This window comes from Ornithorhynchus anatinus, chromosome 16, assembly GCF_004115215.2.
Source record: "Ornithorhynchus anatinus isolate Pmale09 chromosome 16, mOrnAna1.pri.v4, whole genome shotgun sequence".
Taxonomy (NCBI): domain Eukaryota; kingdom Metazoa; phylum Chordata; class Mammalia; order Monotremata; family Ornithorhynchidae; genus Ornithorhynchus; species Ornithorhynchus anatinus.
In genome coordinates, this window is record NC_041743.1 from 40,887,460 (window position 1) to 41,028,353 (window position 140,894).

At 52.8% G+C, this 140,894-nt stretch overlaps 2 protein-coding genes and 2 non-coding genes across 6 annotated transcripts; all 4 read left to right on the forward strand.

The window, feature by feature from the left end:
• The first annotated feature begins 795 nt into the window (after positions 1–795).
• NFYC (nuclear transcription factor Y subunit gamma) lies at positions 796–68,621 on the forward strand. Of its 3 annotated transcripts, none has more exons than XM_029080918.2 (10): positions 796–934; positions 47,778–47,890; positions 52,577–52,648; positions 53,714–53,827; positions 56,152–56,247; positions 61,077–61,250; positions 62,954–63,112; positions 65,840–65,947; positions 67,044–67,103; positions 67,756–68,621. In XM_029080918.2, exons 2-10 carry the CDS (start codon positions 47,786–47,788, stop codon positions 67,873–67,875), a joined length of 1,008 nt encoding a protein of 335 aa, XP_028936751.1. In that variant the 5' UTR covers positions 796–934; positions 47,778–47,785; the 3' UTR covers positions 67,876–68,621. The 3 variants fall into 3 exon arrangements, with proteins under 3 accessions (XP_028936751.1, XP_001507179.2, XP_028936752.1); XM_001507129.5 differs by lacking the exon at positions 796–934 and adding an exon at positions 20,491–20,746; XM_029080919.2 differs by lacking the exon at positions 796–934 and adding an exon at positions 44,219–44,422.
• Positions 58,214–58,308, forward strand: MIR30E (microRNA mir-30e). Its single transcript, NR_034867.1, has one exon. It is a non-coding gene; the product is annotated as a microRNA mir-30e (primary transcript).
• MIR30C-1 (microRNA mir-30c-1) lies at positions 60,173–60,233 on the forward strand. Its single transcript, NR_127420.1, has one exon. It is a non-coding gene; the product is annotated as a microRNA mir-30c-1 (primary transcript).
• Positions 68,622–78,935: 10,314 nt separating the features above from the next.
• On the forward strand, positions 78,936–134,407 carry KCNQ4 (potassium voltage-gated channel subfamily Q member 4). Its single transcript, XM_029080288.2, has 14 exons — positions 78,936–79,321; positions 108,619–108,709; positions 110,786–110,912; positions 111,970–112,145; positions 113,258–113,383; positions 113,530–113,640; positions 114,555–114,650; positions 117,561–117,649; positions 120,122–120,277; positions 127,907–128,124; positions 128,881–128,983; positions 130,044–130,175; positions 130,507–130,642; positions 133,557–134,407. The coding sequence occupies exons 1-14, from the start codon at positions 78,936–78,938 to the stop codon at positions 133,773–133,775; spliced, it is 2,166 nt and encodes a 721-aa protein (XP_028936121.1). The 3' UTR covers positions 133,776–134,407.
• Positions 134,408–140,894: the final 6,487 nt, after the last annotated feature.

Here is a 140,894-nt window from a genome sequence, read left to right on the forward strand (position 1 = left end):
CCACTTGTCAGCTGGGTGACTGTGGGCGAGTCACTTCTCTGTTCCTTCCTCTGGGAATTAAGACTGGGAGCCTCACGTGGGACAACTTGAGCTGTGTGACTGTGGGCAAGTCACTTCACTTCTCTGGGCCTCAGTTCCCTCGCCTGTAAAATGGGGATGAAGACTGTGAGCCTCACGTGGGACAACCTGATGACCCTGTATCCGCCCCCAGCGCTTAGAACAGTAATAATAATGTTAGTATTTGTTAAGCGCTTACTATGTGCAGAGCACCGTTCTAAGCGCTGGGGTAGACACAAGGGAATCTGGTTGTCCCACCTGGGGCTCACAGTCTTAATCCCCATTTTACAGATGAGGTCACTGAGGCACCGAGAAGTGAAGTGACTGGCCCAAAGTCACACAGCTGCCTAGTGGCAGAGCCGGGATTCGAACCCATGATCTCTGACTCCAAAGCCCGGGCTCTTTCCACTGAGCCACGCTGCTTCCCTATGTGTTCTGCACATAGGAAGTGCTTAACTAATACCAACATTACTATCACCCTGTATCTCCCCCGGCGCTTAGAACAGTGCTTCGCACATAATAAGCGCTTAATAAATAAGAACATGATGATTATATGTCCCTTTAGGCCCCGCCTCAGTAGGCCACCAATCGCCCAACCCTTTCCTCTGGCCTCGTGCTCCAACTCTCGCGATACTTTAGGAGGGCTCGGCTCCCTGACGCCTGCGCAGTAGCGCCGCCCCCCACCCCCCGCTAAGGCGCCAAAGGAGGGGGAGGGGGACGGTGCGAGCGACGCGGCCGCCATCTTGTTTGTGCCCCCGCTCCGCGCTCTCTCCGTTTTCCGTCACCCGCCCCCCCTCCCCCCACCCGGACTCCATTGCTACCCGGACACCGCCACGGCGGCTCCTCCCTCCCTTCAGCCCCGACCAGCAAGCAGCCGGTGAGTGAGGGACCGAGCAGAAGGGCGGAGGTGACCGAGCAGGCGCCGTCAGCGGTGAGGGAGGGGAGGCTGATTTTCCCGCCACTACTTCAGCCGACTCCCCTCTCCCCCAGCCCACGAGACCCCCCCCCCCCCCCCGCGGATGGTGCCGTCCGGCCCGCCCCGCCGCCATGTTCTGTCCTCGCGGGGTGGCGGTGTCCGCGCGCCGCCGGCCCGGGGCCCTCTCCCATTGGCGGAGGGAGGCGGCGAGAGGGTTGTCTGATTGGTCGGTGGGGAGGACCTGGCGCCTTATTGGTGGCTTCGGCTCCGGCCGAGGGGTTTTGGCACAGCGGCTCTGGGGGGGGGCGGGGAGTTCGGCCCCTCGTGCGGGGAAGGGGGGGCGCGAGGCGGGTCCTTTGGCGCAGGCGCTCTGGGGTCGGGAGGGGCTCGCGAGGGCTCAGGTCTGGAAACGGCCATCAGGGAAGGGCAGGGGGTGCAGCACAATGTCTGAGCTGGGGCACTAATAATAATAATAATAATAATGTTGGTGTTTGTTAAGCGCTTACTATGTGCAGAGCACTGTTCTAAGCGCTGGGGGAGATACAGGGTCATCAGGTTGTCCCACATGAGGCTCCCAATCTTCATCCCCATTTTACAGAGAAGGGAACTGAGGCCCAGAGAAGGGAAGTGACTTGCCCACGGTCACACAGCTAATAATAATAATGTTGGTATTTGTTAAGCGCCTACTATGTGCACAGCACTGTTCTAAGCGCTGGGGGAGATGCAGGGTCATCAGGTTGTCCCACGTGAGGCGCACAGTCTTCATCCCCATTTTATTCATTCATTCATTCAATAGTATTTATTGAGCGCTTACTATGTGCAGAGCACTGTACTAAGCTCTTGGGATGAACAAGTCGGCAACAGATAGAGACAGTCCCTGCCGTTTGACGGGCTTACGGTCTAATCGGGGGAGACGGACAGACAAGAACAATGGCACTAAACAGCGTCAAGGGGAAGAACATCTCATAAAAACAATGGCAACTAAATAGTGACTTGCCCACAGTCACACAGCTGACAAGTGGCAGAGCCGGGAGTCGAACTCATGACCTCCGACTCCGAAGCCCAGGCTCTTTCCACTGAGCCACGCTGCTTCCCCAAATAATAATAATAATTTATAATGACGGTATTGTTAAGCACTTACTATGTGCCCAGCACACGGGGCTTGGGAGTCGGAGGTCGTGGGTTCGAGTCCCGCCTCCACTTGTCAGCTGTGTGAGGCAAGTCACTTCATTCACTCAGCAGTGATGATAATCATGTTGGTATTTAAGCGCTTACAATGTGCAGAGCACTGTTCTAAGTGCTAGGGGAGATACAGGGTCATCAGGTTGTCCCACGTGAGGCTCACAATCTAAATACCCATTTTACAGATGAGGGAACTGAGGCACGGAGAAGTTAAGTGACTTGCCCACAGTCACACAGCTGACAAGTGGCGGAGCTGGGATTTGAACCCATGACCTTTGTCTCCCAAGCCCAGGCTCTTTCTACCGAGCGACGCTGCTACCTCATCTCAACAGATGAGGTAACAGGCACAGGGAAGTCAAGTGACTTGTCCCAGGTCACACAGCAGACAAATGGTGGAGGCGGGATTAGAATCCACGTCCTTTGACTCCCAAACCGGGGTTCTTTCCACTAAACCACGCTGCTTCTCTAGAAGGGGGAGAGTTGCCATGGAGGGGGTTATTGGAGGGAAAGCTAAGAATGTTGGTTTGGGAAGAGTTAAGTGCACAGTAAGCCCTTAGTGTATTATTTGAAAAAGTTATGGATTTTTGCTCATGTGTAGCCATGATGATGTTTTGCCAAGCCACTGTTGAAATAGATTGATGCCTCTTGATGCCTGTTTACTTGTTTGCATGTGTATACCGTAAAGATTATTCTGAGAAGAGAAGCACTGTGGCTTAATGGATAGAGCGCGGGCCTGAGAGTCAGAAGGACCTGGGTTTTAATCCAGCCCCATCACTTCTCTCTGACCCTGGGCAAGTCACTTCTCTGTGCCTCAGTTAATTCATCTGTAAAAGGGGGATTAAGACTGTGGGACCCATGTAGGACATGGACTGTGTCCAACCTGGTTAATTTGTATCTACCCCTGCTCTTAATACAGTGCTTGGCCCGAAGTCTGCACTTAATAAACACTATCAAAAAAATTTGAGCTAACACCTTATAGGAACAAGAGACAAGGAGGCAAAAGAGTAAACAGCGCCAGGTACTGCAAACATCGCATGTAACACAACAAGGTAAACCTTTTTGTGTACACAGTGTGACTCCATTTGCCTCTTCAGCCACTCACTGAATTCCAGGCCGTCTTCCAATAGGCAGAACAACTTGTGAGATGCAGCGTGTTCTAGTGGATAGAGGACGGGCCTGGGAGTCAGAAGGTCATGGGTTCTAATCCTGGCTCCGCTACTCGTCTGCAGTATGACCTTCGGCAAGTCACTCAACTTCTCTGTGCCTCATCCGTAAAATGGGGAATAAGACTGCAATCCCTGTGCAGTTACTGGACCCAATTATCATTAGACTGTGAGCCTCTTTTTTGGGCAGGGATTATCTCTATATTGCCGAATTGAACATTCCAAGCGCTTAGTACAGTGCTCTGCACACAGTAAGCGCTCCATAAATACGATTGAATGAATGAATCATTAATCTTCCCCAGTGCTTATTACAGTTCCTGGCACACATAGTAAGCACTTAACAAATACCACACAAAAAAATACACTAAGGGTGTGGAAGTGTGCACATAGAAGATGCATCCCTGCCTTTGAGAAGCCTTTAGCTTAGTGAGAGAAACAAGAGACTGCACCTACAAGAAGAACAAGAGGGAAAACAGATACAATTGCTCAAGACAAAAGTAAGCAAAACCAGACAGAGAGTCTCCTCAGAGCCCTTGTGAGCCAACCAGTTGGAACAGAGGGGGAGTGGGAGAGGCCCTGGGGCATGGCAAGCTTCTTTTATAAAAGTCTGGTTCGCTTTCTCTTTCTTTAGCAGTTCAAACGAAAATAACCTGGCAGCTCATCTCAGCTTTATATAATGGGTCAAGGTTTTGGTTCATATTTCAAGTCTGAAACATGACTTCACTCCTCTTCCATTCCCCAGTCCTCGGATTCAGCCACTGTGGGGGCATATTCCTCTCCCACCGTTGGGGCAGGGAATGTCACTGTTTATTGTTGTATTGTACTTTCCCAAGCGCTTAGTTTAGAGCTCAGCACACAGTAAGCGCTCAATAAATACGATTGAATGAATGAATAATGCCTTGGGTTGGTTTAAAAGGACTGGGGTCAGAGCGGTCAGAGCCCGGGAGAATGACCTCACACCTGCACTAGGGTTTAGGGTTTCTCTGAAGTCTTTGCTTTCGTGCTGTTTCCCAGGGTTTTCGAGGGAGTTTGGACCAGATGGGAACCCCTTTGGGCGTTTCGAAATGGCATTATGGAAGCACATGAAGCAGCATGGTATAGTGGATGGAGCATGGGCCTAAGGGAAGGTCGTGGGTTCTAATCCCAGCTGGGATTAGAACCCAGCTCCCCCACTTGTCTGCTGTGTGAACTTGAACATGTCACTTCAGTTCTCTGGGCCTCAGTTCCCTCATCTGTAAAATGGAGAATGAGACTGTGAGCCCCATGTGGGACAATGACTGTGTTCAACTTGATTTTCTTGTACCACCCCAGTGCCTAGTACAGTGCCTGGCACATAATAAGCGCTAAACAAATACCATTATTGTTATTATTATAATAACTGATGCACAAAAAACATGTCCATAAAATGAATGGACCAACTTGTTCTCCAGCTTTAAAATGGGGCTTTCCTTTGCCCTCACCTCTTTTGGATGGTTAACTACATAGTACAGGGTGATATTTATTGGTTACCCATTGAACGTGGTGCCCTGTACTCAGCCTGGGGAGATACGACAGAAACCCAAGTCATATTTCCCACTCACAAGGCATTATACTGAAGCGGGTGAGACAGATATAGAATATCAGATATGCATATTTGCTCATCTGCTGAGGGAGGGGCACAGACAAATCCGAACAGAAAGCCTATTAAGAGGTTCACACATCGCTGGGATTTCCTGGGAAGTGAGGATCAGGTTGAACCTTCTGTTACACCAGGACCGAAGCGCTGTTCCCAAGTACTGTTTTGAAACTGTTTTTGTTTCTAGGATGGCACTGTCCTTCCTCACTTTCCCCCAACTCACACCCCCCTAAAGTTTACTCCCATCCCATAAGAAGCTTTGAGCATTTCTGCTGTGGAAGGAAATATTTGGAGCGCATGCCATTAGCCTTTTCCTGAGGGCAGAAGGGTTGTCTGATACTGGGAAGTTTGGATCCCCGAAACCAGAGCTGCATTATGAGGAAGAGAAACTGCCCCATACGACTGTCGCTTACGTGACAGTTTACCATGCACACGTGGTACCCGGCCTTTCAGTTCAGATACCGGAGCCTGCCCCGACCCAGATAATATGAGGCCCATTAGAGTCCACACTGAGGATATGGCGGCATTCATTCATTCGATCGTATTTCTTGAGTGTTTACGGTGTGCAGAGCACTTTACTGAGCACTTGGGAGAGTACAATCAACAAAAAACGGACATATTCCCTGCCCACAACAAGCTTACAGCCTAGAGGACTAAGGTGGACTCCACCCCTTCAATTTCTCTTTCCATACTTCCCCCCCAAAAAGTGCTTTCCATTTGTGAATTACATAGAAATCTTTAAAGAATCCAAGTGTCAGGGAAACCACAGGAATGGAAACCTTTCGCAGACTGCCGTCTCGACCTGACTAGGATAAGTTTTCCAGGTAGCTTGCTGAGGAGTGAGAGAGAGTTTCAACCCTGAACGGGACAAGGCTTTTTATGCAAGCGGTGCACGGGCTTAGTGTGGAAAGAGGATACATTCAAGGGTCACTTCTCCAAGCCACAGTCTGAGGCAAGAAGGGTCCTTTTAAAAATAGGACCGCCTCGGGTCCTCTCCATTCACAAGTGACATTCAGAGGCCAAAGGCAGGGGATGAGTGTAGTTTCATTGCCGTATAAGTGGAGAAAACAGCAGCTTGGAATAAGTCTTTGTAACTTGTTTTGACAAGGTAAAATCAATCCAGGGGTATGTACTGAGCTCTTAATGTGGGCAGAGCACTGCAGCGCTTGCGAGAGTGTGGTACGGTCACATTTCCTCCAAGAGGCCTTCCCTGACTAAGCCCTAATTTCCCTCTCCTCTGCATCATCTGTGCGCTTGCCTGAGGAACTTCTGATGCTTTGATGCTCACCCCAACCCCACGACACTCAGTGTCCATAGCCTGATACTCTCCTCTCCCCAAACTAATTCATTTTACTATCTGTCTCCCCTGTAAATTACAAGCTCCTTGTGGCCAGGGAGCTTGTCTACCAACTTAGACAAATGTACTTACCTAAGTGCTTAGTAGAGTGCTCTGCAAACCAGAAGCGCTAAGTAAATACCACTGATTGAGATTGGTTAAATGCAAGATGCAGCCCTGCCCTCAAGGAGTTTATCATCTAACAATCCCCTCTTCCCCTGCCCCCACAAAAAGTAAGAGCTGTGTAAAAGAAAGCCCCCTGAACCTATTTCGTGTATTTGTTTGTGTTGTGTTTTAATGTTTTCTCGCTCCTCACATGTCTTTCCCCCTCACGTAAACTCTTGGATTGTAAGCCCCCCGGGCGACTGGGACTGTGTCCAATCCCACCCATGTATTTTCTCCCAAAGCTTAGTACGGTGCTCTGTGCACAGTAAGCACTTGATAAATCTCAGTTTCCTTCACGGGCTCCTGCTTTCCCTCCCACCCCCTAACTGTAGGGTATCCTGAAGGGTCAGTTCTTAGTCCCCTTCTGTTCTCCATCTACTCCATCTACACTCACTCCCTTGGTGAACTCATTTGCTCCCACGGTTTCAACTATCATCTCTATGCAGATGACACCCATATCTGTATCTCCTCCTCTGTTCTCCCTCCCTCCCTTCAGCCTTGCATCTCTTCCTGCCTTCAAAAAAATCTCTACTTGGATGTCCTCCCTCCACCTAAAGTTCTGTCCAGGACAGAACTCCTTATCTTCCATCCCAAACCCTGTCCTCTCTCTGATTTTCCCGCCACTGTGGATGGCACAACCATCCGTCCTGTTTCACAAGCCCCTGACCTTGGTGTCATCCTTGACTCCGCTCTCTCATTCACCCAACATATCCAATCCATCACCAAAGCCTGCCGATTTCACCTTCACAACATCGCCAAGATCTGCCCTTTCCTCTCCATCCAAACTGCTCTCACATTAGTGCAACCTCTCATCCTATCCCTACTGGATTACTGCATCATCCTCCTTTCTGACCTCCCAACCTCCTGTCTCTCCCCACTTCAGTCTATACTTCACTCTGCTGCCCGGATTCTCTTTCTACAGAAGCGTTCTGGGCATGTCACCCCCCTCCTCAAAAGTCTCCAGTGGTTGCCTATCAACTTCCGTATCCAGCAAAAACTCCTAACTCTTGGCTTCAAAGCTCACCATCACCTTGCCCCCTCTTACCTCACCTCCCTTCTCTCCTTCTCCATCCCAGTCCGCAGACTCCGCTCCTCTAGTGCCGCTAACCTTCTCGCTGTGCCTCGTTCTCGCCTGTCCCGCCGTCGACCCCGGCCCACATCCTACCTCTGGCCTGGAATGCCCTCCCTCCTCAAATCCACCAAACCACCACACTTCCTCCCTTCAAAGCCCTACTGATGGCTCACCTCCTTCAAGAGGCCTTCCCAGACTAAGCCTCCTTCCCCTCACCGTCACCCGACTCGCCTCCTTTGCTCTACCCCCCCGTCCCTGCCCTACAGCATTTGTGTGTATATATACATATCTATAATTCTATTTATTTACATTATTGCCTGTTTACTTGTTTTGATGTGTATATATCTATAATTCTGTTTATACTGATGCCTGTTTATTTTGCCATGTGTCTTCCCACCTTCTAGACTGTGGGCAGGAATTGCCTCTCTTTATTGACGAATTGTACTTTCTAAACACTTAGTACAGTGCTCTTAACACAGTAAGCGCTCAATAAATACAATTGAATGAATGAGTGAATGAATACTATTACTACTAGTGAAAAGTGAAGGACTGTTGGGTGGGAGTTTTAGCTATTGTTATTGTCTCAGCCAGTTTGAGGCTCACCCCCTCACCTCACCTCTACTTCATCTCCCCACCCCCCCAGGTTAACAGTGATTGTGGCAATTTTTAAAGGTTTACTATGTGCCAGACACTGTACTAAGTGCTGGGGTAGATACAAGCAATTTAGGTTGGCTACATACGGCGCTCACAGTCTCAATGCCCATTTTACACATGAGGTAACTGAGGCACAGAGAAGTGAAGGGACTTGCCCAAGGTCACACAGTAGACAAGTGATGGAGCCGTGATTAGAGCTCAGATCCTATTTCAGGCTGATATATCTGTACAAGTTCTCATTATAGCTCTATGACTTCCTACTGCTCCCACTATTTGTAAATCATTTTGAACTGTGTTGTCTCCCCCATTAGAGTGTAAACTCCATGACAGCAGGCACCATGTGTCTTCGCTTGCTAGACTGTAAGCTCCTTATGGGCAAGGATCACATCTATTGTAGTCTCCTCCCCCAAGAATTTAGCACAGTGCTCCGCACACAGTAAGCACTCCATCAGTAACTTTGGTTGATTGATCTTGCTGCTACTGAACTCCCCCAGAGAGGGTTGTTTAGTGCTTCATCTCCAGAAGGCACTCAACAGATTCCACTGATTGCCAGGCAAGCAAACTTTAAAAAAAAAATAAATATAAAAAATATAGCGGTTCAGATGGTTGGGACCCCAGATTTTTCAGTGTTTCGTTATGAGCAGGGACCATGTCTACCAACTTGATTGTATTGTACTCTCCCAAGTGCTTAGTACAGCGCTCCGCCCACAGTAAGCACTCCAGAAATGCTTTTGATTTATTAATTTCATTTGGCTTGAGGCCCCCTGAGTTAGGGAGATTGAACCCCTCAAATGGAGCCGTTGGTAGTGCTCCGCTTCTCACAGGCTAGTAGCCTTTTAAGCCCTGCTCACTGAGACTTTCTGAAGGAAAGAACACGTCACACCTCAATTCACCGCTCCGGAGAGCACTGCTGAGTGAAGGAACTTCTCTCAAGTCTTTGAGTCGCTATGTTATTTCTTTGTCATCTCGGGTCTGTGTTAGTGGATATTCTTGCCTGTGGAAATCTCTGTTTTGAGACTAGATTGTATCTCATTCATTCATTCATTCAATAGTATTTATTGAGCGCTTACTATGTGCAGAGCACTGTACTAAGTGCTTGGAATGTACAGTGTGGCAACAGATAGAGACAGTCCCTGCCCAATGACGGGCTCACAGTCTAATTGGGGGAGACAGACGGACAAAAACGACAACATAATGACGATAAATAGAATCAACCAATGTAATTTATTGAGCGCTTACTGTGTGCAGAGCACTGTACTAAGCACTTTGGAGAGTACAGTATTAGAGAGTTGGTAATAATAATAATAATAATGTTGGTATTTGTTAAGTGCTTACTATGTGCCGAGCACTGTTCTAAGCGCTGGGGTAGACACAGGGGAATCAGGTTGTCCCACGTGGGGCTCACAGTCTCAGTCCCCATTTTACAGATGAGATAACTGAGGCACCGAGAAGTTAAGTGACTTGTCCAAAGTCACACAGCTGACAAGTGGTAGATCCGGCGTTCGAACCCATGACCTCTGACTCCAAAGCCCGTGCTCTTTCCAGTGAGCCACGGTCCCTGCCCACAGTGAGTTTACAGACTTGGTAGGGGGACGGGACAAACATTAATATAAATAAATACATTTCGGACATGTTCCTAAGTGCTGTGGAGCGGAGGGTGGAGTGAATAAAGGGTGCAAATCCCAGTTCAGGGGCGATACAGAAGGGAGTGAGAGGAGGGGAAATGAGGATTTAGTCAGCTAAGACCTTTGGAGGAGATGCAATTTTAATAAGGCTTTGAAGGTGGAGTATCTTCTGCTTTTTATGCTGTTCTTACCTTTGGTTTAATGTTTATTGGTGCCTTTTCCAGCCTCCACACCACGATTAAATTTATAATCTCAAAGGCCAGGGCTGCTTCTTCCTCTGCCAGTCCCCACAGTGCAGTGCGATGCAGTGCTCTGTAAGCAAAAGTCCCTGATAAGTACTGTTGTCCTTCAAACAGGCAGCCTGCTTCCTCTAAGCCAGGCCAAGAGCAAAGTTGTCTGATTCATGTTCCACAACTTCCTAGAGAAGGGTCTAATTTTATTATCCACAATTTCTAGACAGAGAAGTGGAAGCCCTAAGGGGGTTAACTCCCCCACCCTGCCCCCCACGGCTTCTTTCTTTCTTTCTTCTTTCTTTCTTTCTTTCTTTCTTCTTTCTTCTCTTTCCTCTTCTTCTTCTCTCTTTCTCTCTTTCTCTCTTTCTCTTTTCTCTCTTCTCTCTTTCTCTCTTTCTCTCTTCTCTCTTTCTCTCTTTCTCTCTTTCTCTCTTTCTCTCTTTCTCTCTTTCTCTCTTTCTCTCTTTCTCTCTTTCTCTCTTTCTCTTCTCTCTCTCTCTCTCTCTCTCTCTCTCTCTCTCTTTCTCTCTCTCTTTCTCTCTCTCTTTCTCTCTCTCTTTCTCTCTCTCTTTCTCTCTCTCTTTCTCTCTCTCTTTCTCTCTCTTCTCTCTCTCTCTTCTCTCTCTCTTTCTCTCTCTTCTCTCTCTCTTTCTTTCTTTCTTTCTTTTCTTTCTTTCTTTCTTTCTTTCTTTCTTTCTTTCTCTCTCAGAATCAGAACTTGGGTGGCCTGACCCTCAGGTCAGATGGAGGCAATGTCTCCCCCTTGATCACAAAACGATCAACTTTAGCTCCCTCTGCTCGCCCAAAGAGCATTTTATAGTTTTGTTTAAAAGTAACCAGTCCCGGGACTAGGAAAGCAAAGCTGGAAAGGTCGAAAGCGCTTTCTTAGTCTTTCGTGCTTTGCCTTGTTCACAGCAGGCGGAAGAGCAGAGATCCCTGGGTAAGATCACAAATGACCTTCCGGAAGGTTCAGAGTGGCCCTCGGGCTCGGATCCGAGAGGATCATCTCTGCGTTTGTTTCTGCAGTTTTTCCCCTGTTTACTGTCATCAAGTTAAGAAGGCTACAAGGTCATTTGAGAGTTTTTTCTAGACTCACAAAGCACCTGTTCACGCCGTCCCACTACATAAAGTACCCAAACAGGAATCAGATTAAGCAGGTTTTTTCACTTAAAGGTATTTATCAGGTAGGAATACAATGCCTTTTCCTTCAGACCGGGTTTAACCTATTCTGACATTTAGTTTAGGATCACTTTTTGAAGTGGGCTTTGTATGCTGTCTATTTTCTATCCCGTCTATCTCCCAGGAAGAGGTCAATATTATGGACTGACCAGTTCCAGTAGAAGAAATAACCTTTTGATTTACTTGTACTGGCACTGTGTGGATTTGAATTCGTAGTGAATTTTGTTCGGGTTAATGGGTAGAATGTCAATGAAGGGGGCAAGGACGTTTAGGGGAAAAGAGGAGTACTTTTACTTTGCTAATAGAAGCATTCATGATGTTCTCAGTGCTGGTAGAAACAATCAGATCAGATCGGGTCCCTATCTCTCACATGGCTCAATCTCAATCAATCAGTGGTATTTATTGCTCACTTAGGAGCATTATACTAAGGGTTTAGGGAGGGAGAATAGGGATTTTATCCACAGTTTACGGATAAGGGATTTGAGGCCCTGGGAGATTAAGTGATTTCCCGGAAGTCACACAGCAGGGATTAGAACTCTGGTCCCCCTACGGCCAAACTATCGTGATAACTTCCTTGGATTGAAGAAACCACAGAGTCCCCAGGCCTTTTGGGAGGAAAAATCAATCAGTCATATTTATTGAGCGCTTACTATGTGTAGAACACTGTATTAAGCACTTGGGAGACTACAATCAAAGCAGTGATCATTATCTTTTCCCTCTCCTAATGAGTCCAAACAATCAAAACTCAGAAACATCTGTATCAAAGCCTGTAATCATCCGGATAACCTTTCCTTGGATATCATTATCATCAGTGGAATTTATCGAGCGCTTACTGTGTGCGGTCCCAAGCACTTGGGAGAGTACAGTGCAACAGAGTTGGTAGACATGTTGTTCTTTGCCCTAAGAAGGACGAGGTGCAGAATGGTTCTAACTCCTCTGTGCCCGCAAAAATATTTCTACCACCATGCCAAAGTCTCCCTGGCCTGTTTCACACTTCAGGTTGGCAGTGAGCATCAATTACTTAAAGTGGCAGAGCTAGTCCTAGTTCTGTGAGTTATGTTTTCAATTTCTGTTAAAACTCCTACTCGCCTACGGTTTGAGTTTTTAGCCGGCTCAGCTTGATTTCTTTCAGGCTCTGGGCCCCGCGTGTCTATGCCGATTTGCATAGCCTCCTTTAAGAGCTTCGATGGCGGAGGGTGTTAGTGACCCCCACCCCCAACCCCACTATATGTGAGGGTCTTCCACTAGAAGCCTGCATTGGCAAACCTTGGATGCGGATCCACAATTTAATACGCATTTCCCGTTTACAGTTAACACCGGAGGGCTTCGAATCAGATTAGAGAATCGTTCTATTCCTGAACACATATTCATGAGCCTGGGCCATAAATAGCCAATCCTTAGCTGTGCTGCAGAGAGAGGAGTGGAATGACTCATGGGTAGCGATATCAAGATACCGGTGCGCTGGATCGCCGGTTCAAACCCATCAGCGGACGCTAGTTCGAGAAAGTTGCGGCCGCTGATAATTGCTATGTGGTGCGTCCTTGCCCCTTGCCATCCTGTGCAAAATAATAATGGCATTGGTTAAGCGCTTACTATGTGCAGTCACTGTACTAAGCACTGGGGTAGGTAGAAGCAAGTCAGGTTGGACAGAGGCCCTGCCCCACATGGGACTCGCAGTCTTAATACCCATTTTCCAGATGAGGTAACTGGGGCCCAGAAAAGTGAAACGACCTGCCCAAGGTCACATAGCGGACAAGTGGCAGAGTCGGGGTTAGAATCCAGGTACTTCCAACTTCCAGGCCTGGGCTTTATCCCCTGGGCCACGAGGGTCTCTGTCCAGGGCTCAGGGAGTTGACCTAGCTGCCCATTTTAAAAGCGAAGAACGAAGAGATTCTAGAATCCGCAGCCTTGGATGTCCATTCATTCAGTCGTATTTTTTGAGCATTTACTGTGTGCAGAGCACTGTACTAAGTGCTTGGAAAGTACAATATAGCAATAAAGAGAGACAATCCCTGCCCACAGTGGGCTCACAGTCTAGAGGGTGGGTAGACAGACATTAGTACAAGTAAACAGGCATCAATATAAATAAATGGAATTATAGATATATAAGTGCCGTGGGGCGGGGAGAGGGGAGAAGAGCAAAGGGAGTGAGGGTGATGCAGGAGGGGGAGCAGAGGAACAGGGGGCTTAGTCTGGGAAGGGCTCTTGGAGGGAGTGTGCCTTCAGTAGGCCTTTGAAGAGTGATTGTTTGGCAGATTTGAGGAGGGAGGGCGTTCCAGGCCAGAAGTAGGACGTGGACCAGGGGTCGGCAGTGAGACAAGCGAGGTGGAGGCCCAGGGAGAAGGTTAGCACCCGAGGAGCGGAGTGTCTGGGCCGGGATGTAGAAGGAGAGAAGGGAGGTGAGGTAAGAGGGGGCAAGGTGTGATGGAGAACTTTAAAGCCGACAGTGAGGAGTTTGGGGAGGTAAATTCCCTTGGGGATTTCTCATTCAGTATTTTTTCCAATTAGGATAAGAACAATTATGGTACTTGTTCAGCACTTACTATGTGCCAAGCACTGTTCTAAGCCCTAGGGTAGATACAAGTTAAGCAGATAGGACATAGTCCCTATCCCACGTGGGGCTCACAGTCTAAGTAGGAGGGAATAGGATTTAATCCGCATTTTACTGATGAGGTAACTGAGGCACGGAGAAGTGGAGTAACTTGCCCAAGGTCACAGCAGACAGGTGGCAGAGCAGGGATTAGAACCCAGTTCCTCTGATTCCCAGGCCTGGGCTTTTTCCACTAGGCCACGCTGCTTCTCTAAGGGATGCTCCCTGAAGTCAGTTGGCAGCGGACGCAGGCATTGTCAAACAAATATAAAGTTGGGAATTTTGGAGGACGAGGCTGCGGGATTGACAAGCTTTCGTAGGTAGAGGATGTCTATTTACCATGGCATTTAAATCTAAATGGAAAAGGAGAGTAGCCTACGTGGACAGAGTCATCTGACGACGTTTCCATTGTGGAAAGCCGACAGAATGCAGAGCTGTTTCCGCGTCCTTGTCCTTCCGTGTGGGAGTTGCTTGTAGTCGATTGTGTTCCTTGAGCACTTATTGTGTGCAGAGCACTGTACTAGGCACTTGGGAGAGTACAGCCCAACAGTATAACAGACACATTCCCTGTCCACGAGCTTAAATACTCACTCTTCCCCCAACCCCAACACCCCAATCTCTCACAGGCCATTTTCCAGCAGTTCAGCTAGACTAAGCTCCTCGTGGGCAAGGAACGTGTCAGCCAACTTTGGATTGCATTTTCCCAAGCACTTAGTGGTCTGCTCACAGTAAGTACTAAATAAATACCATTGATTGAATGTCTAGCAAGGAGGCAGATTGGCCTAGTGGAAAGAGCACGGGCCTGGGTGTCAGAGGAACTGGGTTCTGATTCTGAGCCGACTTTTTTGATCTTGGTGAAGTTCCTTACCTTCTCTGTACCTCAATTGTAAAATGGGGATTCAGTCCCCATTCTCCCTTTTATACCGTGAGCCCCATGTGGACTGGGTCTAATCTGATTATCTGGTATCTACCCTAGCTTCTCTCTCCCCCAACCCCTCCTGCTCCAGATTGGGTATAGGGCATTGCACCTAAATCAATCGGGGCTATTTATTGAGACTTACGTTGTGCAGAGCACTCCGCTTGGGAGAGTACATTACAACAGAATTAGCAGACACGTTCCCTGCCCCAAACAAGCTGACGGTTTAGAGGATGAGTTTACAATCTAAAGTATTGAGGCAGCCCCACGTGGGACAGGGACTTCGTCTAGCCTCATTGACTTGTGTTCACCCCAGCACTTAGTATGGTGCCTGGCACATAGTAAGCACCATCAGAATAATTATTGTTGTTATTGTCAGATGAACTGTAGGGGCTGTAAACCCTCTGGCAACCATTTGGCCCGCCTTTTGTTGGAGAGCTCCCTCAGCTAGTACTGGGTCTCGGCCGTCCAGTAAAATTTTGTAGAAGCAGCGTGGCCTCGTGGATAGAGCACAGCGCTGGGAGTCGCTTCTTGTCCGCTGCATGCCCTCAGGCAAGTTCCTTCACTTATCTGGGCCTCAGTTTCTTCATCTGTAAAATGGGGATTAAGACAGTGAGCACCATGAGGGTTATGAACTGTGTCCATCCCGATTAGCTTGTATCCACCCCAGCGCTTAGTAGTGGCAAAAGCATGGGCTTGGGAGTCAGAGGACGTGAGTTCTAATCCCAGCTCCACCACTTGCCTGCTGTGTGACTTTGGGCAAGTCACTTGACTTCTCTGCATCTCAGGTACCTCATCTGTAAAATGGGGATTAAGACTGTGAGCCCCACATGGGACAGCCGATTACCTTGTATCTACCGCAGAACAGTGCTTGGCGCTTAACAAGTACCATAATAATAATAAAATTCTAGCATTTGAGGCTGCCAGAGCCCACCATTTGGACAGCCCTGCCTTCCAACATGGTTGGCACCCGAGGCCAGGGGAAAGGATCTTGTGGAACATGGGGGTCTCTCAGGACAGGGAGCTCTAAAATATCTGTGAAGCTTTCCCTTCCCTCTCCTTTTCTTCCCCATCCTAGGGGATTTTTTGGTTCCTGGCAGATGAAGATGTTCAAGGTGGGAAAAGAGAAAGCCCCAGGCGTGATAGCTTGGACCAAGCAGCTGCCTGGAACCCAAAGAGGACTCGTTTATGTTTCAGTCTCATTCAATTTGTGACTTTGGACAGGAAGCTTGTGCTGCTCAGTGACTTCATCCCTAAGGGTACTCAGGATTTTTGATGAGGAATAATAGTTTGAATTCATGACTGTGTAGTTGAGGAGAAATGGTTTCTTATCCCCTTGACTTTTAATAGTAATTGTAGTGTTTGTTGAGTGATCACTATGTGGCAAGCACCGTACTAAGCGCTGGGATAGATTCAAGGTCAGCAGGTCCCATGTGGGGCTTACAGTCAAAATAGGAGGGAAAAACAGATATCAACCCCCCATTTTGCAGATGAGGGAACCCAGGACTCAGAGAAGTGAAGTGACCTGTCCAAGGTCACAGAGCGGACAGATGGCGGAGCTGGGATTAGAACCCAGGCCCTCTGGCTCCCAGGCCCGGGGTCTTTCCGCTAGGCCACACTGCTTCTAGTTCCCGCCCCCCGTGCCCCCCACCCGACACACATCTCTTGACCCAGAAGTTTCAGTGGAGGTGTCGGGGCAAATGCAGGTTAGCAGGCCTGCTGTCTTTGAAGTGCTGAGAGTACTACATTCAGTAGTATTTATTGAGTGCTTCCTATGTGCAGAGCACTGTATTAAGGGCTTGGAATGTACAATTCAGCAACAGATAGAGACAATCCCTGCCCAGTAATGGGCTCACATGCTGAGGGTAGCATGGCGTAATGGGTAGAGCCTGGCCCTGGGAGACAGAAGCCTGTGGGTTCTAATCCTGACTCCGCCACTTGTCTGCTGTGTGACCTTGAGCAAATCACTTCACTTCTCTGGGCCTGTTACTCATCCATAAAGTGGAGGTTGAGACTGTGAGCTCCACATGGGACGGGGACTGTGCCAACCCGATTGGCTTCTATCCACCCCAGCGCTTAGTATAGTGCCTGGAACACAGAAAGCACTTAACAAATACCACAATTACTATTGTTATTACTATTGTACAACTCTCTTCCTTCCTCCTTTTCATCTGTATTGAAGGCCCTACCAATTGGAGTAGCTCTGTATCCCCAGGGCCGTGCGGCATTTCGTGTCCAGTGCCCCGGGGGTCGCGGATTGTGATGCGGAGAAGGGTCTTGGGTTCAGCGGGGATGCCTGGGTCTCTTGTTTGATCTCTCCGGAGGCCCAGGGCGACAGCTCATGGCTGTGCTCTGAAGAATTTCAAGAAGCAGTGTCGTTCTTTTGCAGCTGTCAACCGTAAGAGGAGAACCCACTTACCATCTTCTGTTTGGGGAGGTTAGCGGGGTTGGTTAAAAACAGTTCCTTTCATCTCGGACTCCGGATCCAGCCCTTCTCTGCTTGGGGGCGGCTTAGAGGAATCTTTTGACCTCCTCTCCTCCGGCGAGTTGCTGCAGGACCATCGGTTGTCGAAGCCCAGGGAACAAAGTGTGGTTTTGTTTTTAACTGGCATGGTTTAAACTTTACTGTAGTGGGAGTGTCGCCCAGCTGACAGATATATTGGGCGGATCCTGGTTTGCGCCTGCCCTCTAAAACTTGAGCAGGTATAAAGTCAGTAAACAAATCTGTGACCCGATCCACCCGCCTCCCCCCTAATACGGCCCTCCAAACATCTCAGAAGTTCAAAATAGCAAGCAGAAGACGTATCCCCTATCCCCGCCTCCCCCCGCCAAGACCGTTTTGATTCTGTTTGTATTTGCCAGTTGGACTGAAAGAGGAGATCACAGAACAAAAAGTCTTAGATGGTCAATCTTTAAAAGCCAATCAATAACGTCTTCTAGCCGACCGCTTGAAGCCCAGATATTTCCATCTGTCCGGTTTAGAAGAAACTTTCCGCAATGCATTTTTTTTTTTTTTTAAATCTCAGCTCAGGAATCATGTGGTAGGTAGCGTTCTTCTCCCTTCGAGAGGCTCCTCCTTGCTCTGCCCCCTCCGCCATTATTTCTCCCTGGATTTTCTTGCAGCATCCTAAACCGTCCCAGTGGAAGCTCTCTTGAGTGGTTGTTGCCGAGGGGCACCACTCCCTTGCCCCCCAAATTCAAGGATCTCTCAGCAAATTCCTGTCATATAGCGCGGCTCAGTGGAAAGAGCCCGGACTGGGGAGTCAGAGGTCATGGGTTCGAGTTCCGGCTCTGCCACTTGTCAGCTGTGTGACTGTGGGCAAGTCTCTTAACTTCTCTGTGCCTCAGTTACCTCATCTGTAAAATGGGGATTAACTGTGAGCCTCACATGGGGCAATCTGATGACCCCGTATCTACCTCAGCGCTTAGAACAGTGCTCTACACATAGTAAGTGCTTAAATACCAACATTATTAATATTATCCCAGGATGGGAGTGTTTTTAAAGTGTCCCCGAGAACCCTGCCTGGTTTGCTGGCTCGTGACTTAGTAGCAGTGTAGCGGGATAATGATAAGCGCTTAGTACAGTGCTCTGCGCGGATTGAATGAATCAGATCCGTTTTTTTGGGGGTGTGGGGACACCCCCTCCCACTTATGCTCAGTCCCCTCCAAGGTCTGTGCAAAACCTTTGGGCCCCGGACTCCAAGTAGTTTTGCCCCTATATTGCTCCATCCACTTCATCCCTGTGGGGCCGTCGGATGATTGATGACCCACCCAAGTTGGGTGTTTTTTTGGGGGGGCTGCCTTAAATGGATCAATTTAAACCCCTACAGTAACTTTCCGATGTGCGCCCCCCCCACCCCCCCCCCCCCCGGCGAATGGACGTAGGGTACAGGACTGATAATAATAATGATAAAAATAATAATAATGATGGTGGTATTTAAGCGCTTACTATGTCAGTGGAGAGAGTCCGGGCTTGGGAGTCAGAGGTCATGGGTTCCAGTCCTGGCTCCGCCACTTGTCATCTGTATGTCTTTGGGCAAATGACTTCACTGATTAGACTGTAAGCCCGTCAAACGGCAGGGACTGTCTCTATCTGTTGCCGACTTGTTCATCCCAAGCGCTTAGTACAGTGCTCTGCACATAGTAAGCGCTCAATAAATACTATTGAATGAATGAACTTCACTTCTCTCGGCCTCAGTTACCCCATCTCTAAAATGGGGATGAAGACCGTGAGCCCCGCGGGGGACAACCTGATCACCTTGTAACCTCCCCAGCTGCTTAGAGAAGCAGCGTGGCTCAGTGGAAAGAGCACGGGCTTTGGAGTCAGGGCTCATGAGTTCGAATCCCAGCTCTGCCACTTGTCGGCTGTGTGACTGTAGGCAAGTTACTTAACTTCTCTGTGCCTCAGTTCCCTCATCTGTAAAATGGGGATTAAGACTGTGAGCCCCACGTGGGACAACCTGATTCCCCTATGTCTACCCCAACGCTCAGAACAGTGCTCGGCACATAGTAAGCGCTTAACAAATACCAACATTATTATTATTATTAACCATGCTTGGGACATAGTAAGCGTTTAACAAATGCCATCATTACTATTATTATGTGCCAAGCACTGTTCTAAGCACGGGGGGTACATAAGGCGATCAGGTTGTCCCACGTGGGGGACTCCCGGTTTTCATCCCCCTTTACTGAGGCTCCGAGAAGTGACGTGCCCCGAGTCACCCAGCTGGCAAGCGGATTAGAGAAGCAGCGTGGCTCAGTGGATAGATCGTGGGCTTTGGAGTCGGGGGTCATGAGTTCGAATCCCAGCCCTGCCACTTGTCAGCTATGTGACTGTGGGCAAGTCAGTTAACTTCTCTGGGCCTGTTACCTCATCTGTCAAATGGGGATGAAGATGCACTTGTCAGCTGGGTGACCTTGGGTAAGTCATTTAACCTCCCTGCGCCTCAGTGACCTCAACTGTAAAACGGGGATGAAGACTGTGAGCCCCACGTGGGACCACCTGATGGCCTCGTATCTACGCCAGTGCTTAGAACGGTGCTTGGCACAGAGTAAGGGCGTAACAACCACCAACATTCATTAATTAATTAACAAGTATTATTACTATTATCAGGGAAGCAGTGTGGCTCAGTAGAAAGAGCCCGGGCTTGGGAGTCAGAGGTCATGGGTTCGAATCCCGGCCCTGCCACTTGTCAGCGGTGTGACGGTGGGCAAGTCACTTCACTTCTCTGGGCCTCAGTGACCTCATCTGTAAAATGGGGATGAAGACTGTGCGCCCCACGTGGGACAACCCGATTCCCCAGTGTCTACCCCAGCGCCTAGAACAGTGGTCTGCACATAGTGAGCGTTTAACAAATACCACCATTATCATTATTAGAACCCGGGACCTCCGGTTCCCAAGCCGGGGCTCTTGCCACCGAGCCACGCTGCTTCACCGATGTCATGCGGACATTTTGGGCGGCCAGTGGGGAGCGCTTCAATGACCCGAAACTGTTTTTTCCAACGGCCAGGGAGGAAGCCCCCGGGCCCAGGGCGAGCCGGGCGGCGGAGGGAGCCCGCATGGCGGCCGAGCGGCCGGCGGCCTCCCCGGCTGACCCCTAGCCCGCCGCTCAAGGTAACTTTCAAACAGGAAGTGGAGCGAGGCGGCGCGGCCGACCAATGGGCGCCCGGCGTCGGCCGCCGCTCCCGCCGCCCGGCCAATGGGAAGCCCCGGGGGCGAGGCTCCCCGCGAGTAGCAGGCTAGGTTGCACGCCTTTGACTGTTAAAGTGGAAGGAGGCTGCGGGGCTGCGTTGGGAGCCTCGGAGTTGGGGACCGAAGCAGGGGTCAGCTCAAAGACAAAGAAAAATGGCGAAGAGCCGGCGGGGAGGGCAGCCTCCAAGGCCGCCGACGGGAGAGGACAGGCCTCGGTCGTGTTTCCGCCTCCCCTGCTTGCCTTTTGTTCCCTCCGTCCTCTGGTCGGGGGGTGGGGGGGCTGAGAGTGACTTAAATTCTCCCCGTCCGAGGAGGTGTAAATAACTACATGTAAAATGAATGCCGTTCCCGGTAAGTTGCCCTCTTTGTTTTCCGTTGGGATGAGAGAAACTGTTCGGCTTCAGGGAGGGGAGACAAGTTGCACTGTTGGAGAAAATGGCCACTTTACATTCCAGGCATACCTTCTGGTGCACCTACAGTACCTTGCTCTGTTGGGGTTCTGCGTGCCCTGCAGTTGGAGGCGGGGTGGTCGTGGGGTTTGGGGTGGTGGGTTTCGGGGGGGGGGGTGGTTTTTTCAAGTTCAGAAGCCGTAAGGGCGGGCTCCGGAAGGAAGGGTAAAGCGTTTTCGAGGAAAACACAGCGGATTCGAGCACTCTGCTCTTCGCGTGGCGGGCAGCCGGGCAGGGAGCTCAACTCTTTTCCAAATAATCTTCCTTTGTTCGAGGGCAGTGAAGCTTTCCCCCAGAAACAAGCCGTCCGGGGGAGGGGGACGGCGTAGGAGTTTGGGGGGTCTCCCGATGATGGCTTCGGGCAGATGTGTTTGCAGAGAGGACAGGAGGTCGCTGACGTGCCGTTCGGAATTGGTGTGAAAATGCGATTTGCACTTCGAAAGTAGGTTGTCCTGCCGAAGGCCTCGGGTCGTAAAGTTAAAAATCTGCCATTAACTTTGCCCTCCCCTCCAGTCCCCCAATTTTTTGGTGGGGGGGGCGGGCACCAGTTGATGTAGGGGATGATATTGCGTTTTGGATGTGCCCATTAATGTTAAGCATGCCGGCCAGAACACGCTTCCCCTCCAAATCGCCAGGGTCTCGAGAGTTGGAAGGAAATGTATCCCACGAATTGCACACATTTCTGTCGGATCATTCCTTTCTTTTATGTGCGAGACGCCTCTCCTGTGCAGTTTGACAGATTTATTGAAGACCAGGGGATGAGAGCCGCAGTTAATCGAGTAGGAAAGTTAGCCACGAGCACCCCATGCCCTTACAGGTAATGGGTAGTATTTTTGCAGGGGTTTCCTGCTATCCGGGGGCGGGCGGAATATAGTACAGGTTGCTAATTAGAAGTCAGTCAGACCTGGGGTGGGGGTAGGGGGCTGTGGAGGCAGAAAAGGAAAGGTAAGAAAGCCTTGCATCCTTTGGTCAAACGTTCCCCCAAACACTTACTAAATGGAAGCCATCCTTGGGCCTTTTTTTTTTTTTTACTTGCAAATAAGAATTGAAGGTCATTGGAATGTTCCCGCAGCAGACAAGCTCCAAAGGGAAACGGGAGCCAGCGAAGGACAGTCCTGGAATTAGGAGAAGAACGGCTCCTTTTCGCTTAGAAGCCTTTTCGGGGGGTCGGCCAGGGTCCCCCTCTCCCGTGAAAGGGGTTTTCCGAGTCTGACGAAGAAGGATTTGGATTTGGGGCTCGTCAGTTCGGAGTGGTGCTGCAGTAAAAGTTGCCAGAAGCAGGCCGCCGTCGTTAGCTAGAGTGACCTTGAAACACTGCTGCGAGAGTTTAGAGAATGAAGGGCAAAGTTTGTTTATACAGCTTTGGACTGAAAAGCTGCCCTAGAGATGAAAGGGGAATGTACTTCTGATGTCTGGTACGCAGTGGTTAGTGAGCACAGATTATAGATTCAAATGAGAAGGCATTTTCGACAGGGAGACAATAGTATTGCTCTCAATCTCTCCCGCTTCCTTCCCTTTGCCAAAAAGATTTAAAATCTCTTTGGTATGACAGTCCAGCCAACTGCCTGACATAGATTCAGCATTCCTCATCTGCTGCTCGGGTCTTTCTAATCTATAGAGTTCTTGGCCCGGGAATGGTATTTCAAGAGTTCAAAGTAAATTGTGTTTGTTAAACTTTGGTGGGGGGGCGAGGAGGGATAGGGGTGGTTGGAACGCTTATCTGCACTTCAGAAAATGGTCATTGTTCTGGGAAGTTAAGTAACAGACTGGTAAGGAGTGTTTGCTAAGGTTAAACTCTGCCAAGAGACCTGTAGAGTTGTTTGTTTTTTAAATAATGCTTCCGTGGTGGACCGTACCAGCTCCATAGAATTTCGTTCAGGATTTAAAAGCGACTGGGAATTCTGGACAAGAGTGCTACTGACTGCTGGCTTTAGGGTTGTGAGCAAGGAGAAGAAGGGGTCCTAACCTGAGCTGTGGACAAGGATGTTTACAGAGAGTGAGAACCACCGAGTTTAAGCTTCAGGAAGAACTAGCCAGGTTGAAGAAGTTAGGAGCGGTTAAAGTACTTCCTCATTTAGTTAGGTGAGTTGGAGAATGACCTTGTTGAAGTTCCTCCCGGTTCCTTTCCCAGAAAAGTGAAGGTGAATTTGCAGGGAACCAGCCTGGGAGCTCTCGGTCTCAAAAGCCAAAAGGAAAAGAACTTGAGAAGACAGATTCTCAGGGTTGGTGGCTGGAAGTTTGGGGACTCTCAGGCCCTGGAGCTGTTTGGAATTCCAAACCACTTCTAGGGTTAAAAAAGGTGGGGCTTGGCCTGGCTTCCCTCGGGAAGGCCAGGGGGGGAAAAAAATCTGTGAAGACTTGAGGGCAGTGGCAGGGGAGTTCTGGACAGCCAAATCTCTATTAGTAATAGTAATTATGGTGTTTGTTAATTTCATACTGTGTGCCACGCACTGTACTTACCTCTGGGGTAAATGCAAGATAATCAGGTTGGACACAGTCCCTGTCCCATTTGGGGCTCACGGACTAAGCAAGAGGAGACTGGGGCATGGAGATGTTCAGTGACTTGCCCAAGGTCACACAGCAGAGAAGTGGCAAAGCCGAGATTAGAACCCAGGTCTTCTGAGTCCCGGGCCTGTGCTCTTGCCACTCGTCATTTCCTTTTCCACAAAGCCCTCAATAAATACTGTTGGTGATGACCTCCTTCTCGTTTACCCTTTCCCTTTTCTCCACCTCCAGGAAGGCCAAGGCGTTGAAGTTGTATTTTGCTTTCATCCAAAAGCTTAGGGTGAAAGTAATATTTTTTTCCATGTATATTTGTTTTCAGGCCAGTTTTCCTTTGAACCCAGTGTCCCTGCTCTTTGCCCTTGCTACAAGTCACGGGTCTCTGTGAAGAGGAAAAATTTGTAAATCTATTAGCATTGAGCCCTGCAATGGAAAACTCTTGCTCCATAGGTTATAATGGTTGCCTGGCAGAGGTCACTTTTGAAGCAAACGGGCCAATTGTTTTAACTCTAAACTCCTGCTGCTGGTTATTTATTTATTTTACTCGGGCCTGATGCCTCTATTTTGGCCAATGGAGTCATATGATCTGGTCTTGGCCAGTAGTTGAGCTTGAGCACTAATAGCGGTCATCACCTTGGATTTCTGGAAGTGGAAATTTTTAGAGTGGGCCTCTCTCTCTCTCTCTCTCTCTCTCTCTCTCGCTGTTTAAAATCTGCGCAAAATTTCCAAAGGCACTCAACACCTGCCACCAAACCACTTTCCCAGGAAAAAGGGCTGGGAATTCCTTGGTGGGAGAGGGGTCTTTACCCTCTCTGTACAAGTCTCAAGGCATCTATTTTTAGAAATGCTTATGTTGGTTCTGGGGGATGGGAATTTCATCATCTGTTTATAACTTCCCGTCCTATTAGGTCACTTCCTCTAAAGCCCAGGCAAGCCCGACTCCGGGTCTCCTTTGCCTGAGCAGATAGGGCTCGGGCCTCGTGTAGAGGCCAAGTCCACTAAGAGTCCCGGGAGCCGAAATGGAGGGAGATCCTTGCCCCCCGACTGTAGTAGCCACGGTCAGCCCAGCCTTTTCTTTACCAACGTAGGAGCCCCGTCTAAAAAAGTTTTTTCTGTGTATTTGTTTCATCCCACCGTGGTTTACAGAGCCTGCTGGATGTCGTACCCGGTTAGAAATGTGTAAACAATGTTGCTCTTTCACAGAAACCCTCCTACCTCCAAACTCAAGTTCACTACCCAAAGGGTTCCTTGACTCTTAAGTGTCTTGTGTCTGTTTCATTTTTTTTCCTTCTTTTTGAACTGAATGCTTTTGGTTCAGATAGCTGCTCTTCCACCCTCTCGAAGGGATTGTTATTCTCCGCTCTCAAGAGTAAGCATCCATGTCCGTACATCCGTCCATTCCCCCCACCCCCCCCCTGGAAGCGACTGCCACTCGTGGTGTGTTTATTCATCCGAGTTTTTCCTGTTTCATTACTTCCCACGAGGTTGGTGTCCGCTTCCCCCTCCTCCGTGCTAAATTGCTGCTGCAGAGCTAGGAAGTGGGGCATGGGATAAGTTAAAATGTCTCAAATATGGAGTCTGTTTATCATAAAATATGCTGCGGCAGCACACTTACCCTTTAGCGCAGTTTATGAGTGTCCCGGGTCTGCCGATTGCGTACTCCAAAAAGCTTTCGATCAGTTCAGAAGCTAATGGTTCACACCTGGCCTAGGTGTGCCTGAGGACTTTTCTGGGTTTTGCAGCCACAGAATCTGAATCAGAGCCCATGTTGCCCCAGACTTGAGCAAATTTTCTGTTTAGCATAAACCCAATGCCAGCTGATTTTCCAAAGGGATTGGGTTCGGTTTCATAAGACACTCTTCAACCCCACAGCACGTACGTTATTGTATCCTTAATTTATTTTATGTCAGTCTCCCCTGTACACTCTTGTGTCCAGTCGGTCATATTCATCGAGGGCTTACTGTTGTTCAGAGCACTGAACCGAGTGCTTGGGACATTCCCTGCCCACAATGACCTTACAGTCTAGAGTGGGAGATGGACATTAATATAAATAAATCAGATTACAGCTATGTAGATAAGTGGGGCTGGGAGGGAGAATGAATCTACCACCTCTTGTGTTGTCCTCTCCCAAGCGCTTAGTGCAGTGTTCTGCACACCGCAAGCACCGAATAAACACCCTTGATTGATCAGTTGGAGGGGCAAAAGGGTGCTTAATTTTTTAAACAGAGGAGACTGAAATGGCAATCACCAAGTAAATAGTGGAGTTCATGCGGTCAGTCAATGGTATTTATTGAGCACCTACTCCTTCCAGGGTCCTGAACTAAACAGTTAGGAGAGTACGATAGAGTAGGTAGACACGAGCCCTCCCCTTAAGGAGCTTACAGTCTTGCAGGAGAAGACAGACATCGACACATTATTAAGAGGAGGAAGTCGCTGAGCATAAAGATACGAACATAAGTGCTGTGTGGCTGGGCAGCGAGTTGAGTAGCGTAAGTACTTACAATCACAAAACGGTAGTTTGCCCAGGACGGTTTTTCTACCGACGTGTGTTTTAAACCGAATCAGGTCCTACTTCGTGCAAGTTTTTGGAGACGTTTTCAGACCACTGAATTCTACCTGGACTACCTATGGTCAAGTGAACCTGATTAACATCATTTCAGATAAGGTGTTTTCCTGCAGCTGAGTTATGACCCCTTGTTCTTCAAAGTTTGAGTGGTTGAATTGATGCAGTTATTCAACTCTTAACAGCCTAACAGTCTAAAAGTTGTAGTTGAGGACAGCTGAATGGAGTGAATCAGGGAACCCGCGGTTTTTAGAAATTCATTTGGATTGGGTGGTTTTATTGTTACGCCTTCCTACACCCTCTGCCCTTAACTCCTTTAGAACTGCTAGGTTGTTGAGAAGCACTCATTGGGTCGGTCAAGCAGTACTCTTGACTGAGCACTTACTCTGGGCAGAGCATTGTCCTAAAGGCTTGGAAGCATACAATACAGTGAGTTGGCATGATCCCTGCCTTCAGGGATCTTACAGCCTAGCAGGCCCCCAAGAATCTAGAAGCTCCCACCAAAATGCAACCAAACGAGCAGATGCCTCAGAAGTAAATTCTGCTGCCAGCCAGTTTTCAGTGCGTTCTTGTCAGTGAAATTAGTTCTGCACTTACTCAAGCAGCTAGGTGTGAGGGAGTAAGAGTTAGAATGGAGGCCGATTCCCCTAGAAAGGGAGAGCTATTAAAGAAAAAAAAAATCTTAGCGAATGTTTAACTTTTTTAAATAGCATAACTTGCGACCTTGAGCTTTCTGGTTCAGAGGAAGAAAGGAGACTCATAATTAAAGCCCACGGCAGGCCCACTCATTTGCTCTTTACTCCTGCAGAAATATCAAGGCTCCTATCAGGTCTACATCAGTGCTGAGGCCCTCATAATTCAGCTCCTAGAGAAAGTGGGTCTTTTGAATAATAATAAATAATTATGGTATTTGGTAGGTGCGTATTATGTGCCAGCGACTTTTCTAAGCGCTTGAGTAGATACAAGGTAATCAGGTCAGACATAGTCCCTGTCCCACATAGGGCTCCCAGTCTTAATCTCCATTGTACAGATGAGGGAACTAGCATGCCCAAGGTCACATAGACCAGCGGCAGAGTGAGGATTAGAACCCAGGGTCTTCTGACTCCCAGGCCAGGGCTCTATCCACTAGGCCACGCTGCTCCTCAGATGGTCTGGGTAATTGCCGCTAGGGTCCACTGTACCTTTGAGAAAAGACCAAAACGCGGCCCGTTTTGCCTTTGCAAGGTGACCTTGGCCGTCACAGGGCGGAGTCAAGGTGCAGTCGGGCGGAGGTTCCCCGGAAACTCCTCAAGATCTCTGCGGTCCCTGATCTTGATGCATGGCCTGCATCAAGGAAGTCACATTGGGCAGCATTTTCTCACGTGTAGGATTTGGGCAGTTCACATTTACGCAGTTAGCTGCTTTGAAGTTACCTGGGTAGTGGGAAATGGGTAATGGGTATTAGGAAACACCCAAGTGGGCACTCTTGTCAGAAGGAGTTGTCAGGTTTGCCTTTGGGGTGGTTTTCTTTTTTTTTTATGGTTTAAGTGTTTACCATGTGTCAGGCAAAGTACTAAATGCTGGGGTAGATAAAAGGTTATCAGATTGGGTGCAGTCCCTGAACCCCATGGGTCAGTCTTAATCCCCGTTTTACAGATGAGGTAACTGAGGCTCAGAGAAGAGAATTGACCTGTCCAAGGTCATACAGCAGATAAGTGGTGGAGCTGGGATTACAACCCAGTGCCTTCTGACTTCCCAGAGATTTCTTTATCTGACTTGTCGGATGCTTTTCAAAGCATCGTTGGACAGTTTAGCCACAGTACCCTCAGTAACTTCAGGAAAGAATCTTCCCGCCAAGGGTTAGATTAGGTTGGGCATCTCCCAAAATGCTCTAGGCTGTTTTATACGTGGTTTATATTAATGACTTGATTTTCATATAGCACGTGGTTTCCCAAAGCACTCATTACGTACCTCATTTTTTTCCTCACAACATCCCTGCGAGGTAAGGAAAGGCAGGGATTATCCCCATTTCACCTCTGGACTGCCGTGTCTTTCACCTTCGAGGCATGTTGTCTTCCTCACGGACCGGATTGATTCCTTTTTATTTTTGTATGAGAGTCCGGGCGGGGAGCGGGGGGCATCACGTTCCAACTGCCGTCACGTGACGTTTCCCAGTGATCCGGAAGTACCGAATGTCAGTCACCCACCTTCCCCCGCCGCCATCGAGGGAGGAGGAGGGTAGGGAACCTGCCTGGTTGAAGAAGCCTCAGTCGCATGGAAACTCGAGAGGAAAAACTCGGCCCCTCGAAAGGGACTTGGCCTGGGGACCCCCAAGAGGATCCTTTCCATACGGTTCAGCCGTAGAAATGGATTCGATAGCCTGGGGCGGTGAATTTGACAGCTCAGGACAGGCCACTGCAGGGAGGTAAAGGCAGAAGGCACCAACTGCTTCCCCTCACCTTGCTGCCAGGTAGAAAATGGGATCTCCCCAGCCCCCTACTCTCCCCCTCACTCATGTTCATGTGCTAACGTCCCCACGGCTCAGACCCACTCAGGCTGGCCAAGGAACGAAACCCTCTGAGACATTCTCTGCAGCTTCAGGGGACTTGACCATTCCAAGCCCCTTCCTCTCCTCCCCCACCTTCAGCTGGAAATCACTAGGGGTCACAACAAACCTCCTTGCAAGTTTGAAGAACTTTTCCAACTGGTCAGTATGAGGACCTGGAATTCACAGTCGATTTGGATTAGCGATCTGAAGAAAGAAAGAGGGAATGTAGAAAGTGGCTTTTTTTTTCCTTGGCCCCCCCTAAAAAAAAACTTTCTGACCAAAGAGATTTTGAAGCAGTCTTCTAGACTGTCTACTGGTGACGGTCAACTACTTTTATCATCAAGAGCATCTGTTGAGCACCTACCATGTGAATAGCACTGTACATAGTGCTTGGACAGGTCCAATACAGTAAGAGTTGGTAGACACAACCCCTACCTACAAAGATTTTCCAGTCCAACAGGGAAGAGAAGCCGTGAAATCAGATTGCAGCTAGGGAGAGTGCTCTATGTTTTTGAGGAGCTGGGTTTAGTTGGATTTTTCAGTCAATCCTTTCCTATGTGACCAGAGTCTCTAATGACACCATCTGGGGTGTGTCCGAGAAGGAAGGATATTGATATAACACATCTCCGATTTTAGAGAAAGGGGCAAAAGGCAGCAGTGTCCGTAGATTTGTAAGTCAGCAGAATCCTTTTAACAGCCTGTATTGGCTGCTTCACCACACATTGCAGGCTATTTTCATTGTGTCGATTCAAGTCAACAGGCCAAGACGTTCAGTGTCAAGATTTAAATGCCACCACAATTTCACATGGATTAGTCCCCGGGCATAATCCCCTCTCCTAAAATAGAGCCCAGGTTTAGATCATTGGCAATACTGAGATGTATAAACAGGAGTATGACTTGCAAGAATTTGCAGGTCGTCCTTCCTTCCATTTGACTCTGCACCCCTAAGATCTAGTAGCCTAGTGGAAAGAGCACAGACTTGGGAGTCCGAGAACCCGGTTCTCATTCTGCTTCTGCCTCCCGCCTGCTGTGTGACCTTGGACCAGTCACTTCTTGACTTGTTTCCTCTTCCATAGGATGCCATGAGATGGGGGTTCAATATGGTTCTCTCTCCCCCTTTGATGCTGAGCCCCCTAAGGGACAGGGACTATGTCCTTTATTATCTTGTATCTACTCCAGTACCTAGCACCTAGTAAGCATTTTGCTAATTCCATAATGAGTATCATTTCTTCGCTGCGTTCAGTTCTGGATTCTGCGTACTCCAGCCCGCCACATCGTGCATTATTGCCACGTGTTTCAGCCTGAATAGGATGAGGGAATTGGGGAGCGTAACCTTCTGGCAGCAGCGCATGCGGCTCTGGATTCAGCGGGCCACGTCCCCGGAGAGACTTTTGGCATGCGTGGTGTCAAAATGGGCAAGTTCTGCAGTATGTCTTTCTTCATTCGAGGTTTGGGAAAAACGTGGTCATCCGTTCTCATCCGGTCCCCCACGATCGCGTTCTAGCCAGGTGTATTGTCACACTGATGGGGGAGAAAGTTAGGAGGCCCCCATAGAGTGAGTCCTTGGTAGAAAGATGAGGCCAACTGGGATTGCTCAACTTGAAGACAAGCCAAAAGGTAACTTCATTTTTGAATATCTGATGGCTGTCCGGGGGGGGGGAATGCTGACCAGTGGTTCATCAATCTGACAGTGGAAGTTTTTGAGTACCTTTTTGGCATTAAGCAATTGGGAGAGTTCAGCAGGGTTAGTAGGCACTGTTCCCTGCCCTCAAGGAGTTTTCAGTCCTAAAGGATAAGCAAGAGGAAATGGAAGTAAATTAACAGAAGCCAGGTTTCACATAAACCAAAAAACAGCTCAATTGTCAGTACAGCATAACAAGGGAGTAAGTTCTGCTGAGAAGTTGTGAGAAATTGTTTGTTCATTTACTAATTTCTCTCTCCCTTCAAATATTTCCTCAGGTTTGTCCACTGGGAGTTGGCCAAGCTGTGGAAACAGCTACAGACTCTGTTGTGGTATAGCTCTGATAGTACATGGGATCCTCTGGGCCAGCAGCTTTCAGATTAGGGTGGGGTGGAGAGAGAGTGAGGGGCTTGTGGGAGGCTTTTGAAGCAGAGACAAGGTGACCCAAACTAAGAAGCTGGGGCGGGTGGAAAAGAGGACAGAGAATTCCAGATCAGTGACTGTATAGGGAAATAGGGATGCAGTCACCTAAACTCTACCCATTCCCCCTTTTCAAATCGAGGTGAAAATTCCTTGACAAGCCCCTTCTAGATGGGTACCTGGGATCCTCAAGAACCTCCAGCTGGTCTCCCCACCCCCCAATTCCCATTACCTTTAATCCTTAGATTTCCACCATCTGCCTCTAGTTAAGTTTGCCCTGCTCAGGGCTGTAGACAGAGATGAGCCCAGCCCAGCCTTCAAGATAGCCTTCAGCCCTGCCAAAACCCAAACGCGTCCTCCCCCGGAGACCGCGTTCCTGCCGGCTCCGGCTTCCGCTCCCGTGATCCTTTCTGCGGAGACACGGAGGCTGCACACTCACTGTGCTACCGTGGTCTGAGGTGTCAATCAAGGGCATTTAATCAGTGGTATTTACTGAGCACTTACTATGTGCAGAGCACTGTCCTAAGTGGTTGGGAGAGTACAGTACAAGAGAAATTAGCAGACACATTCTCTGCCCATGCCAAGCTTACAGTCTAGAGGTAGCTGCATCGGGGACGCTACAGTGTCCAAAGAACTGCCCCTGGGAGAACTGAAATGCAGGATGTCGTGATCTGGAGGCGAATACCCAAGACCCTCACTGTGACCTTCCCGGCTAGAGGGACTGACACATACTCCCCTTCCTTTCCTAGCAGTTTCTTGCACTAATTTGGAAGTATTTCCTTGTTTGCAAATTTAACAGATTCAAAGTACGGCAAGAATGACTCCCCATTTTATAAATAGGGGGGATAAGACAGTCTTCCAATTTTTAAAATACCATATTTCCATGCCTCTGGCCCAAGATTTTTTTTCTCCCTTCCCTCCCCTTTTTTTAAACATGTCAACACAAATCACTGAAATTAGAGATGGAGCAAAGCCATTGGGTCACCTGCTCCAATCCCCAAAGGGGTTTAGGGTAGCGTGACTTCTAACAAATCTTTTCAAGTTCTCGGTCCTGCCTTTGCTTCGCATATTTTACCGTAAGGAAAGTGAGAAGGATTTGATACAGATACAAGTCTCGAAGTTTTCCATTCTTAATCTCTCTATGCCACTTATATGTCGGACTAAAAACAGTTTAAAAGCAGGAGCTCCTCTCTACCCGCATGGCGTAGTGGGAAGCATCATAGTGTAGTTGATAGGTAGAGCATGAGAGTCAGAAGGTCATAGGTTCTAATCCCAGGTCCGCCACTTGTCTGCTGTGACCTTAGGTAAGTCACTTCACTTCTCTGGGTCTCACTTAACTCATTTGTAAAGTGAAGTGCGGGAAAGCGACTGTGTCCAACCCAATTTTTGTATCCAACCCAGCACTTAGTACAGGGCCTGGCACATAGTAAGCACTTAACAAATACCGTAATTATTATTGTCTGGTCACCTTGAGCTATGGGCCTGTTGGGAGATGAGAAGGTTGATCTTGATGCTCGTTTTTTGTTTTTTTACAGTATTTGTAATGTGCTTACTATCTAACAGCCCCTATACTGCGCACTGAGATAGGTAGAAGTTAATCGGGCTGGCCACCATTCACGTCCCACATAGGGTTCACAGTCTTAATCCCCATTTTACAGATCGATCAATCAATGATATCTATTAAGTGCTTCGTACGTGCAGAGAGCAGAACTGAGTGCTTGGGAGAATAGAGCCCAGCATAATTAGCAGACATGTTCCCTGTCCATAACAGATGAGGTAACTGAGGCAAGGCAAAGTGAAGTGACTTGCCCAAGGTCACACAGTAGACAAGTGGACAGTCATTCTAATTAAGGATTTGGATTCTGCAAAATACACTCCTTGAAGGCAGGGATCATGTCTAAAGCTATTGCACTCTCAGTACAGTGCTCTGCACACAGGTAGCACTCAATAAATCCCATTGATTGGCTATCGGCCTGCATTTCTTTGTGGTTCTCCCTCGTACTTAGACCGTGAACGTCATGGGGGACCCGATCATCTTATGTCTACCGCAGTAGATGGGGTAGATAGTATAGTAAGCACTGAACAAATAACACAGTTATTATTGTGGTGTCACCCCAGCTTTGATTCGAATCCGCAAACTTCCAAGTTTCTCTGAGTGTCAAGTTTTTCATTGGTCTTCTGAGCCAACAATCCAAACCCTTGAAAGCTTTCAAAATTCACCGAGTTCCAAAGATCTACCATCTCTTTCCTTTTAATACTCTTCTCCTAAGTGGTTGCTTCACTGGTGGTAATAATAATAATAATTGTGGTATTATTATTATTATACTACACTGTACTAAGCACTAGGTAGATATAAGATAATCCGGCCAGACACAGTCCCTTCCCCTAATAGGGCTCTTGATATTGGTTTAGTATTTATTGCTTTGCACAGAGAAAGCGTTCAGTTAACACGATTGAGTGAATGAGTTTATCTAGTGCTCACTTGCAGGGTGGTGCACTGAACTAGGCCGTTGGGAAGACCAGAATAACAAAGTGACACTTTTGCTGCCCACAAGGAGCTTACACTCTATAGGGGAGGTCAACCCCAGAATAGTGATCTCCCCTTTGCCGATCACTTGTCGTCTTCCCTCCAACCCACCCGGTGCCGGACAGGGGGACGGAATAGCCGAAAATCAGGCATTTCACCAGAAGGCTGAATGAAAGACCATCCTAGACAGGGAATGATGATGTTTCTGGGGCCAAAGGACTTGGAGAATTTGGGAATATTTTTGGTTGTGTGGTTTTTTGTTTTGTTTTTTATGGTATTTGTTAAGCGCCTACTAAATGTCAAGCAGTGGTCTAAGCACTGAGGTAGATACAAGTTAGGCAGGTTGGACATAGGCCCTGTCCCACATGGGGCTCACAGTATAAGTAGGAGGAAGAACAGGTATTGAATCCTCATTTGACAGTTGAGGAAGCTTAGGCCCAGAGAAGTGAAGTAGCTTGCCCAGGGTCACACAGCAGGCAAGTAATGGAGTTGGGATTAGAACCCAGGTCCTCTGGCAGACTCATGCACTTTCCATGCTGCTTCCTGTGGGAATGAAACATTAGAACAGTGCTCGGCACATAGTAAGCGCTTAACAAATGCCAACATTATTATTAGAGTATAAACTTCTCTAGAGCAGGTTCTTGACTTCTACTGTATTTTCCCCAAGACCCTCTAATACAACTTTCTGCACAGCGTAGGCACTCGATCAATACCGTGGGGTAGAAACAGGACAGACCCCTTCTAGCCAACACAAACATTTCTCCAGTTTTCTAATGTACTCAACACAAGTTGTTTTTCAGGAAGCATGGTGAACTGGCTTTCAAAGCCCTTGACGCCAGTGACTTGTGTGCTCTGGTAAGAGGCAGAGCTATTCTCTATAGTCGGAGTTGAATCGACTCTGGGACCAAAGAAACAGTCTGTCTTCTCAGTCGATCAGTCGGTAGTATTTATTGAGCACTTTCTGGGTATAGAACACTGTACTAAGTACTTGGGAAAGTACAGTTGGATAGAGTTGGTAGGCATGACCCCTGCCCATTATAAGTTATTTATTCCTATTAATGTCTGTCTCCCCCTCTAGAATGTAAGCTTGTTATGGGCAGGGAACGCGTCTACTAATTCTGCTGCATTATACTCTCCCAAGCACTTAGATCGGTGCTCTGCACATAGTAAGTGCTCAATAAATAGCACTGATTGAGCGATAAGGAGCTTACAGTCTGCAGTCTACAGTACCCTTACCTGTAAAATGAGGATTTCAGTACCTTCCTGCTTACAGTGTGAGTCCCACCTGGGACCTGATGATCGTGGCTCAGTGGAAAAGAGCCTGGGCTTCGGAGTCAGAGGTCATGAGTTTGACTCCAGGCTCTGCCACTTGTCAGCTGTGTGACTGTGGGCAAGTCACTTCACTGTGCCTCAGTTACCTCATCTGTAAAATGGGGATTAACTGAGAGCCCCACGTGGGACAACCTGATTCCCCTATGTCTACCCCAGCGCTTAGAACAGTGCTCTGCACATAGTAAACGCTTAACAAATACCAACATTATTATTATTATGCAAGGGCTTAGTACAGTGCTTGGCATATAGTAAGTGCTTAACAAATACCACAATTATTATCATCATTTTTATTACTGCAGGTCCAGGGTCCCTTCTTGGCAACTATTTTTTCCCCACTTTGGTCAGCAAGCCTGCCACAGGGGAATGTGGAAGCTTGTTATGGGAAGGGAACATATCTGCTAATTCTGCTGTATTGTATTCTCCCAAGCACTTAGTACAATGCTCTGCACATAGTAAGCACTCAATAAATACCATTGATTGATGAATACCCTGTTGAAGCTAGATGCTCTTGCATCATCTCCCCCCTCTCCCTGTCTTACATAGTAAGTGGGACATGTTCAATGCTCAGGCGCTTTTTTTTCCCCCGTAGCAAAGGTGGGTCAGCTGCCAGTTTGAAAGTTTAGCTGGCCTTTAAGCCGAACAAGTTCAGGCGGCAGCAGCCTCTTGGGAAGCCGTGTTCCGAGTTCGGGATTGGTTTCTCAGAAGTCGGCTTCAAAGCGGTCTCACAGCTGGGCCCTGGGGACTAGAGCCGAGCACTGTCCCACGGAGAACAAGCCACATCGATCAGGGGTGGAGAAAGCGGCCTCCCCTTCTGGTGTTTTTTCTTTGTTTGGTTTTTTGTATGTTATATTTTAAGTGCTTACTCTGTGCCAGGCACTGTTCTAAGCGCTGGGGTAGGTACAAGCTAATTAGTTGGGACACAGTGTGTCCCATTTGGGGCTCACAGTCTTAATCCTCCACTTACAGATGAGGTAACGGAGACACAGAGAAGTGAAGTGACTTGTTCAAGGTCAACGGACAAGTGGCGGAGCCAGGATTAGGACCCAGGTCCTGACAACCAGGCCTATGCTCTGTCCACTGGGCCGGGCTGCTAGGTGGTTCTGAGGCAGAGTAGGCGAGGCAGTGGCTTCTAGGTAAGAGACTCCAGTCGTCGTTCAGCTGCTTGGTGGTCTGAGCCGGACGTCAAAAAACACGGCTCGCTCCTTTCTGTCTCGCCCTCGCACTTGGACCTGTAACCTGTAAGCACTAGCTATTCAAGTTCATTGTGGGCAGGGAATGTGTCTGTTTATTGTTATATCTTACTCTCCCCAGTGTTTAGTACAATGCTTTGCATACAGTAAGCGCTCAACAAATACGATTGACTGTCTGACCCATCCTCAGCCCCACAGCTCTCAGGTACATAACCCTAATTTATTTATAATGACGTCCATTTCTCCCTCTAGACTGTAAGTTTGTTATGGACAGGGACGTGTCTGCTAATTCTGTTGCATTGTTCTCTCCCCAGTACTTAGTACAGTGCTCTGCACGTGGTAAGTGCTCAATAGATATCACTGATTGATTGAGAGACTGGTGGGCTGGGAACGTATCTACCACCTCTGTTGCATTGTGCTCTCGCAAGCGCTTAGTGCAGTTTTGTGCACACAGGAAGCGCTCAGTAGATAACACTGACAGATGGACTGTGGAAAAGGACCCCAAGCTTCATCATCAGGCTCGGTGGCTCGGTTTTCAATGTCGTTGGGCTGCCTCTCCCGGACTTTGGGGACAGGCTTGTTCCCTAACCATGCCTCCTTCCCTAGCCGTCTACGTTTTGCAGAATAAAATAATACATCTTTTATTCAGCCCCTGGAGGACCACATTTCCCCCCCCCCCCTTTTTTTTTTTTTAGAGTACTACTCATTAAGTGCTTACTATGTGCCCAGTACTGTACTGAGTGCTGGGGAAAATATAAGATAATCACGTTAGCCGCAATCCCTGTCCCACAAGGAGCTCACGGCCTAAATAGGAGTGATTAGGATTTAAACTCCATTTTATAGATGAGATAAGGGAGGCACAGAGAAGTGAAGTGATTTGCTCCAGGTCCCACAGGCAAGCAAGTGACATCCAGGATTCCAGAACCCTGCTCTTTCACTGTGGGCAAAGAATGTCACATTGTTATATGATACTTACCAAGTGCTTAATACAGTACTCTGCACACAGTAAGTGCTCAATAAATGCGACTGACTGACTGACTAGGCTGGGTTACTTCCCTTCTACCCGATTTCCAGCAAATTACTTGAGTGGGACTGTAGGTCCGTGAGGGCTGGGGTCACGTATATATCATATTTTTCTCTCCCAGATGTTTATAGAGAACTTAACTAAGCAGTAAGGATGTGCTGGATACCATTGATTTGAACATTCATAATTGTGGAATTTGTCAGGCACTTCCTATGTGTCAGGCACCATACGAAGCGCCAGGATAGGTACAAGCGAATCGGGTTGGACATGGGGCTCACAGTCATAATCCTCATTTTACAGATGAGGTAACTGAGGTACAGAGAAGTTAAGTGACTTGCCCAAGAAGCTAGATCCAAATCCGACATGATAGCCGGGAAATCATTTGAAGGTTCACCCAAGTAGGAGGGCAGCCACTTTTGTCTGCTCGAAGCTGGGGGTGGATCCAGCATCTTGTATTAAGGCTCAGTGTTTGTTGTGTGGCGTGATTAATTACCGGGCACTTCCCGAGAACATTTGTCATAAAGAGCAATGTTCTACTAAAGGGCAGTGCTCATCTTGCTTTTGGTATTTTTTTTCCTCTTTTTATGTTGGCTGAAGAGTTATGTTTTTAATTCTCCTGGCCTGCAGTTCTGGTTTGCTCTTTTCGATACATGGTGTCAAAGAGCAGAGTCTAAAGAAGTGAAATACAGGTGAGCCTCTCATCCCTCGCTATCAGAAAGACCTTATTGTGAGTGTGGCAGGTCCAGGACCTGGTATCCCAGCAGTCACCTATGGCAAACTGAGCTTTCTCGTTCGGGCACTTCATTAACAGAGAGGTTTTTTTTGTGTGTATGGAGAGAAAGAGAGAGAGGATAGAATGGGAGAGAGGGAAAGAAGGCGGGAGGGAGATTTTCTGTGTGTGTGTGTGTATTTGTGTGTGTACACACACACTTAGGAAGAGTGGTAGCCCCGATTGTCAATGCAGGTACAATATTCCATGCACCTGACTTTCGGGGACAATTAATTGGGTGGCTCACCCTACCTTCCTGTCCCTTGGAATGTAATGATCAGATTGGTTCTTGGCAGTGGGAAGAGGGAAGACGAAGTCATTCCCAAAGACCGAATCAATGTCCAATCAGAAATCAAATGTCAGCGGAAGGAGCAAGTGTGTCATGTCATAACGGAGGGAGGCTAGGCAATAACACGAGTGGAAAAAGCAACGGAAAATGAGACTAGGAGGCACTGGAAAGGTGCAGAAGTGCTCAGAAAAGTTTTCAGGTGGCTCAGCAAACTCAGCCTGCGCTCACGGCTGCCAGAACGCTCTTGGATTTATGTAACCTTGTCCCCCGGCCGACACCAGGCCAAGGTTTTCCAGCAGAGATTTTGGAAACAGTGAGAATATTGTTTCTACGGAAAACTTGGATGCTCAGGTTAGGCACGATCTTAGGAAAGGGAATTGGAGCCATGGGGCACCACCCAGAGATGCCACGTGGCCTAGTGGATAGAGCACGGGCTTGGCAGTCAGGGGGACCTGAGTTCTAAACCCCGGCTCAGCCACTTTTTTGCTGTGAGACCGTGGGCAAGACACTTCACTTCCCTAGGCCTCAGTTACCTCATCTATAAAATGTAGATTTAAGACTGTGAGCCCCAGGTGGGACAGGAACTGTGTCCAACCTGATTAGCTGCATCTATCCCTGTACTTAGAACAGCGCCTGGCGTATAGTAACCACTTGAAGCAGCCCATTAAAAGAAAAGAGAGAGAAAACCCTGTCATCTGACTAATCCAGCTGAATGTGTGCAGTGATCTACTCACTTCACCTTACCTTCAGACCATGGTAGTGGACAACTGAACTGAGAAACTGAGGGCCACCTGAAGATCCTTTTTCTTTAAATCCGCAAGCCATAACTCCCATGCCTGATTAGCCCGTGGGCAAGTCGCTGACTTCATTTTCCATCTTCCCAGTGCCTCCCCAGGGTACAAAAGTGGAGTTGGAATTGTTCACGGATAAGAGAGAGTTTTATTAAGTCGCTCGTTTCTAGGAATACGAGATCGTAAAAGTTCAAACCTCACCTGCAACTCACCCACCTTTTGATTGTAGAGGGCAAATTATATGGTAGCAGAGAACCCTACAGCCTGCCTGCAGATTTGATTGTTCTTGTTGAAGCTATTGACACCAGGAAGCTGAGTAAGTCAGTTCTCCAAGTGACTTGTCCGTGCCTTGTCTGTCAGTTGTATTTCTTGAACGCTTACTGTGTGCCGAGCACCGTAATAAGCGCTTGGGAGAGTACAATAAAACAATCTAACGTACACATTCCCTGCCTATGTGGGACAGGGACTGGGTCTAACCTGATTATCTTCTGTCCACCCCGGTGCTTAGTATAGTGCTTGACACGTAAGCACTTAATACCATTACTTATTCAAAGCCCTCTGTAGCCTTAAAGGTGGTTATTAAGATTCCCTTTATTCTTCAGTTCTTGAGAATAAATATGCCAGTTCCTCAGAGTGCCTTACGTTGCCCACCCAGGACTCACAGTCTGTCTGAGCTCCATTTTACAGGTGAGGTAACCGAGGCCTAGAGAGGTGACGTTACTTTCCCCAGGTCAGGCGGGGTGGTTGGGGTGCTTCACGGGGCTGGCTGGCTCTCCTTTTCCCAACCCTTTAATTGTGTTTGGTGCCCTCAGCTCTCTCTAGGTGCGGGGGCTTGGGGGCTGGGGGGTCGGGGTGGCTCTCTCCCCAAACTCAATACAAGTGCAGCCACTAAAACTGGAAATGCCTTCCATCCAGTCAGGGACAGCAGTTTCTTCTAAGTCCGCACTTCATGCCTAAGATCTCCGTTTTTTTCCCGCTATCTGTTAAGCACTTACTCTAGGCACTTACTGTACTAAGTGCTGGGGTACATTCAGAATAATCGGGTCGGAAACGGTCCCCGTCCCACATAGGGCTCGCAGTCTTAATCCCCATTTTACAGATGAGAGAACCGAGGCCCAGAGACGTGAAGTGATTTGCCCAAGTCGCACAGCAGATGAGCGGCAGAGTCGAGTTTAGAAACCACGTCCTCTGACTCCCAGGCCCGTGCTCTTTCCTCTAGACCATGCTGCTTGTCCTCTCTGTTGCTCTCCTTCCTCTCTCCCCTTGTCTCTTGGGCCTCAGCCCTTTTTCTCGTGGCTCTTGGGGTCTGCAACTCGGGGTCCATACTTGGCACTTCACCCTGTGCAGGCTACAAAAGACTATAGTAGAGAGACGGAAATGCGTCCCAACAGCCGAGCCAGGGCCTGAAGAAGGAGTATATGTCACGGTAGGAACTGGGCAATGTGTAATAAAAGCCTAAATTAAGATGCCCACTCTGTTACTTATTGTGGTGTTTGGTGCTTCCTCTCTGGGGTCCAGGCAGATATGGTTGAGAGTGGATTTGGAAGGGCTGAGCCCGAGGAGAACAAGAGCTCGGAAGAATTCCCAAAGGGTCTTCAGGGATGAGGCTCTCCCCACGCCCCCCACTTCTCCCTGGGATGTGGGTGGTGACGGGAGTGGGTGGGGGGAATCGGGCCACTGCCTCAACCAGTGAAAGCGTCCACCGGACCCTCAAGCCGGACAGGTGGGTTTTCCCAATCTCATTGAATTAAGCAGCAGCACGGCCTAGTGGAAAAAGCATTGGTTTGGGAGTCAGAAGGACTTGGGTTCTAATCCTCGCTCCACCACTTGTTGTGTGACCCTGGGCAAGTCACTTCGCTTCCCTGGGCCTCAGTTACCTCATCTGTAAAATGGGGATTGAGACTCTGAGCCCCATGTGGGACAGGGACTGTGTCCAACCTGAGTTGGTTGTATCTACCCCGGCACTCAGAACAGTGCTTGGCGCATAGTAAGCACTTAAATGCCATAATTATAATTATTCTCTGCACCTCAGTTACCTCATCTGCAAAATGGCAATTAAGATTGTGAGTCCCATTTGGGACTTGCACTGGGTCTAACCTGATTAGCTTGTATGTACCCCAAGTGCTTAGTAAGTGTTTAACAAGTACCATTTAAAAAAAAAAATTCAGTTGCATTTATTGAGTGCTCACTGTGTGCAGAGCACTGTACTAAGCACTTGGGAGAGTACAGTACAACAATAAAACAGCCACATTCCCTGCCTCTTCCCCTATGGTCTTGCCTTGCACCAACAGATTTTGGAGACCAAGCGTATGTGTTGGTGATCAGTTCTCTCCCCACCCCCGATTCTATTAATGCCGCAAGTTGAGCTAACTTGCTTAGGACGCCCACATAAATTCGGGTCAGAGGTTTGGTCTCCCACTCATGCTTTCTTAGGTAAGATAGCCCGGTGCCAGAGGCACAGAATACAGCAGTGGGTAACTGGAACCAGCCTCCAGCTAAAAGATTGCTCTCCGTGAGAAATCCATTCCTCTCAGACTTGCCTCTGGTGAGAATCCACTAGCAATCGTCTTGAACAATTGCTTTCAAAAGGAACCTGCTTTCTTGACCTCACCTAAAGGCCCATTCTTCTTGTTGGGCAGAGAGGATATCTGTCCTTTCATCTTCTTCTGCCCCAAAGCCATTCTACTATTTGCCCCCCCCACACACACCCCTCCCCATCCTCCTAAGGATATTGGCGGGGTATATTAAGAAGTTACTCGGTGATCAACATGGTGACAGGTACATGGTGGAGAAGCAGCATGGCCTAGTGGATGGAGCACGGGCCTGGGAGTCAGAGGTACCTAGGTCCTAATCCTGGCTCATCCATTGTCCACTTTGTGACCTTGGGCAAATTACTTTTCTGTGCCTCGGTTACCTCACCTGTAAAATGGGGATTAATACTGCAAGCCCCATGGGGGAAGCAGCGTGGCTCAGTGGAAAGAGCCTGGGCTTCGGAGTCAGAGGTCGTGGGTTCGACTCCCGGCTCTGCCACTTGTCAGCTGTGTGACTGTGGGCAGGTCACTTCATTTCGCTGTGCCTCAGGTACCTCATCTGAAAAATGGGGGTAAACTGTGAGCCTCACGTGGGACAACCTGATTACCCTGTATCTACCCCAGCGTTTAGAACAGTGCTCTGCACATAGTAAGCACTTAACAAATACCAACATTATTATTATGTGGGACATGGACTGTGTCCAACCTGATTAGCTTGTAGCTATCTTAGTTCCTGGTGCATAGTAAGCCCTTAACAAATACCATAAAAAAAAAGAAGATACAAAGTTAGGAGATCAAACATGGTCCCTGACCCTTGCGGGGCTCTATCTTATCCCCATTTTCCAGATGAGGCACCTGAGGCTTAGAGAAGTTAAATGACATGCCCAAGTCCTGAGGCTTCTTAAGTCCCTGTGATTAGCTCTCACGCTATCTGGTTTGACACACAATTAGCACTCAATAAATACTATTGATTGATGGATCTCATGCCAGGCACTGTACTAAGTGCAGGGGTGGATACAAGCAAATTGGGTTGGACACAGTCCCTCTCCCATGTGGGGCTCACAATTTCAACGCCCATTTTACAGATGAGGTAACTGTTTTTGAAAGTAAACCATTTTCGTTTAAGAGCACTCTCAATTGTGAGTGAACTGGGCCCAGAGTGGGATTTGCCCAAGTTGGCCCACCTTGAGGAGATGTAGAATAAAGGAGTTTTTTGTTGGGTTTTTTAAAGGTATTTAAGTGCTTAATATGTATTAAACACTGTTCTAAACACAAGGGTAAATATGAGTTAAATAGGTAGGACACAGCCCATAGGGCTAAGGGAAAGGGAGAACAAATATTTCTTCCCCATTTTACAGTCGAGAAGTTAAGTGACTTACTCAAGGTCACAGAGCAGCAAGTGGCAGAACCAGAATTAGAACCCAGATCCTCTGACTCCCAGGCCTGTGCTCTTTCCACTAGGCCATACTGCTTCTCAGCGTGGTTGATCTGATTTCTCAGTCAGCTTCCCAGCCTCCTCTCTCGTCCTGAAGATTTTTATTTAAAACAATTGCTTTATCCTGTTGGCCAGGTCCTAGCATTGAGATGCATTTCAAGTAATTCAGTTAATGAATACAAATGATAAATATTACAAGTGGTAGTCTGAATAGTAAAAACAAATCCCATTGAAGTAATCTCAGCAAATGTAGCTTGAACAATGACTCTGCCCAAGCCTGGTCATCTTCTCGTTTGGCTATTTGGCACCATTGGTGATTTAACAGGGGTCAGGAAGGGGTCATGGCTTTGAGCCCTTCTGGCATTTAACTGAAACCAACAGAGCAGAACAATATTGGGTCCTTCCAGGCCCAGATGGGGCCAAAATCTGTGATTCCCAAGTTTTGTTTTTGGGGGAGGTGTTTTTTTTGGTTTGTTGTGGGGGTTTTTATGGAATTTGTTAAGCGCTTACTGTGTGTCAAGCACTTATCTAAGCCCTGGGATTTCGTCTAAGTAGGAGGGAGAACAGGTATTCAATCCCCATTTTACAGGCGAGGTAACTGAGGCCCAGAGATATGATGGGATTTGCCCAAGGTCACGCAGAAGGCAGTTGGTAGAATTGGATTAGAATCCAGGTCCTCTGACTCCCAGAGCCAGGTTCTTTCCACCAGTCCATGCTGCCCCTCAACTTCCGATCGAAGTTGCTTTCGAGGGACAATACGTACACCCACTTCTCCTAGTAGGAGATGGTTGGGACCTCACAGAAACCCGCTTTCAGGGACTCCGGCCCCCAGTCCGCCTCTCTCGAAACCACAGCTCGCCTTTCCCCACAGTCCCATGGAACCAGACAAAATATCCTTGAATCCTGCACCTTAAAGCCAAAAAGCTCAGGGACACAGCCCACATTACTGCAGGGCTGCCTGCACTTCGTGCCGTCTCCTGTTTGCTTTGTTAGCTCACTTGTTTGGAGAGCAGAATGAAGTCATCTGGATTCTCCATCAGGATTTCCTGCTTCGCCGTCTTGGTTCTTTAACCGTTTGATCATCATCTCCCAGCTCTGCTTCGAGAGGAACCACACTGTTTTGGCGGGGGCAGAAAAAAACGTCCCACACGGTGAAGAGTGGGTAGACGTAGTCCCTGTCCACTATGAGCATAGAGTCTAGAGAGGGAGGCAAGGGGTAAAGCTAGGATCGGAAGCCAGGACTTGTTGCCACGAGGCCACACTGCTCTCCACTCATCTCAGGGAACTGAGACTTTTCCAGTGGTTGTTATCTATTATCCACAGGGCCTAGTCCAGTATATTGGACTGCTCATTTCTGAGCAAAGGTGTGGGAAGATCAAGTTCCAATCCTCCCCTTCCTGTGACGAAGCCGACCGCTTTCTTCTCCAAGTATCCATGAGAGGTGCTAGGGAAAGTTATCAGAAAGCAAAAGCTAAAGTTCACAGAGAATTTCTGTCAGAAATCTGAAATGAAATAAAACAGTCTTGGGTTTTTCACACTACTGCCATCTCCCTGAGCAAATGAACCTCTCAAACCAAGCTTTGGTGTTTTGGGTGTATTTTTTTTTAAGTGCAGCAACTCTTTCCTGTTTCCAAAAAGCTTTAGTAACTTTCTTCCGTGTGACCCATATTGCAACAGCTTGTGGCCCCAAGCCAACCATTTTAGGGATTCATTCATGCTCATGCAGGCTCATCTTTACAGATGTTCCGCTGCCTCCAGTCCCTTTTGGTGAAATTCAAGGGAAAGGGGCCAGCACACAGAGCGGCCTCTGAAAGTCTCTCTGCCATGGGCCGACTGGGTGCCCAACCCAAAGTGAGTGGCGGGATTTCTTCTTGGCATCTCTGGGACGTTCCAACTCCTGGGAAGCACTCGTCGCAAAATTGTTGTGAACTCGGCTCCCTGAATCCTAAACCCCACTGCACCAGGGGCTGTGCTCCTGGACACCTCTCCGAGGCACGGTGAGAACCTCCCCCTCTAGGAAACGGTCGACTTTTCCTCCCTGGCCTCAGTGGGATGAGCACGCATCCGCCATTGGGTTCGTGTCAGAGAAGCAGTTTGGCCTAGTGGAAACAGGGCGAGCCTGGGAGTCAGTGGACCTGGATTTGTCCGCCATGTAACCTCGAGCGAGTCACTTCTCTGGGCCTCAGTTCCCTCGTGTAAAATGGTAATTCAATGCCTGCTCTCGCTCCGCCTTAGACTCTGAGCCCCCAGGTGGGACCTGATGATCTTGTAACTGTACCAGTATGTTTAGTACAGTGCTCTGCACACAGTAAGTGCTCAATAAATATGATTGAATGAATGAACTGCGCTTGGCACATAGTAAGTGCTTAATAATTACCAACACCATTATCATCATGCTGTTTTTTTAAGAGGACTAGAATTGCAGGGGAGAGTCCGTGAGACACTCTATTTCCACACGTTCTTGGGGAAGATAGAACCCATGACTAGGATCTACACACCTGAATTCCTAACCTTGCCACTGGCTTGCTGTGTGACATTGGGGAGGGCACCACACCTCTCTGGGCCTTTGCACTGTTACTGAATAGCTCCCACCAGACTGTAAACTCACTGTAGGCAGGGAATGTGTCTAGCGACTCTGTTGTATTGTACTCTCCCAAGCGCTTAGCACCCTGCTCCACATACAGTAAGCACTTGGTGAAAATGATTAATTGGTAACTCCAGGAAAGCAGTGTGGCTTAGTAGAAAAAGCAAAGATCTGGGAGTCAGAAGACTTGGGTTCTGTTGCCGGCTCCACCACGTATCTTCTGTGTGACTTTGAGCAAGTCACTTCACTTTTCTGTGCCTCAGTTCCCTCATCTGTGAAATGAGAATTAAAACCGTGAGCCCCATGTGAGACATGGACCACATCCTACCTGATTATCTTGTATCTACCCCGGCGTCTAGTGCCTGGCACGTAGTAGGTGCTCAACAAATGTCGTAGGAAAAAAAACCCCTCCCCTGAAGGGTCTGCAGCTACCTTAGAGCCGTACCCCAGAGCCCCTTTGCTCTTCGCTAAACCATGTTACTGAAAGATGAAAGCCAATGGATCAATCCTTGCCCACAATAAGTCATTCCCCCCCCACCTCCAACCCCTCCTATTTTAAATGGTATTTGTTAAGCACTTACTGTGGGCCAGATGCTGTACTAAGCACTGGGGTGCTGATCAGGTTGGACACACTCCCTATCCCAGTATGGAGCCCACAGTCTTCATAACCATTTTACAGAAGAGGTAACTGAAGCACAGTGATGTCAAATGACTTGCCCAAGGTCACACAGCAGACGTGAAGGTAGTACTGGAACCCAGGTCCTTGTGACCCTCAGGCCCATGCTGTGCCTAGTAGGCCATGCTGCTGCCCTGCCATTTAAGTCCTCTCCCTCACTGCCCCCCAGCAATGTTTGAGCCCCCCCTGCCCTCAGGGATTCACACCCAGCTCCCATTAACTGAAAGAAACTGGCCTGCAGCTCCTGGAGCAGAAATTGGCTACTCTCCTTTTCCCATTACATCACCACACACCAATGCCATGACACCCGTGTTGAAATCATTTTTTTAAAGATCTGGCTCTAGCCCCTCCCCTTACCCCTCCCCCCTCTCCCTTGAACTTTGTAATATATACACACTGGTTAGGTTTGTTTTTAAACAAAAACATCAAAGAAATCTTGGGGGACACCCTCCCCCTTTACCCCCCACCAATCCCAAGAAAGGATTTAGAGTGATTTGGTAATTCTCCCAGTTCAGCACTGGCTTTGTTCGGCTTTGTGCAGACCAGAGGTGGCCGGCGATTCTTCCCAGCCCTCACACAAATGCTTCTTAGGCCTGGAGAGTAACAAGCCCTGTCATGCAGCGATTTGCTTTATTCTTTGCATCCCGTCAGGATCAGGCCGTTCCTAACTAGCTAGCCAGCTGTCTGCCAGCATTCCGTCACCAGCACGTTCGAGCTTTCCACATCCTTCCCCGGTCCAGGAATTCTGTGGGGAGCCCCCTCGTGGTCCCCCTCTCTCCCACCCTTTCGTGTTTAATTAAGCTGTTCCTTTACAGCCCTATTTTCTGCCAGGCAAGCACTTCTGGCCACCTGGAAAAATCCGCTCTTCTCTCTTCAGGACCGCAGAACTCTTAGCAGCACACGGATAGCACAGCCGGGCTTTTTGCACCCTTCCCGTCACCCTCAACCAAGAGCAGTCTCTCGAAACCCGGCTCTGTATTTGTTAAGTGCTTACTATGTGCCAGGCGCTATATTAATACCTACAAGTTGCTCAGGATGGACACAGTCCCTGTCCCACATAGGACTCATAGTCTTAATCCCCATTTTACAAATGAGGTAACTGAGGCACAGAGAAGTGAAGTGACTTGCCCAGAGCTACGCAGCAGACAAGTGGTGGAGCTAGAATTAGAACCCAGGTCCTTCTGACTCCCAGGCCTGTGCTCTAATCCACTAGGCCACACTGCTTCCCAAGCTGCCTTCTGCCTGGCAGCAAGCCTCCGGTTGTTATGAAAGTGGAGGTGATTTTGGGGGGTTTGCTCCTTCCCGCCGCCCACTTTTCCTCCTGCGTTTGGGTCTTCCCGATCTTTCAGGGCATCTGGCAGATCCGTCCCGGAGTCAGAAAGAGCTCGTTGACTGTAGGGGAGAGGAGTCGGTCGGCCTGATGGAAGTGAACGAAACTCTTGCTCTTCCACGAGCTTTTAGGGTGTGATAGTAGCTGGTGGAGGCCAGGAGGATTACAGCTTCAGAGGGAAGGGAGAAGGGTGAGCTGTAGCTTTTGAGCATGTGGGCAAAACCGGACGCACGTGTTTTTCTGTGGAGGTTTAAGCATCGGAAATGCTACTGGAAGCATGTGATGTCCCTTTCGATCCATGTTAATCACTTGTATTTTTGAGTGACTGCTGTGTACAGAGCACTGTGCTAGGCACTTGGGAGAGCACAATAGGGTAGATCCAGTAAGCACAGTCCCTGTTTTCAAGAAGCTTATCATCTAATGGGGGGGAGGCAGAAATTTAAATAAATTACAGATAGGGGAAGCGGCAGAGGATAAAGATATAAGGCAAGAACCCCCACAGAACTTGCACCGCCAAGGGGTTCTCCTCCAAACTCTTCACTTTGAGTGAGGGGGGTGCAAGGAGGGCTAGAGAGTCTAGTGGGGATGGATATCAGGAGGGGACAGGCTGGGCCACCATCTGGGCTCTTTCCAGCCACGATTGGCACCATTCTGATCCCGGCGGAGATCTGAACTGAGCGAGGCCGGGCCCCCGGGACCAAGGACCGTCCCTAGCGTGGACGCCTGTGGTCTCACGAATCCATTCTGTTGTTTCTTCCTCAGCTCTCAGAATGTCCACAGACGGCGGGTTTGGCGGAGCCGGCAGCAGTGATGCCCAGCAAAGCTTGCAGTCCTTCTGGCCCCGGGTCATGGAAGAGATTCGGAATCTGACAGTGGTAAGACCGGCTCATGGGGAGGCCGGGGGAGACGAACTGAGGAAAGAGGTAGCATCTCGAAGGGGATTATCTTGAAGGCAGTAGTTGGTGTGGGGTTTTTCCTCAGTGTCACGCCTGCTTCCCAAAACCAAGCCCCATGAAAGAGGAAAGTCCCTCGGGCCTGGCTTTGAGGAGGGAAAATTGAAAGTCTGCATTGCCCAAGTCAGGGAAGTGCCTGGATCCCCAGAAGCAGAGGATCACATGGGAGCAGGGTTGCCTCAGCGGCCATCTTCCCCCAGGTCCATCATTTGGGAAGGGCAATTCAAGGAGGAGCTAAGAATCCGGTCCCCTTCAGACAGGGATTAAGGGCCCTGGAGCCCTCAGTGATCTTCCACCGACGGTCTTCATGGCCTCGACAAATTTCCCCCCATCTGAAGTGATCTGTGACTCTGAGAATGACCCACGGACTCAGGCAGCTCAGGGTCCACCTGGTGGGATCTGTCGGCTGGGGCTACTAAGCCTACGGTCGTGTGTTACTATGCTACCCAGTGATGGGGGACGGTGGCAGGAGAGAGCCAGCCAGTGGGGAAGAGGCGGGGGAAGGCCATGGAAAGATCCACTGGAGGGGAACCTGGATCGTCATACCTCTCCCTGGAGCTGTGCCCCATAATCAATGAATGGTATTTATTGAGAGCTTCCCCTGTGCAGAGCACTGTACTAAGCACTTGGGAGAGTACAATACCCAGAGTTGGTAGACATGTTCCGTGCCCACAGTGAGCCCTCCTCTCCAACACTCTCCAGGCTGACACACACACTCTCTCTCTCTCTCTCTCTCTCTCTCTCTCTCTCTCTCTCTCTGACTTCTGTCTCTGTTTCTACTCTCTCCTTCCCCCGGCCCCTCTGTTTTTCCTCCTGGAGGGGCAAGTTGGTTTTAGATTGTTCAGACTCCTGACGCACACCCAGGAGCACCTAAAATCCAACCAACATCCTAGTTGCATTGATGTACTAGTTGATGATTGTAATTAGGAAGCAGACTTCATGATTTGCCCAGACTCTTGCTTGACCAAAAAGCTGGGTTAGCCTTCTCTTGGAATGTCCCAGAGAAGAAGCTTGAAGTGACGCATAATCAATCGATGGTATTTATTAAGCCCTTACCGTGTGCCGAGCACAGTATTAAGGGGTTGGGAGAATGCAGTAGAGCTGGTAGTCATGATTCCTGTCCTCAGGGAGCTTACAGTCTAGTGGGGGAGATAGACATTAAAATAAATTATAGGTAAGGGGCGATGGTTAGAAAGAATAGTACGCAGGTGATCTTCCCCTTTTTTTATATTTGTTAAGCACTTACTATGTGTCAAGCACTGTTCTAAGCACGAGGATAGATACAGGTTTATCAAGATGGACACAGTCCTCCATGGGGGACACAGTCTAAGTAGGAGGGATAATGATTTAATCCCCATTTTACAGATGAAGGTAACTGAGTCACAGAGAGGTGAAGTGATTTAAGGTCACACAACAAGCAGTTGTCAGAGCCAAGATTAGAACCCAGGTTCTCTAACTCCCAGGTTCATGCCCCATCCACTGTGGCCTCCACAATGCTTTCGAGGCGTGAAACTATATTTTTATTAATTACCAGCAGTATTGCTTAGCATCCTAGAATCCAGTCTGTTGGGCCCTTCGGGGCTGCCTGTTTTCTGGTTTGGCACTTTCCAGCTGTACAGTGACATCTTCTACCAAGCATTAACCAACTCGTGAGTGTGATACTATTTGGATCGAATAAACTCCAGGAGTGTGGTCTTGGCCACTTAACTGTCTCCTTCCCAACCAGCGGAGTTTTGATTTGTCGTTCTGTCAAGCGGGTTTGCTGACCCAGCAGATTTGGACAGCCTGTTAGGATTTAGGCATCGGGCCAGTCTATCTTTAGGTGGATGGTCTCTAACAGATGTTTAAAAAAGACTTTTTTCTGAAGACCCAGACTTCTGTATATATGGCAGCGGAGGAAAAAAGATTTCCTTGAACATTCTTCTGAGGAAAATTGACCTGAATTTACTTCTTCATCATCATCCACTGCACGTACTGTGTGCAGAGCACTGTACTAAGCACTTGGGAGCAGATGGTAGATTTAATCGATGTGCTCTCTGCCCTCAAAGAGCTTTTAGTCTAACAAGAGGGAGAGAAGTCGTCATAAATTTTACCTACCCTGTCCTCTGCCCTTTGACCTCATAAAATCTAGCAATTTAAAGTCTTGGCTCTCTCCTCAAAATCGGTCCCCACCACCAAGCAGAGCTTTTAGAAAACAGTTGAAACTTCTATCAAAAATGCATAATTGTGTGGTTTGGGGTCTTTGTGCACTTTTGGCCCTCCCTCTCTCCCCAAAAAGACTTTCACAGCATCATCAAAGGCATTTAGGCTCCCAAATTAACATATCTCTTGTCAGACATTCAAAAAATAAAGTGTATCAGAACTGCCCAAGTAGAGATGAAGCTTATGAAAATGCCCCAAAAGCGTTAGAGACCAGAAAACTCCAAAAGGTAGAATTTAATTTTCCTTTGCACACCTCCCTACCTGGAGAAAAACTAGGTTTGAAGTTTCAGTGGCCAGGCCTGCTCCCCAAGTCAGGCAGTCACCTGTCATGGAATTCAATGATTTGATTTCTAATTGTTGTGAAGCCTAACGTACAACTAAGAAGCAGTGGCCGTCAGCAAATGCTTAGAAAACTGCTGCTTTTTTCTCAGGGTGGGTGGAGAAGCTTAGAATAGGGGTAAACTCACTTTGGGCAGGGAATATATATGTTTATTGTTAGGTTGTTCTCTCCCAAGCCCTTAGTACAATGCGCTACACACAGTAAGTGCTCAATAAATACAATTGAATGAATGAATGAGGAACACAGTATTACTTTAGCACCTGTAAAAACTCAGTGTGCATTTGGTGTGGCTTAGGAAGCCAGCCCTCCTCTGTGAGAGGATTATCTGTCTGATCCCAGCATCAGATTTTAAATTGCCAACAGCTGACCACTTGCCCCCAGGCTGCCTTGGCTAGCAAGAGATGGGCCACCTCCCACCAGCATGTGGCCGGTTCCCTCCTTTGCCCGGTTCTGCCAGGGACCTTCCCCGTTTTTGTGTTCTCCCCAACACCTCTGCTCTGTCCATTAGTGCCCAAACAGCCAACTGGAGTGTGCCTGTTATCCCAAAACTACAGGTCATCGTGGCAGTACGCGGAGCCCTCCTGTTACGTTGGTTTCTCTCAGAGAGCTGGTGCAGCCTGTCCCACAGAACATAGGAGTGATTATTGATTGATGAAAACACCTCCACACCCCAAACCATCTCCCCTCAGTGAAGTCGCCAGAACCAGACTTCCGGTGCCTCTGCCGCTCCAGGGTTAGCCGGCAGTCTCGTAGAAAACGTTGCTACCTAATTTGGGAAAGGAAAAGATGAAGAATTGGTGTTTAAAGTTTGCTCGGCTGGACAGTAGCCAGGCAGCACGCTGGGTTTGCCCTTGGTCCAAAATTCCCCACAAGACATGCAGAAGTCAAGCGGCGGAGGCGCTCATTTCTATTTTTCTCCAGGGCTCGTGGAGGGGAGGGTCAGCGATGTTATAAGAAACGAGTCTATTGTCTTTCACCGGCTCGGAGCTCTGATTTCCCAGCGGCTCGGAGGAAGTGCTTCCCGCCGCCCCCCGCCCCAGTTAATGACACTGGGTTCAAAACAATAGCCACTGTCCCATAAGACAAAAATGAGAATTCCAGAGTCAGCACCCCTCAACCTAGGGAGTCAGTGTGTGGGCACCTGACCCCCAGGGTGATCATCCTGATGTCCCCGGGGGTCTGTGAGGGTCAGCTTCCAGTACCGCCCCCCACCACGACCCTCACTGTGGCGATGGTCGTATTCTACAATCGCCTCCTTCATCTGGCCCGTGCACAAATGTCTTTCTCTTGAACAGCAAAACCTTTAACCACAAGTGATTGAATGGCCCAGGTCAGTAAAGAGAGCCACTTTCTTCCCCAACCTCCTGCCGCTGCCCCAGCCCCAATCCAGAGCAGAGACTCCTCTTTTCCGCCTCACTCTTTGAGCACAAGCCAGGAGGCCAGGCCTCGTAGTGTTCTCTGAAGGTCAACGCTGACTCCCGCTGTCGGACCCGCCTCCAGGAAGCAAGAGGCGAAGCTGCACCGGAGGGCCTGTGAGCCAAGTGGTAGCGTGCTCGGAAGCCCCCCCACCCCGCCCCCAAATCTCTGTGACTGGGAGGGGACAGAGCCCGGAAATGGCCCGGGCCTCAGGGCTGGGAGCATTGACTTCCCAAGCCGCCCACCGATGAGTTGGGCCATCTGCTGCCAAACTAGCCACTCAGCCCAAGACTCCGGGGGTGGCTGCCTAGTGAAGCGTCCTTGGAATTTGAATCAGACTCTCCCTGGGAACTTAGGCTTTCCCAGGGCTGGGGCTTCCTCCAGGAGAGAGTAAAGAAATGCTCCCTAGATGGACTTTTTTTTAATTCCCTCCTCCCCCTCAACCCATCTCCAGTGAGACCCTGTCTCAAACTAGTGACACGTAGACAGCTTAGAAACTTTGGGCGGGTTCACCAAAGTTTAATTCTGCTGCAATTCCTGATTTCCTCTGCTCCTTCCTCCTTCTACTTCCCCCACCGAGAAAAGCTGAGGCCGTCAATCTCCCGGCCGGCTTATCTGGATGTTTATGCCTCTCCCGTTGGTCGTTGCAGAAAGACTTCCGTGTGCAGGAGCTCCCACTGGCCCGTATTAAGAAGATCATGAAACTGGATGAAGATGTGAAGGTAAAATTGAGATTTGGTTCTGGGAAGTCCAAAATGACAGCCCCTGAAACCATGCCAGTGGGTGTCACTCCTCCCTTCTCCCTAGAGCCCAAGGTGGAATCAACCCAATGAACCGGTTTGGAAATGAAGGCCTCCCTTGAGCTGAAACGAGTGATTACGATTGCATTTGGGGGTGGAGAGCGCCCTGCTCCTCCCCTGGCTAGTGAGGGATAGAGTCTCTTTTCCCGGAGGCCCTAAATATCCACTGACGATCGGAAGACAGCTGAGACCCTCCAGGCCCTGAGAGGCTGGAGTCTAGACAGTTGCTAGGTAGTCAGGAGGTTTCTAGTTAGCACTGCTGGAGCTCCAACATCCTGCTGGGGCTTGAGCTGGTCTCCAAAGCCTTCGGCGCTTCAGATTGCCCGACCAAAGACCCCCTCTCTCAGTGCTTGGGTCTCAAGCTCTGGTGAGGAGGGAGTTGGGAAACTTGGTCCCCCCAAGTTCCCACTCCAGGAGGATGGATCTTCTTTTAGGGGGAAGAGTATTTCCCTGCTTTCTTTGCCCACCTCCAGTCAATCAATGGTGTATATTGAGCGCTTACTACATGCAGAACACTGTACTAAGCGCTTGGGAGGGTACAATACAATAAGCTCCTTATGGGCAGGGAACATGTCTGCTAATTGTTCGATACAGCACAATTAGCGGAGATGTTCCCTGCCTATAATGAGTTTATGGTCTAGTGGGGGAGACAAGCATTAATATGTATAAATAAGTAATTTGTAATATATAAAGATGTATACGTAAAGTGGTGTGAGGTTGGGGAGTGGGATGAATACCAAATAGGTGGGACCCCCCCACCCCACCCCTGGGGGTCTTCTGCCCCGGAGCTGTGGTGTTGGGAAGGATAGTGGGGCTCCTTTAAGCCCCGGGCCCCCAGCCCGGATGGTCTCTGAGCCACTCCGTCTATAGTCTAGTCCAATCTGGTCCAGCGTGATGGACAGGGGCTGCTTGGGGTGGGGTTAAGAGTTGATTGGGAGCCTGCCCTGGTCAGCGGCAGTTGAGGTCAATGCCCGGTTTCCGTTGCAGATGATCAGTGCCGAAGCCCCCGTCCTGTTCGCCAAGGCTGCCCAGATTTTCATCACAGAGCTGACCTTGCGAGCGTGGATACACACAGAAGACAACAAGCGCAGAACGCTCCAGGTACCTGGGGTTTGATGGTGGCAGCCAGTGGTTAGGGGATGGGAATGCTGGGGAACAAGAGGGGGGGCTCATTTCCCCTTCCTGGGGTCCTGAAATGGTGTAGGACAGGTTAACTAGGGCCAGAAATGTTCTGATATATCGTGCAGACGAGCAGTAACTGGCTTCTCTGCCTCCCTACCCATTTAAAGAGGCTCCTCTGGCCATGGATCATCGTAATGTCCTCGGGCTCTTGAAGAGACATAATTGTCATTCCCCTGGCCCCCGTGACTCAGAGGCTCCAACTCCCACAGGGTTCCTGGACCCGCTCCCTCCAGTCACTGAGAACCAAAATGCAAATGCTTGTCCTTTCATTTATCTGATCCCAGGAAGGAGGCGGTGCTGGGTTGGGGTCTAGCGTCTCCACAGCGAAGCCAGGACCGACACCCCCTCGGAGGGGAGGCCGGCGGAAACCCAGCGGCCTCTCAACCCCAGACCCGACGGGACATGCCCGTCCCCCAAGGGTCTCGGGCTCTTCAGCCTCTCCCACCTCACCCTGCCCTTCCGCTTTATTTTTCATTCAGAAAAGCAGCGTGGCCTAGTAGCGGATAGTGCACGGGCCTGGGAGTGAGTCAGAGGGACCTGGGTTCTAATCCCACCGTCACCACATGTGACCTTGGGCAGGCCACTTAACTCCTGTGCCTCAGTTACCTCATCTGTAAAATGGGGATTGGGACTGTGAAGCCTATTTTGGACGGGGACTGTGTCCATCCTGATTAGTCTGTATCTACCGCAGTGCTTAATACAGTGCCTGGCACATAGAGCTTAAACACCATAAAAAAGTAAAGCAGCTTTTGCATTGCTTAGTTGCTTAATGGCCATCCCCTCTGATGGTCCTCCAGCTCTGGTGTGATGGGGATCAGTCCTAGCACCCTTCATCCTGATAGGAGAGCATCCAGAGCCGAAGTCCTGCCCTGCCCTGCCGTTTTGTTTTCCCTCCGGGATTTTGTTGTTGGTTGTTGTTTTTGCCTCTGTTTCCTCCTGCCGGAGTGAGCGGCTTTTATACGAGCGGTTGACGTCATGGAGAATTTGAGACCACCCCCCCACGCCCCCCCCCCGGGCCCTTTTCTCTCGCCTTCATGAGCCCTGTCAGAGTCCAGTCGTGGCCAGCCTCGGGTTTGGGGAGCGGCTGTGTAATATTCAAGCCAACAGCTATCTTATCAAAAGCGCAGTTGGCAGGATCGTGGGGCCGGAGTTTTGCATTTCAGTGGCCCGGGGCCATTACGGCATCAAGGGAAGGAAGAAACGGAAATTTTCCATCCACCTGCTGTTTTGTCCAAAGAACCGGCATGCATAATGCCATGAAGTTTGGGATCATCTGAGGTTTTGACCTTGTTTTCGTGTCACTGCCCGGAGACAGGCAGCTTCCCGCCTGGGGAAAGCCAAATTACCGGGCCCTCTCTTGCACCCTCAAGTAGAACCACCCCGAACTCCAAGTGCTCACTGGACCTCTCGGGCCATGGCCTCATTTCAGGAAGATCTAATAATTGTAGTATTTCTTAAGCGCCTACTGTAGGCCAAGTGCCGTATCAAGTACCGGGGTAGACAGAGCGTAAGCAGATTGGACACAGTCCCTGCCCCGCATGGGATTCACTGTCTAAAGGGGAAGGAGAACAGGTTCCGAATCGCCATTTTACAGATGAGGAAATTGAGGCTCAGAGAAGTGGAGTGACTTTCACGAGCCACACAGCAGATGAGAGGCGGCTGGGATTCAAACCCAGGTCTCCAAGCTCTCAAGGTTTAAAGGAGAGAATTGAGGAAGGACTTGGCCTGGGAGATGGCGATGAGCCCAGCCTCTGCCTGCAAGCGGCAGGATTGCCTCCTACGGGACTCGAGGCAGTCCCGCAAGGAGACCTAGATGGATCGATCAGTGGTATTCATTGAGCGCTTACCGTGTGCACCGGGTGGTGATTAGGGCTCTTTGAAGGGAGGTGGAGAGCTAGAAACAAAGGAACCAGCCCGCTTCCGTGTTGCTGCTTTTGCCTCCAGTTTCAGTCTCTGGCAGCTGAGGAGCCAATTCCTGACATAGTTTACGTCTGTCACACCGGGCTGAACTGTCGTCGCCTCCTTTACTGTTTCCGACACCAGGTGCGCCCTCCAGTCTCCTCACGTTGTTTGGGGGTCAGGTCTCCCTCTGTAGGTGAGGTTGCCCTGTCAGACCATCCAGCAGCTCTCCCGGCGGGTGCACCGGGCGCATGCCAGCTTCCCTGCTGTGTCTCGTGCTGAACACACAGAGGCCCGGGGATTCACTGCCCCCAGCCTGAATGTCCCTCTGGTTTCCATTGCAGCGGAACGACATCGCCATGGCAATCACCAAATTTGACCAGTTCGACTTCCTCATCGACATTGTTCCCCGGGACGAACTCAAACCCCCGAAGCGCCAGGTGAGTTGGGTGGGCGCCGCCAGTGCCCGTGAGCCGAGACCATCGTCGATAGGGCCCCCGGCACCGGAGTTGGAGAAGTAATGCGTCTTATGGATAGTGCACGGGCTTGAAAGTCAGAATGACCTGGATTCCAGTCCTGGCTGTGCCACTTCTCTGGACCTCAGTTACCTCATCTGTAAAATGGGGTTTAAGAATGTGAGCCCCATGTGGGACAGGAACTGTGTCCAACCTGATTAACCCCAGTGCTTAGAACAGTGAGTAGCACCTAGTAAGTGCTTAACAAGTATCATAGTTGTTATTTCTATAATTAGGCTCGCCTTCCCTTCCAGCCCCAGCCTACTAAATGTTCTTCTCCGTCCTCTTTCCCTAAATCAGCTCCCGTTATGCCGGCAACTAGTAAGAGACAGAGGTGGGAAGGCCTGGGATGCACATTTTCCCAGGAAACTTGTGACCATTCTTGGTCAGAGGGAGAGAGAGCAGGGTTGGGGGATTGCTCAAGAGTAGGAAAGGTGAATTGGTGAAACGGTCCTCCCGAAACCCCAGCAATCAGTCATATGGTGGTATTTATTGAGCGCTTACAGAGTGCGGAGCACTGTACCGAGTGCCTGAGAAAATACAACACAAATGGACTTGGTAAACTTGACCCTTGCCCAGAGAGAACCGGCACTTAATCGCTGTTTTGTTCACCTTAACAGATGGGGAAGAGAGGGAATCGTGCCCCTGGCGACCCTCACCTTGGCTTCTCCGGGTCAAAGGTGTCGTGCTTTTTACTTGACCAGGGCTGCAGGCTTAGGCTCTCTGCCTGGCAGTTGAGCTCTGTGCGGACGGGGCTATTTCCAACATTCCTAGCTTCACATTCATAGGAACCGATTGCAGGGTGAACGTTGCTAGCCTCAGAGTTGTGAAGCAGTCATAATAATTACTCTTGTGGTCATATTTACTAGGCACATTCTGGTGCACCAAACACTTTGTAGGTGTGAGCCCAATCAGAATGGACCCAGCCCCCACCCCACACGGGGCTCATAATCTAAGAGGAAGGGAGGCAGAAATCTAATCTTATCCCCATCGTCCAGTTGAAGAAACTGAGGGCCAAGAGGAATATGTGACTAGCCTAAGGTCACACGGCCACGGAGTGGCCGAGAGGGAACGCGAAGCAGGTCTCCTGACTTTCGGTCCCATGCTCTGTGCAGTGAGCCGCACGGCCTCTCATGGTAGAGTTACCAGGAACAGCAGCCAGTCAAACCCCTAAAGGAATGGCAGTGAGGATCCAAGTCGTACCTTCCTGCCACCCTGCCCCACTCCCACCTTTTCAACCGCCTCACGGCACGTCTCGTCACAACCCCTGTCCTCGGCTCTTTCCCCCTCCGGGAGGCTCCAGGAAAAATGGGAAACAGGACACACGGTGAGTCAGGTGGCAGGTGGCCGCACCTCCCTCAGCCTCGCCCGCTTCCTAAACAACACGGTGCCTGACACCGGCTGTTGGGGAAATGCGGCTCCAGTGAGTCGGTGGGTTGTGCTGGCACCGGTGAGTTCAGTTGGACTTCGCCAGTTTCGTCCCGCAACTTCAAATTACCTCTCCCTCCCCGGCGTTGCTTGTACTTAGGACATTTACTGAACACAGGGGGCCAGGCAGCATGTTAAGTGCTGGGGAGGTTACAGCTCACCAGGGTGGACAAGTCCCTGCGCCTCCCAGGGCTCAAAATATAAAGCTGGGGGAACAAATGTCTTCTGCCCATTTTAGAGAAGAAACAGAGACTCAGAGAGGTTAACTGACTTGCCCGAGGTTGGCAGATAAGGAGAATTGAATGTGGAGGGTGAGCCTCATTTCGGTACTCTTGGGGTGGACGGAGATGGGCGGCTGGAGAGAGCCCCTCCTCCCACCTCCACCACCTCCGCTCGGAAGCCAGCGAGACAGAGCGAAGCTTGTTGTCCCCCGGGGACCGAGTGCCGTACCCCGCGCGTCCTCGACAGTCTTTGCTACTGTAAACATCCTTGACTGGAAGCTGGAAGGTGCCGAAGGAGCTTTCAGTCGGATGTTTACAGCGGCAGGCTGCCACAGTCGGCCCGACCCGCCAGCCTGCGCCAGGATGCCCCCAGTTTGTGCAGGGAGAGGCCCAGAATGCCGGACCTTCCTCCCCTTCGGGTCCCCGCTGGCTGCAGCCGGGTTAGTTTGCCTGCTTCTGAGTGAACCCAGCCCCGAGTCCATCTTACTCTGCTAGGTTTTTCATCCCTCTACTTGGAGGTCACTGGGATGGGGCATCGTATGTCCACCACTCCCTCTTCTCCAACACCCCCCCAAAAAACAGCCCCATTTGGGGCTCTCTCTTCAAGCCAGTGCCAGCACGAGGGAGACTCGGGATGGCCTTTTTAAGAATGCCCCGAGTCCCAGTGGCTCCTTGGCATCTGGACACTCCTCCAGGGGGACTGTGACCCTTGTGGCAGCACACTCCTGAGAGCCCAAAGTACACGCTCGCTCTCTCTCCATTCCCCCGGCTCAGGAGGGACGTGGCAGCATGCCCTCCTGCTCCAGCGGCAGGGATGGCCCTCGGGGGTTATTGTCGATTTCGCAGTCTGGCATCCCACCGGCTGACCTCGGCCCTCAAGCCAGGGCGCAAGCCCTAGCTGCAAAGAGGCTGTGGAGTCACTTGTCGGGCTTCACTCCTGCCGGAATCCTCCCGTCATTTCCCCAGGAGGGGCATCCTTCTAAGTAAGGGGCCTGGGCCCCCAGCTTCCCTCAGAAATCAGATCAAACCCCTCTCCTCCCCTTCAAAAGCCTTTAGCAGGTAGAGGCCACCACTGCCCTCTCACCCATACCTCTGCCGTTCCAAATCCATCACTGAGTCTCTTTGAGCCATCAGGAACCAAAGCAGGATTGGGAAAGGATTGCCAATCCCATCCCGGACCCAGCGGTTTCCTGGGAGCGGCCGTCACTCCGGCCCGTCCGCTCCCGGAAGCCTGCCCTCAGAGCTGCGCCTCCACTCGTTGGTCCGCGGCCCACTGCCCCGCCGGCTCACGTGCCCGGGCGGAGTCACCGTGCCGCAAAGTAAACGAATTGAGATTTCCCAGCTGCCTTGGAATAGTGCCGGGCTCCAGCGGGTCCCGCCTTGCCGACGCAGGAAGAGCGAGACCCCCTACCTTGGGCACCGGCTCCAGGGAGGCGCTCACTGGGTCTCGTTTGGGGGTGGGGGCTAGCTTGTTTTTTAGGAAAGGACCAGAGCTGCTGCTCTGCCAGCTGGATCGTCTCTGGCCCCAGGCCTCGCCTCACAGAGAACCGTTCCCAGGTCTTCCAAGTGGCCAGTCCTCCCATCCCAAGCAAACATGCAGGACCCTCCTTGCTACAGCAGCCTGCAGTGCCTCCCCAGTGCTTTCCCCCCATCACCTCCCCCCACCCCCGCGGTCCCCCCATCCTCCCAGAAGCAGTGTGCCAGAGGCGTCCAGTATGGGCCTAGCCTAGGTGGTGGCTGCCGATCTGAGTGTGGGCGTCTGCCAGCCTCAGCCAAGTTTGCCACCTTCAGATTTGAGTTTGATTCTCTGCTTTCCAGCTCGCTCCAGCCAGGCATGCGGGTTGAACGGGGAGGAGGACAGGACGGGGGTGGGTTAGGCCGCTCCCCTCACACCTCAAAGGAGCTATTTCTTTCAGGTTTTCAGGGACGTCATTTTTTTTCTCCCCACCGCAGTCCCCATTGAGTCCAAAATCCTGGAAGTGAGTTTATTAGACTAAAGAATTCAGCGTGGAGCGGTGATTGGGCTGGGTTTCTTCTTTGGCTTCTGTTGGGTTTGGTCGTCCCCACGGGGACTCTAATTGAACTCTAAAACGAGGTCCCAGGGGACAAAGCCCCGTCGCCGGCCTCCCTGCTGCCCTGCCCCACACGGCTCCGGGGAGCCCAGCAAGGCCTGCTCCATTGGGATCCCGTGCTGTGGGGGGTGTAAACATCCTACACTCTCAGCTGTCAAGTCAAGGAGGCTGGGAGAGGGTTGTTTACTCCCTCCGCCATGGAGAACTTCAGCCAAGTCCAACGGAAGAGACTCTGCCACGTCCACCGCCCGCCCCCCCAGAGCCCAGCGGTTTTCTGAAGGTCTTTCCCCACCTCTCCCCAGGGTCTGGAAAAACGCTCCTCAGCCCCCTTTCCAGGGCCCCAAGTCACTCTAACCAGCTAGGAAATCTGCCACTGTACCTTTTCAGGTTGGAAGCCACCGTGGCCTACGGGGTCAGTTCCCCGGACTCAGAGAGACGTGGAGGAGCAGCCCCCCTCCCCACCCTCCACCCCCATCTAGCGAACCAGACAGTGACAACAGTTGACTTAATCCCGCGGTCATTTCCCATCCCGATTCCGACACCGGGTCGTTGGGAGAGAAATGGGTATTCCTTCTCCCTCCCTGGCTCTGGCTGCCGTTGGCGGCCCCCCAGGACCCAGCACTGGGGGATAAGGAGCCAGCTCCGCTGACACGATGCTTCGTTAGCATCTTCCCGGCGCTCCGGCAATTAGCGCCGGGCTCCGGTAACCGGCCGTGACGGAGCTTCCTGACAAGCCCTGCTGTTGCACGGGTTTTCGCTGCAGTCATTATTTGTCCATTTGCAACTCATCACGAACCAGGGGGCGGCCCGGGGCTGCAGAACTCTGGCGGCCGGTTTCCCGGCGCCTCTGGAAATCTGTTATGTTCAGCTGGACGTAGCACAACTGAACTCCGCACATGCCACTCTCCCCTTGGCTTCAGATGTGAAGAGCTCAGCACTCGGTGGGAGTGGGAGGCGGGGTCGAGGGGAGTGGAAATTCACCGCCGCCGCTGCTGAGAGATGGTCCTTTTCTTCCGTCCCATCCCCCCGGCAGGAGGAAGTACGCCAGGCCGTGACTCCGGCCGAGCCCGTCCAATACTACTTCACCCTGGCCCAACAGCCCACCGCGGTCCAGGTCCAGGGGCAGCAACCGGGGCAGCAGACCACGACTTCCACCACCACCATCCAGCCCGGACAGATCATCATCGCCCAGCCCCAGCAGGGACAGGTGAGCCCGGAGGTCTTCGTGGAAGAGGCAGAGGCGTTGTTCCCGACCTACCTGCTTGGCGTGGGGAACCCAGAGGTTCTCCCAGCCCTCTACAAACTGGTGGGGTCTGCTCGGGATCACTCGGTCGCTCAATCGGTGGTATTTATTGAGCACCTACTGGGTGCAGAGCACTGAATTTAAGCTCTTGGGAAAGAGTAGTACAGTAGAACCGTGGAGGACCCAATCCCTGCCCTTAGAGAGTTTACAGTCAATCAGCTCTGCCAGAGTAATGAACTGCATGCCTGGAAGAGTTTCGGTCCGTTACCAGACATGATCCTGGCCTCAGGGACCTTATAATCTACAGGATGTAGAGCCCTGTACTGAACCCTTGGGAGAGAACAGTCCAATAGAGTTGGCAGACCCGATCCCTGCCTTCAAGGAACTTCCATTCTAGGGAGCTTCTAGTTCAGAAATCCTTTAGCAGAGGTAGGGAGATGTTCTTCTTTATCTCAGCAACCTTTCCGACAAACACAGGTGCCAGGTGAGGGTGTTGACGCCCCCAGCTGGAGCTCAGAGCCCACTCCGACCTTCTTTTACTGAGGGGTCCTGGAAGGTTTCCCATTGGCTCCTCGGATCTCCCATATGGAGGGACCCCTCCCCAGCATTGGTGGTAACCCAAACCACCATTCCCCAAAGGAATCAGAAGAAACACTTGGAAATTACCCTAGCCGTCTGCTGGCAGTCTTTCTCCCCAGCAGCATCAGCTGGTACCCGACCGAACATTCAGTCTCCTTGTCCGCATTGAGGAGAACCCTGGCGATGTTCGGCTTTCGGGAGGGAGCTGGGGGTCTCGTTCCTCTGCTCAGGGCCCCTGCTGAAGGTCACCCTGTGGAACCCCATTCCTCATTTCTGCAGCCCAGTAGCCTAGTAAGAGGGGCAGGGGGCTAGCCCTTTCAGTCGGTCTCAGGGCCAGGCAGATGCTATGCCCATCGCATGCTTTGTTTGGAAATCCTGGGGAGATTGAATCCCAAAATGGTAGAGGCAAGATTCAGCAGGAAAGGCACGTTCTTTCCAGAGCCGTCGGCCAGTTTTGCCCCATGAAGGGAGGAAGTGGTCTCAGGGGAAAAGTGCCCACCTCAGCTCACCTCATTTTTCCCATCCCTGTGCCATCGATCTCAGGGAAACGAAAAGAAAGGTGAATCTGGACTCCCTTTCTCCTAGGGTGGAGAGGAGGCGTTGCCATCTCATGTTGAGATTGGTGGCATTGATTTTAGGGGTCCTGGACTCGGGGCTTCAAGGAGCCAGGAAGTCTTTGGATTGGGTCTTTATCACCCTTATGGAGAGCTCTGGGGTCGGGGCAGGGAGATGGGACAGATGGGCCTGGGATCCGTGGGGGCCACCCCCACCCCTGTGGAATGGGGCCCTGTGTCTCTAGATGTCAAATTCAGGGCTTCGTGGGGCGGGGTGGGAGTGGGGCTGGTTCCTCTTGGATTATTTCAGCCAATGACCTTTGTGGGGTAAAGCGGGCCTGCTCAGATTTGGTTCCCCAAACCTGAGTCACCCCGGGCCCCTCCGCTATTCCCGGTATTCCGTGCTCGGCTCCCACGGCGCCAGCCGAGGAGCTGATGAGCGTAGGCAGCCGCGGACAGTCTCTCTCGCTCAGGCTGTCACCCGTGGTGCCCCCGCTCCCCAGCCCCAACACTCTGCCTTGCCTCTACCCACAGACCACCCCGGTGACCATGCAAGTGGGCGAAGGGCAGCAGGTGCAGATCGTCCAGGCGCAGCCGCAGGGCCAGACGCAGCAGGCACAGAGCGGGACTGGACAGACCATGCAGGTCATGCAGCAGATCATCACCAACACGGGGGAGATCCAGCAGATACCAGTAAGAGCATATCCGGCACCCTAACTGCGACAGCGGTCATCAACCCATCAGCCTGTGGTAGCGACTGAGCGCTTACTGGGTGCAGAGCGTTGTACTAAGCACCTGGAAGAGGACAGTCCACTAAAATTGGTAGACACGATCCCTGACCAGAGGAGTCTACAGACTCCAGGGGTAGGCAGACGTTGAAATAAATTTACAGATGGGGCAAATGAGAGAGTGTTTAGCAGAAGTACAGAAGTGCTGTGGCAGTGAAAATCGAAGTGCTTAAGGGACACGGGCTCAAGGCAGAAGGTTTAGGCAGGGAAGGCCTCTTGGAAGAGAAATGATTTCAGTAGGGCTTCATAATTGGGGAGGGTAGTGGTCTGTCAGGTATGAAAGCGGAGGGAGTTCCAGGCCAGGAAGAGGATGTGGGCAAATAGTAGTCATTTATTGGACACACTCCCGAATGCATGAGAGGAGTGCACTTGGGAGGGTGAGTTAGGGAGGAGCGGGTGGGGAGAGCCGAGAGGTGAGGTGGGCTGAGTTAGCGGAGAACCTCAAAGTGCTTCGGGAGGGGCTTGGGACAGATGCGGAGGGATCCAGACAGCCACCGGAGGGGTCCGAGAAGCGGAGAGATGAGGGCCGAGAAAGCCCCGGACGGTTTATACTCGAACCCGTTCTCGGTTGGGCCTACAGCAAAGAAGTATGTTTAAGACTTGGAATGAACCGGTTCCTTCCTTCTGGGGTTGGGGCAGTTCCCCAGGGAAGGTGAGGGCTACTGTCTCTTGGGGTTATTGGCAATTGGTGGCTTTCCCCACCTGGGGCCTGAAAGATGCCCCTCATCCCAGGAAAGACCTGGAAAGGTTCTTTTCGCCTGCCCTTCCGCCCCCTCCCCGCCAACCCAGCGCTGCATCCAGCTCCAGAGGTTCCCTTCCGTCTTTCTGGGTCACCCTCCTCCCCAAGCCAGGGAGAGAGGCCGGTGCAGAAACAGACAAATGCTCGGCATCCCTCCCTCCCAACCCTCCCCTTCATCCTGTCCATCCGTTGAATGTCAGATCGGTGTTTGGCTTGGGGCTTCCGGTCGCATACACAGCACTGCCAGCTTTCTTTAAGGGCCTCTGATCACCCTTCCCCGTCCCCCGGGTCTGACCGACTTCCTCCTCTTCTCCACTGGATGGCCTCTTCCTTGGAGCCAAGATGACCGCCACAAGTAGCAGGTCAAGTAGGTGGGATCTGCCCCTCCTCTCCCCACGGGCAGCACCGCCACTGGAGGGGAGCATACCATGGGGTTGCCCCACTCTTGCCCCAGCTGCCCTGCCCCGTGGCAGATAGGCCAGTAGGAAATAATAGGCCCTTTTTATCTAGCCCCTGGGGCCAAGTTCTTCATAGATGCTTTGTTGAAGCTGTGTATCATTGAGGTAGAAACTGTGGGATTTGGGGGTTTCGAAGAGAGTTTGTCTTCCCAGTCTCCATTTTACTCTGCTCATTTCCTCTCCTTATCGCCCCACTTTCCATCCATTGCTTTTTCCTCTCTGTCCCTCCAAATTTCCTTCTGTGGGTTCATCCAGACCACATTGCTACTGCCCTGAGGAAGTCTCTCCTTTCTCCTTTTCTTTCCCTCCCGCTCTCTTTCTGTGCCCCGCCTCCCCACACACACAAACTCTCCCCCCGCCATCTCCCCTCAATATCATTGTCACACTTGGAAGCCTAGTGCCACGTCAGCATTTTTCTTGCCAAACCTTGGCTCAGTGCAGAGAGCTCTGGGAATGTGAGGCTCCCTCTAGGCAGGAGAGCGAGGCCCTCTGGGAAATGGAGGGCGGCAGTGTCTGCACTCGGGCACTGTTGGGGCTCTTAGTTGATAAACTCAGGAGTGTTGGCATGGTGGGAGCCCACGGGTGCCAGTGCGCCCATCTCAGAGCCCCCACTCCACACCCCTCATTGGTGGGGGTGTGGTTTGGTGTCGCAAAGACCGGCTGGCTGGAAAGGTTGGGAGTGGACTCTGGGAATCTGTCCTCGCCCTCCCTGGGCCTTCATCCGGTGATAGGGAGAAGGCAGTGGTACCTCCGTTGTTTTATGGGGCCAATTTCCCACTTACAGGGGAATGATTTCGCAGTCTGAGAGTTCATCATGAGCATGCGCTAATCCTGTGAATTACTCTGGGCTCAGAGCCGGGAGGGTATTTGGGAAGTAGTTATGTCCGGTCCAGAGTACCCATGGCAATTTCACTTGGGACCCCAGGCCCAGGCTCTCTGACCTCAGCCTGGGCTTCCCTTCCCGGCGGCCCAGCCCGAGGACGGTGACCCACTGGGCCAGCCTCGTCGAGCGAGATTGTGGTCGAGCGGGCACCGGAGGCTGCGATGCCATCTTTGGCCCGGTCCGGAAGCGATGCCCCAATCGCCCCGGGTGGCAGGCCGGCATTGGACGGACGTAGGGGCTGGATGCCCTATAAAGGGCCTGCTTCCAGGCATTGGCATCTGCTCCAGCTCAAGGCTTCTGGGTGCCCCAGGATCCCAGGATGAGGAAGGGTGCAGCCGCAGGGAAGCCCGGGGCCTCACTTGGGCCTCCAGCAGGTGGTTAACAGCAATTCTATCTATGAAGCCCCGTTTCCTTGCCCACCCCGCCTCCTGGGGTCCACCGGACGGCGACATAGTCGGAGGTGAGGAAGACGGGCAGGGGGCCCCGCCTCCTTGTACGGGGAGGGTGCGGGTTTCAGGCGAACGGCATTTCCCATGGGTTCTCCCCCGACAGGTCCAACTTAACGCCGGTCAGCTGCAGTACATCCGACTGGCACAGCCCGTCTCGGGCACCCAGGTCGTCCAGGGGCAGATCCAGACACTCGCCACCAACGCACAACAGGTATGTGCCGTGGCACCCACAGGCTGACCAGCCAGTCCTCTTACCTTCCCCGTCTCCGCCCAGCCGGCCCAGGGTTTTGTCTCCAGTGGCGGCCCTCCCCACTTCCGTGGTGGGTTTCCACACGTCCTGGGGCCGGCTTTGTGTTCAGTGTGCGGGTCTTGTTTGTTGTTAGACGAGGGAAGGCGGGAACTCTCTTGGGCATTAGAGGCAGAAAATAAGGAGCCGTAAGCCGTGAGCCAGCAGAGCTTTGGCATGCTTCCCTGATGTTTCTTCCGAAATGTGACTTCCCCCTTTGCATTCTGGAAGCCGTGGCCCTCCCCTCCTGTCCTCACAAGGCCCTGATGACAGCCTCCCACCCGGGGGCGGTGGGGAGCCGGTTCTCCTCCCTCCGTCCCCGGACTAGAGAAGTGCCCGCTGGTGCCCTTCTCTACCCGACGCCAAGCAGAGTGGTCTCCACTCACAGTAGTTGTGGGAGCAGAGACCCTCGGCGGGGAGAGGATCGGGAGGTTGAGCGAGTGACCACTGGGGATAGGGTCTGGTGGGCGCCCTGCCTGCTCTGTGCCCCGTGACACTGCCCACGCACCCCACCCCCAGCTCAGTGGGCTCCTGCCCCCGCCCCTTGCCCTCCCACCCCCACCCCTCCTAGGTTTGGCCAGGACAGCGTTCTGCATTTGCCACACCGTGGCTGCCCAGCCAGCACCACCACGCCTGCCAAGCTGTTTCAGATTCTCGTCAGACAAGCGGTGGAAAACCGCTCTCTCCCCCCCACATCACCGGGGAGGGGAAGGACTGCCCATCTCCCTTGGTGTTGATTCCACAATCGGCTTCAGCTGGGGCGAGTCCATCACCAACCCAACCCCCGGGCGCCCTGGCCTAATTGTAGAGCGCAAACCCCGGCTCTGTGGACCCGGCCATCGACGAGACTTGGCTGGGAGTTCTGGGTAGGACTCGGGTGGGGAGGACTGATTTCTCCTTGGGGGCCAGATTCCTGGGGAGCCTCTCCTGGCCTCCATGGGGCAACTGGGGCCCCAGTCTCTCCCACCATCAGCGTCAAGTCGGGCGCCACCCTCAGCCCAGCTCTCCTTGCTCCCTGCAGATCACACAGACGGAAGTACAGCAGGGGCAGCAGCAGTTCAGCCAGTTCACGGATGGTCAGGTATCATGGACACCCTCGGGCTGTAGCGAGGCCGTTCCCTCCCCCAGCATCCCAGCCGATCCAGGGTCCTTCCCCCTATATCCACCCAACAGTCAGACAAGTTCCTTCTGGCCATTCTTTCAGATCTCCCCAGGCCTGGGCCGGGAACTTAGGGTCATGGTGGGGATTCTGTCCCCCAGCGCATTCTCCTCCCTGTGGCTCCAGAATCTAGAAGGCAGGCAGAAGGCCTCTGGGTTGAGGTGCCTGGGGGAAAGCAAAAGTGGACCAGGTTGTCGGGAGACTCTGGGACGGCCGGGATTAGGTTTGTCTCTAGAATCAAACCCTCTGGGCTTCTCACTTTGGGTAGGAGACCTTGGGAGGCATCTAGTCCTGCCCCCAATTGCCCACCAACTAGCCCACCCAGGACAAAGGGGCATCCGCTCTCCCCTTATGGACCCCCTGGAATGGAGACCCCGTAGCCTCTCCCGATCTCCCCGCCCCGTCTTCCAGAGTTCCTCCCTCCAGGTGACCAGAAAGTCCTTCCTCGCATCTAGCCCAACTAGCTCGTGCGGTTTTATTTACATTTCCCTTTCTCTGTCCGACCACGGGCCTCGTTGGCCCCACACTTACCTGGGGGCCTGATCATGCGACTCCTCCTCTCCTCCCTCAACAGCAGCTCTACCAGATCCAGCAAGTGACCATGCCCGCCGGCCAGGATATCGCCCAGCCTATGTTCATCCAATCCGCCAGCCAGCCCGCCGACGGACAGGCCCCCCAGGTCACGGGGGACTGAGCGGGGCGGGGACCCGTGCTGCGGCAGCGTGAAGAGTCGAGCCAGCCCAGCTGGCCTTGGCCACAGCAGCCCGGCGACAAGCACTCACCCTCTCCAGCCGCGGCGCCTGGCCTTACCCAGGGCCTCCGCGGGCCGGTCGGAACCCGGGGGCGGTGCCCAGCCCAGCAGGGGAGAGAGTATCTCTCCAACCGAAAGATGCCATATTTTTGATTTCCGATTCCAAGAATTCCAACTCATCGAGCGGTTTGTCCAGTGCGGTAAAATGGGAAACGTTAATAATAATGATAACTGCTCTGGAATTTTATTGAACACGCCGGCCGGAGAGACGTCTTTCCACCATCCTCCCCAGGTCCCTCTGAATGAACGTCATCCACCTTCCTCCCCATCGTCCCAGCTGGAATTAGATAAACACGTCCCATCCTGAGAGTCTGATGTTCCCGGCCCTTCTCCCCTTCTGTTCACTGACTCTCCCCTTGTTTAATGCTGGGTCTTTTCATCCTCCGCAAAAAACATTCCTTACGTTATATGAGTGAATTTCCCCTGGTCGGGCCCAGCCATGTCCTAGCCCATGCCGGACTCCCAAGACCCCCACCCCCGACCCACAGGGGGCCCGGAACTCTCTGCGCCATGTTTGACCTTTTTTTTTTTCCTTTTAGGATTTGTTTTATAAATGACCTTATATGCTAGTCCCCATCGCTGCATGTACTTCAAACTGCATGAAATGCAATAAATCTCATTTTTAGATATCCTGGATTCTTCATTTATTTGACTGGCCACGTACCGATACAGACAAGACCGTGTCGTGATGTGGGTCAGACGGGGAAGAGGGGTAAGCTAGAGGAAGAGTCGGCACTGGGATGGGAAGGGGCGGGGGATTGGGCATCTTAGGTTCTGGGTGTCCACGACGTGAGCTTTGTGGCAGTGACGTTAACACCATCTGGGACCACCAACCGAGGCTGACCCAGATGGGAAGTTAGCCCGTGGGTTGTGAACGAGGCTGGCCGACGGGTCTCCAGATGAGTGCCTGGTGCTGTTTTCATTCTTGTCTCTGCCTCGCCATCCTTTTCGAACCTTGTGCTTGGAAAGGACCACTGTGAATATCCCTTGCTCTTATGTACCTCTTTGATTCTCTAACAGCTCATCATTATCATTATTATTTCTATTATGGTGTTTGTTGAGCGCTTACTATGTCAAGCGCTATTGTAAGTACTGGGGTAGATATAAAGTAACCAAGTTAGACACAGCCCCTGTCCCACGTGGGGCTCACAGTCACTTAAACTATCCTGCCTCGATTACTATTCCAGCTTCCTTGCCGACCTTCCAACTTCCTGTCTCTCCCCTCTCCAGTCCATACTTCACTCTGCCACCCGGGTCATTTTTCTACAAAAACATTGGGGACATGTTTTCCCACTTCTCAAAAAACTTCAGGGGTTGACCATCCACCTCACCATTGGTTTCAAAACACTTAACCACCTTACCTCTTCTTACCTCACCTCGCTACTTTCATACTACAACTCAGCCCACACACTTCCCTCCCCTGATGCTCACTTTCTCACTGTCTCTCGATGTAATCTATCTCACCGTTGACCCCTCTCCCAAATCCTGCCTCTTGTGTGGAACACCCGCTCTCCTCAAATCTAACAGGCGGCAAACGTTCCTTTCCTCTTCTCCCACTCCTTTCTGCATTGCCCTGATTTGCTCCCTCTTTGAACCCCTCCTCCCAGCCCACAGCACTTACGCACATATCTATAACTCATTTACATTAATGTCCGTCTACCCTCTGGACTGTAAACACACTGTGGGGAGGGAATGTTATTTTCTATTCTCCCAAGTGCTTAGAACAGTGCTCTACACACAGTAAACACTGGATAAATACGATTGAATTGAATGAATTGATTGAGCGCTTACTGTGGGAGAGTACAATATAATAAAGTTGGTAGACTTGTTCCCAAGCCACATCCAGCATTCAGTCTAGAGTGGGAGACGGACATTAATATAAATAAATTGCAAACATGTACCCAAGTGCTGTGGGGCCGAGGGAGGGGTCAGCTGTGTGACTTTGGGCAAGTCACTTCTCTGGGCCTCAGTTCCCTCAACTGTAAAATGGGGATTAAGACTGCGAGCCCCATGTGGGACAACCTGATCACCTTGTATCCTCCCCAGGGCTTAGAAGAGTGCTTTGCACATAGTAAGCGCTTAACAAATGCCATCATTATTATTATTATTAAAGGGTGCAAGTATAAGCGCGGAGTGGGAGAAGAAAAAATGAGTGTTTAGACAGGGACGGCCTCTTGAAGGAGATGTGCCTTCAATATGGCCTTGAAGGTGGGGAGAGTAATGATCTGATGGATGTGAAGGAGGTTGTTTCAGGCCAGAGGCTGGATGTGGGCAAGATACTCCTGAAAAGAAGATAAGACTTAGCCTGAAAGAGGAAGTTGAGAAGCCACATGGCCTAATGGATAGAGCACGGGCCTGGGAGCGAAAGGCTTCTAATCCTAACTCTGTGACTTGTCTGCTGTGTGACCTTGGGTAAGTCACTTCACTTCTGTGCCTCTGTTACCTCATCTGGAAAATGTAGATGGACGGTGAGCCCCATGTTGAATATAGACCACGCACAACCTGATTAGCAGGTATCTACCTCAGCTCTTAGTACAGTGCCTGGTAGAGAAGCAGCGTGGCTCAGTGGAAGGAGCCCGGGCTTGAGAGTCAGAGGTCATGCCTTCGAATCCCGGCTCTGCCCCTTGTCACCTGGGTGACTGTGGGCAAGTCACTTCTCTGGGCCTCAGTGACCTCATCTGTAAAATGAGGATGAAGACTGTGAGCCTCACGTGGGACAACCTGATGACCCTGCATCTCCCCCAGCGCTTAGAACAGTGCTGTGCACATAGTAAGCGCTTAACAAATACCCACATTATTAACAAATACCACTTTAAATAATAAAAAAGTTGGCGTCGGTCTTCGTTGGAGACGGGAACATCTGCAGTTCAGTTCCGATGAGCGGCCACTAGGGGGCAGTACGAAACAGTCCCCCCACGCCAGAGCCCTCACCTATTGCCCCTGGCATCTTGCTGGAAATCGACCTTGAAATTTAACCCCCGGGGGGGAGAGTGCTTCTCACACTGTGCAGGCTGCCGAACTTTTCCAGGTAGGGGTCCGAAACGTTCCTAGCTTGGAAGGCATCCAGCAGCTCCGGGGCAAACTTGAGAGTGGAGGGCGGGGGCTTCCAGGGGAAGCGGGTTCGGGGTTGGGTGGGGCCGGTGCCCCAGTCGGAAGGGCCAGATCGCGGGATGCCCGCTCTCAGAAACTCTCCGGACGTGCTCCACCTGTATTGAGCGAGGCTGGAAGTCTAGCCCGCTGCCAAGAGGGAGGGCGTCAAGTGGGAGACTGTTGGCCCTCCTGAAGTGATTTTGAAGAGGAAGGTAGGCCCCAGAAGCACAGCCTGGACCCACCCTACTTGCCTGTTTCCCCGAAAAGGTGCTCTGCACCACTCCCTTGGGTAAATTGTTGTTGGACAGCACTTTTGTCTAGATCTGTAATTTATTTCTATTAATGTCTTCCTCCCCCTCTAGACTGTACGCTCGTTGTGGGCAGGGAATGTGTCTATTGTTAGATTGTACTCTCCCAAGCGCTTAGTACAGAGCTCTGCACAAAGTAAGTACTCAATAAATTCAACTGACTTAAACTTTGCAAGCCCATCCGATGGGTGGCCCTTCTCCGAGGCAGGGGAATGGACGAGGTGACCTTCCTACCCGCCGACTGTCACCGAGTGGCTCCCGGAAGGCGAGGCCCCAGCCGGAGCAACGCTCGCCCCAGCTGTGGTCCAGGCGGCTCTGCAAGCGGCCCCCAGCTGGCCAGGGAGCGTGTGACTGAGGCGAACGGAGGTGAGTAAGTGGCAGCGAGGGAATGCAGTTTCACCTGATCGATTTCGGCTCGGAGGGGCTGGGCCGCGGGAAGCGGAGGGCGGAGAAGGTGCCTGGGCCTCTCTGCGTGCTGCCAGAGCCTGGGAAAACCAAGGAGGAGGAGGGGGCAAGGGTGCCAAGGGTTTCCCGGACAAGTTGGCTATGGGCCCTCCGGGGTGCTGGCGGGGAACGCTGTCACGTCTCGGGTATTCCTCAGTGTATCTCTAGGTGCTACAGAGCAGACCACATCTGGGCCAGTGTAAGCCGGTCCTAGCGTGGCCCTTCCTCTAACCCTTCTCATAAAATCCTAAAGGATCCCCAGATCCCTCTCTCTCACTCACATACAGGCCCCCCCCCACCCACCCACCTCAGCTTCTGCCCACCAGGATGAGCCCCCACCCGGGACAGTCACGTAACACAGACCCACTTCCGACCCCTTCTCTGGTCTGTGGGATCCACCTCGGGCAAGGCACTTAACCTCTCTCGGCCTCAGTTTCTCATCTATAAAATGAGGGAGATACCTGCTTTTCCCTATCTCACGGGGATTTTCTAAGAGTCCTCCAGACTGTGAGCTCGTTTATGGGCTCGTCTGTTTATTCTTATATTTACTCTCCCAAGCGTCTAATATAGCGCTTTCCACAAAGCAAACGCTCAGTAAATACGATCGAAGGAGAGGATGGGAAAGTGCTTGGTTTACATTTTCAAAAAGCTAAGTACGTTTCATCGATCAACCAATAGCAGAGCCCGTTGTCGAGTAGGGATTATCTCTGTGGCCGAATTGTACTTTCCGAGCGCTTAGTACAGTGCTCTGCACACAGTAAGCGCTCAATAAATACGATTGAATGAATGAATGAATTTATTAAGCGCTTTCTCTGAGAAGAGTGCTGTACTAAGGGGTTGAGATAGAGTCAGTAGACGTGTTCCCTGAGGCAGACACTAAAATAGGTAACAGATCTGAGTAGGTAATACAATGTAAAGACAGAAATTGTGTCCGACTTGACTGTCTTTGTATCTACCCAAGTACTTAGTATAGTGCTTGGCATGTGGTAAGCGCTTAATAAATATTATTATTGCTATTAATATTAATAATAATATTTGTTAAGCGCTTACTATGTGCTAAGCATTGTTCTAAGCGCTAGGATAGATATGAGGTAATCGGGTTGTCCCACTTGGGGCTCACACTTTATTCCCATTTTACAGATGAGGTAACTGAGGCACAGAGAAATTAAGTGACTTGCCCAGAGTCACACAGCTGACAAGTGGCAGAGCTGGGATTAGAACCCACGACCTCTGACTCCCAAACCCCTGCTCTTGCCACTAAGCCACGCTGCTTCAATACAGATCCTGCATTGTCCCGGAATCCAACTCGGGTCTCCCGTGTAGGAGACAAGAATTCTACCACTGAACCTCCAATGCAAAAAAACCCAAAAACCTATGTTTCTAGATAGTGCTTTTATTACCAAAGCACCTTGCATTAATTTTTTAGTTATTTAGTCCTCATAACTCCCCTGAGAGGTAGGGTTCAGGTATTATTACCCGCAATTTACAGCTGGGGAAACTGAGGTATGGGAAGGTTAAGTGACTTGCCCAAACCCAGACAGCCAACGGGTGTCAGAGCTGGGACCCAAACTCTGGACCTCTGCCTTTCAGGCCCGCGGCTCTTCCATCGCGCCACGCAGCCTCCCCATATTAAAGATATGGGTATGAGTGCAGCGAGGGGGAAGGAGAAGGTGAGTCCCCAAGGGCTCAGGTGACACTAGAATGGCGACTGGGAGAGGTCTCACTGCAGGGCCAGGCAAATGGGCTCTTTTTTCTCAAGGCACTGGTGGGGATGCTGAAATCCCCCACTCCTCCAAAATCCCACTAACCTCTGCTTTCAGGTATCCCATTTTACGGATGAGGAAACTGAGGCCCAGAGAAGTTAACTGACTTTCTCAAGTTCCCACTGCAGGCAAATGGCAGAGCCGAGGATTAGAATTTATGTCTTCTGACTCCCAGGCCTATGCCCTTCCCATTAGACCGCACAGTTTCCCATTTATTCATCCTGATATATTTGTACTGCTTCCTGTTTTATCCCTGTCTTCCCTCCCTCTAGCTGCCTCCATTAGATTGTAAACTCCTTCAGGGCAGGGAACACGTTCTGGGCTTCTGGTGTAAGTGCTGTGTACTCCGTGGGGGCTCAACCAATACCATGACAGATTGATTGATTGATTGATTGGAGAATGATTTCTCCTGACTAAAGGCAAGAGATGGAACTGGAGAGAGTTTGGATTGCAGCCGGAGGGATGGTGGTTAGAAGAATGTCCCGGTGGCAAGAGGCAAACGCTGAAATAGGTGCTCAAAGGAGTTTGGAAGTGCTCCTTAACCAGAGGTCTTTGAACCGAAGAGGGAGTCATCGGTCCCGGACCGGTTAGGGGTGGTGCGGCACGGAGCCAGGGGCGTGGATGGAATGACCTCGTGGATGCCCTGCCAGGACGTCTTCACGATTTGGTTTGTGATTCTGGGGGTGGGAGATCCTGAACCTATAATTCCCGGTTATTGGTTTTAAAGATAGAATCAGCACCTGGATGGTTTGAGGTCAGGTTCGGCTAAATTGACTGGGAGAAAGAACTGAGGGAGAGGAGGCAAGAGGGAGTTGTGGAGTGGAGGGAGAGGAGCTGAGGGAGGGGAACTGGATTGCATCCGAGGAGAGAGGGGAAGGGGTTCGGAAGGGCCTCGTGCGTTTTGTTCCCACCGAGCAGCGGGAGTCAAGCCAAAAACCATAGTCCAATTGCCCCCTGTCCCGTTGGGCCTCTTCCTCTCTGCCCCCTCGCCCGCCCCGCAGGGCTGCCTTGAAGAGTAGGGGGTGCCAGGTGGGGGGCGACCCTGGAAGGGGGGAAAGGGGGGGGAGAGCCGAGCGTGGAGCAGGTCCCGAGGGCGGGGGCGGGGCCTGGAAGAGCCGGGCCTTCCATGGAATAACTCTCCACCCGAGGCAAGATGGATGGGGCTGTCCGCTCGCCAGGTTTCCACGGCCGGGATCCCAGTTAAAGGGGCAGGCGTCACCCTCCGGCGGGGTTTAGCCAGCCCCCCATCCCGGGCCGGGATAGCTGCCACCCCCTCCCCTCTCCCTCCTCCCGCCCCACCCCCCTCCTCAGCCTGCCTCTGCTTCTTGGGGCGCCGAATCCCCTTCTCCATCTGCCCCGGGAGGCGAGGGGAAAACCGAGACCCTCGGGAAGCTAAGCCGTATCCCCTCAGCCCCATCCCCTCTACCCACCACCCAACCCGCCCTACCAGCCGCTTGCTCGGAGAGAGCCGCGGACCGGACCGAGTTTCCAGGCGAGGGAAGTAGGGCGGGGGGGGGGGGGGGGTCGTTCTTTCCTGGAGGAAGGGGGGTCGGGGACCCCGGGGAGAGGGAAGAGTTAATGACTCCCAGGGCCTAGAAAAGTGCGTCCCTTCGGCGGTGGGGGGTTGGAGGACTCTGCTGACCTAAGAGGCATCTAAAGCTCTGGTTCCTGTTTGTCGGCGCCCTCCTGCCCCCTCCTCCTTCTCCTCCTCTTCCCCACCCCGCTCCCCTCTCCGGGGGGCCTGGGGGAATGATGGGGGGGGGGGAGGCAAAAGGACCGGCTTTTCCCTCGGTTTCCCCTGTCCCGTCCCCATACCTATTCTGCCAGCTCATCTCCCTCCTCCCTCCCCTGGTCCCGATGCTGGTTTCCAGACGGGGCGGGGTTGGGGGCGCGGGGGGGGGGTTCTCATTCCAGGTTTCTGGTCAATTGCAGATGGGATGACCTGTCTCTGAGGTGCCCCTCTTCCCGGATCGGAGTCTCCCCCGCGGGCCCAACCCCCAGCCCCCCTGCGGGGCCCAGGAAGCAGCCCCAAGAGGCCTGGGCCTGGGGCAGCTTCTCCCTGAGGTTGGGGCTGTGTGTGTGGGGGGGGGGGAAGGTACCCCCGCTGCTCCAGATGTTAGGTGCTCTATCTGGCCGGGTGGAGGGGTGAGCCGAAGCCAGGTGTGGCCTGAACCGTGGTCCAGGCGGCAGAGGCCCGGCTGGGGTGCAGAGGAGAAGGGAGGAGTGGAAAAGATACCAGAAATGTTCCCCCTCGAGGGAAGAGCCTGTGGTCCCCAGAGACAGCCCCGACTGAAGATGGGTGACCCATCCTCCAGCATCCTTCAGCCGCAAGAGACCCTGTTCCTCCAGGCCATCCCCCAGCCCCTGTACCAGAGGAAAATCTCCCCGGGCTTTGGAGGTCCCACCCTCCACCGCCTCCCTGGGGCAGCTCAGCCCAGGGTCCGTGCCTATGGGTTTCCAGAGCCAGCAGCCCCCTCCTCCTCCAGCCCTCATTCCCCAAACCCGCCGCCAGCAGCTCCTCGCCTCTTCGGACTCAGCAGATCAATTCTCTCCGCTCCAGAAGGGCTGACAGCTCAGTTCTGAGCTCGCTCCCGGCTCCCTGCCTCCCTCCTAACCCCGCTCCAGCCTCGCGTCCCCCGAGAGAGCTGGTCCCGGAGGCTCCGGGCTGCTTCAGCGGCCTCTGGCGCCTCCTCTTCTCCTGGTTTGGTCCGTTCCCTCCGAAAGCCACGGAAACCCTGGGGAGAGGGAGGAGGAAGGAGGGAGGAGTTGAGGCTTCAGCGGCCTCTTCTATTCTCCTCGGCAATAATGTGACCCTAAACTCCCAGCACTCAGTATGGAGGTCAGCCCTTCATGGAGGGCTGTAGGGGAAGAGAGGACTTGGAGGGGAAATTATGAAATGGGGGTTGAATCGAAGGATCCAAATAGGAGGCACTGGGATTGCTTAACCTCGAGAAGGGAAGGCTGAAGGGAGGCTGAGAAGTTCGGGAAGTTACTGTCTCCCCGAAGCTGGGACAAGGGGACGGGGGTTTTTACTGAAACAAGAGGGACTCGGGTTAGACAGGAGTAAGAACGGTCTGCTGAGAGCGCGCGTTTTAGGACAGATCAGCAGGGGCTTCTCCACCCTCATCAGCCAATTGCGTTGGATTCAGGGACTGTCCTGCTCAGAGACAGAGGGGTGGACGAGATAACCTCTGGTGCTCTCTCTTGGAGAGTTTGGGATTCAGTGACTTTGGCATCCGATAAGAGCAAGCGTCCTCTGGAGACCAGGCCATAGCAAACCTTGCTCTCCATCCCACATCCACCCCCAGCCCCCTTCTCCTGCTGAACCCCCACAACCTCCAGGGATCTATCATCGTCGTCTCCACCCTGCTGAGGGTTCATTTCCTCCCTTGCACACTTACAGGAAATCCTGTAGTTAGAATTTCGGCGACAGCCCCAACAGTTTTCTCAGGTCGCCCCCTCCCTCGCTAACCCTGGGGATTGCCGAGTGGGTGTGGGGCGCTGGTAGGGAGGGGCGTCGAGGGGGAGGGGCTTGCCGGCGTTTTGGGGGGTGGGCTGGATGGTGGACAAGGTGGGCGAGGGGGAGGAGCCTCCAAAGATTTCCTGAAAGCCCTGACAGCCCTCATGGGTCCGCGAGGCTGTATTGATTCCGTCGTTGGGCTGGACCCAGAGACCGAGACCAAATACATCTGAGATCTTTAATCAATCTCCAGTTAGCCGGATCCGAGAGCTCGGGGATGGGGTGGGGGGGCGGAGGAGGCGGCCTGGGGACCGGGGGGCAGAGAGCTTAGGGAGGGGGAGTCTCAAGCCTGGGGAAGCCGAGAGGGGACCCCCCCCCCAAAGAGAGGGAAGTTCTGAGGGCAGGGGTCGGGAACAGGGAGGAGAGGCGAAGCGATGTACCCCGCTTCAGTTTGGAACCTCTCTGAAGTCATCCGGACCAGAAATCTGGGGAACAGAAAGAGAGCAGAGAGCTGGTGCCTCCCTTCCCCTCCGGGAACGGGGGGCGTGAGGGGGACGTCCCTTCCCTCTTTCTTCTCCTCTCCTCCGGCCGCCTCCTCCCCAGACCGGAACGGGAGGGGAGAAGGACAAGGGCAGATGGGCAGATGGAAGGAAAGGACGGGACTCGGGAAATTCTCCAGCGCCAACCTTGCAATGACTCCCTCCCGCCCTCCACCGACAGCCCCTTCCCCACCCTGTCACCCAGAAACAAGCACACAGGGGCACGTTTACACCCATTCACAGACCACACACAAACACACACGCGCGCGCTCACACACACGTACACAGCGAGCTTTCTTTCTCTTAGGCGCGTTTGCATTCACATCGGGCAGACAGCGAGCTCCACAGAAGCACAGGTACCCAGACATGCCTTCTCTTCCCCGCTCCTCCTCCGCCCAAGACCCCCGCCCCTCCAACAGACCCTCTTACGCACGCACGACCAACACCGAGCACCCGACTCCATTCATTCATCACTCAGTCGTATTACATGAGCGCTTACCGCGGGCAGAACACCGTACTAAGCGCTGGGAAAGTCCAATACGGCACTAAAGAGAGACAATCCCCGCCCCACAACGTGTTTGCAGTCCAGAGGGTGGGGGGAGACGGGCTTCCAAACAAGTAGACCCGATTCACTCAGCTAACCACCAAACTCATCACACCCACCCAGGAGCGCACAGACCTACTCATTCCGGACTCTCGCTTTCGGGTCCCCCCCACCCTTCCCGCCCTCTCCCCCCCATCCCCACCCTCCTCCACCCCTTCCCCCCATCCCCACGCCATCCCTCCGAGCCCCACAGCCCCCCACTTCTTCAGCGTTGGAGTGGCCAACTTCGGCTCCGCGCGTCCCGTTCCCGATTTGGAAAGGTGGAGGGAGGAGCGAGAGAGAGGGGACAAGGGAGGAGGGAAAAGAAGGGGAGGGGAGAAGGAGGAAGAGGAGGAGGAGACGAGAAAGGCGGGGGGGGGGGAGGGGAGAGGGGGCGGGTGGTGACATGTGAGCGGTCTCTCAGGCAGGTGGAAAACTGAGCAGTATGGAGTGGGTAATAAGAGAGTCGGAGTCGGAAAGTGCCACCCTAGTAGCAGGAGGAGAAGCGGCCGGTTGTAGAGCGGACTCCGGCGGCGTCCAGCCACCCCGCGCCGCCCCCCGGCCCGGCCCTTAGAGCCCCCCCCCCGTCCCTGGGCGGCCGCCCCCAGCTCGCCCCCCGCCGCAGGGAGCGAGGGCCAGGGTCGGGGGGCGGGTGGAGGGCGAAGGCGGGCGGGGGGCGCGGAGCATGTCGTGAGCCCGGCCGGCCCCAGCGCCTAGCCCCGGAGCCCCCCCCCCCCGCCGCCGCCCCCGCCAGCCATGGCCGGGCCGGACCGGCCCGACCGGCTGTGTCTGTCCCGGCTGGTCCCCCCGGGCCCCGGGGACGCCCCCCGCGCCGAGCTGGTGGCGCTGACGGCCGTGCAGACGGAGCGGGGCGAGGCCGGGGGCGGCCCGCAGAGGGTGGGCCTCCTGGGCACCCCGCCGCCCCCTCCGCCCGGCCCCGGCTCCGGCCCCGGCCCCGGCCCCGGCTCCGGCCCCGGCCCCGGCTCCGGCCCCGGCCCCGGCTCCGGCCCCGGCTCCGGCTCCGGCTCCGGCTCCGGGCAGCGCAGCTCGGCCGCCCACAAGCGCTACCGCCGCCTGCAGAACTGCCTGTACAACGTGCTCGAGCGGCCCCGCGGCTGGGCTTTCGTGTACCACGTCTTCATGTGAGTACCCTTCCCCTCCCCGCCCCCGCCCGGCCCGCGGGGGCGCCGGCGGTGGGCCACGGCTTTGACTCCATCCCCCGCCCCCTAATTCTACCCGGGAGCCCCGTCCCCGTCTCCTCTCCCGTCGGGTCTCCCTGGCCTCTCCCCTCCCGTGCCAACTCCCCCGCACCCCTCCTGTGCCCCAACATCCCGCCGCCGCTCCTTCTCCCGCCCGTGGTCTTCCCGGTCCCAATCCCGTCCTCTCACTTTCTCACCCTTTTCCCTGGATTCTCCCCATCCCGCCCCTTCCTCTACACCTGCTTCTCCCACAGCCTCTCTGACCCGCCGCTGCCCCTCCACCTACACACAGATACGGATGCTTGCATACACACACACACACACACACACACACCGCTTTCCATCCAACCCCCCAACTCAGAAGGGGACACCGTCTTTGCCTCCCTCCCACTTCCGGACCCGCCCTTCCCCTCTGCTCTGCCCCTGCCCTGAACTCTCCCGTCCCCTTCAGCCCTCCTCAGCCCCCACACCCTTCCGACCCCGATGGACGGTCCTTCTCGCCCACCTGCCCGACTCTTTAGCATCCTCCTCTTTCCACACCACTCTCTCCATACCCAGGCCCGGCCTCCCTCCTCTGCCAACCGTCTCTGAACCCCTTCCTCTTTCCTTTCTTACCAATCCTGCGCCTCAGGCCCATCCCCTCGTCGCCCCACTGCTCGTTATCCCGTCGCCCCAACACCCCATCGAGCGATTGTCTTGTTGTACCATCACCCCGACACCTCATCGATCCATCGTCCCATTGCCCCGTCACCCCACTGTCCCATTCCCCTATCGCTCCATCAGCCCATCACCTTATCATCCCATCATCCCAACTCCCCATCTCCCCGTCAACCGTTCGCCCCATCACTCCACTGCTCCCAACATCCCAATGCCCCATTACCCCATTGTTCTGACACCCCACCGCCCCCCAGAACCCCAACGCCCCATCGCTCCAATGCCCCATTGTCCCTCAGCCCCCAGTGCGCCATCCCCTTTTCCCCCCTTCAACTTTTCCTCCCGACCCCTCCAACCTCCCGTGAACCTTGGTTTCCTTCCCGTGGGGCCCCAGGATTAGATCTGAGAGGAGCCAGAGACGCTGGGACAGGGCCTGGATCCCAGACGGCACCAACTCTCCTCACCCCCCGCTCTTCTGCCCCTCGGTCTCTGCTCCTTCCACTGTCCCAGGCCCCTCCACATCTCCCCCATCTCTTGCGAAGCCCCTTGGGGTCACCCTCCCTCCCCCCTTGCCGAGCACCCTTCCTCCCTCCCCCTGACAAAGCCGGACCCCCGCAGAGAGACCCACAGGCGGCCGGGCTACTCTAGCACATGGAGTCTTCTCCACTTCTCCCAAAAGGTTCCTTTCCCTTTAACTTCCCGCCCGAGACCTCCCAGCCGCTTAACACACCAGTATGTCACTTGTTTCATGTTTTGTCAGGGTTTCCATTTCACCCTTTCATTTCTCCTTGCTCGGTGTAACAACTTTACAGGCAAAGTCTCCAACCTGCTGAGACGGTCTTGTTTTATTTTGTTTCCTTTGAGAGCAAGAGCGAGCGAGCGAGAGAGACTGACTCTCATTTGGAAAAATTGACGCTCTGTGGTTTGAGAGATTTTTCTCCCCTCCCCCCGTCCCCGCTCCCTACAACTTGAAAAAAACAGATTCGATTTAAAGAATGAATTTTGGCAGGCCCGGAGTGCTGAGTCTTAGGGGATGGAACGGGCCCAGGATTGAACCTGAGAGCCTTCTCCGCATCTCTCCCTCCTTAGATATCAATTCAAAGGTTCGGACCGGCATGCCGAGCTGAGCGAGCACAGCTGAAACCCTGGAGAGTCCCGTCCGGGCCCCCACTTGCTGGGAAATGTCGTGTCTATTAATATAAAACACCCAGCCACCGAGGCTTGGCCCTGCAGAGATGGGGACTTCAGGGAGGGAAGTTTTCCTGAGTGGTGATCTGTCCCTCTGCCCCTTTTCTGCCTATCTGTTCGTCCACCTCCCTCTAATAATAATAATAATGACGACGATTATTATGGTATTTGTTAAGAACTGACTACATGCCAGAAACTGTACTAAGCGCTGGGGTGGATATAAGCAAATCAGTTTGGACACAGTCCCTGATCCAAGTGGAGCTCACAGTCTCAATCCCCATTTTACAAATGAGGTAACTGAGGCACAGAGAAACCCAAGGTCACACAGCAGACAAGTGGTGGAAATGGGATTAGAACCCGTGACCTTCTGACTCCCAGGCCTGTTCTCTATTCACTTGGCCGTGCTGCTTCTCACTTTGCCATACTATTTCTCTTATCTATCCATCTTTCTAAACTAGCAATCCATTTATCATCTAGCTATATATCCATTTACCTATCTGTTTTAACAAACACCACAGTTATCATTATTATTATTACTGTTATCATTACCCACCTAATATATTTAACTATCGTTCAAGAGATTGATCTAGCTGGCTAAATGCTGTCGGTCTCTCTGTTCCTGGACCACCAGAGTAACCGGGGAGGAATGAGGTATTGAGGTTTCAGGATGACAGGGGAAAAGAGGAAATTGTCCCTTTGTGTAAACACCCCTCACTTCCCTACCAGCCCGCTCTGGCTGCTTCTATCACGCTAGGCCCAGGCTTGGAAGATGAATTTAATTCCCTTGCAGAGATGAAGGTGGTGGTCCCGGGTGGGGAGTAGGGCGGCGATGGAGCTGGAGCTTGGATGGGCCAGGGTGCTGGGCAGGTGGGCGAGCAGGCTGCTGAGGGGAGCACGGAGGTGGCCGGACCGGAGCGGTCACGCTGGGGAGGGGTTTCGTCTCGTGGAATAAATGGATTTATGGTCGTGAATGATCTGGACAGCACGAGGCGAGTGGCACGGCGTACGCCCGGGCTCCGCTTCCCCCTGTAAAACAGGGAGCGACCCACCAGCAGCCCCAGTGGGGAGGACTTAGGGGCCCCACCGCTCCCCTCGAGGGCAGGGGGTGCACACCGGCCGGGGCCGAGCCTCGTGGGATCCAAGGCCCGATGGCCCCACTCACCCCGATTCACTGGCCTGTAAGTTTTCCCTGAAAAAACTATTGCGGCAGCAACTCTCTGAGCCAGAGAGAAAAGCCATAAATCAGGGAGCAGGTGTTCCGCGACCGCTAACTGGGTTACCCATTTGCCAGCCGTTGGGGGTTAGGGGAGGAAGAAGAGCGTTTGGCGGGAGGGCTGGTGCAGAAGAACCACAGGAAGTGGGTGAGGCTGATCTGGGGTGGAGACACCCCACCCCGCACCAGTCCTGGATGGTCCCACCCTGTCCCACCCACCTCCAACAGGGTCATGGGGTCAGCGAGGCTGTGGAGACAGGACTGGGCAAGGCAAGAATTACCCAGCCTTCCTGGATCCCCAGACCCCCCGGGCCTTGCCACCCGATGCCTGACGGGTGACTTCCTGGCGGCTCAAGTGGTGTAGCCCATCCGCCCGACCCTCCAGGAGATGCCGAGGGAGGAATTGGAGATCAGGAAGGAGCAGGTGCTGGACTTCCCCTCCTCTGGGTTTTTGACATCTGAAAGTCTTCCAGCTCTTGGGGACGGTCGCAAGGCCGCAGTGTCGGGGGCTGTTGAGGGAAGGTCGCAAGGCTGCAGTGTCGAGGGCTGCTGAGAGAGGCTGTAGGGGTTGGAGGAGCGGGGTCCAAGGTGGGGACAGTTGACTGTCATGGGGGAGGAGCAGGGGAAGAGGACCTATGCTAATATCCTAAGTCACATCCCGTTCTCGAATTCTTGGCCCTGCTTAGGTTGCTCTCCCGATCCAGATATGCCACTGGCAGCGTCGGCTGCAGGAGGACAACGCTGAAAGACCTGGGAGGGAGGACTCTTGGGTCCAGTTTGCCGAGGGCATGCTGCGTGTCTCTGGGTTAGGCCCTCGCCCTCTCTATTCCCCAGTTCCCTCGGACTCAGATGCCTGTTTCCACCAGACATTCCCCGAGGCATCGTAGGAGGTCCGGCTAGGGCAGGAGAGAGGTCAGAAGGAGTACCCCCAGGCTGTAAGGAGAAACGAGACCTTCCTGAGCGTCTCAACCCACCCTGTGGAGGACTCTGAGCTGATCAGACCCAGACTCCGTGCTGACCTCAACGGTTGGTTTCCCCACCTCTCACCCTCTCCTCAGCCATCGGCTCCCGCCGCAACGCCGGACAGGTGCGTGGGCGTGAGAGCAAGCGTCCCCAGACCCCAGAGGGTCAATAATAGTACACCCACAGCCTGGGCTCTTGCTCGGGTTCCCACTGGCATTGCCCACCCTGCTCTGGGCACTAAAAATAACCAGGAGATGAGATGGTTGGCAACGCAAGGTATTCCTCCTAACTCCCCTTGATCCTCCTTGAACTTGAGCGTTTTGGCCAGGGTGGGAGAGACCTGGTTGGGAGGGCACCCTGAAGCTCCAAGTTGCTTCGGGATTTGCTAGAGAAGTGAGCTATTAAAGGGTCAGTGTCTAGGCTCCCTGGGGTGGAAAGTGACAAGGTTTGGATCTCCGAACTTTTGGTGGGCTCTGGACCCCCACCACGGACTACCCCTGCAGCTCCCGCAGGGCCGCCGGTGTTTTCAATTACTGGCTCAGTAATCCCTCTCTTTCTGTGCCACAGACCTGTGCACCATCATCAAGTCACTGGATCACATTCACCCTAATTACACCTGCAAGTCACACCACCATACAACACACGCAAACACACATCTCCCACATTATCCAAGCCATATATCCACACGCAAAAATGATCACCCTCACAGACTCCCCTAGCGCAACCGGACACCATCCCCACAGAACAGCCCCCCACACAAATCGCCCTTGTACACGCAACCAACGACACTCTCATTCCAGGGAGGGAAGGCTCTGAGAAAAGGACTGACTTTGATTCTAGGGAGGGTGACAGGAGAGGAACCAGAAAATTGGGGGACTGAACCAGAATCAGCCAAGAGGATTCTGGGTGACCCTTAGAGAGCTTCTCCTACCCTCTGGGCCTCTGCCATCCTATCTAAACTCTGGAGAACCTCTCATTTATTCTCTATTTAAGGATTATCGGCAGTGGGAAATTCCTTCCAGAAGCAGAGATGCAGGAGTGTGTGAGAGTGGGTGAAGAGGGAGGAATGACAAAGGAAAAGGGAGAAGGAACTTTTGGAGGTCAATTCATCCATCCCCTTGTCTCCAAGCCAGACGACCTCTCACCTAGCCCAAGCAGAAGCCTGTGTACATGGGTCATGAGATTCGCGGGGTCTCTGCAGCTTCTCGTGATCTCCTATTCCCAGGAAGTTCTTCCTCATGTCTAACGTCCATCCTTCCTGTTGTAGTTTCTTCAGTGCCGTCAGCTTGAAAACGCTCCGAACCTTCAGGAAATTCAAATATCCCACTCTTCTCCTCCCCATTGCTCCTCTACCCTGCTGGGCTTGTCCTTCAGACCGGAGGTTTCTTAAAGAGTGCATTAGATCCTGGGCAAGAAATTTCATCCCTTCTTTGGCCCATTTGCTACGAGACACAGTCAATCAATCAATCATAGGTATTGAGCACTTGCTGTGTGCGGAGCACTGTACTAAGAACTTGGGAGAGTAGAACAGAGCTGGTAGACACGATCCCTGCTCACCACGAGTTTTCAGTCTAGAGGGCACACAATCAATCAATCAATCAATGATATTTATTGAGCGCTTCCTGTGTGCAGAGCACTGTACTAAGTGCTTGGGACAGTACAATACGACAATAAACAGAAACATTCCCTGCACCAGGCTCCGCCCTCATTGGCCTGAGAATGGACTGCTGATTGGATGATGGGTACCACTCAGAGCGGATTTTGGACCTGGGGATGTTTGGGAAGATCAGAGCGGGTAATTCTATCCATGGGCCTGACAACCAGCTTGTTTTATCCCCTCCCCGCCCACCACCCGGGGTGAAGCCAGCTGGTGCCACCTGTGGGTGGGCAGAAGGTGGCCAGCCTGGTCTGGAGGCTGGTCTGTCTGCCCCAGGCCGCTCGCCGGCCCCCCGGGCCCTATGCCGACAGCTGCCCACGCGACTGAAGCTGGGGAGGCGCGCGCTCCTGGTTACGAAACGGCCAGTGAGCGAACACCTGGCTCAGCACAATCGCCTTTCCAAAGGGAACAATGTATTAAAAGAGCAATTTGAACGGGAGCAAATTATATAAGACGGAAGCCCTGGAAGGGAGAGGGGAGAGAAGTGTTCGGTAAGAGCCCCGTCAGCTGAACCCGGGCCGGCAGTCGGAGAGCGGCGCCTCTCAGCATCTCCTGACTCTACACTGAGGCCCATAACTCACAGCTCTTATTGGAGTGAGTGTACAGACTTTGCAGCCCTGCAGCCCTGTGGTCTGGGGGAATCTGCGGCCCTGCGATCTGGGGGAATTTGCACCCCTGTGGTCCGGTGGTTCGAGGGAATCTGCAGTCCAGCAGTTCGGTGGAATCTTCCACCCTGTGGTCTAGGGGGATATGCAGCCTTGTGGACCCAAGTAATCTGTGGCCCTGCAGCCTTGTTGTCTGGGGGAATCTGCAGCCTGAGGTCCTAGGCAGTCTGTGGCCCCGTGGTCTGGAGGAATCTACCTCCCTAAGGTCCTGGAGTCCCGGGAAATATATGGCCCTTCAGCTCTGTGAAGTGGGGAGTCTGTAGCCGGTGGTTCTGGGGAATTAAAAGCCCTGCCATTCCTGGAAATCTGAGGCCCTACAACCCTGTGGTCTCAAGGAATCTGTAGCCGTGCAGTCCAGGGGAATCCGCAGCCCTGCACCCTGAGGTCCAGGGGAATTTGCGGGCCTGCAGTCCAGGTTGGAGACTGGTTAGCAGGGCTCAGGGACTCTCTGAGGTGGGAGAGGGATGGGGACAGCCGGTTACATCTTTGGCAGAGCCTAGTTATTCCTTTGGCCTGAACAATCAATCAATCAATCAATAGCATTTACTGAATGCACCCACTGGGTGCAGAGCAATGTATTAAGCACTTGGCTTTCATTCTTCTCTGCGCAGACCATTATATTAAGAGCTTGAGAGAGTACAAGAGAAAAAGTAGAGACGATCCTAGCCTAGCCTTCAAGGAGCTTGCAGTGTAGTGGGGAGGATGGACACTAAAATAAACTACAGCTAGGAGGAGGTAAGAGGGGAAAAAGATAAGGACATAAATACTACAGGAGGGTTGGACGGTCGACTGGGCATGTTTGGTTCTGTACAAGTGAGTGTGTACATCCGTGTGTGAGTGTATATTTACTTGTCCCTTCTCTCTGCTCTTCTATAGCTCCCTCCCCAGTAGATTGAGCCCCATGGGGGACTGGATTCCCACCTGATTATCTTGTCCAACCCTAGCATTTATTTTGATGCTTGGCACATAATAGGAGCCTAACAAATCGTTCATCGTCATCATCATCATTTTCTGCATGCCTGTGCATGGGTGTGTGCGAGTGTGTTCAATCTCTGGCCCTGTGTGGGCTTGTGTATGTGTGTGTGGGTATGTATCTTCATTCATTCAGTCGTATTTTTTGAACGCTTACTGTATGCAGAGCACTCTACTATGTGTGTACTTACTGGCTCTTTATGTGTTTGTGTAACTGAGTGTCCCTGCAAGGGTATGTGTAAGTTTGGACTCTCTGGCAATGTGTAAGGTGGTGGTGTGAATCTGAGGATCTGAGTTTGTGTGTGTGTGTATGTTGTGTGCATCTTTATCTGACTGGTCCTCTCTCCCCAGCTCCACTCCAGTATGGCAGCCCAGGCCATTATGGGGTTCTGGGGGAAGGGATGCCAAATGTCTCACCCAAAACTCCAAACTCGTACCCTCCCAAGACAGAGATTTCCCACACCGTGTCAGCTCTGGCTGGGCCTGGAACAACCACGAGTCTCCCTCTCCTCACCTTCAAAGCCTTATTGAAGCCACATTTCCTCCAAGAGGCCTTCCCTGACTAAACCCTCATTTCCTCTTCTCCCTCTCCCTTCTGTGTCACCCTTGTACTTTGGATCTGTACCCTTTATTCACCCCTCCCTCAGCCTCACAACACTTACGTCCCTAACCGTAATTTATTTATGTTAATTAAGATCTCCCCATCTAGACTGTAAACTCACTGTAGATAGGGAACATGTCTACCAATTCTGTTATATTGTTCTCTCCCAAGTGCTTAGGACAGTGCTCTGCGTATAGTTTGTGCTCAATGAACGATGAAGCCCTGCCCCTTATCACAGCCCCCCTTTTACCCTCACTTTTTCTCCTCCTTCCTGTGTCCCCTTTAAGAGATTGGAAACATGCTCTTCATTTTAGAGATGAGAACCAGTGAGGGCCAGAGAGGTTCTTAGGCCACCCAGCCTGTCTGAAGTCCTGAGTACTGGAACCCAGGCATCCGGCGGGCCCTCCTATTTTAGCCCGATACCACACTGTTCCAGTTTGTATTTTCCCTGAGGAACCAAGACTGAAAACTAACACCACCTCCGGTTTCTGAAGACCATTTCTGAGAGCTCAAAGGCCTTCCACTCTATGATCTCCTTTACCTTCCCCACTGGGTTATTCTCCTAATTTTCTAGATGGAGAAAACTGAGGCCCAGAGAGGTTAAGTGAGTGTCCCAAGCTCACACGGCGTGTCCGTGATGGAACTGCCACTGGGACCTAGAGTATCTCCAGATTTCTAGACCTGTGCTCTCTCTATCGTCCCTGCCAGGGAGCTGGCGGGAAGGGCCGAAGGAGGAGAGAGAAAAATTGGAAGAAATTGATGGGGAGGAGAAGGGAGGAGGGAACAGGAAGCAGGGTTCTGCGTTTGTTCGTTCTTTCTTCCTCTCCCCTCCTCACAGCACAGGCGCCCCTGCCCCCGCTTTGAGGCAGCTCTGCAGGAAGGGAGCCGACTTGGAAGAAGTTCGATGCACGGGCTTTCTCAGCATCGAAGCTGACAGCCCTTGGGCTGGAGCAGGCAAGGAGCTGCCGTTCTTTATTTTTAGAATGTCCTCCTTAGGCTTTGTGTGGCTGGGACAATCAACCCCACCCCCACCCCCACCCCAGGACTGCAGACCAGCCCGCTGGGGAGAGGGGGTGTGGACAAGGGAGAGCCAGGACTCCTGGGTCATTCCCCAGCCCCTTTCTCCACTGAGCCATACCTGCGGTCCTCACATGACCTTATCTGTAGCATGGGGAGAGAAATTTTCCTGGGAGGGAGGTTGGGAGAGGGAGTTTGAATGGTGCTTTGAGATCCTCAGAGGATCTAGGAAAGAGGAAGGGTTGTTTATCGTCTGATGGGCTCTAAGGTGGGGAAGAGGGGGAAAAGGGGTCTAGGGGCTCCGGAGTTTGAAAGCTCGGGTGGAGTTTTACCACCCGAAGGTGGCACTATGAGCTGGTGACAGACATGCCCAAAGACGCCTCAGCCTCCGTGCTGGGCGTGGGAAGGGGAAGCTTCTGCCCACTCCCCAGTCCGAGAACTGAGGCCCCTAGAGGAGAAGGTCAGAGGAAGTAGGAATAGATAGCACCCTAGGGCACTGCCCCAACTCTTTCCCAAAACCCAACCTTTTGGGCAGGGCGCCCCCTGCTATTGGCCCAGAGGCCCCCACTTTTGGGTGGTTTAGGCCTCCCGTGCCTGGCGTCAGGAGGCTGACCCGGAAGACCCCTTCCAGATCTAGGAATCGCAAGATCCCAGAGTGGGACAACAAGCCATGTGATTGGCCCCGGGGAGAGTGGGTCATTGACAGGGTGGCGGCTGTGAGGTGGCGGGAGAGGTTGTCACGGGGTCCGGAAGACTGGACTCATCCCCTTCTGCCGCTGACCCAGCCAGCTTTGACCACCCCCTTCCAGGGCAGCAGGTAGCCCGGCTGCAGAGCAGTAAAGAAAGCAAGTGTCTGAAGTATTCACCCTAGTGCTTGGTACAGTGCTCTGGATGTAATAAGCGATCAGTAGTGTTTGACTGCTCAAGTACAAACAAGGAGAAGCCTAATTCCCCTACTCAGAGTCCAGGGAAAGCAGCCCCTTTCCTCTCAGTTCACACTCAGGCTACAGGGAGAAAGTGTCTGAGATTCCTCCGGCTCTCTCTGGGCCTGGGCCTCAGGTTCCCCTGGAGGGGAGACTGCCATTCTCCTGCCAGGTGAGGCTCTGGCCCTGCAGGGCACCGCAGGGGTGAGTTCCGAGCCATCCCCCGCTGGGATACAGCCCTGAGAGGAGAAGACGCTGCGGATGGTGGATTAATTGGGCTGGGGCAGGGAACTTTGCTTGGGGGGAAGGTGAACCAGACAGCAGTCTCTCTTTAGGAGGTAGACAGGGGGTCTTGGAGAGGCCGGCTGGTGGGGGCCCGCAACAGGGTCGGGGAGCATCTGTGTCTCTCTCCCCACTCTCTTCCCTGGGCCAGCTGAGCCTCTCCTGCTCTGGGCAGTGGAGACTGAACTAGGGGAAACAGCTTCTGCTGCAGCAAGAGGGATGGAGGTGAGACACTAAGAAGGAGATTTGAGGAAGAGAGCCGGCCTTCCCCGGCCCTGAGAAAAGTGCAAGTTTGGGGAAGCCCAGGAGGGAAGCCGGGCATTTTGAGGGCATTAGGACAACTGTAAACACATCTAGAGGGCACTTGGCGGCAGAGACCACTCTCTTCCCCCGGCAGTTTTTGAAATGGCTGGGCCAGCTGAGGGCACCGCCACTTCCCCCAACCTGCACGGGGTAAGAAGCACAGGGAACAGAGCCCACTCCCCCACCGGGGTTACCCTCAACTGGTCTCTACCCCCGACCTTCCTCTTCCTCTGAGTGACCTCCTCCCCTTGACCCTCAGCAGCCCAGATCTCTGCCTGAACGGCTTCCTTCTGGGATCCACCTCCCCGCTTCTCCTCCTGGCCCAGCCTGGAGCCCCACTTCCAGCTGACGGTGCCGGTCCCCATGATGGAACGCAGGACAGGGCCTCCAGATGGCAACAAGAGGTTAGACATACAGAGGGACTTCCGGGCAGTAAGGGGGATTCAACGTAGGGATAGGTGACGGAGGGAAGTCATAGAGTCTCCACCTCTGGAAATTTTAAAGAGAGAACAGGCATGCTCCAGGTGGCTTTCACCTTCCTGAAGACGGGGGACTGGTCCAGATGACCTCTCGGGTCCCTTCGGGTCTGGCGGCAGGGGCTGTGATTGAAAGAGAAGGGGCCCAGAACTGACTGCTTGAATGATCTCTTCTCCTTCCTGCTGGTCCCTTCCTGAGAGAGTGGGGATACCTCATGACAGGTACCCCCCCTGCCTCTGTCCCACCAACCCCCAGCCAGATTCTGGAGCAGCAGCCCCATCATTTCCTCTCTGCTCCTCCTCTCTGCTGGGGGGGCTTGAAGGAAGCTGGGATTGTGGGGAGTCTCCCCACCCCCCACCCCCGGCACTGCTGTTCCCCCCACCTTCCTCTCCATGGTTCCAGGTCACATTTGACGATTTTATTTTCTGCTCCATCGAGGTCCCCCGGGAGAGCCGGGCAGAGAGGAAACTGCCGAGTCAGCCGAACCAAATCCGCTCTCAGCTCACGCGCTCTCCCCCGCCACGAGGAGCCGTGGTGCCGGGGTCTGGGGCCACCCCCTCCCCATGCCCCCACCGAAGCCTACTGCAGAGACACCCCTCGCCTGTCCCCACCCCCGGCCGGACTCTTTCCCTTGCTACAGTCCCACAGCTCTGGAAATATGAGAGAGGGACAAGGATGGGTCCTTCTCGTTCACTCTCTCTCCTTCTCCATCCCCCCCCCCACCGTGGGTTGGGTTCCCGAGGTGCTCCCAAGTCCATGCCCAGGGGACCTGGAAGCCTGCACCCCCGCCCCTCACTGCTGTTTCTCTTCAGCTAGTGAGAGAGCCTTCTCCTCTGCAGCCCTCCCTCCGGGGATGGTGGATCTTCCAGGTTCCGTTGCAGATGCTCCTCTTCCCCAAGTCCCTCTGGGATGGACTGCACACCCAAGCCGTGGCTTCAACTTGTGATCTCTGGGTGAAGCTGGGCTCCCCTTTCCCATCCTCTTCTCTCAAAGAGGCCAGTGGGTTTCCCCGAATCACAGCGAGAGGGAGGCAGAGGGAGAGAGGAGCTGTGAGGTAAGGCCCTGGAGGTCGAGCTACAGAGGAGAAGGCTCTCGGGCACCAGCCTCTTGGAAATGGGAGGGGTTTGCTGCCCCCCAGCGCCTGCCCCCTTCCCTTGGCAGCCCGGACCGGCAGGGCCTGTAACCGGACCTTTCCGCATGCTGGAGAGTTCAGACGCTTTTTCCGGCCGCCGGGGAATGGCGTGTCCTGCCGTGATCTCTCCGGGCTTGTGAAATCGGATGCCCCTGCCACCCACCCACCCCCCACCTGCCGGACCCTTGAAAGATTCTTCAGAGGCACCGGGCCCTGGGCTCTTAGTCTGCAGGGCTTGGGGAGCCCCTGCTGAACCTGCCGGGAAGGATGACCCTGGGCAGAGGAGTCATTTAATTCATTAATTATGGTATTTGCTTACTATGTGTCAAGCACTGTTCTAACTGCTGGAGTAGATACAGGTTAATCAGTCCCACACAGGGCTCACAGTCTACGTAGGAGGAAGAACAGGTATTGAATCCCCAATCTACAGTTGAGGAAACTGAGGCACAGAGAAGTAAAGTGACTTGTCCAAGGTCAGACAGCAGACAAGTGATAGAGCCAGGATTAGAACTCGGATCCTCTGATCCCTTGGATCCTACTCTTTCCACTAAGCCATACTGCTTCCCATGTGGTATAGGGAAAACTGAGGCCCGGGGTAGGACTGGTCTGCTCCAGGGCCTTCAGCTGAAGCTCTGGGCAGGGCCCAGGCTTCCTGTCCTCTGGCTCTCGCCACACTGACTCGAGAAGGAGAGAGGGTAACGTTGGGATGGGTGCCAGGGTGATTCCTGTGTGTAGTGGAGGGAAACCAACTGTTCTGTCTCTACTGAGGATAAAAATTGAGTAAAAGGCTCATACTGCAATAGGAGAGACTGAGACATCAGGAAGAACTTTCCAATTCTGAAAGGGGATGGGACTCACCAGAGAAGGTGGCAGCTCCTTACGGATTATTGGGAAGAGGGATTGGTTTAGGTGTCACTCTCTATGGAGGCAAGAGACTGGTCGAGGTGATCTCAGGAAGGCCCTCTGACTCCCCGTAGGGGAAGCGCTGAGAAGGGAGCAAGAGTTGATACCCAATTCTCTCCAGAGTTGGGATCGTCTTAGCTCTTGGTACTTCTCCTTGGGTGGGCTGAGCTTCAGAAGGTGTCTGAAGTCCGAGAGGACGCCCCCCTCGCCCTCTCCCAGCAAGTGGCCTAGTAACATTGCCCTCAGAGAACTAGGGTCTTGCCTCCAGTGTCCACCTCCTGGACCCCTATAAGGAGGGCCTGCAGGGGCCACTGGGACCGGGACCCTACGGGAGGCTAGGAAAAGGACTCAGAATCATTGGGTGACTTGAGGACACTGTATTCCCTGCCTCTGATTAGTCCTAATTCTCCAAGCCTGGCAGACTGAGAGGTCAGAGGGGTTCAGGGAGGGGGAACTTCCCCCTCCTCGGTCACCTGTTCCAGCTTCTTTTGCCTTTTGTGGTTGGAAAATTTTCCCCTGTTTTTAACCACAATCCCTCCTGCTGCAGTGGAAGCTCATTCCTCTTGAGGAGAAAGGAACTGGGGGAAGGGAGGGGACTTGGATCTTGGATCCTGGAAAGAATTGGGAGAATTCTAAGCTGGGTCTTCTGAGCTCTCCGTGAGCCACTGTGACCACTAGGCCTACCCCGGGGCTAGGGTCAGCTTTGTATGGCCCATCTCCCCCAGCCCCCAGAGTAAAGAGGGCCCAAGGGAGTGAGTGTAGGGGCCGAGGGGGCACAGCAGGTGCTCGTGGTGCCAGGGCAGGCGGCAGTTGCTGTGGGTGCGGCTGGCACTGGGTAGGGCTCTGTTATTTTCCCTATAGGGAAAGCACCTGTGGCTATGCAAACCCAGGGACCTCCTTCTCCTTTTTGGGTCACCCTTGTACTTGGATGTATACCTATTATTTACACCCCCCCACCAAACATCACGTCAGTTCCACAGCATGTATGTATATATATATATGTAATTTATTTTGTCTACCTCCCTCTCTAGATGGTAAACTTGTGGGGAGGGAACTTCTCTACCAGGTCTGTTTTATTGTTCTGTTTCAAGCACTTCGTGCAGTGCTGTGCACACAGTAAGTGCTCCGTAAATATGAATGATCGAATGATGGGCATTTATTGAGTGCTGTGTGATGAGTACTGTACTAAGTTCTCATCCCACTGCAGGGGGCTGCCTCCTCCTGGTGTTCTCTGTAAAGGAGGTCCCTGGTGGTAAGGGGATGGAGGAGGGGCAGGTGGCCAGTGGCACTGAAATCTTAAACCCTAAGGGAAGGAAGACAAAGAATTTCTGGCCGAGAGCGGTGGAAAAAGGCTGTTTCCAACCTGCAGTCACCCGCTCCCTGGCACAATGGGGGAGGGAGGCCTAGGGCAAGGAGGGGAGGAAAGGGGTCTTCTGGGCTGTCAGTGACAGAGATGCCCAAGGGAGGGGTTTCTGTGGACCAGAGGATTGTAAGTTCCTTGAGGATAGGGATCATGTTTGGTAACTCTAACACACTCTCCCGAGCGCTTAGAAATGTTCCGTATTCAGTAAGTGCTTGTTAATACCACTGATAGATTGATGCGCTCTTACTAACAGCTGGGGGAGAGACACTCTGTCCCCAAGGGGATGGTGACACACCCAGCTTGCCCCTTCTTCTCTCTCTCTGGCCTGGACAAAGGGGCACCGGGAGCCAGGTGCACTCTGCGATCTGAGTCCTGGAATCCTCCAGCCCAGGGAAGAAAAGGCATGAAACGTTGGTGAGCAGGGCTGGTAAGAGTCTTTCCCAAGGTCCCGGCTTCCCTAGCATTCCAGAACTCAGGTCCGGGAGAGGGAACAGCCTGGGATTGTGGAATCTGTTCCCACCATCATGGTGCTGCCCAGAAGAAATAGGCTTAAATCTGGAGATTTCCAGGTGGGGGTGGTTTGTTCCCACCTCCGTGCCGAAGCAGGGAGGAGAGGAAGATGAGGAAAACCCACTTAGATGCCCCCCTCCTCAGAAACAGATCACTTGTCCCAGCCCAAGCTGCCCTGCTCCAGGCTGGCAGTGCCTACCTGGGACTGAGTGCCCCTCTCCTGGCTGGGGGGGGGGGGGGGGGCTGGGGCTGGAGCAGGAAGGATGGCAGTGGGAGCTAGGCCCCGGCTCTTGGTCCCTGACTCTCTGGCACTTGTTTGAGTCAATCGTTTCTGCTTCCTGCCTCAGCCTGCTCTTCCTGGGAAAAATCTGACCCAGGAATCGAGGGCAATGTTCTTCTGTGTCCTGGAGAAAGAGGGAGAAAGAGAGAAAGGGGTGGGAAGAGAGGGAGAGTGAGGGAGAGAGGAGGGGAAAGAGGGGATAGAGGAGGGGAAGTGAGGCTAGAAGGGGAGGGAGAGAAAGAGAGAGAAAGAGAAAGAGAGAGCGTGCGCTTCTCTTGCTCCCCACTCTATAAACACGGTCCCGGCCTGTGCCATGGTTACCAGGCCCCAAACAGCCTCCTTCTTCTTGGGTTATTTATACCCCTCACCCCGCCACAGAGATGGAGGGAGGGAGAGAAGGAGGGAAGGAGAGAAGGGGAAAAGGAGGGAGGGAGGAAAAAAAGAATGAGCTGCCTGCCCCCTCCCTCCTTGCTGTGTCTTTTCCAATTCTCTCTCTCTCTCCGTCTGGCTCTATCCCTCTCCCCCATTATCCCTCCACTTTCCCCCCTAAAAGTTGTACTCAAAGAACCCTTTCCAGCTGAGCTGTTTATCCCAGCGGCTGACAACTCCAAAGACTGAAGCTCAGGGACTAATGTGGTACAGCCCGCAGTTAGCTGTACGTCTCCGGAGTCAGTGTGATCCTTTGGTCACTGGTCAGGCAGTTAGGGGATGGGGTGCTCGGACACCTGGAGGAAGAGGACTTAAAAAAACCCGTTCCAAACTCAAGTCCCTCCTTCACCTTTAGAAACCTTGCCCTTAAGGACCTCAACCTGTTGACTATGTTGGCTGTGCACGGGGCATTCTCTGCCCGCCTCTTATCAGCACCATCCCCGGAGCATCCAGCTCCCATTACCCACCGCCTTATTTAAACCACCCTCCCAATAGTGGGCTCTGAGAGTCAATTCCCCTCATTCACGCCCACCCAACTCAGCAGGATCATAGAGAGGGGTGGATGCTGCAGGGGCTAGAGCAGAGTTCCCCCACACTCCACTGACCGGCCTGCCCCTTGGATATGGACCAGTATGTGTCTTTGGGCACCTGCCAGGCCAGGGGAGTACTGAATACCTTGGGAGCAATCAGTCGATCAATCAACGGTATTTATTAAGCGGTTACTGTGTGCAGAGCACTCTACTGAGCCTTGGGAGAGTACAGTATAACAGTGGGTAGACACTTTCCCTGCCCACAGAGAGCTTACAGCTAGAGGGATCGGATTTCTCCCAGCCGCACAAGTCCCTGGGACCGTCAAGATGCCCGCCTTCCTCCTGCTGTCTTCCAACGTGCCCGAGGCCACCAGCCTGGACACCGGTTCTCTGCCCTCCTGCTGGCCCCAGCCCCGCCCTCGCCGGAGATTAACGGGACTCGTGGAGGCTCCTTCTGAGCCCGATCCCTGGAGAGGGAGGTGCCGGTGTTCCCTGGAGAGGGGGAAGGGAAGGAGTTCAGGCCAGCTGATCCCTTCCTCGTGGCTTCTCCCCGCCACGAGGCCGGGCTGGCACGGGCCGGCGCCGGGCTCTCTGCTCTCTGCAGGGCGAGGATCCAAACGCCACTGTAAAGGTGTCCGCGATGGGCGGCGAGGGTGGAGGGCGGGCGGAATTAGCACCCTGATAAGCAAACACCCAACACCTTTCTGCTTCCAAACCTCTCCCTCCCGGTGAGGGGCGAGGGAAGCACGGTGGGCAGTAACACAAATCCCTCCTCGAGGGCGAGGAAGGGAGAGTGCGCGCTTGGGGCGCAGGATCTTGGGGAGCGGGGGGTGGGGCTGAGGTAGATCCAAATGGGACCTGGTCCCTCAAACTTTGGGCTCGGTCTCACCGCCGTCCCACGCGGCGCTTTCTCGGACCCCACGGTCGACCTTTTTGCACTTTCCATTTGGCTCCGCGCTCGGCTTTCAAGCGCGGCCCAGGGCTTCGTCAATTGTTAATCTGGAAAAGGAAAACCAAGAAAGCAGCCGGCAGGAGTGCGGAAACCTGACCCTCCCCCGCTCCCCACCCCCCGGCCGCTGCGGGGGGACGGACTGCGGGTCCGGGAGGTGGCAGCGCTTGGGTGAGGGCGCGGGGGCTGCACGGATGCCCATGGTGCGGGATCCGTCACCCCTGCCCGTCCAGACACGACCGTGTGGGCAGCGGGACCGGGCCCGGCGAGGAGGGTGAGATCGCCAGAGAGGCGATCTGGCTCCCTCACTCAGAATCAGCTCCACTCACTCCAGGACAGTGAATTCTGAGCCCCTGGGGAAAGTGAACACTGAGTCATCCATTCTTGGGTCAGTGACCCCTGAGCCCCCCTCCCTCGGTCAGTGTTCCCTGAATTCCCCCCCCACCCCCGAGTCAGTGATCCCTGAATCCCCCCTTCGGGTTAGTGACCCCTAAGTCCCCCTACCCAGGGTCAGTGACCCCCGAGTCCCCCCTCCTTGGGTCAATGACCGCCGAATCCCCCCTTTCCAGTACAATGACCCCTGAGACCCCCCTCTCTGGGTCAGCGACCCCTGAAGACCCCCCTTCCTGGTTCAGTGACCTCTGAGGCCCCCACTTCCTGGGTCAGTCCCCGGGACTGTGACGGCTGGATCTCCCAGAGTCTGGTCCTGAGTCTGGACCCCCCACCTCCCATCCACCACCCAGCCCCGGGGGCGGATTAGCGTTAGCCGGAGCGCGGGGCGGTTTTGGCGTCCTGGCGGTTTTCACTGTTAATTCCAGGCAGCTGACTGTCCCGGGACCAGATTTCTAGCCCGCTTCGCCCGGCCCCGCCGTTCCCCAACCCTGGTCCCCATGTCCCAGTGGGAGCGCAGACGAAAGAAGCCACCTGGGCAGGTGGGGGAGACGGAGAGGAGCTGGGGTTCACCGCCCCGCAGTTCCACATGATCTCTCTAGACTGTAAACTAATTGTGGGCACGGAATGTGACTGTTTATTGTTGTAATGTACTCTTCCAAACGCTTAGTATAGTGCTATACACACAGTAAGCCCGGGATCCAGAAGTGGCCTTCTCTCCAGCCTTTAGACACTGTGTCAAGGGTCACAGGGAGGCCAGAGAAGATAGGAGAGGCGGATGCCTAGAGCAGGGGTCTGTACTGGCTGTGACTGGCAGGGGAGGAGGGGGGCTCTCAGCCTTTTGAGGTGTCTTCTGAGCCTCTTCCTTCTGAACCTCCTCTCCCCCAGCCCCCAGCAGGTGGTCCCTCCTCACCTACGGTGGCTTTCCATTGGCTGTTGTCTGGGTCCTCGTAACGCCCCAGGCACTTCCCTACCCCATCCCCAGAGAACGGGTGTAGGAGCCGCCAAGATTGGGAAGTTCAGCCTGGAGAAAAGAAATTCCTAGGCGGGTCTCCAGTCAGCGTCTTGGAGGAAACTGCCTAGCTGGTGAAAGAACAAGCAGAAATGAGTTTTTGGACTGCAGCAAGAGGTACCTAGATGAGTTATGATAATAATAACTCTTATTATGTCATCTATTCCGTGCTTAAAGTTATGAGATTAGACCCAATCTCTGTCCCATGTGGGGCTCCCGTTCTATCTTATCTCCATTTTACAGAAGAAACTGAGGCCCAGAGAGGTTAGATGACATGCCCAAAGTCACTTGATAGGCCATTGACTAAAACTGGGACTCTGCCCCAGTCCTGAGCTCTTTCCATTTTGGCCACATTGCCTCCAGACTTTCCTGACTGAGACTGGAGAAGGGAGGAGTATGGAAGGTTTGATCATTTTGAGGAGGTTGAGATCGACGAGATCTTTATGTGAGGGGGCTCACTGGTGACTTAGGCTGCTCCAAAGGGAGAGGGGATGGAAAAGGAGAGAGAGACTGTGGAGGCTGGGATGGCACAGAGGTCTGGAGCTTGGCTGGGGTGAAGAGTGAGGAGGAGAAGGGGAGAGGAGGACGGAGGATGCGGGGGACAAGATCTGGAGCTTGTCTACCCTTTCCCTGCCAGGCCTCCACCTCCCCCCCTTCCTCATTGTGACCACAGAACAGTTTCTCCTGGCTTTCCCTCCTCCATGGGTCCCTTCACCCCCCCCCTCCCCCGGGCCAGTGGTCAGCTTGTTTCTCCAGGCCCCTGTTTGGCAGGGCCCTCTGGAGATCATTTTACCCATCCCCCTGGCTCTGAGCAGGTCGCAGGTTGCAGGTCCCCAGGAAAGGAGGGTCCTCGGTCTCCGGTCTGTTTTGCTGTTTTCCTGGCTAGAAGGTCTTCCTTAAATTTAACTCAGATCCCACTCCCTGCATGTGGACCCCTCTTTGCCTGGCTGGGGTGGAAGTGGAGAGCAAACCGGAGGGGAGCAAGGAGAGAAAGGAGGAAGAAAGCAGGAGACCTACTGGGGAAGGGACTGCCAGAGCAAAGGGAGCCCAGCGAGAAGCTTTTCCAGGCTGGGATGGACCCATAAGCTCAGCAGGACCAGGATCAGGACAGCTCTACATTCCTCCTGGAAGAAAGGAACCAGGATTGAGGGTATAGATAGGAGAGGGGCAGAGGCTAAAGTCACAGAGAAAAGAGGGGGGTGGGGAGGTTTGTGGGCGTTTATGCAAATTAGATGCAAACAGTATGCAAATACGACCTTTCTTCTTTGAGCCAGCAGGGATGCTAGGGATTGGTTGAAGTTGTAAGTACACTTCTAGGAGCTTTTGATTGGACACAGCCCCACCTTAGTCCTTCCTTCCTCTGGAGTTCCGAGCCCTAGAAGTATATTCAGGTATAGCTGGGAAGGGCTTGGTTTGCCTTCTGTAATGCTGGAGCCAATAATGATAATTAATAATAATACTGGTGGCATTTGTTAAGCGCTTACTCTGTGCAAAGCACTGTTCTAAGCGCTGGGGGATACAAGGTGATCAGGTTGTCCCACGTGGGGCTCACAGTTTTAATCCCCCTTTTACAGATGAGGTAACTGAGGTACAGGGAAATTAAGTGACTTGCCCAAAGTCACGTAGCTGACAAGCGGCGAGGTACTTGTTAAGTGCTTACTATGTGCCGAGCACTGTTCCAAACGTTGGGGCAGATACAAGTTAATCAGGTTGGACACAGTCCCTGTCCCATATGGGACTCACACTATTAAACCCATTTTACAGCTGAGGTACCTGAGGCACAAAGAAGTGAAGTGACTTGCCCAAGGTCACAGCAGAAAAGTGGCGGAGTCGGGATTAGAACTCACATCCTCTGACTCCCAAGCCTGGGCTCTTGTCCCTAAGCAGTGCTGATTCCCAAGGCTCCGCGTCCCCCTTCCTCCATTTTTTTTGGGTGGGAGCGGGCCCTATTGACCTCTTCTTCCATATGGGATGGAGTTGGAGAGGCAGAACCAGAGCCCCAGCCCGGTCCCTGTGGCCAAACATGTGAGTCCCAAGGCCAGAGGAGGAGACGGACCAGGCCAAGCAGGGAGAATGACCGGTTCTGCCGGGTTGGGCTGGATCATGGCCTGGGATATCAGGTCCAGGGAGAGGAATCACAGTAAGTGGGCACTGACCCCTGGCTCTCTCTGGGGTGGGGGGGCGGTAGGGCCGATTTAACCTCGTGCCACGAAATGCTGAATGGTGAGGAAGGACCGTGGTTAATAATTCATGGAGGAAGAGATTGTCTTTTCATTCCAGGGAGAAAACAGAGTATTAAACCAGGATAGGGGTGGAGGGTGGAGGAAAGCCAGGGGAGGGGACCACGAAGTCCACATCTCCTCCAGCTTCATCAGCTGAGGAGCTTGGGTATTGAGGAGAGATTACCTTGCCCCCGACTGCCTAAATTCCGATGGCCCTTTCAGCCGGTGGGAGAAGATACACTCATGGGCTGGTCCTCCACTCAAGAAACTAAGGGAGGAGGAGGGTAATGTGTTTGCTCCGTCGATTGCATTAAATAACAGTCAGGTCTCCTGTAAGTGCTGTGTCTTGTTAGGTAAACTGGAGTCATTTGCTCTGGAAGTTTACTCTGGGTTCTAATCCTGCTCTGCGTTATGTCTGCTGTGTGACCTTGGGCAAGTCACTTAATTCTCTGCGACTCAGTTACCTCATCTGTTAAGTGGGGATTAAGGTAAAGAGACTCATGTGGAACATAGACTGTTTCCAAACAGATTAGTTTGTGTCTATCCCAGCACTTAGTACAGTTTCTGGAACGTAGAAAGCACTTATACCATTAAAAAAAGTTTAAAGCGAGAATGCTCAGGGCTCAACTGATCAGGCTAAGGGTCCCTCGTTGCTTTGTCCACTCAGGGCACACGTCATGGGCATCCACTTCTCGGTATCTTCTGGGGAAATTTTCAGCATCTCCCTCCAGCCCCCAGCCCCTGGAAAAATCATCCCAGTGACCCCAGGCTGGAGGGGAGGGGGATCTTCATTCTGGCTCTTATAGGGACCATACTGTACTCAGAGATCATCATCATCAATGGTATTTAGTATTATTAATCATATTTATTGAGCACTTACTATGTGTAGAGCACCACATTAACTTCCTTGAGTGAGGACAATAGAACAGAGTTGGCAGACACGTTCTCTGAGCACAAAAATGTTGCTGCCATAGACCTAGTACCAACACGGACCCCCAGCAATGTCCCCGGCCCCGCTCCTCGCCCCCTATATATGCCTGCCCTGGGCTCCTGGGGAGGACTGGCCCGGATTTGGCCAGGGCAGGAGTGACGCCAAGGGAGCTGGGCTGGGGGCAAAAGGGCTGGGGGCTGGCGCCAAGGCAAGGAGGATAGAGCCTACCCACTGAAGGGTAGGACGCCTGGGTTCTCCTTGCCAACCCCGTGCCCGAGCAAGCTCAGGACAGCCCCCGGCTCCAGGGCTCAGCTGAGCCTGGGAAGTGATTGGCGGAAAAGCACCCGCACTGCTGATTCCGTAGAAGTGGCAGCTAACGAGCGTGGGCTTGCGAAGCTTTACATCACATTGTCGTCATCATCCACCGGATTGACCGAGGACCTTCAGATGCAGTGCCCCTGAGCTCAGCCCTTGGATGAGCAGGGGCTGGAAGTTCACCAGCCTCGTCCACCTCTCTTCCCTCACTGCCTTTGGGCCAGCCCGTGAAAGCAAAACTCGGTTGGGGTTTCACCTTCTTGCAAAGGGCCTCTCTGCTGAGCTCTCCTTATTCCCTTCCCCCAGCTCCTGCTCACTTTCCCCACCGTCAGCACTCGGCGTTCGATTTCTTAAGAACAGAGGACAAGAAGGAAAGAAAGTTTCCCACTTTTCCCCACCTCTTCGGGGTTGTTTGGAAAGCCTCCCCCAGGCACACCCCACCCCACCCCACCCCCTCGGCCGACTCCTTTCCCCACCTCCTTCAGGCCTCTGAGGACGGGGGTGGGGGCTCTCATGTTCCGCTGACAGGCTGGGAAGGCTGGCACCAGGATCTTAACGCGGGCCCGGACTTGACCTCTGCGAGGCTCAAGGTAACAGAGTCTTTGGCCAAGGAGTTAAACCTCGCACCCAGAGCCCTGAGGCATTTCTGGCCTCGTCTCCCGGAAAGCATCTGTCCGGCTTCCAGCCGGTCTGTCCCCTGATTGGTATGGATTTTTTTTTTTTTTCATTTCAGCACCTGGCCTCCCTCGGCCTTGGCATTCGTGGGGACCCGGGAGAGGGACACACAACTCTGGAATGAATGGGGGGGGGGTCTGGAGTCCCCCTGAAAAAATGCTTTAGGTTCTGTGGATTTTCATAAGTGCTCTAGAGCTTGTGGATCTCCCGGGAAGGCCCATTCCCCTGCTAATTTCGGGTCGGCAGAGACGTGTCTCTATTCATCCACCAGAGTTCCTGGTGGCACTTAATTCTGAGGTTTGAGGGGCAGATTCGGAGGAGGGTTTAGAGTGGAAGTCTGGGTCCTGGAGCCTCCCTTCAATCTCCTTCTGGGCTTCCCTGATCATTAAAAACTCCGAGGCCTCATTTACAGCTGTTTTCATCACCTTCCACTGTTCTCATCACCCCCCACTGCTCTCATCACCCCCCCACACACACTGCTCTCATCACCCCCCACCCCATTCCCAGTCCTACTCACTGTACCCCAGTACCCACAACACTCCCCCTACTCGGAACTACCTCTCCACTCGTCTTCCCAAGTCTCTTACCTTCCCTCCTTTGACTCAGTGTGGTCAGAGGACTGGACTGCATCTATTCCCTTAAATAATAGATCTCTCCATTTCTGTTTGTCTTGATTTTTCACATGTGTATGTGTTTCTTCCCTAGTTTTGTCTCTCTGATAGTGTGAGAGGATGCCCTGCCCCGTGAACCCCATTAAACTCCAAGTTCCTCAAGAGTCTCACAGAGACATAATGACCTTTGTGAAGGGCCTCCTCCTGCCCCCTCAATCTTTTCTTCTGGCAAATGTAACCCAATTCCTTTCAGGCTTCTCTCTGCTCCTGGGAAAGGAGACCCCCGGGGACTAGGGAGAGTGACGGGGGCGAGGGAGAGAGCTGGGAGAGGAGGGACTCTGGCCTCCATCTCTGCCCCAACTCTGCCCAAGATGGTAATAATATGGGTACCAGTTGTCACGGGGCTATGGTCAGAGTGGGACCGGGGTCGCCGGAGCCTGGATGGCATGGTGCTGGGGTCATCCAGGGCTCGGCCAGGGCCTGGGGGAGGGGCTACGGGCGAAGTAAGGGGAGGAAAGAGGGGGTGAGCTGAAAAAGCAGCTCAGGGACACAGTCTGTCCCAGGCTTAGAGAGCCCAGCCCTTGCCCATGCCCCCGTCCCACCCTACCAGGTCAAACTGCCCTGGCCTAGCTGCGAGCTGCCTCTGCCCCACCAAGCTGCCCCCAGATGGAAACCGGAGCTGCCGCCCAGCTCCATCCAATATTCCCATCCTGCCTTCCCGCCAGGGAGACGCATTGACAGACGCCTTGTCTGGGGTCACGTGACCACCCCCTTCCCCCCCCCCCCCCCCCCCCGCTTGGTTCGAGCTTTCCATATTTAGAATTGCTGGATTAGGGGAAAAATACACACACACACACACACACACACACACACACACACTTACATTCACACACACTCTCACATACACCCACACGAGAAGCAGCATGGCTTAGTGGAAAGAGCACAGGCTTGGGATTCGAAGATTGTGGGTTCTAATCCCAGCTCTGCCACTTGTCAACTGTGTGACTTCGGGCAAGTCACTTAGCTGCTCTGTTCCTCAGTTACCTCATCTATAAAATGGGGATTAAGACTGTGAGCCCCATGTGGGACAACCTGATAACCTTGTATTTACCCTAGTGCTTAGAACAGTGCTTGGCACATAGTAAGCGGTTAACAAATACCATCATCATCATCACTCTCACACCCACCCACTTACACACATTCTCACATACACACATATTTCTAGAGTGTGTGCTCCTGGCTCCTTCCTCTCAGGACTCTCTGCTGGGGAAGAGCGATGGCAAGAGGGTGGGTGGGCTGGAGAAGGAGGGGCAGGTAGAGCCCCTTCCTCTCCCAGAGAAGATGTTCTCTTAAATCATCACTAATATTAACTCTTACTCTGACTCTGAACCCAATCCTAGCCCAGGCCCTGGCCCTGGCTTTTAACTCCAACGCTGGCAACTGAGTCTGCCGATGGTGTAATCTGACTGAAAAACCACACCTATCAGACTTGCAGCACATTGTTTATTTGAACGGTGGCTCCCCCTGACCCCAACTCTGGCTAACTTCCAACCTAGAACCCTCATCTTGCAGCGGCTGCTGCTGTTGCTAATAATTCATGTTATTTCAAATCAATAGCCATTCATGAATAAATAATCAATTATTAATCAGAGGGATTAGAATAGCAACAGCATGTCTTCCCCCAGCTCTTTCTCCCAGAAAACCCAAAGTCCTTTTCTGACTCTGACCTCACTGGGCATTCCATCAGCCTTGGGGGCAAGGGGTGGGGCCAGGACAGTTACTTCTGTTCCACATGTGAAGATCAGAGAGGTTAAGAAAATGCCTGAGGTCACACAGTATATCAGAGGCCAAGTTTGGCTCCAGGATGATCAGTGCACTCCATCTTTTTTTTCTTAATCTTTTATGGTATTTGTTAAGCTCTTACAAAGGACTGGTCTGACTACTGGGGTAGATACAAGTTAATAAGGTCTGACACAGTCCCTGTCCCACATGGGGCTCACAGTCTAAATAGAAAGGAGAACAGGTATTGAATCCCCATTTTGCAGTCGAGGAAACCGAACCACAGAGAAGTTAAGTGACTTGCCTAAGGTCACATAGCAAGCAAGTAGCATAACAGGGATTAGAACACAGGCCCTCTGGCTCCCAGGCTCTTTCCATTAGGCCACGCTGCTTCTGACAACTGTTCAGAGATAGACAGATGTATTTAGACCCTCTCTCACTCTTCTCTTCTGCCATTTCTGAGCCATTACCCGAAGGACTGTGATCTCCTTGTGGGCAGAGAAGGGGTCTGTCAACTCTGTTGTCTCGTACTCTCTCAAGCATTTAATAGAGTACTCTGCATGCAGTAAGTGCTCAGTAAATCCCATTGATTGGTTCATTTGGAGGGCAGGAAAGGGGGAGTGTGCAGGGTGAAGGAGGGGAAATCTGGGATGGCAGGAAAATGGGGTAACCCCAGCTCTCTGTTCCTGGAACCTGTAATTTGCCCTGACTGATCCAGCAGGTGTTCAGAGAACTGCAGGTCTGGTCTCTGTGGCACTTCTCATTCTTCCCCAGACCCTTCTTGGGTTGTGGGGAGTTAGGGATCTTAACAGAAGCTAAAGGGCAGGGGACTGAGGAGAGGAAGTCAGCCAGCCCTTGGGCATATCTTTGTAAAACTCCAAGAAGGAGGTTCCCCTACTTGATGGCCTCCTGTCCCAGCTTCTCAGTCTCTAACTTAAATCTAACTTAAATCTCAGGTCTAACTTAAATCGCTCATGCTGATATTCAGCAGAAAGGGAGCAGAATGCTTCTCCAAAATAGATGGAGGGTATTTGGGGACTAGAGAAAGCCCCTTATGGTGCCCTTAGAGGTATTTTTCCATGAAGCTGCAAGCTTGATGGCTGGTTTTGGTTCCTAGGGAAATACAGCTACTTCTGGTGAAGGAGGTGGTGGAAGGGAACAAGGAAGAAACATAGTCTGCATTCTCTCAGCTTCATCACTTCCCTAAGAGTCCTGGGAGGCAGAGGGGGAAACTTAGGCCCAAATCATCATTATCAGTATTTATTGGGTGCTGAGCACTGTATTAGGTGTCACTTTGGAATGTATGGTGGTCTACGGGAACGAGCACGGGTCTGGGATTCTCTCCCAAGCACTTAGTATAGTGTGCTGCACAGAGTAAGTGCTCAGTAAGTACTATGGTTGATCTGGGAGTCAGGAGACCCAAGTTCTGGTTCCAGCTGTGTCAATGGACTTCTCTGTTACTCTGAACAACTCACTTAACATCTCTGTGCCTGTTTCCTCAGCTGTGAACTGCTGATAAGATACCTGCTCTCCCTCTTAGACTTGGAGCCCCTTGAGGGAGAGGACTGTATCTGATAGGACTCTCTTGTTCCTACCCTAGTGCTTAGCACAGTGCTTGGCACATAGTAAGTGCTTAATAGTAAGTAATTACTATTAATTATCATAATTACTATTATTATTCTAAAAGGCCCTTGGGAAACAGCTCCCTCCTCTCCTTTTCCTCCTTACATTCCTCTCTACCATGGGCTTGTGTGGCAGCAAGGATTTAAGCTACACATCAGGAAGGACTTACAGATTCCCAAGAGCCTGGGTCGTGCCAAGATGCTACACTGCCCGGATCCTGGAGTTTTTTAAACAGAAATAGTGAGGTTCCAGTCTGACTGGAGTCAGGGGGCTGGGGTTGTTGACTTCTGGAGTACCCTTCCAGATCTTTGAGTCCCAAAGATAGCAGAGGGGGTAAGAATTCCCTCCAGCCCAACCCTCCTCCCTGCTCACAACCCCACATCTTTCCCCTGGGCCACAGCCACCGGTCAGCAGGGAAGAAGGGGTGTGGGTGGGGAGGGAGGGAGGAGGGTGAGCCGAGCTGCCGGGAGCTCCCCAGAGGCTTCTTGCACCATCTTCTGCTCTTAAATATTTAACAGGCTCCCTTTGGTTTGCAACCCTGGAGAGTCTCCTCTGGTTTAATTTTTCCCGTTTCTTTGCATTCAGCATTCTGTAGAGTGAGCGTGGGGAGCGGGAAGAGAAGAGGGAGGGGGATTTTCTCAAAGCTCTTGATGATGATATAGGTGGGAATGCAGTCCGGAGAAGGGGGGATGGAGCCCACCCCCAAGGCAGAGTCTGGCAGAAAGGTGGATAGTCAAGAGGTCAAAGTGGTTGCTCCCTCAGACTTTACTTCCAAGAACGGTGGGAAAAAGAAGAAGGGAAGAAGAAGTCTCCAGGGGACATCTTAGCCACCACCAAAGTCAGAGAGATTTCATCAGGAAAGAGGGTGGAGAGTTGGGGGACTGGAAGCCTGCTGGGAGATTAAAATGTTTGGTTTTCTGGAGCAGAGCACAGCCTCCAACTTGCTCTGTTCTGGGGTGGGGGTGTGTGTGCTGGGGGAAGAATAAGTGATCCTCAGGGCCTGGAGACTGAGGTTCAGGAGCAGAACAGAGCTGGGAATGAGAGAGGGAGGAGACTCTGTGCCGGGGCTTCATCATGTCCGTCCCTTACCCGCCTACTTCCCCTGCATATCCCCTCTTCTTCCCCTCCTCTTCCCCTTCGCTTCCCCTTAGCTTCCCCTTAGTTTCCCCTGAGCTTCCCAGGCCCTCATTTCGTCTCTCCCGGCTCTAAACAGCCGGGGTCTGGGGGACTGACTGCATTTTCTAGAAAACCATTTCAGCAGGATCTCTCATGGAAATCCTAGGGGGTGGAAGCGACCTTAAGAGGTCAGCTCGATCAGGCCCCTGCCACTAGACAAAAAAAATTCTCAATATCCTTATCCATCTGATGAGGGTGAAAGGCAGGTCTGTCCTAAGAACCTCCAGATCTGGAAGCTTCCCTCTCCCCGAGAGGGCCTATCAGAATTCAGAAAGTTCTTCCTCTGTCTCACTTTTACCCATTTTGCTGAGATGGAAACCATTGTGTTAGACAGAGGTAGAAGTGAATAGACTGTATAACAGTGGTCATTTGGTGTCTCCTTGGTCTTGTCTCCTCTAGACTAGTTGACTCCAACTTCTCTAGCCTGTCCTCCTAACTTCTGGTGAGCGTAGCATCCCTTTTAGGGCATGTTGCAGCAAGAAATATTTAGGTTAGCTAGGAAGAAGAACAAACAGTCAGTACAGGATTTGGATAGTATAGTGTGAGTGGTACAAAGAGGATAGTGCTTGGTACATAACAAATGCTTAATAAATATTTATTATTATTATTTGGAATCAACACTCAAGAAACGATAAACATAGCAAAGACCTCCCCATAGCTCCACCATTCAGTCTGTGAGTTGGGGCAGCTCTGAATGGAGGCAAGAGGAAAACTGAGATGATCTTTGGAGATGGGGATTCCTGAGTTTAAGATAATTTTTCTAGAAAGCACTTGATTCTAGGACTCCCCCTGCAGCCCCTGGGGCTGGTTTTTAGCTCCCGTCTTCCTGCTATGCTCCACTTTGCCACCTGTCAGAAACATCACCTCCAGAGCACTAGGGACAGTTTGGATCAGCGCCCCGCGCCCCTGGCCACCCGCCACCCTCCTCTGCAGCTGGGCATCCAAGGGACTCACTGACGCTCATCCAGACCAAGAGTGGGGAACAGGATTGCGCCCAGGGCTCTGAGAACCCTAGGACTTGAGGGTGGTTGAGTCCAGAAATGAGAAGACCGAGGGACTCTGGGAAGTCAAGGCCAGAGGAGAGCCCCCACCTGAGGAAATGAGGCTAAGTTGCACAAACAGAAGGAGGTTAGACAACAGGAAAGATTTTCCTCTCTGCGTTAATAATAACTGTGGTATTTGTTAAGGGCTTAGTATGTGCCAAGCACTGAACTAAGCACCGGGGTAGATACAAGATAATCATGTTCACAGGAGGCTCACAGTTCAAGTAGAACTGTGAGAGAACTCAGACACAGACAAGTAAAGTAATTTGCCCAATGTCCCACAGCAAGCATGTGGCAGAATCAGGATTAGAACCCAGGACCCCAGCTCTGTCCCACCCTGTCTTTCCTGGAAATTGCTTCAGGGCTGAACCAAGACTGAAAAAGATCCTCCCCCAGGCTCCCCCGTCCACCCGCCTGCCATCTCACCGTGCTCCATCTCATTGCTCTTTCAGATTCCTGCTGGTCTTCAGCTGTCTGGTGCTGTCTGTGCTTTCTACCATCCAAGAGCATCAGGAGTTTGCCAACGAATGTCTGCTGATCTTGGTAATTAACCGACGTCTGGGGTAGCCAGCAGGAGTCCTGGGCAGCAGGGGTGATGGGGGGTGGGTCCAGGGGCAGGAGCATAGTGTGCCAGCCCCCTGCAAGCTCGGAATCTGCACACTCAGCTTGAGAAAGAAGAACAAACCTGCCACCACAGGGTTTCTTTTCTTGCCCACGGCCTCAGGCCAGTCGCTATCTGCAAAGTTTCCCAAACTCTCTGCTCTGGAACGTTGTCAAGAGGCCATTTATGGGCCCTGGTATCTCACAGGGCAGAGGGAAGAGAGAAGTGAGGGGTCCCGGAGTGGTTTGCCCACTTTGCTCAGGTTATAGGCTAGGTGTGTGTTGGGGGATGTTAAAAGCTACAGGGTAAGCTGAATCTCTGGCTGTTGGTTGGCATCTATGCCAAAGCCTCAGATCCTGCCCCAGGCTCTCTCTGACTCGTCTCCATGAGGAATGCTGCCACAGTGCCCTATTCCCAGTGTCCATCTCCGGGGGGCATCACACCATCCAAGAGGTCGGAGAGGGTTTGACTTTAGCCACTAATTTGCTGGTCATCATTCGGTCAGCTTCCTCCACTCAGTCAGCTGGTCAATCAATCGTATTTATTGAGCGCTTAATGTGTGCAAAGCACTGGACTAAGCGCTTGAGAGGGTACAATGTAACAGTGTAACTGACACATTCCGTGCAAAGGATCCTATCCCTTCCCTGCCTACCAGAAGAGGGGAGAAAGAATAATGAGACAGGTCAGGGTCTCTGGGCATGCTGAGGGGATAAAGTGCAGGATTGAGGCCACAGGGATCTGGACCCCGCTGCCCGAGGGGGAATACCTGGGTATGGGGTGGGTGGGCACAGGAACCTGTATCCGTCAGGAACCTGAAGTCAGTCTTCTCGTGGACTCCCCCCACGTAGAAACAGCTGACTCCGAAACTCTGTCCGATGGGTGCGAGACTAAATTAGGAAAATCCTTGGGAATTTTCTCCTGAGTAAGCAGGAGCAGAACTTTGTGCGGAAGGAACGGGGAAGAGGACAATGCTGACGGTGGGGAAAACCCGGCCCTCCGTCCAGCAGGCTCCGCGGAGAAGAGCAGAACGAAAGGAGGGCTGTGGGTGGGGGGCCGTGGGTGTGGCCAAGGGCGAGACGGGGGCAGGGTCCTCCGAAGGAGGTGGAAACGAGACGGGGAGAAAGTGCGAGTGTTCATACCTGCTGCCTGGACTGCAGGGATGGAGATGGTCAAAGATGGGAGGCAGGAACAGAGACAAGGACATTCATTCATTTAGTCGTATTTATTGAGCGCTTACTCTGTGCAGAGCACTGTACTACGATCTTGGGAGAGGACAGTATAACTATACACATTCCTTGCCCACAGTGAGTTTACAGACTAGAGATAGAGACAGAGACAGAGAAAGGGACTGAAAGAGGACTAGATATAGGCAGGGCCCAGAGAGATAGCTATAGAGACAGAAAGAAAGCTAGACGGGCAGGACCCTGAAGGTTAGAGACAAGAGGTCAAGGACACTCTAGAGTCTCTGAGGAACTGAGAGATCATCTGATAAAGGCCCTAGGCCTGGCTGAGCTCGAGTCTGGATTCAGTAGAGACTGAGGGAGATGGCACTGGCCTTGGATCTTGTCTCCATCTCTGTTCCTGTCATGCTGTGTGACTCAGGACAAGCCTTTGCCCTATCTGGTCTCTGGGGGGAGACAAGTCTTTGCTCCCTGGCCAGGCTGAGGAGAAGGTGGTACAGGGAGAAGGCTCTAGTGTGGGAAGGAAGGACAGGATTGAATTGTACATTCCAAGTGCTTAGTACAGTGCTCTGCACATAGTAAGCGCTCAGTAAATACTATTGAATGAATGAATGAATGAATGAATGAATGAATGAATGAATGAATGAATGAATGGGAAGCAGAGAAGTGTCACCCCTGCTCCGGGGCTCATGAGCCCCAAGCTTGGTGAAGTTTGGGACTGGGGAAGGAGGACGATTCCCATGGGGACCCTGGTGATCTCTGGACCCCTGGCCGAGCTGGGCGGCTGGCTGGCTGGGCCACAGGGGCCTGGTGATGATGGATGCCCCTCTTCTCCAGGAATTTGTGATGATCGTGGTGTTCGGTCTGGAGTACATCATCCGGATATGGGCCGCTGGCTGCTGCTGCCGCTACCGGGGCTGGCAAGGCCGCTTCCGCTTTGCTCGGAAACCCTTCTGCGTCATAGGTGGGTGCTGGCAGGCCACCACAAAACTCAATCATTTCTATTTATTGAGCTCTTACTATGTGCAGAGTGCTGTACTAAGCGCTTGGAAGAAGACAAAATAATATAACAGACACATTCCTCGCCCACAATGAGTTTATGGTAACCCCAGCCCCAACCACAACCCTAATCTTTCCATAGCCTCACCAACACTGTCCCCTCCCCGCATCTGTAACCCTATCCCTTGCTTTAGCCACAGCCCCATTGTCAGTTCTAGCTACAATCTTAACTCCCTGCTCTACCCAACCAATCAATGTCTTGGGTTTTTTTGGTTCTTGGTTTTTTGTGTTGTTTTTTTTTAGTGCCAGGACTAAGCACTGGGGTCGATATAAGCTAATTAGGTTGGAAACGTTCCTGTCCCACATGGGGCTCACAGTCTTATCCCCATTTTGTGGATGAGGTAACAGCCACAGAGAAGTTAAGTAACATGCCCGAGGTTACACAGCAGGCAAGTGGCAGAGTAGGGATTAGAACCTAGGTCCTTCTAACTCCTAGGTTTGTGTTCCATCTACTAGTCCAAGCTGCTTCTTTGTTGAGCGATTATTTTGTGCAGAGTGCACAATAATAATAATAATAACTGTGGTATTTGCTAAGTGCTTTCTATTGTGCCAAGCACTGTTCTAAGCGCTGGAGTAGATACAAGGTAATCCGGTTGTACCACGTGGGGCTCACAGTGTTTATCCCCATTTTACAGATGAGATAACTGAGGCACAGAGAAGTTAATGGCCCGCCCAATGTCACACAGCAAAGTGGTGGAACGGAGTTTAGAACCCACACCCTCTGGCTCCCAAGACCTTGCTCTTGCCACTAAGCCACGCGGCTTCTCATCAGTGGAGTTGGTAGACACGGTCCCTGCCAACAACGCACCTAATGGGTCTAACCCTAAATCCAAGCCCAGCTCCCAGCCCAGGCCCACACCCCCATCCTCCACAGACCCTCACTCTTTCCTAACCCCTTGTGGGTAGGGTCCTAGGGGTGAGGTCTGCCAGGCTGAACCACTTCTTCCTCTCCCCCGGTTCAGACTTCATCGTCTTCATCGCCTCGCTGGCGGTCATCGCGGCCGGCACGCAGGGCAACATCTTCGCCACCTCGGCTCTGCGGAGCATGCGCTTCCTGCAGATCCTGCGCATGGTGCGGATGGACCGGCGCGGGGGCACCTGGAAGCTACTGGGCTCCGTGGTGTATGCGCACAGCAAGGTGAGTGGCCACACCACACCGGACCCGGCCAGCCCGAGCCCCTTCCACAGAGGAAATGCTTAATGCTAATAATTGTGGTACTTCTTAAACATTTTTTCACGGCATTAGTTAAGGGCTTACTATGTGCCAGGTACTTGACTAGGTGCTGGGTAGATGCAAGGTAATCAAGTTGGACACAGCCCATCCCCCTCATGGGGCTCACGGTAGTAATCTCCCAATTTAGAGATGAGGTAACTACAGCACAGAGAAGTTAATTGACTTACCCAGGGTCACGGAGCAGAGAGGTGGCGGAGTTCGGATTAGTATCTGGGTCCTCTGACTCCGAGGCCTGAGCCCTTTCCATTAGGCCATGCTGCCTCTCAAGCGTAATCAAGGAGAAGCAGCGTGGCTGAGTGGAAAGAGCACAGGCTTGGGAGTCAGAGGTCATGGGTTCTAATCCCGGCTCCACCACTTGATAGCTGTGTGACTTTGGGCAGGTCACTTAACTTCTCTGGGCCTCAATTACCTCACCTGTAAAATGGGGATTAAGACTGTGAGTCCCACGTGGGACAACCCGATCACCTTGTCTCTCCCCCAGCGCTTAAAACAGTACTTGGCACATAGTAAGCACTTAACAAATACTGTTATTATTATAATCAATACTACTATTACCACCAATAATAATTATAACAATAGCACAGCAATAATGTTAAAGGAAGCCCTTCTCTGGGTCTATCCCCCATCTGTCTCACTGCAGCTCATTCACCTTGAGTAGCTGGAGCAAGCCATCATCCAAGAGGCTTGGGGAAGTTGCTCCCCCCTCTTCTTATCAGTGGTATTTACTGAGTGCTTACTATGTACAGAGCACTGTACTGAAGTACTTGGGAGAGCACAAGGCAACAGAATTGGTAGACATGTACGATGCTCACAAGGAGCTTCCAATCTAGAGGGGACTACTTCCCCCTCCCTCCACCTCTCCTTCCCTCCTCCCCCTGCCTATTTTCTTCCCTTTCCCCTCCTCCCTCTTCTTCTCCTCTTCCCCCTTCTTTCTCCCTTCTGTCTCTGCCTCCCGCTGCTTCCTGTGGCCCCCATTCTGCCTGACCTCTGCCCTCTGGGCCTGCCTCTCCCTCCAGGAGCTGATCACGGCATGGTACATCGGCTTCCTGGTGCTCATCTTCGCCTCGTTCCTCGTTTACCTGGCGGAGAAGGACGCCAACACCGAGTTCTCCTCATACGCTGACTCGCTCTGGTGGGGTACAGTAAGTTCATCGGCAGCAATCCCTCCAGCCCCTTCCCTCCAGCCCTCTGGAGCCCTGGCCCTGCCCACGCTCGCCCCCTGGACTGGTGGCATGGGGGACTCACTGCTCCCCTCTCTTCCCCTGCCCTCCCACCCCACCCGTCACAGATCACTCTCACCACCATTGGCTACGGCGACAAGACCCCGCAGACCTGGCTGGGACGGGTGCTGGCGGCTGGCTTCGCCCTGCTGGGCATCTCCTTCTTCGCCTTGCCCGCCGTGAGTAACCAAGGGCTCTCCTCTGTCCGTCGTGAACACCCCCGAGCATTGCCCTTTGCTTCTGTGAGGACCGCCGGACCCCTCTTCTACACTTCATGAGCATCCCTTCACATTCCCCCTTTCCTGCTGAGAGTGGTCTCTGGCTCACTGGGGGCACCTCTTTCCCTCCATGGGTGACCCCAGACCCTCTTGTTGATAGTGGCAATGATGATGATGGTACTTGTAAAGTGCTTGCTGTGTGTCAAGTACTGTTCCAAGTGCTGGGATAGAGGCAAGCTAATCAGGTTGGACAGAGTCCCTCTGTCCCTCATGGGGCTCACAGACTTAATCCCCATTTTACAGGTGAGGTAACTGAGGCACAGAGAAATGAAGTGACTTGGCCAAGATCACACAGCTGACAAGTGGTGCAGCCGGAATTAGAACCCAGGTCCTTCTGACTCTAAGATCTGTGCTCTATACACTGTGCCAAGCTACTTCTCCTGGCCTTCTCGCTGAAGGCTGTGGGTGGGGTCTCTTCCCTCAATTAGGCCCGGTTGATGGATGTCTCTATCTCCTGGTTCACCCCCACCCGAGGCCCTGGTGTCCCTGAGGCCTTGAGTACCCGAGATCTTGGGTGCCCGAAGTCCTATGTACCCAAGATCCTGGGTCTGAGGCTCTGCGTGCCCAAGATCTGGGCACTTGAGTCCCTATGTACCACAGGCTCTTGGTGCCTGAGGCCCTGCATACCCAAAACCTTGGATGCCTGAAGTCCTATGTACCCAAGATCTTGGGTGCCTAAGACCCTCTGTGCCCAAGACCCTGGGTACTCAAGGCCCTGTGTACCTAAGGTCCTGGCTACTCAATCCCTGCTCCCATCCACTGACTTCACTCTGGCCCCAGGACTGAGAACTGAACCATCCTCCCTCCCCTGCCAGGGTATCCTGGGGTCCGGCTTTGCCTTGAAGGTGCAAGAGCAGCACCGACAGAAGCACTTCGAGAAGCGGAGGACGCCTGCGGCCAACCTCATCCAGGTAGCCACCTGCTAGGTGGGCAGTAATAATAGTAATAATAATAATAGTGATAATGGCTGATTAGTTAAGTACTTACTATGTGCCGAGCATTGCTCTAAGCGCTGAAGTAGCACATGATAATCAGGTTGGACACAGTCCCCACCTCAACCTTGACACTCACAGTCTAAGGAGGTGAAAGAGCGGGTATTTAATCCCTCTTTTAAAGATGAAGAAACTAAGGCTCAAAAAAATTAAGTGACTTGCCCAAGATCATACAGCAAGCAAGTGGCAGAGGCACAGTTAGAACCTGGGTCTCCTGATTCTCAGTCCCGCACTCCTTCCACTAGGCTATGAGGATTCTCACTGGTGCCACTGGCACCACCCCCTTCCCCTGGGCCTGTTCCCAGCATCCTGCTAAAGGAACTGCAGAAAGGATGAATTATTTTAAAGCAGGCTAGTACCCACAGTGGGAAAATGCCCTCTGGGGCAGGACCAAGACCAGCAGAGCCAGCTGCACACCCCAGGGAGAAGGAGGTACCCCAGCAGGGTCTGGGGGAGGAATGGAGATCGATCCAGAGCTTAAACTGGCATCAGGTTGGAGAAACCACTAAATGCCACCCTGGCACAGGGTTCTGGTGCCCCAAGGTCCTAGTACTACCATCCCATAGTAGGAGGTGCCCTGGAGAGACCTCTTCTCCCCCGATTCCCAAACCAAGCCCAGGATACTGCCTCTCTCTGCCAGCTCTCTGGGTGCCCACCTCACCTCACCAAGTATAGCGGCAGCCTGGAGTACCTGAGGTGGGCAGCCTGCCAGCTCTGGTGATAGAGGCCCAGGCCACCCCTCCTTGGCTGAAGCTGGCAGCACCTCATCATCTCCTCATCTCCCACCACAGAGCCAAATCCACCCCATCTCTGCCTTCCCCTAATCCTGCCCGCTCCTAACCTGCCCGTGGCTTCTCTCCACTTCCCATTCCATCCTTGCCAACCCCTCTCCCCGCCCCTACCACAGCCAGAGGCTCATTAAGCGAGCCAGGCGGCGGACACGTCGCCCTCAGAGCTGGCTGGTCGACCCGGGCCAGAGACAATGACAGCGGCCCACGCCCATTCCCGGGAGAGCACTCATTGATTTGAGAGCCGAGGCCTGGCACGGCCACCGATAACACTGGCATTGTGATTCCACCTTAATTAATGAGTCCCGCCACAGAGAGCGATACCTGAGACCTTTCCTGAACAATGGGAGAAGCGGAACAAAAAATATACACGTATAAATATACCCACCGTGGATGGGGCCTTTGAGGCGGAAGACAGATGTTCAGGGTCACGAGACACCAGAGAGAGGTTCACTCAATTCCTCTCCCTCCCACCCAGACTCAACTCTGCCCTAGAGTATCGTCCATTCTGGGCGTCCGAGCTGGCCAGCAGCAATTCCCCAGAGGGGTGAATTTCCAGGAGCTTCTGGCATGTCCTTCAATGGACTGTTTCAGAGATTCACACCCCTCGGTGATTGGAGATCACTCCTGGTGTCTAACTTTCTTCCCTCTCGCTGCAGTGGAGGCTAGCTTCCTTTGGTGGTGCTGCCCTCAGAGTAGGTGGAAAAAAGCGGACTCCAATCAATCAGTCAAATAATCAATCAGTGGCATTTATTGAGCACTTGCTGTGTGCAGAGCACCGTACTAAGCACTTGGGAAAGTACAGTATATCGGAGTTGGTAGACACGTTCCCTATCCACAAGGAATTTACAGTCTAGAGGGGGAGACATTAATATAAATAAATAAATTACGGATATGAACATAACTGTGGTAGGGCTGACGGTGAGGTGAATACCAACTGCTCAAAAGGGTCTCCCCCAGCCTTTTCTTCTCTCTCAGATGAACTATCCCAGCTCCTCCAAATTTCCAACCCTTTCTTCCTTCCACTCTTCTCATCCCCTGCGCCCAAGGTCTCTCCAGCGATTGCCTCCAGGCTCGACTGCGGCTTCCTGCCGGGTCCGTGCTGAGGACAACCTCTTCGCAAGGGTCTGGAGGAGGCTTAGGGTGTGGGTTGTAGATGCCAAGACATGGGTGGAGCAGCGTGACCTAGTGGAAAGAACACCGGCCTAGGAATCAGAGGACGTGGGTTCTAATCCCGGCTCCGCCACTTGCCCGTTGGGTGACCTTGGGCAAGACGCTTCACTTCTCTGGGCCTCAGTTTCCTCATAAAACGGGGGTTCAATATTTAGAGTGTGAGTCCCACGTGGAACGGGGACTGTGTCTGACCTGAATAACTTGTATCTATTCGTCTGCTTATTACAATGCGTGGCACAGAGTAAGGCTTAACCAGTACCACCGATTATTATGATTATTACCATGGGCATTAGCCACACTGTCTCTTATCTGTCTCAGAGAAGGAGTCACACGCTAAGCCCAGAGTGGAGGACAGAAAAGCCTAAGACACGCCACGGGTTTACTGGACCCAGAACCTTATACTTGTGGGTCTTTTTTCATCCTGCCCCGGGAGCTGGACACGTAAACCCTTCGACTTGTGCCACCTGGTGATGAATCAGTGGCATTGCAGGGGGTTGATTTAGCTCCCGTCGGATGTAAAGGCCCTTAATGGATGCCGCGTGGCCAGAGGCAGGGGAAGAAAACCAGGTCCCTGCCCCTGAGGAGCTCCCAGTTTAATGGAGGAAGCAGGACACACGCAATTAACCAAACATAAAAAGAAACACGATCCTAATCGTAAGCATGGCTCAATTCCCAAGTGCTCACAGGCCTGGAGCTGAGATGGGTTAAACTGGGGAGACTTCCAGGAGGAGGTAGGTTTTAGTAGTTTAGAGAGAGAAATGTTGGGGGAAGATGGGGGAGAGATTTTAGCCGGGGGCGGGAATGTCACGATCAAAGGCTTAGAGACCGCCTTCATCTCCCCTTTTCCCCCCTTCCCCGGCTCCTGTAGGCTGCCTGGCGCCTGTACTCGACAGACATGAGCCGGTCCTATCTGACTGCCACCTGGTACTACTACGACAGTATCCTCCCATCTTTCAGGTAGGCTGCAGGCTCCCATCTTTAGCCCCTGCCCCACTGCTCAGAGGAAGGAGGGGTGGGGACTTGGGGCCGGACAACCAGCTGTCAAGTTCTGAGTCGGGCTGTAGCTCACTGGGATCCAAAAACTACCAGAGGAGAGGATATTGCATCATCCTGTGAGGGTCGAACAAAGGAGTGAGGAGTGGCCTAGGGTAAACACAGGTTGGGTGCAGGGTGGTTTCTTCATTGGACTGGGCTTTGACCTGGGCTTCAGGGCAAGTGATTTGTCTCCGGAGCTGGGGCTATGCATGGGCAGTGTTTTTGCAGATGGTAGTGGTTGCCCCTCAAGGGTTGTTGAGAGTTGTAGAAGCAGGGTTGGGCAGAACCATCACCCGTGTGTGGCAGGGCTCCAGCTACATGGCCATCCCCCATCCTCACCTTGAAACAGGGAAGAAGCGTGTACATGGTGAGGGTGGGGGAGACGCTGAGCCCCCAAAGGGGCTCCTGGCCTTTTCCCCAAACCCACTGGTTGTGCCTCTCGTCTTCCCGAGTTCACTCAAAGATTTGGAAACCCTGCTGATCTCCAGCCCGGGTCAGCTTGGGTTGAGTTGGGTTGGGTTGGGATGGACCGAGAATTAGAGTGTCAGCTGGTCCCGTTCGGGGTAGAGATCCCGTTCGGGGCAGAGAACTGTGGAGGGGCCGCACGGGTCCAAAGTAGTGATGGGCTTTGGTCGGCTCGGTGGTTCCTCCCTGTGGCCGAGAGAGCAAGAGCCGTGGAAGCTGCCACAGCAATCCTCTGGCTCCTTGAAAAAAGCATTAGCAACAGAAATATTTCCCAATATAGTGACCGGCACTTAGTGGGGAGACTGGTGACCTCCAGGTGGGATGGCTGAGGCTGGGCCTGGGGCCATCGTGAGAGACCCTGGGGGCTGCGGAAGCTGAACATTGACCCACAGGACACCGGGGTGTTTTCGCGGTTGGTGATTGAGCGCCTTGGTGTCTGTGCATGTGTGTCCATCTGGACTGCGTGTGAATGTGTCTGGTTAGCAAGTGTGTGGGGGAGGGTTTTATGTGTCTCTCGATTTCTGTCTCTCTGTGTTTGGGTTTGTGTGTGTGTGTGTGTGTGTGTGTGTGTGTGCAAAAAGAAAAAAAAAGCGATACCAAGAGAGGAAGGTACACCACGCCGTGGCTCATGTTCAGACAGTGGGCCTGGCCAGGCCGGCTCGAGGTACGTACCCTCAAAATACAAGGAGGCGTATGCACGTGTATGGAAGGGGGATTGCTGCTGGAGGGGGAGTTTCAGGTCAAACGGGGCAGGCATTAAAGGGTTAAACGTGTTCCTATGAGCCGGAGGCTTGGTCTGGAGGAGAGGGGCCGCTGGGGGCTTCCTGGTCTATAGTCCATCAATAGCTTCGTGGCAAATGGCGCCACGGGGCACCTGTCCCACGGGGCATCCATCCCATGAGCCGGGTCAGCGCTGGCACCGCAGGGCATCTGCTGAGTCCCCCCGGCGCAGAGCTATTAAGCCGAGATTGCTGCTCTCAGCATTTCCTCGCACCCCACCCCCCCCCTCCCTCCCCCTCCTTCCCTCTCTCTCCCTTTCTCCACCCGGCGTTTCTACCTCGTTAGCTGCTCCACGGCTCCTCCGAGCCCTGGGCGGGCTGCGGGACCCCCAGAGCCGAGCAGGGAGAGGAACCAGGGGGAGGCGTCGGGGAAGGGGGAAAACGCCACCCTCAATCCCCCCAGCCTCCTCCTGCCCCACTGCTCTCTCTCTCTCTCTCTGCCCACCGGTGGTACCCAATCTACGGGCCCCAGAGAGCTTGGGTGCCAGGCAGCCGGCCCAGGGGGCTGACCCGTCCATGCTTCTTCCCGGAACCCCCAGAGTAGGGGGGTCCAGAGCCCGGGGTGCAGGGGGAAGGGAGAAGGAGCTAGGCCAAGGCTCCTCGGTGCCACTCTACTTTTGACACTCTGAAAGCATCCGTCAGTCCAGTCCATCCGGACAGGGGCCCCGTAACCTGATCCCATCCATCCCTCCGGCCCTGTCCTGTCCCGTGCCCTGCGGGTCACCCATTCCCCGCCCTCCACAAGACCACCGGCCTGCCCTGTTAAACCTCCGCACCAAAAGGGAGAGCCCCTGGATCCTGGGGAGAGGCCAACGGGACCCTCGAAAGGGCAGCGCCTCCTTCCCCATCCCCACCCAGGTGTCTTCCCGTGGAGAGCTCACCCCCTGCCCCGACAGGGACCCCAGGGGAACTGGCCTTCAGCTGAAGGGTCACCCCCCCTCTGCCCACCGCTCCCTCCCTTCTGGGCATTCCCCCGTGGAACGAGAGCCGAGAAACCCCTCTTCCCCAACCCCCCGGTCTCTCCTCCGACCGGACGCGCCTGGGTTCCTGCTCGCCAGGGCCAGGAGGCCTATCGGGTGGTCCCGTCCCCACGCCCCGCCGGGGGCAAGGGAGGTTAACGCCTGCCCGTTTTTATCTGACCCGCCTGTAGAGAGCTGGTCCTTATCTTTGAGCACATGCACCGCGCCCGCAACGGGGGGCTCCGGAGCGTGGAGGTGAGGGAGCTGCCCGATGGACCGCCGGCCCGTTATCCGACATTCACCTCCTGCCACCGCGCAGGCAGCTCCGCCTATTGCCCCGGGGAAAGGTAGGGGGCCGGCGGGGCCCTGGCGTCCCGCCTCCTCTCCCTCTCTCTCTTTTCCTCCTCCTCCTCCTTCTCTTTTTCCTCCTCCTGCTCCGTCTCTCGCTATTCTGGCTCTCGCTCCTTCTCTCACCCGGCGCTGGGCCGGCCTGCGTGTCTCGCTTCCTCCCCGCCTCCGGATGACAGGCCCAGTCGGCCCCTCGCCCACACTCGTGCTCACACGCCGGTGAAAGTGGAAAAGGAACCGCAAGGAGCTGAGCATGTGTCAGCGGGGAATTCGCCACCCCCCGGGCCTTGCCAGTGTAAGGGGATTTCCTGACACCGTGCCATCTGCCGCGGGCAAGCTGGGATGCCGATGCCAAGGTCTCAGGCCTCCCCCAGCCCGGGCCTGGAGGTGAAGACCTCTAGGGTCAACCCATCTCTGACTCAGTGACAGCCGTGCCACCACAGCCTCTGGAGCCTGGAGGGCAGGTCGGGGATAGGAGAAGGGCAGGGCTTCTGGAGTGGTACTGGGCGATTCTGGGACTTGCCCGGGTCGAGGGCCTGGAAGTGGACAGGAGAGGGTCTTTTGTCCACCCCAAACCCTGCCCTTTGACCCACACTGATCTCCTAGTTCATATGAGATAACTGTTCGGCGTGGCCCCGCCTGGACCCCTCCTGGCAGTTATGCTCAGGGCCAAAGCTGGACAGGGCAGGAGCCACGGGATTGGCATGAACACCGCTAGTCAGGGTGAGTCACCAACCGAGAGGCCAGGAGAGAGGACAGCGGAGGGTGGACCCTCCCGAAATGGGTCTGAGGGGGGCACGGGTGGGGTAGCTTTCTGCCACGCCCCCCCGGTGGGGAGCGGTGAATCTTGTGCCCAACCTCCCTTCTCCATCGCTCATGGTCCACAGTCTCCACCCTCTCCTCAGTCCCCACCCACCAACGGCATCAGGTTCACACCATGTCATCTCTCTGTCTCTCCTCCTCTCCGCCCACCCTCCCGCCCCTCTTTCCCCACTCCACGGCATTCCTATTCCTTCCCGGAAGCTGGAGAGAGGAGGAGGCAGCTGCTCACAAGTGCTTACGGCTCAGGTAACTGCGAGCCCGGACCCTTTTTTCTGGGGTTTGGGTTCAGGGGTCCCCACCCTGACCCAGGGACCTGCCAAAGTCCTCTCAGTGGCACAGATGGGGCAGTGACATGGATAGATTTTCCACACTTCTCTCTGACCGTCGCAAAGAAGCCCCCGTCCAGAGGTCGGTGGCTCACTAAATAAGCTTCTTCGATTTAGGTAGGACCTACAGATACAACACCGATGTTCCATACTCTGGACTGTCCCTTCTGGCTCTCTTCCTAACACGGAACTTGGGGGCTTGATGCAAAACTTGTTGCAGAGAGGGAGAGAGAGATTGATGCTCAAGCGGGCAGAATGACAGCATCCAAACCCTGGACCCTCTCTCTGGAGATCATGGCTCCTTCCTGCTTCCTGAATCCAAGATTTCTATATGCATCAGTCAATCAGTTTTTATTGAGCTCTTACTCTGAATGGAGCCCTGTACTAATTGCTAGGGAGAGTGCAGTAGAGTTACTAGATGCGATCCCTGCCCTCAAGGAGTTTAGAGTCTACTGTATTTAGGGCACTGTGCTAAGCACTTGGGAGAGTACAATGTAAATGATGCAATCCCTGCCCTCAGGGAGTTTATAATCTAACATCTGGGCTCCAAGTCCAGTGATGCCTGGGGGCCAGGAGAGAGTTAATTGTGCTGCCCACCCTCAGCACCTGGTCTGGAATTCACTGTTTGTCCATCAGTCATCTCATGCCTCTGGCCTGTGTTGGACTCACATCTCCCTTTCCCTCAAACTTTCCTCCTCCCATCTCTGTCGCCCATCCAACCCTCTCCCATCAGGTTCCGATCCTGCTCCCTGGGGCACCGGGTAGTAACAGGAGGGAGATTTGTGTTCCGCTGACCTTCTCCTGGCTTCCCTGGTCCAATGTGTTGGGTGACCTAGGGATAGTTGCTAAACCTCTCTGGGCGTTGCAAACATCTTTAAGTCTCAGTTTCCCCACCCTATCAGCGGGAAAAGCATTAGTGTAAGAGATTAGTTTAAAGTGCATTGAGATATCCAGAAGGATTTGCCTCGAGGATCCGAGAAGAGAGGGGCCAGAGGGGGAGCATAACTGTCCCCCTTATAGTGATGATGTAGTTAGTGAAACCCCAACAGCCTGCCATGAAGGTCAACCCAGGCCTAGGCCCCTGGAAGAAATTAGTCTGGCTTTAAAGAAATAAGGTTATGGGCCTAGTAGACTAAATTGAAAGAATTGGGGATTTTGTGTGGAAGAGAGAAAACTGACACACTGCCTTCAACTTTCTTAGAGGTCTCTAGTAGGGCTGTAATAAGCTACTCCTCTTTTTCCCAAAGGAAATGGGTTTTAGTTGCAGCAAGAGGGAATTGAGCTATACATAAGGAAGAAATTCCTGTCAGGGGACTGACACTGGAATAGGCTATGAAGAGAGTTGGCACTTGGCTATTAAAAGAGACAACCATGAGTCCTAGATGGATAAGTATCCCCTACCTCCAGATGACCAGATCACCAGGTGGCTCCTCATAGTGCCTTCCAGCTCTGGGGTCCTGGGATTTAAGGAGGCACGATCATCAATTTAAAATCCAACTGAGATTTTTAACGACTCATCTGAGTGCTTAATAATAATTATAATAACTGTGGTACGTATTCAGTGCTTACTCCGTGCCAGGCACTGAACCATGTGTTGGAGTGGATACAAGCAAATAGGGTAGGACACAGTCCTTGCCTCACAGTTTTCATTCCCACTTTATGGATGAGGGAACTGAGGCATGGAAAAGCAAAGCAACTTGCCTAAGACCACACAGCAGACAGGTGGTGGAGGCAGAATTAAAATCCATGACCTTCTGACTCCCAAGCCCGTGCTCTATCCACTAAGCCATGCTGCTTGGTGGCTCTAATGAGCGGTGGAGAGAGTTAAAGGGCATCTCTGATCTTACACTGCCCTGTCACCTTCGAGGGCGATTGTATCTTTGGTTCTTCTGAAGCATTGAACAAGATTGGATGACTTCACTATCCCAGAGATGATGATGATAAGAATTATTATCGTTCTCCATGATGCTGGCTGCCATTCAGACTCACCAAGGTTTGTCTTCTTGGGTCTCAAGAGCCTTTGAATACTCGAGGTGCCTGTCAACACCTTTCTGATGCCCATGGTTGAATGTGCCTAGCTTCAGATGGAGTTGGATGGGGAAACTGCCCTGAGATGGTCTGAGGATTTACATCAGAGGCAGAATGATCTGTCTCTCTTCTCAGGAGAAGGATCAGAGAACAACCTACTCCCGTCCCAGAGGTGCCAGCCATTTAAGGTCATTCTCCGGCTGAGAGGACAGCTGGGACTCCTGCAGAAGACTGGTCTAAACTGGGGGAGAGCAGAGAGAGACTGGTGTAGAAAGTGGAGAGATGGAACAGAGAACTTGACTTAGGCTCTGAACGTTATCCAGCTCAGATTCATCCATAGGCACCTGTTTCCCCGGCCTTGGGGATGGTGCTGTAGCTGGGTCTGGGGATGTTCCAGGAGCTGGACCATCATCCATCCCTGAGAAGAGGCGTTTACTGGGGGCAAAATATTAGATCACAAGGGGGAAGATGGAGGAAGGAGAAGACCTGGGACACAGTGGGGAGAAGACCAGTCTAACATGGGAGGTAGGACAGAGCCAGACACAGGAAATCAGTAAGGATAGGCGTAAGGGCTGGGGAGAGCTGGGTTGACTGGAATGACCAGCTCTGAAGGGATTAATCAGGAAGGGCTTCCTGGAGGAGGTGGATTTCTAGCAGTGGAACAAAGTGAGTTTTGGTGCAGTTCCAGGTAGAGGAACGACGTGGGCAGGGGCTTAAAGGTGGTAGAGCCACGTGTTTGGGACTGGAAGCAGGTCTGCTTGGCTGAATCGAAGGGCACAAGATGTGGGCACGAAAGAGCCATGAGCTCAGCCCATTGACATCTACCGACCACCAGGCCATCTGGTCATGCTCCCCGTGTGTCCTCCTCTTCCTGGCCTTCAGGCGATGCCATGTGCATCCTCCCTCCACCGTCCACACTAATCACTCTTGTGTCTCATTCTCGACTTTCCAGCCAGCTCTTAAGTAGTAAGAGGAATTTCTTTCGGATCCATGCCAGCTGGAGGCCGAGGTATTCAGGCTTGGAATTGCTTCTCTCCCTACCCACTCTCATCCTCTTCCTCCACTTCCCCTAGCAGGGCACGGCCGAGTGCCACCCCCCCGCCCTTCGGTGCCAGGCGCAGTGCATGTCGCCTGCCTCAAGAATGCTTTGCGGTGATGCTAAACGTGGGTGTGGGTCGCAGCAGTGCATCTCCATCCTGGCGCCTATGAGTGACAGGCCTGAGGACCAAATTCCCATCGTGCACTAGAGTGGAAAATCCACCACGGGAATGCTGCAAAGAGCTGGGGATGGTGGGGAAGGAAAGAAGGGAATCTGCAGAGGAGAGAGTGAAACAGGGCAGAAACCCCCACCACCTGCTGCAGTCTTTTGCCTTATAGAAGTGTCAAACCTCCCCCATCGGTGTTAGCCTATCCCCTCTCTTCTCCCCCTAGCCACTCCAGAGAAGTTTGACTGTCATAAGGTGTACTTTGGCAATGTAGCCATGCCCCACTGTGTAGACAGGCAGGGAGCCCCTCAAATCAATCAATCAATCATATTATTGAGTGCTTACTGTGTGTGCTTACTGTGTGCAGAGCACTATCCTAAGTGCTCGGGAGAATGCACTATAATAGAGTTGGTAGACCTGTTCCCTGCCCATGAGCTTACAGTCTAGAAGGGGAGCCTGCAGTCTAGAGGGTATTTTAGAGGGGTATTATTCAAATGCATTTGTTGTGCATATAGCACTATTCTAAGTGTTTGGAAGAGTACAGTAGAGTTGGTAGACATGATGCCTGCCCTCAATCTGATAGTGAATTACCAATCTGTTATGGGCCCAAGCCGAATGGGCCTGGGCTTGGAATGAGCTCATTTGGGTACCTGGTCCAGCCTGCTTCTGGGGAAGCCTGGACTCTGCCCCCCCAAGGAACCCTGGATCGGGGTATGGCAGCTCTGGCCTGCTCTCCACCTCTCCCCTGCAACCCCCGACTTTAAGATTGAACCTCCTAAGGGATTGGCCATTGCGGTTTAAATCCCACCAAGCCAGGGCTTGGACTGCTGGTTTCTGCACCTGAAAGGTTCTAGGTTAATTTTGAGAGCATATTTTGAGCATAAACCTAAACACTCAAACTCTGACTGGCAAGCTTTGAGGTCCCCCACCCAACCTAGAACTCTAAGACCAGCTTGTTTTTCCTGCCTGGGAAATGGCTATAGGCCTGCCACAACCCAGCCTCAGGTGTCCCATCCATGTGGTTCGCGAACAGAGGTAGGGGTGAGTTTGGGGATTCTGCCCCTCCTCAGGGGTTGCATGGTCTCCAGCAGGAGGTGCTGCTTGGCATGTGAAGAGCTCAGTGCAGATGGCAGAACTGGAAGAAGTTTGAGGGTTTGGGGACCACCCAAGCCCCAACCTTCCTAACTTGTTGGAGCAACAGAGCTCTGTGGGGAGCGAGGAGTGTCATGGAGGAGCCTTGCATGTCAGCGTGGGGGTCCTGAGGCTGCCCGACCTTTTCCCTCTCCTTCCCCCTCCCTTCCCCTAGCCTGGCACCTTTCCCGCTCCTGCCGGGTTCTCAGTTCAGCAGGGCCCAATCTGAACTCTCCAACCCACCCTGCGCTCCCTGCCTCAGCCCCCCAGGGATAAGATATCCGGCCACCTTCGCCAACGATCCCTGCTGGTTTCAGCTCCCCAGTCCAGCGCTTGGCCCCCAGGGCCTCCAAGGGACTTCCCCCACACCAAGGGAATCCCCATCATCGCTTGTGTGAAACCAGAATCCCCATGCTCTCCCGGCCTCTTCCCTCCCCCAACCAAGAAGCATCCAAGCCCGTCACTACTCGTCTCTCTCCCCCCGCAGTCTGGGGACCTCATCTCCGCCCGAGCACCTCGTTCGGGGTGTCTGGTCCCCCCACCTCGCCTGTAGCTGGTGCTGCAAGAGGTGCAGGGTGGGAGAATCTGGGGTGGGTCAGGCTGGGATGCATTGAACCCTTCTCTGGATCCCCGCCCTCTGTTCTGCCCCAGCAGACAGAACCACCTTTTTGTTAGGGAGCCCTGTAGGTGGGTGAGAAAGGAGGGGGGTGGTCACAGAGCCTTCATTTATGTAAGTCTTAGATAAACAGAGGTGAGGGATGACTTTCAGGCAGCTGTTCTTGAGCACAGAATGCAGCCTGTTGTGTTTGGTGTTTACTATGTGCCAAGCACTGTGATAAGCACTGAGGTAGATGAAATGAAATCAATTCAGACTCAATCCCTGCCTCAGCCTAAGGTAGGAGAGCCCAAGCTTATGAAAAATGGAATCTTGGGTGTGGGTGAAGTGCCTGGAGGGGCAGGCTCAAGACAAACATACTTTGGAACAAAACACACTATGGGCCCCCCCAAATCCTCTCTGCCCCCTAACTTCTTCTTGGTCAGAGGAGTCTGGCAAGTGCAGGACTGAGAATAGTAGGGGAGACGGGCATGTATGGAAAAGCTCGGTGGGTGATGTTTCTCTCACTGGCCCCACTGGGAAGGAACTGGAGCCCCAGCCAGATTCCAACTGGAAATCCTAGAGCCCAACCTCTTCTTCCTGCCCAGCCCCCTCTGGATCAGTCTTCCATCAGTAAAAAGTATTTATTGAATGCCCACTGAGTACATAGTACTGAATAAACTGCATGGGAAAACACTACAGAAGCGCAAGACATGGTCATTAGCCTCAAGGAGCTTCCAAACAAATGGGGTGGGGGAAGTAGACTCAGATAATTTCCAAATATTGGGAATCAGGGGGAAAATAAGGGTACAAACAGGGAATGGGCTAAGAGCCCAACTGTGACCCCACCTGCTCAAACCCTTCCTCCTTGGCGGGGAGGAGCGTCCTGCTTTCTTCTTCCCTCTGAGGATCTCCCCTGATTCGGTGGGCTCCTGCTGGGTCCAGGTGGCTGGTCTGGCCTGGTCGATGTTTTCTGTTCTTCCTTGGGCTCTTGGCCCAGGGCTTTCTGTCCCTTCCCAAGTTTCCTCCTGTAATTCGCCTTCTGGAGTTTTCCTCTGGGCTCTTCCTCTCCACTCCTGTCCTCTGCCCTGACTCCTCATCTCCACACATCTATGTCTCCTTCTCGTTCCTTCCTTTCCACCGACAGCTGCTGACTTGGCCTCAGACTCGTACCTTCGGTCTTCCCACCCCCATTCCACCTCCTGCACTCATCACCCCTCCCCTCTTCCCATCTCAGAATCCTCAGAGAGACCCAGGAGATCCCCTCCCTGTCAGTCTGGCCTGGAGTAGTGGAAAAAGACCTACAGCCCTCCCAGAACCAATTGGTCCCCAGTAACCCAAAGGGTATAGGACCCCTTATTCCCTCCCCCTCCCCCCGGTTTTTGGTAGTCCCTCCCTAGATAGCCTCCCCCACCCCCCAGAGTCTCTTCCCTAGAAGAGGAAGGGACGCCCCACCCCCCCCCCTTTCCATCTAACATCTGTGGTTCTTCCCGCCTCTTCCCCATCCTGGACACCCCCCAGCAATAAAATGGGCATCAAAGACCGGATTCGCCTGAACAGCTCCCAACGGCAGGGCAGCCGTGGAAAGCAGCACCTGGCCCCACCCCTCCGCGCCTCACCCAGCAATGAGAACGTGAATGAGGCCTCCAGCCCTACCAAGGTCCAGAAGAGCTGGAGCTTCAATGACCGGACCAGGTTCCGGGCCTCTCTGAGGCTCAAGTCCCGGGCCTCTGCAGAGGGTACGTCCGGTGGGGGGGGGGGGGGGGGGGGTCATGGGCCTGGGGCCATTGGCATAAATTTTATTGAGCCCTCAAGGCACCAAGCCCTGGCTTAGGCATTCATTCGATTCATTCAATCATACTTATTGAGCATTTACTGCGTGCAAAGCCCTGTAGTAAGCGCTGGTATCCCCGCATTCCGGGAGCTTCCTAGTTGGTAAGGGAAATGGTAAAGGCTCCCAGGCCATTCGCATTTACAAAGATCCAGTTGCAACAAAATTGAGTTGATTATATCTACAGGTTGGAGTCCTGTTGAGGTTAATCAGTGCAGCCTTCCTGGGGGAGTGGTCTTTGAGCTATGAATTAACTGAAGAGAAAGAAAGGGAAAGAGAAAGATCAGGGAAGCTATTCCAGGCATGAGACACAGCAGTTTGAAGGTTGGAGAGGGGTTGAGAGGAAAACAACTTAGCTGGAACAGGGGCGAGGGGTGCAGACTGGAGAGGGGAAAATGAAAGCAGAGAGGGATTTATTTAGGAGTTGCATCTGGGGAGAGCTATGCAGGTCCCAAACAGAAGCCAGTGTTGTGCCTGGAGCGAGGTTGGGAGTAGGGGATGGAGAGGTCTTTGGAGGGACTTGATCTGGTCGAAGGGGCAGAGAGCAGGTAACTAGGTGAGATGAAATGAGCCGGGTGGGTCTCAGCGTCGATAGGATTTAGGGGGTCTCCCTGAACGGGGGACCCCTGCACCCAGTTGAGATGGGCCTGCCCTCTTTGGTCAGTGGACGGTCCTGTGGAGGAGAACCCCGAGGAGAAGAGCTACCAATGCGAGCTGACCGTCGATGACATCATGCCCGCCATCAAGACCCTCATCCGCTCCGTCCGGTGCGTGCCCGCGGCCCCTCCCCATCTGTTTGTCTCACCCCTTTAATCGTCCATGCTTCATTCCTCTCCACTGCTCTTCCTCCAGCTGGACGGCCCTGCTCCCACCCCAAGCAAGGGCCCAGCTTTCCAATGCCCGGGAGCCTGGCTAAGGTGCTGCTGCCAGTTGGGCATCCTCTGGGAAAATGGAGCTCATTGTCCCAGAAGGGTGGAGGAGATAGAGAGAATAAGGGAACACTGCTGATCAATTAATCAGTAATAGTGAGTGCTTGCTGTGTGCAGATCACAGTACTAAACACTGGAAGAGTAGTACAGTAGAGTTGAGGGACAAGATCAACTCTCGAGGAGTTTACTACCAACATTACCAACACAGCTCAGTCGTTCTTGTCCACAGAAAATAGAAAAAGGAAATCAATTAATCAATCGAACGATGGTATTTATTGAACACTTACTGTGTGCAGAGCACTTTACTAAGCATTTGGTAGAGTACAATAAAACAGAGTTGGAAGATGTGTTCCCTGCTCTGAAGAAGCTGACAGTCTACAGAGGGTGATAGATATTAAAATAAATTATGGCTATGTATGTAAGTGCTGTGGGGCTGAGGGTGAGGTGAATATCAAGTGGGTGGTGAAGAAGGGAGAGAAGGGAGTGGGAGTAGGGGAAATGAGAATTTAGTAGGGGAAGATCTCTTGGTGTGGCTTTGAAGGTATGGATACAAAGAGTATCCTCTAGTCCAGAGGAAGGATGTGGGCAAGAGGTTAGTGGCAAGATAGATGAGATCAAGGTACAGTGAATAGCTTGGCATTAGAGGAGCAAAGTGAATGTGCTGGGTCGAAGGGGGGGGGGGGGGAATCACACAAAGCCCTGACCCCTCTTGACCTCGAGAGTCACCATCTCCCCAGCCAAAACCCATCAGCAGAGAGAGGAAGAGAGGAAGACTTACTCTCCCCCAAAGCCCTGCCCAAGTGACCTCTTGGGATGGGGCCAGGGTCACCTGGGTCACTGGGGTCAGGAGGGCAGAGTGTCTATACCTCCCTCTGAGGCCCCGGGCTCCCGTCGGCAGTATCCTCAAGTTCCTGGTGGCGAAACGTAAGTTCAAGGAGACGCTGAGGCCATACGATGTGAAGGACGTCATCGAGCAGTATTCGGCTGGACATCTGGACATGCTGGGCAGGATCAAGAGCCTCCAGGCACGGTGAGCTGCTGCCACTGCTGGGGCCCTAGTCTTGGGGAAAGAGGCGAGGTCACCCGGACCACTGCCACAGCCTTAGCCTAGCCAGACCCCTGCCCACCCGCCTAGGGCTCCCCCCCCCCCCCCGAGGCCAGGCAGGGGTGGGACTGGTCTCGGCTAGTGCTCAGGCTCAGTGGAAGCCACAGGGAATTCAGTGGTATTTATTGAGCACTTACAGTGTATACAGCACTGTACTAAGCACTTGGGGGAATAGAATACGAAAGTCGATCTATACGATCCCTGCCCACAAGGAGCTTACAGCCTCAAGACCTTCCTTCCTTCTCTTCCCTGGTAGCGTGGATCAGATCGTGGGCCGGGGCGGCATGGCCGTGGATAAGAAGACCCGAGAGAAGGGTGACAAGGGATCTGTCGAAGCCGAGACAGTAGATGAGGTCAGCATGATGGGGCGAGTTTTCAAGGTGGAGAAACAGGTGAGTCTTAGTCAGGTGTGGACGATAAAAATAACCACTGTCCATGTCTAAAGTGGTCCTACCAGCTCTGACGGAACTGGTCCTTCCCAACCACAAAAGCTGACTAGAGTCTGGAGAGAGAGAGACAGGGAAGGGAAAGACAAAGGATAGCGGGGGAGAGAGCGAGGGAGAGAGAGGCTGGGGGAAAGCGAGACAGGGGAAAGATAGAGAGGTTGAGGGAAAGAGAGAAAGAAGGAGTGAGAGAGGGAGACAGAGGAGGGGGAAAGAGAGGCTGGGGGTGGGGGGAGAGAGACAGAGAGACAGAGACAGAGAGCAGACTCCTGGCCAGAATCTGCAAACTGTCCCAGGATACCTAAGGGGAGACTCACTGGCGTCTTGTGACAAGGTCAATTCATCAATATTGACATTTCATCATCAACCCAGCGTCATTGTTGATTTAGAATTGGGATAGAATGGCAGTAGAACCGAAGGTCAATTTATATTCAGCGAGGTTGTAGAGTCAGAGGTGACTTGGCTAATCTTTCTCTGAAGGGAAAGGATCAGTTTCAGGAAGAAGCATGGGAGTCCACTTATAAGTGTGATTGGTTTATCTTTGGTCCAGTCCAATCTAGTGACAGTGAGACAGATGCATAGTCTTGGGGGTGGTTCATTCATCAGGCTTGGGTCAGTTTGTTCTGGATGGGGCGGAACCTGAGCTGGAGTTAGCTTCCAAGTGAAACGGCATGGCAGGGGAGTTGTGGGGAGTATCACTGCCAGGACAGAGTGGATGATCGTATTTATTAATAATAATAATTATGGTACTTGTTAAGCGTTTACTGTGTGCCAGGCACTGTACTATGCACTGGGGCGGATACAAGCAAATCAGGTTGGACAAAGTCCCTGTCCCACCTGGGGCTCACAGTCTCAATCCCTATTTTGCAGATGAGGTAACTGAGGCACAGATAAGTGAAGTGACTTCACACAGGTCACACAGCAGACAGGTGGCAGACCAGGGATTAGAGGTGCTTGCCCTAGGCCTGGTGTGCAAATCCTTCATTGCCCTTATCAGCTGCACACAAACTCAAGGGTGTGTGTGTGTGTATGAGTGTGTGTGTGTGTAAGCGTATGTGCCTTTGCACGAACGCATACCTACATGCACATATACCTACTCTTTTGGCCAAGCACTATGAAAGATACAAGAGAAACAGATTGGTCACATGGAGGGTTTGCAAACTAAGAGGGAGAGAAAATGGCTATCTTATCCCCATTTTCTAGATGAGGAAACTAAGGCACAGAGAAGTTGTGACTCACCCAAGATCACAGCAGACAGGTGGCAGATCGGGGACTAGAACCCAGGTCTCCTTGACTTCCAGTCCTGTGGTCTTACCACTAAGCAATGTTGCCTAGTGCTAACAGAATCGGCCTGTTTTTGGGACAATCAAATAAATCAGTGGTATTTATTGAGCACCATCTGTGTGCAGAGCACTGTACTAAATGCTTGAGAAAACACAATCCAATCCAATCGAGTTGGTAAACACAATCTGTCTTCAAAGAGCTTACAGTTTTGCAGAACAATTACAATAATAGTGAAATCTGATTTGACTTGTATCCAGGAAAATGATGGTCATAGCGTGGGCACGTCATAGCGTGGGAACTGACAGAAATCCAGTCAGTTGAGGGTAGAGATCATATCTATTGTGCTCTTCCAAGTGCTTAGGACAGTACTCTTGCACACAACAAGCACCCAGTCATCAAGTCAGAGGACCTGAGTTCTAGTCCCTGCTTCATCATTTGTCTGCTGTGTAATCTAAGGGAAGTTCCTTCTCTGTGCCTCAATTTCCTCATCTGCGAAATGGGGATTTAATACCTGTCCATGCTTCTACTTAGACTGTAAGCCCATGTGGGACCTGATTTTTTTTTTTATGGTATTTGTTAAGCACTTATATGTGCCAGGCACTGTACTAAGCCCTCGGGTAGATACCAGATAATCAGGTTGGACACAGTCATTCATTCATTCAATTGTATTTATTCAGCGCTTACTGTGTGCAGAGCATTATACTAAGTCCTTGGGAGAATACACTACAACAACATCAGATATGTTCCCTCCCACAACGAGCTTACAATCTAGAGGGAAAGACAGACATTAATATAGATAAATTATAGATATGTACATAAGTGCTGTGGGGGTGAGTCCTATGTGGGACAGGGACAATGGCCAACCTGATTATCTTATATCTACCTTAGCACTTAGTACAGTGTCTCGCACATAGCAAGCACTTAACAAAATCCATAAAAAAATTTATCTACTCCAGGGTTTATTACAGTGCTTGGCACATAGTAAGAATTTAAGAAATGCTACAATCATTATTATTTTATTCAAGGCAATGAGTGAGCTTCTTTTTATAATGGTATTCTTGAAGCACTAAGTGCCAAGCACTGTTCCAGTCACTGGGGTAGATACAAGATATTGAGATTGGACACAATTGCTGTCCCATATAGAACTCACAGTCTTAATCCTCATTTTACAGATGAGGTAACTGAGACACAGAGAAGTGAAGTGACTTAGCTAAGGTCACACAGCAGACAGGTGGCGGAGTCAGAATGAGAACGCATGGACTTCTGACTCTCAGGCCTGTGCTCTATCCAGGAGAAGCAGCATGGTTTAGTTGATAGAGCATTGGCCTGGGAGTCAGAAGGATCTGGGTTCTAATCCCAGTTCTGCCACATGTCTGCTGTGTGACCTTGGGGAAGTCACTTCACTTCTCTGGACCTCAGTTACCCCATCTGTAAAACAGATTAAGAATGAGAGCCCCATGTGGGACATGGACTGTGTCCAAACTTGCGTCTATCCCAGCACCTTGTGCAGTGCCTGGCACATAGTAAGCGCTGGACGGGTACGACAGTATTAGGCCACGCTGCTTCTCCCCCCCATTAGGTACAGTCCATCGAGCACAAGCTGGACCTCCTGCTGGGCTTCTACTCCCAGTGCCTGCGGAAGGGCTCGATCAACTCGGTCAGCTTGGGGGCCGTGCAGATCCCGCTGTTTGACCCTGACATCACCTCTGACTACCACAGCCCCGTGGAGCATGAGGACATCTCCGTGTCCGCCCAGACGCTCAACATCTCCCGCTCGGCCAGCGCCAACATGGACTGAGCGGCCGCGTCCCGCTCTCCATCCCCCAAGGGGCCGGGGGCAGCACCTCCTTGGGATGAGAGACTAGAATAGTCGTCCCCCTCGTCCCCTCCCCCCAATCCTCACTCTGGTTTTACTTGAACGTGTCATCCTTAGGGGAACGAAGAACACACGCAGTATTGGGCCGTGCCCACCCCGGGCACCCACTCCCAGCCCGGGTGGCTTACAGCTGCGGGCAGCCGAGTGCCCGGGCCGGGACTCCAAGACGTTGCTCAGCGGTGGGCACCCCCTCTTCCCCCCCTCCCCCCCGCCTAGCCCACCACTGGAAAAAGGGCATGGGCAGGGGGTGGCGAGGGCGGCGGGCGGTGCCCCACTCCCGCCTCTCCCTTTGCCAAGGGGCCGGCTCCCCAGACCTTAATTCCCGGGCATCTATGCCTCCTGCCCAAGACACTGGACTCTTGCCGCCACCCGCCAAGACGGGAGAGGTGGGGGTCGGGGAGGTCGGGATCCCCTTAAACTAATCCCCTCTGCAGCCATAGGACCCGTGGGCTGCCCGGGGCCATGAGCCTAGATCTTACCCAACAGCTATGCAAGGTTCGATCTCTAGTTTCCCCTCCTCTGCCTGGCAGAACAAGGGGGCATTTTGCGTTTCAGCCGAATGTGTTTTCTTTCGGGTCAGGAAAACTCGGAGGGTGTTAATTCAAGCGATGGTCTAATGACTGATGGCGATAGCACCCCCCCTTCCCCCCCACCCCCCTTTCCCCCCACCCCCCACGGGGGGCGATTCAAAGCACAGTGACTCTCTCGACAAGAAATATGCAACTTACATTGAATATGCAATCTCCGGATCCTTGAGGGGAAGGAGAGACTCCCGGGGGAAGACATGCCCAGTCAGAGAAATTGGGGGGGGGGAGGGGTTAAGGGGGTGTTACTACTGTAACGTCACTGGAGCGGGCTTCAGGCTGCCCTCCACCAGGCCACGAGCATCCCGGGGAGGCGGGGAGCCCCCCTCCCCACTGCTCCCCCTCCCCTGCTGCCTCGCTTTCTGCCTTCTCGCCCCCCGCCCTCCGGGGTGGTTGGCGCTGTGCCCGCTAGCCTCAGGTTTTGTGCCTCTTTTTTGTCCTGTCCCTCTCCCCCAGCCTGGGCCTTGGGCATTCTTGGGCTGTGCCCATATCTTGCCCTCTCTCCCAGAGCCACCTTAATCCGTTTCACCCCACCCCCCCCCAACACACACCCCGTATTGGATGCCCTTTCCTCCCCCCAGAGTTGCTGCCTGCCTCCGTTGTTTGGGGGGATGAGGTCCCCGGTTGCCACTGGGACGGGCGGCTCCTCCTATTCCTCCAGGTACTTCTTCCTTTCTCAGACTCCGGATCCCACCAAAGGGGATCTCCGCCACACCATGGGGCTGGTGGAGACCTCGAGGTGGAATGCCAGCTGGCAGGAAGTTGGCATCGTTTGGGAGAGTCACTTGGTGGGAAGCGGCCTCCCAGAGCTCTCTCCTCTCGACGTTATGGATGGGGGGCAGGTGTGTGGGGAGTGGGAAGTCCCTTTCATCCCCGTAGACTTTCCACCCCTCCAACGCCCCCCCCCCCCCGCCCCCGACCCCTTACCCCAGATCTCACTCTCTCCTCCCCCACACTTATCCCCCTCCCCGCGGCCTCCCACCTTTTCCTTCTCAGGAGACAAAACCACCCTCTCCCTTCTCTCCTTCCCCATTCCTCCGGTGCCCCACTAGTATCTCTGTCACCCTGGCACCGCATCGCCCGTCTCTCTCCCACCCTTCTCTGCAAAAGCCAGCACAACCACAGAATAGCTTCCCCCTCCGGCCAGGAGGACCCCCCTGGGAGGACAGGGGACAGAGTCCAGTGGACCAGCTCCCCTCCACCCCTCTCCCCAGACCTGACGGGCTCCCTCTCCGCGCCAGAGAAGGGGGTGGCAAGGCGCCAAGCCGCTTGCATCTCATGCTCAAGTATCTGCATGCACAGGCTTCTGGGCCCGGCCTAGCCGCCCCCCTCTGCATGCTCTCTGCATGTGTGACCCGGCGTATGCACCGAGACCTCATCCCCTCCTCGCAGCCCCAAGCTGCACTGGCCCCGAGACACCTTTCCCTCCCTCTTCTCCCCTACCCCCATCCCCCCCACCCCCCACCTCGGGATTGGGCCGGGGAAAAGGGGCGTGGGGGGATGGGGGATGCTTTGACCAAATGAAGAACAACCGCCCCTGCAATGGATTTCCAACTGACCCGGTCTCAGATATGCAAGTACCTCACTTTATTAACTTATTAACTTATTTGTTTCATTAAAGTTTTAAGTAGAAGGTGGGCTGCCTGTCTCTGTTTTTTTTGCTGCAGGAAGTAGGTGGAATGGAGTGGAGTGGTTCCTGGTTGGGGAAGCACGAATCCAGGTGAAAAGGGAAGAGGTGCCCGGGTAGCCTAGGAACTCTGATTTCTGCTTCTTTTTTTTTTTAAAAAAAAAGGGTATTTGTTAAGTACTTACTATGTATCAAACACTATTAATAATAATAATAATGTTGGTATTTGTTAAGCGCTTACTATGTGCAGAGCACTGTTCTAAGGGCAGGGGTAGACACAGGGGAATCAGGTTGTCCCACGTGGGGCTCACAGTCTTAATCCCCGTTTTACAGATGAGCGAACTGAGGCACAGAGGAGTGAAGTGACTTGCCCACAATCACACAGCTGACAAGTGGCAGATCCGGGATTCGAACTCATGACCTCTGACTCCAAAGCCCGTGCTCTTTCCACTGAGCCACGCTGCTTCTTATTCGAAGCGCTGGGGTAGGTACAATTTGTCAGACACAGTATGGCGTAGTGGATAAAGCATGGGCTTGGGAGTCAGAAGGTCTTGAGTTCAAATCCTGATTCCGCCACTCGTCTGCAGTGTGACGTGGGCAAGTCACTTTACTTCACTGTGCCTCAGTTACTTCATCTGTGAAATGGGGATTGAGACTGCGAACCCCACATGGGACAGGGACTGTAATCCAACCCTACTTGCTTGTATCTACCCCAGTGCTCAGTACGGTGCCTGGCACGTAGTAAGCGCTTAACAAATACCGTAATAATAATTATTATCAATAGAGCGCCCCTCCTGGCCGACCCAGACCAGGTTTCAGTCGCCGAGCCCCAGAGGCTCTGGGCGGGGGCGAGGACTACGTGCTGGCTGCCTCCTGGACACTTCCGCCCCTCCCATCCTCAGGGTTAGGAATGGAGTGCAAATTCCACCTCATAGCTTCTGCTGCACACTTGCCTGTGGGAACAAATTCCACAGTCTGAGCATCTGTTGAGGTAAGAAGGGTTTCCTTGGGTTAATCGTATTTATTGAGCGCATACTGTGTGCCGAGCACTGTAATAATAATAATAATAATAATGGTGGTATTTGTTAAGCGCTTACTATGTGCCGAGCACTGTTCTAAGCGCTGGGGTAGACATAGGGGAATCAGGTTGTCCCACGTGGGGCTCACAGTCTTAATCCCCATTTTCCAGATGAGGGAACTGAGTCACAGAGAAGTGAAGTGACTTGCCCACAGTCACACAGCCGACAAGTGGCAGAGCTGGGATTCGAACTCATGAGCCCTGACTCCAAAGCCCGTGCTCTTTCTACTGAGCCACGCTGCTTCTCCAAGGCTGCTTCTCCGCTGTACTAAGCGCTTGGGATAGTTGACTAAAACAGAGGTTGTAGACAGGTTCCCTGTCCACCAGGTGCCTAGTCTAGAAAAAGAGCAGACATAAAGTGATGTCTTAGAAAGGGGTGTAATAGCCGTAAAAGTGGGTGCATGCACGGATGGAAGAACCGGATAATAATGATCATAATGATGGTGATGATGATGATAATAATAATATCAATAATATCTGTTAAGCGCTTACTATGTGCCAGGCACTGGATAACTGTAAGCTTGTAGTGGGCAGGGAACGCGTGTACCAACTCCGTTATGTTGCACTCTCCCAAACGCTCAGTACAGTCCTGTGCACGTATTAAGCGCTCAATAATTACGATTGATTGATTAATTGACTAACACATGAGCAGCTGTACCCCTGAGTGTGGAAAGACACCCAGCCGAGCCCGACGAGAGCTGGGAGCCGCATCCAAATGGCCATCTGGTCCCTGTTTTTTCGGGTCCGAGTTCGGTTCCCCTTAAGCCCCGGCCCTGGCGCTTGGGTCGGGAGAGGCCTGGAGCTCCAGGGAGGAGAGGGATGCTCGAATTAGCCGCTCCGGGGCAACCAGCCGTCCCTGTGGAGGAATCCGCCTTCCTGTTCTTGGGGATCCCCGAAACCCATGAGGCTCCCGAGGCGGCCGGCCTGACTCCGCCGCGGGGCTTTGACTCGCCCTTTCCCGAACCTCAGGACCGACCCCGGCCTGGCCTGGCCTGGCCGGGCCCTGCTGTCATTTCTCTTCGGCTCCGATAGGAGGCGGCCGAGACCTTCCCCGTGCGGGGCCGCCCTCCCGCCCAGCAACCACGAGAGGGCGCTCCATGCCCTCGGTCGCCTCGGATGACCCTAGCTAGGGGTCGGGGTATTTGGGGGTTCCCGTGGCTCGTTTCCTGCTCCTCACACCCTACGGTTTTCCCCTTCTCCCTATTTTCCCCTTTTCCCGTGTGCTGGGCAAAGCCCACGCCTGATAACAGGCCTGACATCTCCAAGGAACGAGAAGCTTGGATCTGGGGGGCCTGTGCCAAGAAGTGCCCAGGTAATACCCGCCCTCTGCTGGTTTTGCCCCTTCCCTCCTCCCGTACACCCCCAGCCATGGGGCTCAATGCTCCAGTTCCCATCTCCCTTCCCTCCCTTCCTCCGGCCCCCTTATCTGCCCTGGATCTGGGCCCGGCTCCAACACTCTTATCTGGGAACTGTGCAGACATGAGCTCACCAGGGCAGGGAGATGAGGCATCCACTGACCCAAGGGCGAAGGAGAAACTGAGGCCAGTGCGGGACGGGCCCCTCCTCTGCCCTCCCTCCCCCAGACCCAGCCCCCGACCCAGTTCTTGCTTGAGAAACCCAAATCAGCCGGGTGTCTTGGGCCCCCTCCCTTGCCGCCCCTCAATGCTGCTATCAGCTTCGGTGGGGGACACACAGCCAGTGGAATTACAGTTATTCCAACCAACCCTACTGGGGGCTGCTTAACCCTAGGCTGGAGGTGCCCGAACCCCCACTAGCAGGATTCCCAGGACTTGGGGGTGGTGGTGCGGAGGTGAGGGAACCATCTGGTTTTGGCAGTCTCACATCTGAGCACACGAAGGGGAGACTTTCCATGTCCCCCACCCTCACCCTGCCTGGCACCAAGACAAGAGCGCTCAAACACCAAAGGACATTCCTGCCCTCCTAGTATGACCTCTTTTTCCCTTCCCAGGGGCCTGTCAGGGTAACTCCGGGCAATGAAAAAGGGTTCGAATGGCCCAGCACAGAGCTATCAGGAGCTATGTCAAACAGGGGGCAAGCGGGTAAGGGAGGAAGAGTGAGACATCCCTAGGCTAGACTATCCCTGGAGGCTTGCCTGACCTGCCCTTTAAATAACCCCACCAGCACAGTCCACATGCAACCACACAGCTCAACATGCTGACCTTCAGGCCCACATGCCACCACATAGACAAGCTACCATCTCAGCAGACCGACTAAAGCATACACCACGGAGCAACATCCTGCCTCGGAGACCCCGACAGACCCCCAGGCTACCACTCTGCCACTGGGACACTTGGGCCCAGACTCTGCCCTCTTCCCTCCCAAGCCCCGATGGCACAGATCCCTCTTGTGGGGGAACACCAGTTGACATTACCCCTCTGAGAGCAGAGGCCTGGCCAGCCCCCTGGGCCAGGGCTGAGGTGAGGTAGGGGGAGGGGGTGGGGGCATCAGTCACAATAGTTCCCTGTGTCCAGAGTAACTATGACCTTTCCCTGAAGTGCTAGGATAATGGTGTCTTTCTGAGTGCCCCAGAGCAGCTGTGCCCACAGTGGATAGTGGGCGGGTTTGGAGGGGAGGCGGGACTTGGGACATCTTAGACTCCCCTTCTAACTGGCAGAATGATAGTCCCTGGCACCTGGAAGCAGTGGGTAAATCTCGGCCCCCTCTTCTTAGCCACTCTCTTCTCCCACTACACCCCAGCTCACACGCTTCATGTCTTTCAGTCTCACCTACTCACTGTGCATCAGTCACCTCTTGCTCGTGCCCTTCCTCCTGCCTGGAAATCCCCGGCTCTCTCCGCCATCCTTAAAGCCCTTCTGAACTCACACCACCCCTAGGAAGCCTTCCCTGATCAATTTCACTACCATATATGCCTCTCTTCTACTGCCACTTCAACACATCCGGGCAGTGTAAACACTTAAGTTACTCACAATTCCCAATAGCCCTTTGTACATATATTTCTTCTTTATGACTCCCTCTTATCTATAATTTATTTTAGTGTCTGTCTCCCCTGCTTGACTGCAAACTCCTTGAGAGTTGAGAACGTTTCTAGGAATTCTATTGTGCTCTCCCAAGCACCCAGAACTCTGCGCCACACCCGAAGGCACTCAGTAAATGCTATTGATTGATGGGACCAGTCCAGACACTGACCTCCCCTAGCCGGATGAGGTGGGGGACGCCGAATGGTGGAGTCCTGGCCAGTGTCAAGCCAGAGACCCTGCCCGTGGTCCCCTCTGGTCAGATCTACTGGATCCTCCAGCTCTGCTTTCCTTGCCCCTTTTCAGGACCGGGCAAAGCGCTGAAGCTGACTGAGGGGGAGTGGCTATAGGCCATGCTGGCGGGAGCTGGTGCCAGCTTCCTGGAAAGCCTGGGAAAGAGCCCAGGATCTGTGGTCCAGTGCCAGAGTCCCTACGCACAGTCCGCCCGCCAAAGAGAATGAAGAAGTGGGATATCTCACACCACTGAATTCTCCACCAAGGGCAATACCCACCTCACGGATCAAAGGCCACCTGGGGGCTGCCCACAAGCCATCTGTGCCCTAGGAGTGGGGTCACTCCTGCTGATGGGTCCTAGCAGTAGAAAGTGAGACTGGTTTTTACCTCATGGCAATGGTGGGGGTGTGGCAGTCTTTTTCAGTGCTCATTGGATGCCCATTTTTGTGTTGTACCCGAGTGGCTGGAGTCGCTCTCCCTACACCTCATGGGCTGGGCCCCAAAGGGAAACTAAAAATGAAA

Coding starts and splice junctions, on each gene's coding strand:
- NFYC (XM_001507129.5), top strand. Junction 47,891..52,576: donor AGATTCGGAATCTGACAGTG/GTAAGACCGGCT, acceptor TGGTCGTTGCAG/AAAGACTTCCGTGTGCAGGA. Junction 56,248..61,076: donor TCAAACCCCCGAAGCGCCAG/GTGAGTTGGGTG, acceptor TCCCCCCGGCAG/GAGGAAGTACGCCAGGCCGT.
- KCNQ4 (XM_029080288.2), top strand. CDS start 78,936: ATGGCCGGGCCGGACCGGCCCGACCGGCTGTGTCTGTCCCGGCTGGTC. Junction 130,176..130,506: donor ATCAAGAGCCTCCAGGCACG/GTGAGCTGCTGC, acceptor CTTCCCTGGTAG/CGTGGATCAGATCGTGGGCC. Junction 130,643..133,556: donor TTTTCAAGGTGGAGAAACAG/GTGAGTCTTAGT, acceptor CCCCCCCATTAG/GTACAGTCCATCGAGCACAA.